Source organism: Pempheris klunzingeri, chromosome 11, assembly GCF_042242105.1.
Source record: "Pempheris klunzingeri isolate RE-2024b chromosome 11, fPemKlu1.hap1, whole genome shotgun sequence".
Taxonomy (NCBI): domain Eukaryota; kingdom Metazoa; phylum Chordata; class Actinopteri; order Acropomatiformes; family Pempheridae; genus Pempheris; species Pempheris klunzingeri.
Genome location: NC_092022.1, coordinates 20,341,241 through 20,480,694, shown reverse-complemented (window position 1 = coordinate 20,480,694; position 139,454 = coordinate 20,341,241). Strand labels below are relative to the sequence as shown.

Here is a 139,454-nt window from a genome sequence, read left to right as displayed (position 1 = left end):
TGATGATCATGAAAAATGAGATCTCAAGTATACAAAAAAAAAAGAAAAAGGCATCTTGGGTGCTTTTAGCTAGAATTGTCTTGTCCTTTGCACAGTATCCAAAATACCACGGCGAATTTGTTGCACAGTGAAGTGTCAGTCTGACAGATTGTTACTTTTAAATCACTTGTGAATTTAAGAAATTAGATTAAAGCAAATAATTCCACAAAAGATTTCATGCAATATCCAAAGTGGTTTACTGTACCTTGTTGGGCAACTTGTAGATGAACATAGTCAAGTGCCAAAGAGCACTGGGGATAGCCCTAATTTAAAGCAAATTAACTTCAGTAAACTTAAAGGAAAGAAATTTAAAGTAAATCCAAATAGTAAGTTGAATGGGAAGGGGTGGTTGGTGTAACATTTTAGCTTCTTTTGTTGTCTCCTGTTTCTATTTCACAGTCGGATACCCAGAGTTTATACACTAAATGTTTTGTTGTACAGATTTCAAGGACTACCCTCCACTCTTTCTTTGTCTTTTCACACAGTATAATTTGGTTTCATCATACCAGCTGTCAAAGTATTTCTTCACCGTAGGAAAACATGTAACCTTTTATGGATAGCGTTAGTTTCTAGTCACCATTTTCAGATGTTGATGTGACTTCATTAAATATTTCAGTGTTTACCTTTTTTCCTTTTGGTTCCATTTCCACATGTAAGTGATTTACATGAGTAGTTAGGCTGATACATTTTTTAGTATAACCAATGAGCTGGTTGTACCAAAGATTTGGTCTACAATGCACTTATGTTTGGTTGTGACTTGAAATTTGAAATGTCACAATTTAAAAGCAAACATATCATAGAAAAAAGCAGCGTTTGCTGGTACCAAGACCTTCAGTGTGACATGGCTGCAATTGTTAGATAGTGTGTTAATGTCACTTTATGTGGGTTAATTGCATCATTTAAGTTGTTGCATACTTTTGCACCTTTTGCTATGTACAAATTTGATTAAATACCTTCTATCTGAGATGCACTGCTAAGCAAATCCGAGTGGTTGCAGACAAGGGGCTACTCTTTTTTTTTTAAAAATTCTGTTTTCATGACTTTAAAAAAAAAAAAGGAAAAAAAAGCTGTGAGATTTTGTTTTTGAACATTTCTAGGTTTTATCATCAAGTCAGGTCCATTTTTGAAAGTGACGCCAAGATGTGTCATGTAGTTCGGTAGCCTGAAAATGGATGCAAACATGAGGCTACATCACTGTCAGCATAATTGTTCATTTCCAAGACATTTTTGTGCTGCTGATTAAACTTCTCTAGAAACTTTACACAACACTTTATCTCGCTAACTTAAAGGCTGTATCTGAAACTAGACAAGTCAGTATAGATGCCGTAAACGAATATTTGTAGATATTCTTCATTTTGGTGTCTGGTAGCGTCAATGTGTCACTGGGTATCCGACAAACCACATCAAGTTTTAACAGCTGTGGCCACCAGAAAACAAATGCTGTTGCTGTCAACCAACATTGAGTGATTTCAGTGTCATTTAAGTCCAAAAGACAGCTGTCTGGAAACATGCTCCATCCGTCTGATGAACCTGCACTCAGTGGCTCACACACAAAGCTACCATACCAGGCGTGACTGACGCGTCACGTGTTTTTAAAATGGCTCAACGTTCATTTACTCTGTCGCTTCATGCAGCTTTGCTGGGGAAAAAGGCCACAGCTATCAAAGCTTTTGAAATCTGATTCAAACTGATGTTTCCTTTTATTTCCATCTCTGCTCTGATTGTTTGTAAAGCAGCATAATGGTGGCTTTGTCCCAGCAATATGAAGTACTGTAAACTGCAGCTGACCAGTAGATGCTATGCCAACCACAGCCAGCAAATGGATTACTCTCTGAAGGATAATGGACATTTATAGTTCAGGGATTCTCTTTACAATATTTTGTAAAAATAGATGTATGTACTAAAGTGATGTGATAGACTTTGGTACACGTTCTATCTTTTAAGATTACTAAAGGAGATGAGTGTCAAAAGATGGAATACTTTGAAGAAAAAAAAAAGGAACTTAGGTGCACTTAACTTTTTTATACTAAACTTAAAATTTAAAATGTAAGTTTAGAATAAAGGTTATTTTGGAAATTTGAAATGCATGTTTGTTTAATTTTATTCACATTAAGTATGTTAGAACAGGACAGTTTTTTAAAGGTTGTGATCTGAGGTAACGCCTGGGGTTTTCATTATTTGTGATGTGATTATGGCTTGACAGCTGTCTTTTTCTAGCTAGACTGCACCACAGGGATTTGATCGACTTGTTTGAGTGGATGCTTCTACTTGCTTGGCCTTCATACCAATATCACCAGATTCTTCTTTTTTTTTTGCCAAATCATTATCACCCACCTTAATTTAGTACATGTACTTTGTCAAAGAACCAATAGTCACAAGCAAAATATTGTCACTTTGGTATAAATAAGGTATTGAGTCAAACATGGATCTGTATTTTTGTCAAGATCACCTTGTATTACAGAGCTGCCAGTCTACTGCATCCACACGTCTAACGAGCTCACTATGTGCAGGATGTCCTCAAACACATTTGAATTCTTTGCATGTGAATTAACAGTTCAACGTCAGATTTTGGGGAAGCTACTAAAGTTCTGGGATTTCCTATTTCAAAATATATATTAAAAATAAAAAACAAACACTGGAAGCCATCACACCGTGAACTTACAATAGTCCAAAAACAAGTTTTATTGCCTTCCACATTTATCTCAAACGGGGAAGTCATCAGTAACTGTTTGGCAAGGAGTGGTACAAAGTAAAAACCAGCTACTACAAAGTCAAATACAACAAATGTTTGCTGTCCAGTATTTTAAAAAGGATGACACGGCTTTTGTCTAGCTTATAAAAAGAACTGCATAGGAAAAAAACAACTGCTATTTTAAAAGCAAATCAGTACAAAAGTAAGTGTCCCCGGAAGCCCCAGTACACATTAGTTTGGGGGAGAAAAAAAAAATATATCTAAAGTGTGTCTGAATGAAACATGTTGCAAATACTAGAGAGAAAAGGCACTGCTGATAAATACTGTGGCAGACAAAGTAATCTTACATAGTGATTGTTACTGAGTAGCTACTGATCGTGTTAACTGAAGTCCCACCACCTGTTTCATGTCTCTCTGCCAGTCTGGACACACCTGTTGTCTGTCACCTGCTCCTCATCCATCAACACCCCCCCTCCCCGACTAGAACGATCTTATCTTTGGTATTGCTCGTGTGCTCCTGCGTTCGTCACCACAAAATCTTAAACAAGGTTGTTGGTTTTTGGTTTTTTTTTCTGCCCCGTGTGCAGCAAAACACATATGAAAAAGAAACAAAACCCCAGTCCTCGGTCTTCTCACTCTTCCACAGGCGCCTTTTTTTATTTATTTTTTCCTCCTTTCTTGAGATCCCCTCGCTCCCTTTATGTCTCCACCGGATTCAAATGAAGTATTCCTTCTTCTCGCTCGCGGCCTGGTTGCTGTACTCCTCATCGGGGTCCTCTCCTGGAGCCAGCTCCCCCGTCGTCCTGTAGTCTCCTTTGTTGTGGCAGAGGTATCGGTAAAGCAGGAAGCCCAGAGCAGCTACCGTCAGCAGGATGAGAACAATAACCACTGGGGAAAAGGAGAAGAAGAAAAAAGGGGATCCTGTTTTAAAGACATTATCACTTTACAAGGCCACAAGAAGAAAAGTTCAGGATCAAGTGTGAACAGTCACCTGCAATAATCGCCGAGTCTGGACTTGTGGGGACGGCCGTTGTTAACACTGTGGGGGCGAAAACAAGTAGACTGAGGTCAGGTGGTGGACGAGGTAGAAAGGTCGTGAGATCATTCGGCTGCGCAGGATCTAACAGGAAGTTATGTCTGACCGCTGCGTGGCTCCAGAAGGAGACATAGAAAGCATAAAAACAACACAAACAAAAGAGTGGAGGCGTTTACCCTGGATCACGGTGGTGTCTGCGTGTGTGGGACGTGACGTTAAAAGGCCCGTACCCGACGCTGAACAAAACACAAGCACGGTGCGTTGATAACAGCACAAAATATAGTGGCATGACATCAGGATACTTGTTGGCTGCATCTTAGCTTTTCAAGCAAAAGGCAGCACATTCGCAACAGACTTAAAAAGAAAAAGAAAAAGTCTCCTCACCCTCTGTCACATTTGTGGTCGTGTATGCGGGGAGAGCTGTCGAAGGCACCGTGTCTGAATCTGGAAGATAAAAAAGGCTCTATCTTCAGCACACAGTCTGTCTACAGGAGACCTGTGTAGCTGCTGGCTGACGAGGGAAATATGAAGTATTGTGACACAGTAATCTGATTATTAAAGGCCGGGACTGAAACAAACCTGTCACCCTCTTATTTATTTCTGAGTAATCCTCTGTGACGCAATGACTTCAGGAGAGAACACAGTGGGAGAGGGAGAGCTGAGATCTTTTATTTGGGTAGAAGTAGCAATACTAGACTGTAAAAACACCGTTTAAAGTAAAGATCCTGCATTCAAATGTTTTAAAAGTACAAAAGTACCCATCAGCAATAGAGCGGCAGCGATTGGTAGATTAATCAATTGATGGAAAATAAAGCTGTTGCTAGTTTTGGTCACATTTTAGGTGAGAAATGCCAAACATTCTTTGGTTTAAGGCTCTCCAATGTGAGACCTTCCTGCTTTTCTCGTGAGCAACTTGAACATTACGGTTGTATTACGTCGGTCCTGCAAAACAAGGCGTTCGACGATATCGCTCTGAGGTTTGGTGTACGGTCATTGTCGTTTCCTGATTCAGACCAAATGATTCATTGAGAAAATTATCTGCAGATCAGTCGATAAGGAAAATAATCTGCAGTTGTTGCCCTGATCAGCAAAAAGTACTTACTGATCCATTTTATTGTGTCTGGTGGAGGTGAAGCTAGTTTCAACCACTTTACACTGTCAGACAGGTTTATCTGGGACATTTCATCATACATACATATTTTATAAGCTCATCAACTGTTTTGCATGTAAAATTTTAATCTGCAAAGTAACCGGTAGAGTCCATGGCTCAACTAATGATCATTTTCATTATCGAGTAACCAGTTTGAAACCCAAACATATGAATTTTACTTCGGTAAGAAGAAGGAAATCCTCACATTTTCGGACGTGGAACCCTAAAGTATTTAGTACGACCTTAAACAACTGAGCCTTTATCAAGTGAAAACATGAAGCAGCCTCAAGTGAAAATACTTCTATACTGTCAGTACAACTATTTTTGCTGTACTTAGTACTCCACTACATGTTGATGGGCCTGATGCTTTCTGACCACAGGAACACACCACACTGATTCTTCTTTTATTTAAAAAGAAAAATACATTTAAGAAACCAAATGTATCCCAGCAGCAGCAGAAATATGAAGAAAGATAATTTGCAATGCAATAAATAAGCACTTAAGTAAAGTTAATTAAAAGGGGAACTTACTATTCATGGTGATTGCTGGTTAATTACCTGTTAGAACACACACATATTAATACACAGAGAAGTAAACCACCACACATCTCACTGACATTTCCACATTTTCTAACCATGGACATCATTTATCTGAAGTCCACGTGGAAATTAACCAGTCAGCACCTTTCCCACCACACTTCATTTCCCAGCTGACTTTCTTTGTCTCCTCAGTAAAGAGATCAGTGAGCCTGACCTTTTTTTTTTTTTTAGGAGGAAACCCAGACTTCTTCACCCTCTCGTCCTCAGTCAGGTTTCACAGAATGACCAACAAGCAGACAACAAGCTTCGTGCGGTGTGAAACGTCGGAACAGCTCAAACAAACAATCAGACATTGTTGTGCGCAGCTGTTGTGTGAGCTCATCTTACCTGGGCGCAGCGGAGCGTGTCACAAACCCCACTGTGGGCTCGTCTCGTCCGCTTTTTCTACCACAAACTGTGGCTGAAGTCGAGGTGGAGAAAACGAGCGCACTCCGCCAACCGGAGTTTGAAACTTAAACTGTTTACGGGTCCGTTTGTGCGCCGGAGAGTCTCAGTAAGTAGATCTACTTTTGCTCCCTGCACTCGTGAGTCACGCAGGACGCGCTCTTGATTTCCGCCCCTCCCTTTCCTCGCTTACCTCCTCCTCCTCTTCCTCCCCCCCTCACCCCTCCTCCTCCTCCTCCTTCTCCCCGCGCCCCCTTCCCCCGCCCTCGCTCTGTGTGTCAAAGATCGTCTATTACCATGAGGTATCACTCCCGAGTTAAACATGTGGAACAGAGCAGAGATGGTTTCTCAAGATAGTTGTAGTTTTAAAGCAGATTAAATTAGATTAAAGTATTTGATATCTTCTTGTTTTGACTGTCAGTAAAGATGCACATTTAGTCTTTAGTCACTGATTAATTTATCTATTGTCAGTGGTGGAAGAAGTACTCCGATCATTTACTGAAGTACAAGCAACAACACAACAGTGTAGAAATCATTACAATTTAAAGTCATGTATTTAAAATTGTATTAAAGTAAAGGACCAAAACACTGCATCAAAATATACCTTAAGTACCAAAAGTACTAATTATGCAGAACGGCCCATTTCTGCACGTTATGTTGCAGCTGTTAAACATGAGGCAGGTTTGAATTACTTTCTATACTGCTGGGTATCTTCATGTTGTATTAGTAATCTCAATCTACAAAGTACCTGGTATGTACATGTATGAAAATCAATGTAGTTTAGTAATAAAAAGGATTTTCCAAGAAAATACACACAGTGTAAGATCCTTAAACATGTACTGTGTACAGTACTTAAGTAAATGTACTTTGTTATTTTCTCAGTTAATCGTTTGGGCTACAATGTAATGTGTAATATCAGAAAACAGTGAAAAGAAATGCCTAAACTGTATTTTCAAAGCCCAAGTTGCTTGTTTTAGCCGACCAAGAGTCGATTTTAAGTTTAACAGCACAGAGGACTAAAAGAAAACCAGCAAATGTTCACATTTTAGATCAAAATGACTTTAAACAATTAAATGATTACCATAATAGTTCATTGCATTGGACAAATCAGACTTTGTGGGGAAACTTGATGAGCACAATATTTTCAGCCATGTTGAGGTTGTATTGCAGTCGAATGACAGAGTTTTAAAAAAGGACATCCAAACTCTTTGCTGCCGAGGCTGAGATATACACACTTATCGTTGCCAGCACGGATCAAGTATTTGATTTCCATAAGACAACTTGGTTTCATCTATCAATTGCTGCACCCCGTTTGGCCGTGCCTGCATGCCGCAGATACGACGCTGAACCTCTGTTAGCTGATAATAAATAAACTGCGGCTGGGAGTGGAGATACTACGGTAAACTTTGATTTCATGTTTTTGCAGCTTTTAAGCGTTAGCAGAGAGAGAGTGATTCCTTCTCTGTTTGGATTCAGCCTCAACAAACCAATGGCCAACCTCCATTATTCTGGAGGAAGTCTACAGAGACCTTCTTGGTCATTATAAACAACAAAAAAATCATTTTCAGGTCCACCCACTCTCCTCTCTGTTATGCTATGTTGTCTCTCAAGCTGTAACATCTACAGAGTTCATGCCAGAGGGGGATAATCTGTCTACAGTGACAGGACTGGAGAGTTAGTTTAAACCTGCAAAATCTGCTCGAAGGCTATCATTCAAACTGCCTGTAGTGTGTGGTTCCTCCTGATTTTCACCTTTGCCACACATTCGATGCCACATTTGAGTTCATATTTCACAGAGAAGCAGCATTTCACTGTCGTCTGTGAAATCAGAAGAATCACTAAGCGTTCTTTGTGTCCTGATTCTGACCGCCGTAATTAAAATCTTTGTTGTCACAATTCAGGAAGTGAGAAACAGTCAGGTCAGTCTGCCACAACACACTTCTGGTAGTTCACATTGAATGTCTTCTCTTATAATGAACCAAACAAAGGCAAAAAACACACACTTTCTAGCAGCAATTTAACACTGATCCTTCATAGACAGACTACTCCCGGCACTGGAATTCAACTAAGTTTAGTTTTTTTTGTGGAATTTGGTCCAAATTAATGTTTAAAATGAGTTAAACTCTTAAAGCTCTCGTCATGTTGGATTCATGATGAAGTTAGCGGAGAAATGTGTGTGAGATCGCTGTTTTTATCCCATCATTTTACAACCTCCAGGCAGAGAAGTAACCACGGCTGATGACACAACAATGTAAAGTAAATCTATTTTTATTATGCATCTTATACCTCCACCCATCTATTAGAAATACCCCTGAGAGTGTGCACATTTAACAAAAATCAACGAAATTAGTATAAGCTTGATTCAAACAAAGACCACAGTTGTTCACAGTGCACACCTGATTAAAATTGCAGTTTTGAAAGATGAAAAGATCAAACACATTTACATTAGATTACATTAAAATACATTAAACTGGTTCAACATAATTCCATAATTTTATTCCTTCAGGAATAAAAATCTTCTGTCTTCATAATTGTATTCCTTAAGGAATAACATTAAAGTAAAAAAAAAAAAGAAAAGAAAAAGAGAAGAAAATGATTAGATTTCCCATCAGCCATTTGGAGAGTGGACAGTACAGTACTATTCACTAGGTTTTCTAACAATGTAAAGCTATAAGTGCCTTTGTGTTTGCTGACATTAGACACATTAAAGAGCTACGAAAGATTTTAACCTGTTTGGTGCAGAATTTAATGGAATCTTTGGGAAAAACTCTGATCCAAAAGTGACTAAATCACCCGGCAGGAATGAAGCTCTACTTTTGAAGGGATAAGACGAGACTTGGCTGAGTAAGAAACACTCCAGGTGAAGCTTTACGCAAAGCTGCTATGAAGTTTAAGTACAAATGATACAAACTAACACCAACATGTCAATGTGCACTGCATCATCCATGGTGCCACAGTCACACAGACACTCCAGGGCAGCTGTCTCCACATTTGCTCTCTTGTGCAGCTGCTGACTTCACTTTCCTCTGTGCTTCTCTCTTTAAATGAACACAGGGTGGATACAGATTTATGAAAATCTTAGTCGATTACAGAAACAAGACAGAGGATTTATAATATGAGACGGATTGTTTTCATGAAAAAAATACTTTAAACCACGGTGCTTTTTGTGTCCAGAGGTGCCTGGTTTTCTGCAGCAGCGTCCTACACGGGACGTGAAGAAGAGAGGAAAGCAATGTGAAACAAGAGACAACAACAGCGAATACACAGATGAGGTGTAATGTGCTGATCAAATGACAAACCTTGTGAGGAATGCTCAGGCCTTTAGTGTCAGAGTGACACCCAGACACTTCGCCATTCTCCAGTCCAGTCGGTATAGGAGTGTCCGGGTCTGCTGGGCTGTCTTCGCTTTCTTCAATGTGCAGCGGCCCGTTGTCTATCGCAGACAGCTGGGCCTCCAGGCTCACTGAATCACAGGAGTTGTTCAGTTCAGAGCTGCTGTTACTCGGTGGAGCTCTTTCACCCTCTCCCTTACTACCAGTCTCTGCAGGAGGCTCAGGCTGGGACTCCTCTTCTGTCACGTCCTGCTCCTCTTCCTCCACCTGACTGCTGTCTTTTCCCGGCTTCAGCTTGTTTCCAGAAGCCCCCGCTGCAGTGTCTTCTTGAGCAGGAGAAGTGTGGATCTCACCGTGGCTGCATCCCGCGTCCAGGTCCCTGGATTCAGAGGTGGGGCTCTCACGTGGAGGCGATTGCGGGGAGGCTTCCAGGCTGCCGCTGTTCTCTCTGGACAGGGTGCTGTGGCGAGGTTTGTCCGGGGACCTGAAGCTCAACCTCTGGAGAGGTTTCGGACTGTAGGTCTTGTGAAACTCAGAAAAGCTGGCTTTCCAGGCCTTGGGGGACAACAGAGTTCGTCTCCTTAGGGAGCCGTACCTGAGATATTTTGCGAGAGTGACATCAGATATTTTGCTTCCATCCCAAATAAAATAATTCATCCAGACAATAAAATTTCAATGGAAATACGGTTAATCAGAAGACTCTTTTCAATGCCGTGGGATGTACAGCATCCTGGGCGCTGTATGAAAGCAAAATGTGGCATATAACATAATAATCTCGTAGCTTTGGACCCAACTGTTTGGCCATAAAACATGTGGAATATTGGCACAAAATGCTTTTTGGAGCTGCAAAAGAGAGAGAGGAGACTTCTAATCTACAGTGCTTTGTGATCTGTGAAGCTCAGCAGAGCTCCAACTGTCATGAGGACATATAATTTCCGGCCAAACTATTCCTCTGAACTTCAAAATTTCAAAGCTAAAAAAGAAAAACTTACCGTTGCATTCCCCTCACAGCAAAGACTTTGTCCGGATGCTGAGCCTGCAGCTCTTTTATCACATTCTGTAGATCAAGATTGAGCTAAAAGAGGAGAAGACATGACAGCTTTATAACACTGAATATTGTGGGCCAACTGACTTCAGCCAACGCGGAGCACAACATACCGTGCTCATTTCCTTGAGGAAGATGTCTCGTAAATTTGATATAGCTGAGAAGACTGCAGCGTAGCATCCGACACGACTGAAGAGAAAAAATTCAAACCATCACATTTTAAAAAAAGGGCTATTCTCCCACATATCACATGACAGCAGAGACTCGTCAATCAGACCTATCAAAGAACACAGGCAGCTCTTCTTTTAACTCGTTGTTGATGCCCTCATAGACAATTTTGGCAGCATTCAACTCTTCTTGTGCCTACGGAGGGAAAGATATAATCGATTTTTAAATACATATTTGAACAAATGAAGATTGGATTACACATTTAAAAAAAAAAAACATTAATGACCTTGTTTATCTTGACATCATCCTTCTTCTTGGCAGTCTGCAGTCCCTCCAGGTGGTGACGGCACGAGTCGTAGTCAACCAGTTTCCTTCCTCTCTTTGCTACTTTGTCCTACAGATTGAAAAAGATTCAGATGCATGTGTGTGTGTGTGTGTGTGTGTGTTTGTGTGTGTGTACACGTGTGTGAGTGAGCTACTTGTGTGTCCATGTTGGTTTTTGTGCGTTTGCTCGCAGGCCTCGTGTCTGTCTGTGTTTTAACTTCTGTTTGCTTGCCTACTTGCTTTCTCTCGTCTTACCCTGACATCTGGGAATTGGCTCACGTAGGACTCCATGGTGCGCACGGCCTGGTCTAATAGTTTCACCTCGTAGTCATTCCACAGGAGGTCCTCCCCCTTATTAAAAAGCACAGCATAGTTATTCCATTAATTATGTATGAAGAGGGGGGGATAGAAGGGGATTTTGGTCCCCTGGCAATGTGTGAATCTTGCTGCCGTTGTACTCGTTAAGCAACGTGCAGTAAATGTGCAGTGGTGGACCCACAGCTGAGTTTGTTTGTTTTTTTTGTTATCACTAATGATCACACTGACCTCTACAATGGCCCCTAAATCGTCCTCTCCAGCCCAGTCAGGTTCATAGGAATCAAAGAGAGACTGGGAGAGGCGTCGTGAGGCTTCACGCATGTCTGTGAAAAGCAGAATCATCTATGTGAGACCTGCAGATCCGCAGTTCTGCAGCATCTGTGAGCAAAAAGCATTTTCACCTCTCACTGCATTAATGTAGCTCCTCAGGTCCTTGTACATTCGGTTCCCATCAGACTGCAAATAGACAAGAGCACTGCATGATTGTCTGTCTTTAGATGTATTACTTTTATGATGTTTGACCCACTGAGCCACTAAATCATCCCATTATTTACACAAGACAGCGGTGGGGGTTTTATGTGTTTCGAGATGAAACTGTTTAAATCTATATTAGTGTCCAAACAAACACAAAAAAGCAGCTCCGTGCTTCCTGGGAATGATTACCTGCTGGTCATTAAACTGCTGGAAAGCGTGTTCAAATTGGTCATCCCTGCTCTCCACTGTCTTTCCCAGCCTTTGCAGCACCTGCAGAAAAAAAAGCACATACCTCAAAGCAACAGCAACTTAAACCATAATTGGATCTCTTGTTATTTGGGGGGGAAAAAAATTGCTACCTTTTCTTTGCCTCTGCTCAGCTGTCTTTGGACTTTTTTAGCAAAGTCACCAGAGCTGCCTTTTTGATTGGTGCTCTCGGCCATATTTTGTCTGGACTGTGTTTGCTCCTGATGATGAAGAGAAATAATGAAGAAAGGACACATAACAGCACCGCATGCACTGCATTTTTCTAAAGTTTACAGATCTCCTACAACACAAATATGTAATTATCTTTACATGAGTTCACCCTCTCCAACCACTGCAGCTTTCAGTAGTGAATATGGACAACGACACCTCTGGATATTTGGCTTTAATGCTGTTAAACACATCTGCACCTTGTCCTCAATGATATCAGTTGATGTTATTACTGTGTTATCACTATATGATAATACTGTATCACTATTTATATAATCAGCGTTCTACTTTTATATCATATGATGTATTATGGTAGTCTTTACTGGTATGGTACTATTGTATTCTGTATGTGTATATTACTTATATTGCACATATATATAACATGACATATTTTATATGTATTGTATTACTACTGAATTTCTGGATTTCTTTTGCACATATATTTGCACAATACTTTCATAGAGGCATGTGATGGAACTTTTTTTTTATATCATCTCTCTGCTTTCCTTAATTTCTCATTTTCTTTTTAGTTATTTCACTCAAATAGTCCTTCATCTGTTTTCTCACCTCTCAGCCTGTCTCTGTGCTGCCGTAACACATCACTCATTCATTTTGTTCACTCATCTGTTGTTTTTCCCCCCATTACTAACTCTCCTATCGCTGCAGACCCATCCACTCCCTCCTGCTCTCCCTTTGCTCCCACCTGTTTCATCACCTGACCTGCTCCAGCCATTCACTCACCTGTTCCCCATTCCCTCTAATCACCCCAGCCATATTTACTCCGGCCCACATCCGCTAATCCTTTGCCAGATTGTCTTTTCCCTTTGATGAGTGTTCTTTGTTTCCTAATTACCCGCTCCTGCTTTTTTTCCCCTAGACTTTCTTTCTTTTCCTACCTAGAAAAGTTTGCCTCCTTGTTTGACCTCAGTCTGGTTACTGGATTAAAGATTTTTGACATTGTTCTTAACTTTCCGGCCTTGTGTCACACTTGTGGGTTTCTGCCTGTTCTGGGCCTGCACCGTTACAAGATGAGAGTGAAGCATATCCACACAAGCTCTCTTTACTCACCTCAGTGAGCAAACTAAAGAAAGAAGTTTTGTTGGGCCTTTGAAAGCCTCTCAGCAGTAATGGAAAAAAAACCATTCAGATCCTTTACTCAACTAAAAGTAACGCCACACCATAAACATACTCCATTACTTGTCCTGCATTGGAAGCCTGACTCAAGTTAAAGTTGGTACTACTATACTATCTATACAGCTGGGCAGTTCAATGTAGTACTGTACTGTACTTGAGTACAAATATAAGGTATGTCTACTCCATTACAGATCAGAGAGAGATATATTTATGAATGCACCACATTTATTTGTCAGCCGTACTTACTGTTTCCTCTCAGACTAAGATTATACGTAAAACACATGATAATCTCATAAAATTATACACCTTTACAGACTGCACTGCCTTATTGGTGGGCCAATATAAAAACTAAATCTTTCAAATTAGCATCACCTCGGCCAAATACACCAGTAAAATGCAATTTACACTTCGATACATCAGTGATAATATTTTATTTAATACCATAAAACTCACAGGGGCTCATTTTATTTATATGAGTATATTTTGCCAATAACCTGTACATTTACGTGATTAATGTCTCCAATGCAGGATCCAATCCCAATGGATTTTACTTGCAATGGAGTTTTCTTAGAGTGTGTCGAGGCTGTGAATACTTCTTCCACTTCTGAGTTTAAAGTAGTAAAAAACTGAAATAGTCAAGTAAAGTACAAGTTGCGTGAAATTGTACTGAAGTACAGTACTTGAGTAAACATACTTAGTTACATATCAAAATTCATATTGATTATCTTATATATTGTACTATAATGTATTACACTACAGGCCTACATGCTAATATTTTGTTTTATTTTACATTTTTATCACATAATGCACATCGTCGTATTTCCATATTGTTACAAACAAATATTGAGTATAAATATTTAACTCTATTATACACTATTCTGTTCAGTGTTATAATAAATGATATCATATTACTCCTCCATAGCCTGTATGATCTAATTATCCCACATCAGACACACGGAGGCTCCCTGACAGCTCAGTTTGGGGCTCCTCACACACGCAACTACAACACCCAGAGTTCCCTGCGGTGAAGCCACTCCCAGTAATAGAATGGCAGCGGTGGACTTCACCCCTGGTGGTACATGTACATGTTGTGGTGTCGGAGGAGTGGCTCCATGACAAACCAGCAGGCTGCTGAGCTGCTCGCCCAGCTGCAGGACGCGATCATGGGGAGCACGTTGATCAAGTGTGCCGCCGCAGACCTGGGCATCCAGTGGGCCGGCTGGGCTCTGGCTGCAGCCCTCAAGACCGAGAAGTTTTATGATTTGGCAGGTGAGGTGAAAAACTGGCGAGCATGAGCCGATCTGCGGCCACGCAGCTGACAGGTTTGCAGCCAAAACTTTTGTTATTCAGCACAACTGATCGGCGGAAACTTGACCCGACTGAAAAGCGAATTTAAGCGAGAAAGCATCCAGTAGGTAGGTGGTGTTTGGTGGCATGTTACTCAACCAGAGAGCTGCGAAGTTGTACTTTAATTACATTAAAAAAAAGTGATTGAGTTCTGCACTCATAAGTTGAACTATTATATAAACTATTATAAAACACCGGTTTTATAATAGTGACATCTTTGTTGTGAAACAGCCAGAAAAGCTCCTCCTTCATCTTAAGAAGCGCCGTAATGATCCAATCAGCTTAACTTCATGGCCTGAGCCAGCAGGGGCGCACAGAGCCGTCCTGGGGCCCAGGCTGTAATCCAGGAAAGGAGGCCCTCTGTGGTGCCCCCGGTGTGACCTGGTCTCACTTGGTCAAAATCATTTCACATTTACTTCAAACTGCCTTGTAAGCAACCTGTGCAACAGCAGTAGTAGATTTGTCATTTTGACTGGTGTGAATAACATTAGGATTTAGTGGTGTCCTCTAAAGCTGAAACAGTTAGGTCGACGGTGCATTTATCTGCAACTATTTTTATACTTTCTTTTCCTTTTTGAAACATTAGTTAATCCAACATTACCTTAAAATTGTGAGGATTTTCTGCTTTTTTTTTTTTTGTCGTGTATGAAAGTAAACTTCAAGTTTTGGACTGTTGGACGGACAACACATGCAGGAAGGCATCCTTCGGGGCTTCAACAATATTTTTAACCGTTCGTTTAGCATATTGGCAGATTAACCCGCAGTGAAAGCAAACATTAAAATAATCCTTATTTGCAGCCCTTGCATCCTGACTTTTTACCCAATTAGACTGTGTTTTAATAAGGTGACTGCCATTCATGAAGTTTGGAGTGTAAACTCAATGACGAGCTCAGAGAATGAATCAGGTGCCTGTAGACTTAAACACAGCCAATCATCAAACCATTTGTTACATGTGGAACAGTGCGGCTTACCTGTCGACACTGCGGCCAGATTCCTCGATAATGTCACAAATGAATCACCTTGACACTTCTCCTTTACTCGTCGTCGTCTTCCTGTTCTCCCCTGTGCACTGTGCACTGGATAGTTTACCCTTGAACTTTGGAACCAATTGCCTGCAGTATCCTGGGTAAAAGATTTATTGAACACGCCTTATTCAACTAGACGTCTGTCATGCCCATGTCACAACAACCCTGAGTCTGCAGCTTGTCTCTCTTTTTTTTCCCAGGATCTGGCACATTTATACTACTTGCCCACCTGAGTCGTATCTGGGGAGGAGCCAGTCACGTCCGTCAGAAGGTGCAGACTGGCTTGGTGACAGCATGGGGACTCAGGTAAGTGAGGCACCATTGACCCCCATTGTTGTTCACCCACTGGCACCCCATGCGTTGACCAAAACCCCAGATCATATCCTCTTACAGCGAACCCTGCAGAGTTTTAATGTAAGTTAACTTAAGGAGGCTCCTTGGTAAGGTCGGTCAGAGGAGGAACTAATGAATGTAAAACCTTAAAGTCAGGTTAATGAATAATTCCTTGGTTAATGTGAATGTGCCTTAACCATTTTCCCTCTGCAGGCTGGGGACATTCCTCTTCATGCGGATCCTGAAGGACGGTCAGGATCGCAGGTTCAACAATGTCAGAGACAGCCCAGGGACTTTCTTTGTATATTGGACTATTCAAGGTACTTGGAAGGTGCCTCTCATTACCATGAGACGTAGCTGCCATTACCATAATCCTTGACCAACTGAAGGGAGGGTTCTCGTATAAATCACTGTCTTGTCTCTAGCTCTTTATATGCATTTATTCTAGGTAGGAGGTGTTGGTCCAAGTATTTAGTTCATGGGAGTATTAATCACAGTCAGCTTCACTGCCCAAGAATGTGTTCGCATACAAGCAACCTCAATCAGTGTTTTTTTTTAGTTATATACAGTTCTAAGAACAGTTTTCAGGAAGATGGATAGAAATAGACAAATGCATCAACACAAGGAAAACAAAGCTGAATAATGATAAACATAAATGTTACTATAGTGTGCATACAGGTAGATGGAAAAAATAGTATAGTACAACACTGTATATAGTCAAACTGTTTCTGTACATGAACAAGGATGTAATATATCACCATATAGGTGCAGTATATACAGTATGCTTAGATTTCTATTTTATATGCATGTTAAAGTGTATTTTAATGATAAAACGTTATTTATAATTTGTAGATTCAGTGGATGTTTTAGTGTAAGGTGATTCATGTTTTCTTACTTCCCTCAGCTGTGTGGGTATTTATGACCCTGCTGCCCACCCTCATGTTGAACACTGAGAAGACGGATGTGCCTTTGGGAACCAGGGACTATATTGGCTGGACTATATGGGGCCTTGGTTTCGCTACTGAGGCTATTGCTGACCAGCAGAAATGGCTTTTCAAGCGAGACCCAAACAATGCTGTAAGTTACCAGACCTCGAGTTGTGCAACCCTAAACTGCATTCATGCCTCAGTCACTGACTGCAAAAACTGTATTGTCCAATTTGCTCTCGTGCCTCCAGGGGAAGTTCATCCAGAGCGGACTGTGGGCCTACAGCAGACATCCAAACTATTTGGGGGAGATCCTGCAGTGGTCGGGTCTCTGGCTGTCAGCCTCGTCGGTGATGCAGGGTCCCCAGTACCTGAGTGTGGCGTCTCCTCTCTTCGTCTGGTTCCTGCTCTGTTATGTCAGTGGCATCCCCATCCTGGAGAAGCAGGCCATGAAGAAGTGGGGCTCTGACCCCACCTTCCAAAACTACATCAGGAGCACTCCTGTTCTCTGGCCGTGGCCGAAATTTTGATGTTGATATATCAACTGTTGGACCAATAATTGCCTCCCTGTGCACATTCAGACCATTAAGTTTTCTGAGCAGATGACTGTGAAAGGAGTTTACAGCTGCAGCTTACTCCTCCTCATTTACTATCACGTTGTAGCTGTGAAATAAATTCCAGTTTATCATAACTAGTCTTGTCATGATTTAGATGACGCCATCAATCTTACACTCATATTCACACCCACTTCGCCCAGAGTTTGAACTTATTTCTCAAGCCTTGTCATTCATTTTACAGCTCAACTATTTCTGTCACTTTTCATATAAACTGAGTGTCAGGCTAAGAATGCCTTCTAGGAGAGACGGTCTGAAAATGTGCAGTTTTGCTCATATTTAAGCAGAACTGCTTCTCCCCTCCCTCAGTGATGACCGACTTTTCACCCTGCCTTCAAGTGTGGACCGTTCAAAACCACTTTTAACACTTCACTTTTGCTTTCCTATGTGGTTGTATAACATTGTACAAACCAGTTATTTTCTAACATAACCCTTCCCAGGCGGTTTAAGACCTATTCACACCTGGACTCTCAACAGCTAGGTCCATTGGTGACCCACGTGTGACCCTCTGAGGGTGTGAACTAGACGTCAGGAGCTGGGCTCCCCATCGATTAGTCAGAACTGAAGCCTGCTTTTAAACTCTTCAGAAATGTGAAGCGTGTGGTTCTCTTTGCCCTTCCTTCTTTTTGTGCCTCGGCACCAGCGACAGCCGTGACCACAGTCATTATGTTTTCATGTACTCTGTCCATCGTCTGTCACAGTCTTGCAAACATAATATCTCTGAAAACCTTGAAAACTAAGAAAATATCCATTTGGACTTGTGGATGATCAGATATGATTTTGGAAGTGAAAAACCAAAAGTCAATGTGACCTCACAAGACACATTTTTGGCCAGAACTCAGGAATGTATACGTTAATTTAAAAAAAATTCACACAAATGTCTAAAAGGATAAAACTATGAAGTGATGACGTTCTGTATCCAAAAGATCAAATTCACTGTGAAATCATAATCTTCTGCAGAAACAATTTTCAACACCATAAACCAGGAACATAAGGGAAGACTGTGACCATATTTCACATTTAGTTGGATACTGAATCACAGACACTAATCTTGAGTCTGGACAAATGTGGATGTAAATTGCAACCTGACCACTTGGCTGAGGCATACAGCTGCAGGGAGATAATTCTAGCTGGGATATATATTACAAGCGTACCACAACAGGACAGCATCTCCCTCCAATACCCTCCAACTCAGCATTGAGGTTCACAAAGCCAGGAAACAACACATTAAACATTTAACAGATTGCACGCAAGACATTCTTGTAAAAGGTCAGAAATGTATTTATAAGTTACATGAATTTTAGTGTGTAGAAAATTTGTGCTGACAGGTAATCAAATAATGCCACGGCAACTGAACTGGCCAAACAAGTAATTGCCTTTTGATTGCTCATAAGTAGCCTCCCACAGAACAAACATTACACAGAGCAATAAGCATTGAGGGAACAAAGTTATCTGAAACATTACTGTAGAGCCTGTGACATCAACCAGTGAGCAATGCGTCTGATAATCACTGGCAGTGTACAATATACTGGAAAAACAACTGAGGATTCTCTTTTCTTTTTTAAAAAAAAGAAAAAAAAAGTTTCCCCTTTTTTCAAGAGATTAATGCCAATCAGCAATAACATCAAACCCAGTCAATCTTATAGATTATGACCAAGAAGAGCTTGCAGAAAACAAACGTCTGGCCCCGAGGTCTTCTAACCACCTTGTCGGCAAAAGGGTGGGCCATGTGTGATTGTAAACATTTACAGCACAACTCACTGAGGGGGCGAGGGGGGTGGGAAGACAATCAAAGCTCGACAGAATGAAACACAAACATCAAAACTAAAAAGATCATCTTACTCGCAGTCACACACTCAAGTACAACCTACGATGAAATGTCTAAGCACCAGTTCTTCAACTTCTGAGTGACACATGAGTTGAGAAAGCTGTCAAAACAAAACAATCAAACTAAGACGCAGGACGCCATCAAACTGTGCATATACAGTACATAATTTTAACCTATGCGCACACAGTACATTCTTGTGTGTTACGAGGTGAAATGAGAACGTCTTGTTAAACATTTAGCGAAAGCAACAGCTCTAAAAAGACACACGAGTGTGCATAGATAGGAAAACCTACTATTTGGTTTAAAAAAAATAATCCTTTTACAAACATCAAAATAGAACTCTTACCACTGTGAAATATTAGAAACGATTATAACATAAGAAGACTAAGATTAATAGCCATTATCAAAGCAGTACCATGTTAGGCGTGATGCATGAATGCAAATATTGTATTGGCTGTTATTGCAGGATCAATACAGGGTTAAGTGTCGCTGCTTCGGCTTATTTGAGGAGCGGAGATGCAAAGAATTTTCCTTGGCGAGAAAATCCGACTGCTGATTTGCTCTTGCACCCGAATCTGCAACAAAGAGCGCACATAATGACGTTTAATGGAATTAAGAGTCAGAGTCAATAAAGCGGAGTCAATGAAGGATAATGAGATATTGTACAGTAGATTAACTTCTATGAAAGATGCTCAAAAGGAGTCAGCTTTTCTCCAAATCTCATAAAAAAAAAAAACTACTTCATAGCTTTTCAGAACATTTGCATCAGCAGCATGCAACGGTTGTTTAAGAGGCAATTAATCATGAGGGCATTGATTGTGAAAAAAGAGGCATTAAAGCAGGTCAGGGGGGGTTGTGCTCGTGTGCTTACCTGGGTGTCAGAGAGGACTTCATGCGCTGGGACAAGGAGCTGGAGGAGGGGGTTTTATTGAGCTGATGCTCTGGAGTAGTCAAAGGTCCCAGCATGCTCGCTGCAACAGTACAAACACTGTGATGAAACGTCAACCGGCAAACAATTGTCCCTCAACTCAAACAAGCACCGCAAAACAGCACGTGGAGCTTAACCGAGATCGTACCTCTTTCGGGGGTGGCGTAGCAGTTTGCATTCTCGATGATCAGGTGGTCCAGGTTTGGCTGCTCGTTTTCTGCCATCACAAACTGGGCCCAGTAATCCACGGGCAGAGCCAACAGACGCTCCACAACCTGAACAGAGAGAGAGTAGTGGAATCGCAAAAGACAGGGTTATTTCAGCGTGTTGCCTCATCCTATATTCTAACAGTGATGAACTGGGTATGTGGACACCCTGGGCAGGATAGAATTACTAAGAAACAAAGTCAAAGGCATTTCAATTGTGTTTCGAGGAGTAATATTATAGACTACATAGCTTTATGGTGGCCTCTATATGTTGCGGTCAAACAGTCTGCCTCACTCTTTACATTAGTTAGCGCGAATTAAAAGCATTTAACTGGCAAAGCACCAGATGGCTTTTACGATGAAGCAATCACGGGAAATGCAATGTATCTGTGACAGAGGTGAAAGCTGACAGCAGTTAAAAATGTATCTGCAAGCAAACGACATATGGTCGTTTTCTGACTTTTTTGACAGTAGATCAGCTTTAAATATCGCATGGTGTAAAAGGAACAAGGAGGAGCAGCCGCAGTGAGCTGTTGGATGAAGAGCTGCAGGCGACAGGCTGCACCTACAACTTCTCAGCAAGGTGACCAGCTCCTTTCACTGTGCTCAGCGTGGCGTTAGACAGCACTAGGCTCATGGCATTATGGGAAAACAGCCAGTTAAAAAAACGTCTTCAAAACAGTGCAAGTTTGTTTTGCTGTACTGTTAATAGATACATCAGTTGCTCTTCTGTTGCATTTCTGACAAAGTAGCAGCCCCCTGTAGTACTGAACCATATTTTGTGACCAAATCAGCCAGACCACTAAAGTTTGGTATGTAGGGGAATAATGTGACAAACCCCTGAGGAAACATGATGTACAGACATGATGAACCCTTCAGGCCTACCTTAGGTTGTCGTTTGGTGTCCTGTAGGATTGTCATGGGGTCGGGGTTGGGCACGGCATGACCCACAATGGTCGGACCAAACACTCGAGCCAAGTTACTGATGTTCATCCTCGTGTCCACACTGTCCGCAACTCTGAAAAGATGTTATTAGATTCAAGTATGTGTCTTTGATGTAAATGAAATACAATGTACACAATTTAAATTGTACTTTAGGCTGAATAAACTTGTCTAAAGCAGGAAATGCAAAATGTTGAGGTGTTGAGGTGCCTGAAGCAGTTAATTAGAGGATACAACAAACTCAGAAGAGGTCAGGTACAGAGAGACTTCTGTGAATATCTATCCACAGAACTCACACTGAATTTAAAGCAGAAATGTGCAAGACATCAGAGCAGAGTGAATGCTTCTTAATCAGCTGCACTGGGATAGGCACTTATCAAATAATTTCTGAACATCAGTGCTATGTTTAGAGAAGAGTAGCCGCTAACCTCTGAAGGTGAAGGACTAAGAAAGCCAGCGTGTCTCTGTTGGGGTGCGGCAGGTCACTGATGGTTTGGTACATCAGAGCTATGCTGTTGTCGTCGTCTGAAACCTCTGAGAGCGAACAAAGAAAACAATTTGTCAGCAGAGAAAATGGGAGGTTGGGTGGATGTTTTAACAGCTTGTATGTGGCTCCAGCGGCAAATAAATACTAAAAGAGCAAATCTCTCTCTCTTCTAGGTGACAGTCAGCCTGAGCTTTCCATCACCGCTCAGAACAAGAAGTGCAAAAACAACATAGAAACCTGTATTTAGTTTAGTTATTTCAAGTTCTACCATGAATGGCTTTCATTTAGTGTGCCATCATTGGTTTTCTGTGGCACCCTCCACATCAGAGACAGCTACCAGAAGCACTGGCATCTTTTTTTATCATCAGTCACACGCACACACGTACCGGCTGCCTCCATGAAAGGCCTGTTGAGGCGGAAGGTGAGAAGAGGCTCCTTGAGGTTTCTCAAGAAGTCCTTGAGGAGGCCAGTGATGGCGTGGATGTCGTCCACCTTGCTGAGCACGGGAATCGTTTTGCTGCGGAGAAACTTCTCCTTCAGCTCCCTCACTGTGCGCTCAGCGCCGGACCGACGGTACAGTCCATCCTGGAGGGAGGGAGAAATACGATTATTCACTACTTCCCGTTTAATTTTCTTCAGTGGACTTAAGTACTGACGGAGCCATGCTTGAGCGCGCAACTCCCCATGAAACCACAACTTGTTTTTACAGCATCATATGTGTACAACAATCAAGATACATGCTAATAATTATGCATTAATGATGCTGGTAGGTGTGATTTTGGACATAGCCAGACTAGCCTGATGCCCCCGCTTCAAGTTTTAATGCTAAGCCACATGTCCTTTATCGCCAGATTCATACTCACTACTTCTTATCCAACAATCACAAGTATATGCATTTTTGTGGGTGTGCAATTCTTTTATATCTACCACCTCAAAATAAAAAAAACTGAAGAGAAACATTTTCTCTGCAAAAGATCAAAAGATACCATTTATAAAAGTGACAGAAGTGGCTATTTGTTTCCATCTAAAAAAGAAACATGCCATAGATGGAAAGTGAGATAGGAGCAAAATAGAAAACAGAAGGAAGAGACTGCAGATCAGATCTGAAGCCCTTCCACAGTCCAGTGACAAATTTAATCTCCCAGGAACAGATGTACAATCTTAGTGACAGCTCTCTGTCTCAGCACAGTAAATACATTTTCATTCACATTTCTGTGTCTTATTTGGACAGGAAAACACCACTCACCTCACGCAGGCCCCTTTGCTCAATCTCACTGATGCAGTGGACTACTAGGGGAGGAATCATTGGTGACATGTCGGGGACGTAGTCTGCAAGCACACCCTGGAAATAAATGGGACAAACTGTCAGCATCGTAAGAAAATAAACTTGTAGATGTATCGAGGGACAAATCAGTTATGAAAAATGCTCTCACACACCTCCCCAATTTTCACCGGTGTGCCACCCATGTTGGGGATGCATGGTAAAGGGCATCGGTCGCGACACTCGGGGTGCGACACCACCCTGCAGTCTCGGCACTTCAGCGAAATCTTGCCAAACTTAATTCTCTTTCCACAGGGTATGCATGATTCAGGCTTGATGACCTATGGAGAGACATTTGACGGGATTTAGGATGCTTAACAGTTTCACATGTTCTAACTATGATTTCAATCTGAGAAAATATGCTAACAATTATGTAAATATCAGAACCAAGTTTGATCAGATCTATTTGCATAATGGCAAAAAGAGCAAAGAAAAAATAGGTAGGTTATTTTTTAGGTCACATCAATTTACTCTGCAATCCTCTCACACACTTACAGTTTTTGAGACAAACTCGTGAACTCTCACGCCACCGTTGCTCTGCGGAGTGCTGGGATGTGCTTTTATCTCCCTGTCAGGGATGTCAGGCTGCTTGAAGATATCCTCAGATTTCACAGATTCAGAGTCCCACTCCATTGCAGCTGAACAGGAGATTAAAAAAAAAAAAAAGTGTTACATACCATCACAGTTCTGCGGTTATGAATCACTGCTGCTGCAAATTCATATTCAAAACATTTCTAAAAAAAGAATGACAACATTTTTGTAAATAATACACATTTTCCTCCAATCAAATGATGTTCTGATTTTATTTTGTCTGTATCGCAACAGGCCCTCTTTGTATCTTGGTACCATAGCAACCCATTGATTTGGTGGATGATGAAGATAATGATGACACAAGGCCACATTTGTATGCTCTTCTAAAGGGTCTTAAAATTGATCATGTCACGTTTACTTGAAAATAAAAGCATGCTTTTAATGGACTTCATCCAAGATGAGTAAAATACATTCATTTTGTAATTTTGACAGCAAATCAGTATAATATAATTGTCCCCAGCAGGCTGAAAAAACTAATCACTTGGCCTTAAAATCAATTTTTAATTTGTGTTGGACAAATGAAGTCGTATGAGAATGAACAAAATTATTTTCACTGGCTAACATGATACTATCCTGGATTATTTAAGACACATATGTAGAATAGATTCCAGTGACACAATACTACATACTGGATCATAACAAAAATCTTACCAGTCTTTCTCCTGCTGCGAGTCCAGTAAGGAACAGTCTCAATAGTAGAAACTGCCTCAACAGGTCCTCCGTTTGCAGGGACAGTCACTGTGGTCTTTGTCACAAGGGTCTCATTTCCCTGTCACAAACAAACAAACAAATAAATAAATAAAAACAACCACGTACAAACAAAGTGTGTCAGGTCCCAGCAGTAGATTTTAAAAGCTAGTTTCAGCCTGGCAACAAATCATCAGCTTTTGTTTGCTGCAGCCGACAGTATCTTATTTTGGTTTCAATATTTCTATTGTTTATATTTGGAGTGATGGTGGATGTGTGTGTGTGTGTGTGTGTGTGTGATAACACCACATATTTCAATTCACGTACCCTCTCTGAAGCTCTGCCTGTTGATCGAGACCGTTTGGAGGCAACTGGAGGACCATCGACATGATTTCTGGAGGAGCGCTGAAACCAAGACAGCAGACATGACATTTATAACTCCAGTGAACTTGAAGTCACTCCTCCAAAAATAAATGTTTAAAAGAGATATTGTGCACATGTACTTGACATACCCTTTTTTCTCTTTTCTTGAGTCGCACGGTCCTCACAGTGGAGGAGTCCCAATCCTGCCACACAACAAGCACATTCGAATCACATTTCAAAAGTAAAGGATAACTCCAGCAATTGTAAACCTGGGCCATATAACTGTTACATATTTTGGGTTTGTAGTGACCATTAGGGCCAGGTTTGACCAGGTTATTTAAAAAATACTGGAGTACTTAAGGCAGCTGGCTTTACTGTATATAATGATAATTTAACTCTACATCACACAGAAAAGTAAAGTACTTACAAGAGAATCGTCGGTTTTGTCATAGCTGATATCTGACAGGATGGAGGCGGACTCATCTATCGTTGTCAGTCTAGTGGGTGTCACAGAAAATATGTGTTGAGCCAGTCAGCAGTATTTCCCGCACATACAGATTTGTATATATTTACCCCCCCCCCCTTAAAAAAAATGTTTTTTTCTAATTGCTTCAATTTGTCAGTTTATGCTTTAAAAAAAAATCTAAGTGGAAATGACTTTTAAAGTTCAAAGTGGTTTGAAAGTGTGCCAGACTGGTGCATCCATGTGATAAATAGACTGAGAGGGGAATGGATGGTGAAATTGAGTTCCATAATTTAAAGTTAACTTCTGAATACAGTTGTGTATTGCATCAAAGCATGTCAGATGGTAACACATGCAAATGAACCCCCCCACCACCACAACGTAAACCACCAGGAACACTGTGCTCTGTATGGCACCATATGGCTCAGACGACAGCTAATGCACCAGATGAAGCACGGATAAGGAAAGTCTCAAAAATAGAAACACTGCATGACCAGAGACCGGAGCTATAAGTGACCTATAGAACTGACACTGTATACTGATGGATGTGTGAGTTTATTACCTTCGGCTGGTGTTCATGCTGGCTGCTGCCTGGCAGTTTGTGTTCAGGAAAGCCAGAGCAGAGCGCTGCTCTGCACTCAGCTGGATGCTGTTAGAAGATCCCTCACTGGTCAGGAGGTCCCGGATCAACTGAATCTGACGGTCCTGTATTACAGGAGTGCAAGCGGAGTGCAAATCAGAATCTCCTTGAACTATATGACATTACAGAGTAGACTAAATGCACGTGTACCAACAAGCAAAGGTCACCATTTGATCCAACATACCAACTTCTCGCAATCAGCCTCAGCCTTTTGCCTGCGCCGGATCTCCACATCAACTTGGTTGCGGGCATGTTTCAGCTTGACCTCCAACGCTCCCCTCTCTGTCTCCGTTTTGGTGAGAGCCTCTTTGCATGACCCCAGGTCAAGCTCGGTCCTCAGCCATTTGCGACGGCAGTCGTCAAAGTTTTGTGCCATCTGGATGAGGTCTTGGAAAAGAGGATGGACAGGGTGATGAGGCGGACATCTATGCAAGAACCAAGGGCTATTGTCTGAAATTTTTGATACTAGAGATAAAACCATGAACCATGAACTACTCACTGGGTTCAATGTTCTCGTTGAGGAGGTCTATTTGAGTCCTCAGGTTATCATATAAGGTCTGGAGGTTCAGCACCGCAGTCTCCATGATGATCTAGGGCTGTAGGCTTTTAACAGAGATACATTAATTATATTTAATTCATAGGATAACAGGGGTTGTGGTTCGATATAACCAGACTGGGCTGATGTATAGCTGCTGGTCATTGTAGCTAAAATAAGACGTCTGGCATAGGTTATGAGGACATGTAAACTTAATGGTAACGAAAACAATGCATTCAAATATACATTAGCGCCACTGAACGCCCAAGCTTACTTAAATATGCAGCATTACGCCTTTTTATGTTTATGTTCAAGCTGGTTACCGGGAATTTGCATCCACACAACTCAGGTACATGCTGAAAAACAAGACGGAGGTTATGAGAGGTCTACCTTTAGCTGCTAAGGTTAACTTTCTTTTTGTGTCCCATGCCACCTACCGTGTCAGTACTGGAGAAAATGTTGAGCAGCAAACCCCACTCGGTGATATTTATCGCTCTGCTTTTTTAGTGCCCGGCTTGCGGTAAAGTTAGCTTTGTCCACATCCTGCATCAGCCACAGCAACAATGAGCGCGTAACATTTCAAATTTCGCTGCTAGCCAATCAGTGAAGAGCACTTCTTTGGCGTCACGACACAAGGACGCACATGACGTCAACTTCCGCATTTTCAAAATAAGACCGCAGTAACGGCTCAGACCGTTTGTGAGAAACGGTCACAAGGCACAAACAGACAGAAAGCCTACAAAAACTAATGTTAAATGTCATTTTGAATTATTGTATAATAGCTAGCAGTCAAACAAAGAAACAAATACAGATTAAAAAAAGCAGCAAACAAATACAGAGTAAAGAAAAACAGCACACTTCCGGTCCGCACTTTCAAATTAGAACCCACACTAGCGTCTTTTTCTGGGAGAGTGAAGATGGAAAAATAACGACCACAGAGAGGCAGGGTGTCCCACATCTAGCATCGACAACTTTTGATTAATTATCACCACTTAGCTGTATATTTTCTGGCGTACGTGAAGGTGAATTAATGCCTACAGCTACACCTGACTTGTCCTCTTAACTTTGACAAGGATATCGACTCCAGTGATTATAATAAACAATGATTTATTTATAATTAATAAATATATAAACACCACCGTCTTCATCCATTTGGTATAATACACTTTGGTATAATATACTATGTAGTTTGACATGCGTTTGACAAAATAGGGTGTATTCTTTAGAGATTAAGCTGTAGTACCCTGAATAAAATAGGTTACTGAAGTATAGTATTGTGTTAATACACACAATTATAAAACATTACTATTACTAAACAGTATTAGTTAGTGTTAAAACACCCTATTATGAGGTTAAATATTATTTTCATTATCATTATATTGTATGTAATATCGTGACAACACAAATAACACTAATGATGATAATAATAATGATAATAATTGATAGTGATGGTCAAATATGCCAGTAGTCAATCATAGCACCAAAATATGTGCTCTTTCACTACATATTTTTCTTTATTTACAGAATTACTCCGTTTTGACTTTCTGTTGGAGTGCCTAGTATAGCTATCCACCCAACCTCCTGTCATGATTAATTTCCGAGCCAATCAATAAGCAGATTGGAAATAGGCGAATGAGAGAGTGAGAGAGGGAGAGAGAGAGAGAGAGAGAGAGAGAGAGAGAGAGAGACCACCAGCCCAGTGAGGACAAACTTGAAAGAAGCAGAGCATGCAGAAAAGGCTCCGCAAGACAACAGTGCAGCTGCTCGGCGGGTACTGAAGCTACAGAGGCAGCAGAGCTGATTGAGGAGTACAATGATTGCCACAACTCAACAAAACATGACCACGGAGCTGGTATGTGTGTGTGTTTTTTTTTAATTGTTTTATTCCTACTTCAGAGCAGTGTGTGAGTGTGTGTGTGTGCATGTGTGTGTGTGTATGCGTGTGTGCGTGTGTGTGGTCTGTGAGGGGAGATTCTGTGAGTCCTCTGATGTGCACTGGGGAATTCCTCATACGTGCCCTCAATACGATGACTGATCGATTAATATTACAGCCATTTCGCCCCCTTCAGACTTTTCCGTCAGTATTCATCTCCTGGACAGGCTTGTCTCTGTGCACTGCGGTGCAGGCTGTTGTGGAAACACGACGTCCAGTGCCTCTCACTCTTGTCTTTCTGTCCCATGCAGACTTTCATTGCATGATATCTGCAGTCTAATATTCAGATATGATCATTTGTCCCAGCCAGCACACTGCCCACCCCATCATGGACCTGCACAGTGACAAAGGGGCTCGAACCTATGGCTTGCATTGATTGATTGATTGATTATCCCTCTGTTGTGTAGGTGTATTGTCAATGAACAAAGATAATGGCACCAGCCTCTGCCTTTCCTTTCACACAATTAACTCTCCTTGCCGATGATAACACATAATGCATTTAGTGAAATAGCGGATTGCTCTGTAAGTTATTGTTTAATGCAGCTTTTCCATTTCATTGCAACATACACGTCAGCGTCAATGTGACTTTTACTGGTTCATTTAAAAGACAGTTCACCTTTGTTTTTAAATGTCAGAAGCAACTGGTGAGCAATTAATTTCAGGTATAACTTGGAGATCACGTGTTGTACAAAAGGTGGATTTTAAACAAGGTGGTTTGTAGCATCTTCAGGTGTTCAGAATTCTGGTCTAGTTATCAGCGTTTAATGCAAAATGAATATTATGACGAATGCTTGCATCAGATTCATCATCACACCGGTTTTACACCTTGATTTCATGACTCATATCCATGCATAACTAACATGCAGTGTTTGCGTCTTTGAATAAAACTTTCTCGTGCTTCATCAACGGCGTCATTGTCCAGAAATTTTACTCCAGTGCTTCTGCTTCTCCTCAGTGGCGTGCAACAACTTCAGTCCGTGCCAAGTCAACTAATTAACAGATCTCATCAAACTGTCACCCTCCCTGGGAGAGAGCTTCAATCATGAGATCATTAGCACACAGCTGCCCTGCCCGGTTTGAGAGACTAGAGGAGAAGCTCAATTATTAGTTAAATTATGTCTAATTGGTTTGTTATATAAGCATATTGAGTCTTTAGATTGCTCATTCACACACTGATGTGGTGAAATGTTGGTGAGCCCTGTCTGAAGCTTCTGCGTGCTAATCCTGCACCATTATTTTGTCTCCCTGAGAGGGCCACACAAGGCTGCGGGGCTTAAAGACAATCCATTACCTGCCAGTGTCGCAACATTTCATGTCACAGTCTCCAATCAATGTGCTTTACACAGCAAAGCAAGTAATGAGGCAAGCACGGCTTACAGATAGTCATGTCTGTGTCTGCTGGTGAGAAGATGTAATGACTGAGGCGATAATGTGTTACTTGTGCCATATGTTTGAGCGCCGTAACATCAGTAGGAGCAAAGAGCATTGCGGAGTTGACGAAAGTGACTTTGTCGTGTCTGAATAAGAAAGCTGTGTCTTATTTTCGTGGCGGAAACACATAATGCTGTGGTTCTGGTTCAGTTAATCCCTGGCATTAAGGAAGACAGCGAGTGTTTTAATCAGTTTTTTCAATGACAGTGTTGTTTTTACATTCATCCTCAGCACTGATAATGTGACAATGGGTTACAGCGAGTTCTTACATTGTATGCCATGAGCATACTGTAACCATACTATTTGCTGACAGAGGATTTCTGTAGAGTCTCAGCTTAGTGAAAAATGACATACTCTTTCTCATATTCTACTGTAACTCTATATCATGTCACCCGCAGCTCTCCCGCTTGTGTTACTGATGCTGCTTGTTTCCTAAGGCAAGAACTCGGTCACTGTGAGTGGCTGGACACGCTGAGGAAAAGCTCCCTGGTACAGGACCCTTTATACACTCATTTCCTTATGCGTGATGGGGAGCATGAAAAGAATAAGACAGTAGGGCAGCCTTGCAGCAGTAGAGGGGAAAGCGGCAGGTCTTTCATTTCACAAAGGCTTGTGCTGCATTGTCTGGCAATAGCCTCGAGGGCAAAAAATATGCCCAGTTAGTCCCATATGGTGTCTATACCACCTACGGCTTTTTTTAAGATAAGGAACACAAAGGGAGAAATGGTGGCGCAGTGAGTTGGAGCACTGAAATTCCTCTGGATGTGATGAAAGATAGCCCAGATATAAATCAATATTGAGCAGCTTGGTTACCATTTATTCCAACCACAGGTTACAGCCTGCTCTAATGATGCCTTTCATTTTAATTGAGGCAGTGAGAGATATTGACACGGTAATACTTGCCCAGGTTACTTGCTAATCTACTGCTTTCCCTTGTGCGTAATTACAGTAAATCATTAATATCAGGAGCATATAGGCTATATTGAGGGCAGTATATGTCTGCCAATAGATCTCCTCCTTTTTATGGTGGTGGTTATTTCACTGATGCCTCTGCCAATGCCGTGTGCGTAATTATCATCATTGCCTGATGTTAAAGGGGGGGTTTAGAGATATGCAAATCCACAACCAGAATCACCAAACAGCCTGCACCGGTTCCCTCATTCCGTTGCATGTAATTTATTGTCAGATTCTCCGCGCCTCAAAGACACAGACGATGGAGTTAAGGAGGTCTCCTGAGCCTAATTTATAAATTAGGACTGCCTGGATTCTGCGCAACCTAGATGTGTTGCATGCTGCGCATATTGAGTAATTGTGCTTGGTGTGGCTTGCTTTTTTAGTGTGCACACTCAGTCAATACAAGGGAATTGTTTGATTTTGTGTGTGCTGCTCTGAGAGAAAAAAGGAACTAGTTAGCTGGAATCTAATTCCTGTGCAGTTTAATAGACGGTTCTAGTCTGATAAGTATGATTTTTACATTAAATTGGTAGAAAGGTCAGAATATTTCTTGGTGTTCCACGCAGAGGTGGCATACTTGGCAAGAAATGGAGCTCAACAGAGGGCATCTATCTAAAAGTCTCCTTCATGGCTGTATTCCCACAATTAATTGTTTCCCTTTGGACCTTGTACAACTGTACACCTTATTGATTCTCTCATCTGGTTGAGTGAAAACCCCCTAGCTCTGCTGGCAAATGAAAGAGCTCTCTCTTCTCTAATGCAAATCTGCATGGTTTGCCAAAAAAAAGGCTCCCTTGGGAAAGTTATCCATAAACATAAAGACCTTTGATTTGCATTCTCGTACCCTTGATGTTTGCCTGACACCTCATCCATGCTTCTACTCTGACTCCTGTGGGATCATGCAGGCTGAATAGAATAGATGGCCCACCGCAGGAAGGTCTGTGTGTGATTCTTTTTTGATCTGGCTCAGCAGAAAAGATACATGCGCTTGTCCATCAGGCTACTGACTGAGATAAGCATGGTCCGTCACACAGGCCGGCTCATCGTCTGTTTACCTGTGCAAGCAGTTTGTGCTGCATTAGATTCCCTCATGAATTTGTGTCCAACAGCCCCTCGACACAAGCAGCTTCATCAGTGTTCACTCCGGGGATTCTGCTCAGCGTGTCTGTACCTCATTTGCGAGTGTGACAAAACTCCTCATTCGCCCAGATGTGGGATTCTCCCGGTCTGTCTTAACAACGTTGCAACCTTAATTGGAAGCGTGGTCTTAAGTCTGGGCTCGGGAGAATGATGATAGCTGTGCATCCCATTAGGAGGATGGTTCAGCTCTCACGTTGCGCACAGTAATTAGAGGGAGGACTTGGAAATGAAAACCCTGTGTGATGGAATCAGTCAAGTGAAGGAATTTAATTTAAAATGTCCAATTATACCAGAGGATCCCGGAATTACAATATAATGCTTCATGATATTTTTGATATATGCAATCATGATACTTAACTATTACAATTAATGGATTGCAAATGTATACAACATGAATCCATTTTCTTATGTTAAGGAGAGTCCGTTTATTTTCAGATTTTTTCACATTTGTAACACTTCAGTCAAACAGAAAGTACTGAAGATGCAGTGTGATTTAGGACTGACCCCCAAATCCTTCAAAGTCTCCCACAGGTTTCTTATATCAGGTGGAAGGATAATGGTGGTTCACTGAGATACTGCATCCCGAAAGAGCAGGGGAATGAGATAAAAAAAAAAAAAAAGAGTATAAGAAAGACCAGTAGATACACAGCCGCGGACATCAATCACCCAGCTCTGGCCTGCACTGAGAGTTCAAACACCACTTAAAAGTTATCCCTGCAGGTTCAACTGGAGAGGTTTTAATTTGAACATGTTATGATACTGCTGCCAAGGATATCTATTAAAGATGAGACCTTGGCAGGAGTTCTGCGCTGGCAAGCTCTTGTGACAAATCAGACCTTGTAACCTGTGTCTTCCATTCATCATGAGTATAAAGTAAATCTACTTCCTTACAATAAAAGGTGAAAATTTCTTAAAAGTGAAAAAAAAACATGTTTATGGAGGATTTTCTATCCTAGTGAGAAACCCAGCTGCTTCTGGTTCAACTGCACTGACCTTTAATCTTAAGTTCCTGCAGAATTCACTGTGTTTCACTTTTCTAAAATGGGTTTTTAAGACATTTTGACTCCAGTTATGTAAGAACATTTTCAGCTTTCAGCACTTTCATACACCATTTGCCCGGAGCTTTATGGTCAAGGGCGGTAAAGAAGTGTACCTTTGTGGGGACCTCCCCAATGGTTCCAAAGGTCCATTATTCCAAAACAGCAATATTGCAAAAACTGTCCATTATCCACCTCGAAAACAAATGCCCATTGCTCTGAAGGCCCTTTGTTCTAAAAAGACACACTCTCCCTGCAATTATAAGTCCTGTCCATGGTGCTGAATCTACGGGTTTTTTGCCCTCAATGTGCAGCTGGTCTGGCCTTTTACCAAATGGCTTTTCAAGTTATTTTACGGTTGCAGAGAAATTTTCCGTGTCAGAATAAAATCATGAGTGTTTCACTCAGTTGGTGCACGACATCATCACCCAAGTCATTAAATGTAGGCTGCAAGATAAAGCTGCATTGCTGTATTGTTGTTGTTGGTGGTTAAGTTCCCGTGGCATTAAGGATTAGGGGTTAGGGGTTAGGACTGGATAACAGGCTGTTCAGTGGGACATTTTTCGGACTATTTTGGAATAATGGGTTGTCGGAACAATGGCATGGCACCATGTTTGTTAAGATAAGTGCTGAGTGGGTGTGTTAAGGCTGGTGTAGCCAATAGCACAGACTGAAGGACAGCTGGTGTCACCAAGGGACCATGGAGGACCAGCAATCTGTCCTTCTTCCGCTGGCCTCATCCCCGAGGCTTGGAGGAAGGTGACCGGGACAGGCGAAGCTGTGAGGGTAAAGCCAAAGGGCTGGGAAAGCTGTTGTGATGGCTGAATGTTATAGCTGCTCTTTGATTGAACTGTCACACTCCAGCAGTCATTGTGGCTCCAACAGTGCCAGCCACTCATTGTGAGGGAGCGAAGCGGAGCCTGGGAACGACACGCAGTTGTGTTTAATTGTGACTGATACTGATGCCAACTCATTCCATCAGTTCCCCCTGATCGCTTACAGAGGGTATACAAGAACTTGAAGTTATCTTGGTCATTGAAGCTTTGTCTAGAATTAATTGTATAGTTACACAGTCCCATCTACTTTTTCTGCTTTTTATTGCCCCGTTAACAACTTCATCCAGAGCTGTTGAATAAATCCTGATCCACCAAAGCAAATGAAGTAGGTAACAGCTTTTCCTATAAAAGAACACTATCATTTCAGGCACCACACATTTCATGATAACTTCACCCATCCCCCCCGTTTCAGCAAACCACATGGCCCATCAGTCATGTAACAGGTGAAATGAGGCGCTGGTAAAGAAAAATGATGTTGCAGCCAAAATTGCTGCTGCAATTAAAGTCTGATCTCTCATATGCGACAATTTTATGCAGTTCTCACACGGAAAATTAGTGTAATTCGGGGAGGCCTCTGTAACGCAGAGGACTGGTCTCAATTCTCCTGAGGCTCACTGTACTAATATGCCTGTCGGAGAGAAATTTCTATGAGACTGTGGAAATGATGCAGCGCTAATGTCCTCCTGCTCAACTCTGCTGGCATTCACCACTGTGTTTGTGTTGATGTGTGTTCCTCTCACATCAGGACCTGGGGAGCTCAGATGGTCCCCCGCGGAATTGGAAAGGCATAGGAATTGCTATGGTGGTGATCCTGGCGGTTATGTCTCTGGTCATTCTGTCTGTCATCCTCCTCACACCTGGTACGAAGAGCTGTTTTGGAGAATAAAACATCAAAGTAGGGAGGAGCTGTAATGTTGGGGATCAAAAGTACATTTTGACATTTTGAGAAATTGGCTTATTTGTTATCTGGTGGAGAGTCCGGTGAGAGGATCAATACCACTCTCACGTCTTTGGGGTATACATTCACCAGCCAGGTGGTAACCTGACAAGGTAGAAATCATTCTGCCAGAACCTCTAAATAATATATAATAACTGTGGTTTTTGTATAGTTATGTCTTGTTTGCTTTAACTGTACAAAAACCACAGTATAAAACTGATAATTCACAATTTCATGGAGGGCTATAATCTCTCTATTTCTTGGCCCTGAGCAGGTCCCAGGGATGAAATAAATTTTCCCAGCCATGAAATAAATTCTTACACTTTTGCTTTTGTACAGATTAAATAAACAAGATGTTAATTAGTGAGCTTTAAAGGAGCTGCAAGGCAGTTATTGTTCTTGTTGGACAGAGCCACACAAGCCGTGCCCTATGCTTCCAGTCTTTATGCTAAGCTATGATAACTGGCTGCCAGAGGTAGCTACATACATACCCCACAGACATGATAAACGTAACTTTTATTTGGAAAGGTAATCTCATTGAGACGCTGGGTCTCATTCTCGAGATCTTAGAATCAGTCTTCTCAGGTCATCTTGACCGTAAAGCGAATAAGTGTGTTTCCCAAAATGTCACACTTTTTGCTTTAAAGGGAGGCATAATGTGGGTTGACGTTTCAAACATATAAACAGCCAGGCTCAAGCATGCTCAGGCTTTCCTTCTCTGTAAACAGGACATGAACTAATTAACTCTGTCTCTTTGCCTCTGAAGATGAATCTCACTTATTACTTCATTCCCATCTCACTATGGAGGATTTGGAGAGTGAAGAGTTCAAAGTTCATGACCCCTGTGTGGCTTGGTTGAACGGTAAGAGTTCCTGTTTTGTCTCACAAATTACTGACAAAGGGACAAAGGTTTAACCTTTTGAAATCCACTTGCCCGCCAGTGTCCAGGGCTACTTTTAGGCTTTTTTTTTAACCCTAACCCTTATAACAGAAGAACTGTGATGCCAAAATGCAACCCTAACCCTTAACCCTAACCCCAACCCAGGACACCAGCAGACAGGTGGAGTTTTAGAGGCTGAAACCACTTAATTTATCTCGCTATGAACTGTGTCTGCCTCATTGGTTTGAAGTCACCACTCTAATAACACAGGACCTTCTTCCTGAACTGTCTTAACCCTGTCAGAAAACGAAGTGGCTGTCCGCACCAGAGAAGGACATGTTCTGTCGTTCAGCCTCAACAGCAACCTCACCACAGCTCTGCTGGACAACAGCACCCTGGTGAGTTATAGCAACACAGTTTATAAGGACAGAAGACAGATTTCAGCATTGATTGGCGTAAATCCTCAGGCAGCTGGACAAATTGACCAGCCAACAGAGAGGGGATCCTTCCAGATCGAGAGAGAAAAGCTGTTGAGTTCCACTGTTCCACATCCCACAGTTGAGACAAAAAAAGATTTGGCAGGGTGACAGTATCAGCTCATTTCTCCCCAAACTGGCTGTTCTGTGAGCCCTCAACATGTGCCTTCAAAGAGAATTCTCCAAGCAAGGGTATCATTTTGAACACCGCCTCTGCGCGACACTGACAGACTTATATGGGTCATCACTGAGGAGCTGAAAGCAGGGCTGTGTTGTCAGGTTGAGAAAAAGTCTCTCCTCTGTGTTGTGATATGGTTTCTTATCTCTGCTGTTGTTGCTAATTCCAGGAAAAGATATTTTCTTGTATGGATACCCAGACTCACATGGGGTTTCCCTAAATAAATGGATTGCTGAGACAGTTCTAGCTAAATATAGTGTCAAACTTTGAGACTGAAATTCACATTAACGAAGTGAAGCTTTCTTTATGTAGAACTTTTTAAACAGAGGTTTACGAAGTGCTTCACAGTTACAAAGAAAGATGATAAACAGCATCTATAGAAATGTTTAAATCAATGACAAGCAGAAAATATATATAAATCAACATAAGGGAGCTTTAGTAAAGTGCCTTTGAGAATAAGCAGATTTTGAGTTGAGATTTAAAACTAAACTGGAGTTTACCAAAACCTGGACAAGCTAAGAACTTCAAAGGTCTTGGCTCTAGGTTCTGCATTGTTTCCCACTGTATTCTATAAACCAGAGTATATTGGTTACATGTCACTGAAAAGGTGACATCCGCTTTAGATGCCCTTTACTTAAAAGTTCTTTAAATGTCATGATATGTCAATGATGTGTTCACAGCGCCTTTCTGCTCCCTTCAAAAGGCCAAATTACTGCAGGTTTAAGACATTTGTGCCAAACAGCTAGATTTCACAAACACATAAAGCTGGAGATCAGCAGCATAGCAATGATAAGGGCTACAGCCAAACTGACAGGTAATGTGCCCAAAGCAGGTAAAAGGCGGAATAAACCAGGCCCCAGGATTGAACCTTGAGGAAGTGTCAGATCACACAGTTTGCAAGCCAAGGATACAAAGAAGTTCTGAAAAAAGTGCTATACCCCAACCCACTTTCTCCACAGGAGAACAAAAGGAAGTTGAGGATGTCTTGTGTCATTTTTCTTTTTTCTTTTCTACAGGACCTGACCGCCACTAAATTCCAAGTGTCTGCAGACAAGACATTTGTCCTGTTGGCATATAACATTCAACCGGTAAGTTTTCTCTGAAAGCTTAGTTGACTCAAATTGATTCCAGGAAAACAATGTCAAGCATTTTCTCCTCAGAAAACATTCAAGGCCATAAATTATCCATGAATATCAAAGACAAGCTGTGCTCACACACCTCCGCGGCTCGCAGGCCACTAGTGGCTGAAAAACATCGGTGACATGCATCCTAATCAGAGCCCCAAAGAAACAACAGAGAGGAGGTTGAGGAGAAGGGGTATGTGTGTCTTTGATTCTGCTACTGCAGCAGTCTTTTGCTCTACAACACCGCCGCCAAATGACTGGGATAACATATGGGGAGTTGAATATTTAAACTGACGGATGGCGGAAGGTGCAGGCGGTTGAGGAAAGCCAGGGGGAGGAGGAGATCAAGGAGACGAAGAGGTAAAGTTGGGAGCTGCTGTAATGAAATCGCCCTGTTAGTTTGGCGGGGAATTTTAATGAGAATCTCACAAGAAGCACAGTCGCAGTTGGTTTTAGGTACGCTTTGTGGTAGACACAAAACACAGATCTTTCGCTCCCTGTACTTTACCGCCACATAGCTCAGTGCCTCCGTCCCCCCACCCGCCATCTCACTCTGTAAATATCCGCACCATTAATAAATAGTTGAGTCGTTCCTCAAAGGGCAGGCAAGTTGTGTAATGTGCAAGTAATCGTCAAGGGAAGAAAACAGAATTAGGAAGAAATGAAAGCCCTCAGCACATTTTCCCCACATTTTTATTAAAAATCTGAAAGCAGATTTTGCTGCTGTCTGGCACTCTCAACTCTCGGTCTCTGCCACCTCTCTGGGTTTCCTTTCGAGATCTGCGTTTGCTCTAATCACTGTGTATGATGTTTTCTGCCTGTGGATGTATATGTTTGGCGGGTTGGGGGCTGGTGGGGATGTGAATGAGCCTGTTGCTGTGTTACAGCATTCGTCACCAATACAATGCATCCACTCTAACTGAATTATTAAGAGGTTAACATACATTCAATCAGTTTCACGGTATCTCTGCAGAGAAATCGCTCAGATCTTTTCCCAATTTGTGGGTTGATGTATGCCATGTCATTAGCATACTTTCTTTGATGTCAGCAAGAATTGTCTGCTCTCATTTGTATGCTCAGTGTGTATTCATTGGGACAGACAGTGGGCATGCCACCTGGAATCATTTTCTACTTAGAAACAGATATGTGTGTGAGAGCATGGTTGCCATTTTGTGTGGATGTGGACCATTCTTCCATTCTCCCCTTCTGTTCCAGCTCCCTCCGTCTCTCTCCCACTTCATCCTTCTCACTCTCACTCACTTTTTTCTGTCTCTCCCTGGGGAATTTATGCTGACTGAAGCAGTTTGCATAAGGCACTAGCTTGGCTGTTTGGAAGAGGAGCGGCACTCCGCTGTGAGTGGCAGAGAACGAGAGAGAGAAAAACAAAAGAGAGAGCACTGGGGAAAGCCACTTGCCTTCGATGGAAGGGATGGGGGTGGGTTATGCACCACTCGCCCTTAGATACACTGCCCAGTTGAATTCAATCAGAATGGTTATCAAAGAATGTCAGAGTTGCTAAAGGAGAAGCTGTGGTGGAGAGAAATGGATGAGCAGGCTGTGGGCAAAGTTAAAAGGCTTCTCTGGATTTTATATTAGCTCCAGAGGCTTTAGGGAGGGTTTTGTGCCTGCTTGGTGAGAGTAAATGGATTTTGATAAGAGGGTGTACATAGAAGTCAGTTTGGGATTTGGCCACATAGTAACAAGAGGAAGCAGATTTCCTACAGGAATATGTCTTTCCTCAAAGCCTGTTTAAATTGAACAGGTTTGTGTGCGAGAGGAGAAAAGGAGAAAGAAAAGAACTCCATATTTTGAGTGATGGCGAGGTAGTTTACGGGGAATTGGACGTTGCCGGGGATTGATAAGCAAAGGCAAACTTACCAGTGCCTGCCAAGACAGTTCAGTTTAGGGGCAAATTAAAAATGCCATGGGAATGCAGCAAACGCTGAGGGGTTCTGGTATCAAAGGCAGTGCATCATGGGGCTGCTAAGACATGCTTGTGAGGCAGGAACAATGTTGAGAGGGAAGGATCCCGTTATCTCTGTATAACTTGCAGTGTACAACAGATCCCCAATATCTGCTCTCATGCCAAGGGTGTTGTAATCGCTATACGTTTCCTTTGTTACATTATCCCACGCTATCCTCTGAGTGTTGAATCTGCATGCCCCCACCCCCTGTTTTGGCAACATGGATTGGGGAGGGGGCGGGTAGTAAAGGGGGTTGAGGAGCAGAGCGATCTGGAGGATTTATGATATGTTACTGGCAGCCCCATTAGAATTCACTCTGCCTCTCCAAGACGGATGCTCTCACTCTCTCTGTCTATTTATCATACAGACGCACACAAACATGTGGTGACACACAGCGTCTGCCATTATGTTGAATCATGGGCAGAATCTCTGGGTTCCTTTACAAATCACAAACAGCTGATTGAACATCTGGATCATGGCAATGCTGCCCCCTTTGGTTTCAAAGAGTGATGCCCCCTCATACTCTTGTATGTAGAGTACCTGTCAACTCTGGCTGTCAGCCACTGCCTCTACCCCTGCTGCATCCTTTCCTCCCTTCCTGTCTTTGTTTCTTTCTATCTCTCAATCTCTCTCTCCCTCCCTCAAATTTCCCTTCAGCGTTTGACAAATTCACTCATTCCTCTTCCTGTTCTTGCAGTTATTTTCCATTGTAACACGGTGGTTTTCCTGTGCGCCCCGTCACACCTCATGGCCAGACTTTACACCGCAATCAGATCTCAATTACATTTAGATAGCCTTAAAATTTATTTCGCCTCCTTTATGCCTGCAGCTTTACCCCAGCGTCACTCCATCCATGCATTTTCTACCAACAGACGAACAACACAGGAGGAGAAATCCAATTTCACTGTTAAGTGTGCTGTGTAGAGGATGTGACATTTAATTTCTTTAGGGACTAGTTTTCCAGGAGGCTCTGGCTTTCAGAGGTCAGTGGGCAAATAGCCTGCTTCCAGCCCTTTGCCTGGAAAACGAAAAGAATGGTAGAAATCAATATATCACCTAGAATTTGTCAGGTGATCAATTGCAGTTAACACACACATACACACGCACACGATCATTGATTTTGGTTTTCAGCATGTTAATTTAATTAATCATTAAGCTGCTGATGCTTTTGTCAGGCTTGCAACAGAGCTGCCAGCCACAATATATCTGATTTGGAAGGATATTAGCTGTAATGATGCTATTTAATGAGAATGTCTGTCTTAGTTTCTGTACTTTCCTTTCACATTTCATGTATTCATGTTGTCTCTTTGACTCAGTCCCCATTGTCCAGATTTCTGGCACAGAGATGTGATCACAGTAATGATGTAACATGGATGAAATGGCTTCAAGTGGTTTAATGACTCAAATAAATGAAATGTGTAGTGCTTAGCTGTGATTGGCTCAGTGACAATCAAAGCAATAATAAAATGTTGTCTCTTGAAGATGTCCAGATATGCATATGCTTACAGAATGTGGCATTTTGCTAATACTGCATTTTTAGAGGAAACGATAACATTAAATTGTATTAAACTATTAGTAATACAATAGTTTAGGTTCATTGAACATTCCCCTCTCTAATTTTGTAGCATAATGGTGTGTTGCTGCCCTTTTATAACAGCAATAAGCCACTTGGTGCGGTGCTTTGCAGTGATTTCAGAGGAAATTAGAGAACGCAAACACAGCCTGTTGCTTATGGCTTAATTATAAGGTTGGTCTCAGCGGTGTCCCTCACAATCTTTGTTTCGTACGCATTTAAATTTCTTTATACATGTGTATGAGCATGTGTGAGCACTGAAATATGTGTGTTTTCATCTAAGTGCGGCACACCTGTGTGCATGATATCCTCTACCTCTTTCAGGTGTTCTCTCAGTCCTTCACAGCCTCCTATGCTATCTACAATGTGGCTAATGGGTAGGTGCAATCATGAATGCTAATGCATGGGCTGCACTGGGCATGAGCGTTACCAATGCAAGCAGACCTGCGGACTGAAAAACTTCCCCCAGAGTGTGTCTCATCGAATCAAAACGTCGTGTTTCTGTCAGACATGCATTCATTCGTCAGTGCTCTTTCCAGGTTCCATATCCCGGCATAAGGTTTGTACTGTACTTCAGATTTCACTGCCTGAGATTCATGTTCAGCATTATATCAGTGGAAAAGCTCCGTGATAGCTGTGGATGACTCCTGGAACTTCTGAGGAATGGTTCTGAAAAGGATTTCAGGAGGACCTGCAGTGTTCATTGCCTGAGTATGCCTTGGAGGAAAATGTTTGCCTGTCCTGAGGAAGAAAATAAGTGCGTCTAGAAATATGGATCAGCAATGTTGCACTCTTGCATGAACCAAGCCCGTTTTGTTTTCCCTCTCTGCATCTTGCTCTTTTGTCCTCACAGTGCGGTATCTCTCCAGAAAAGCTCAAGGCCAGGGCATGGATGGACCTCAGAGGGCTTTAACCAGGACACTCGTCCCTAACGGAGGGCTTATGTCTGATTTTTTTGTGTGTGTTCCAGGGACCTGCTGGAGCTTAACCCTCCAGAGAGGGAGAAGGCAGTGTTACAATATGCTTCCTGGGGGCCTCAGGGGAACCAGCTGGTAGGCTAAGCCAGATGCTTACTTTGTTTTCCTGATCAATGTGTTGTCTTTGCCATCTGCATCAACTATGCTGGTCAATGTGATAAGATTTTCTCAACCTTTACAATCTGTACTGATACAGCCTCTGTATAGTCAGAGTCTCCTTCATAATGGTAACATCAGCGGCACCACGTCTTTGTTATTAAGAGATGAACTCCAGCGTGGAGGTTATTGCGGTGACTGTTGCTATAATGGGCTTGTTTGACACTCATAATATAATTCATCAACCTTCCCTGTGATGTAATTGGCTTTTGCTGCTATGTCGGTGCTCATCTGCAGCATATTAACTGGCAAGTAAAGACGTATTGGCTCTCGCTTGTGTGTGCATGTGTGCTGGCCGATGATTCATTCACTGTTGGACGGCGTCCGAAGCTCGATTCAGGCAGCCAGCAATGAAGCCTGTCTTTGATAATGGATTGGCACTGTCTGTCTGTGCGGCTCATGCCAGGCCTATGTGTTTGACGGAGATATCTACTACAAGCCGAGTGTGACCAGCCAACCCTTGCGTCTCACATTCACCGACCCGGAGCAGAATGTGATGAATGGCCTCTCTGACTGGACTTATGAAGGTAGGATGTATTCCAGCCTCACCAGAAATGTTTCACACTCCATAGAGTGGAAGCCAAGTTGATGGCAATAGTTATGAAAAGCAGGTTATGGGCAATGCTTTGAGTTTTATAGTGCAAAACTGACATGGTCTTTCAAAACAGAGGAAGTGCTCTTGACATATGTTGCCCACTGGTGGTCTATGGATGGGGCCCGGCTGGCGTACCTCACCATCAACAACTCGGCCACACCTGTGATGGAAATACCTCACTTCTTGGGTGGTCTCTACCCCTCCAATGTTCTCTTCCCTTACCCCAAGGTAAAAACGAATTAAACCTCCTAAACATTTCCATCAAATAGTTATTGACACATTTCACTCAAGCCTACAAGTCAACCTCATGGTGGCAGTAGTGGAAAAACTCAGCAATGTCACCTGGATACATCCTCAGTGAATGTCTGTACAGAACTTCTCATTCCATCCGGTAGATAGTTTACTGGTTAAGTGGAAACTTTGACTTGCTTGGGGCAAAGTAAGTGGAGCACCAAAGTCATTAACATTCATTCGCTGTGCACCTTGGATATCTGGACCAAATTTCATGGCAGTTCATCAGATAGTTGTTGAATCATTGGGCCAATGTAGTGGGCTGGCAGTGGGACATTTTTCCTGCCAAAACTTACACTTTTAATTTATTTGATATTGTTTTGTGCCGACAGGCTGGCTCAAGTATCCCATCAGTCGGCCTGTTTGTGGTGAATCTGTATGGTCCGGCCCACACTCTGGAGATGATGCCCCCTGACTCCCTCAGGGCCAGGTAGTACATCCTTGTGAATGTAAAAACAGAAGAAGCCTTAAAGACTTTAGACACCACCTGTCAAAGATGATTACAGCTGTCCAAACTCCTCATCCCTTCACTGCCTCCTTTTTTCCACTCCTTTGCACCACTTTCCGATCCTGTCTCCGCGCACCGTTATCTGCATCGCCTCTTTAGAGACAGCTATATCTCCATGGTGACTTGGATCAGCAGCACCCGCCTAGCGGTCCGTTGGCTGAATCGTGCCCAGAACCAATCAGTGCTCTGCGTGTGTGAGGCCACCACAGGGGCATGCTCAGAGGTGAGCGGTCATCACTTGTTCCACATTAGTAATCCAAACAGCCCCCACTGCGATATACAGCTTTAATAGAATTTTTGCTTCTTTTACACTGTGTTGGGAGTTGGAATTGATTTCCTTAAGCTCTCAAATGTCTTCTGGCTGGATTAATATTTAAGGTTATTTGCTGCATGAGAAGAATTTTTAGTGATGTTCTGCAGTATTTTATTGCTTCTTCCTTTTCTGTAAATCCTCACAGATTTCAGTTACCCATTGCCAATGTTTTATTACAGCTGTCTTTAATAATTAATAAACATAATAAGCTTTGTTTTTACGATGCTATTAGAATCAGCTTTAGGTTTGGATGTCAGCACATTGTGGATGGTGTGACTAATACTTTTCTTTCTATATTGTGCGATTCTAAATCAATAGAAGCACAAAATCGCCATGGACATAATGCAAAACCAACGACAGGTATGTGTTGCTCAGGCTTCATAAAGTCTGTTCACACCTATTGATCACTACTGTCTTTCTTTTGACTCAGCACTTTTCTTCAGCAGCAGGTGCCACTGTTTTCTGCAGACGGCTCAGTGTTTTATACAATCCTGCCGGCAAAACAGGGCGCTCGTGGAGAGTTCCACCACATCGCCGGCCTCTCAGCCCAGGTCAGTTTTAGGGAATTTCTGACATTGAATTGGTCATTAACGTAACAACGTCACATTAAACAGTATGATTACAGATCTCAGCAGCACAGACCCTGAAGTCTGGTTTGCTTACAACATCCTCCCCCTCTCTCATTATTGGAGCAATTTGTTTGCACTTATTTTCTCCCAACCTACTACTACTAAAACCACCTTTGTCTACGGAGGCATTTCAGTCATTAATACTTTAATGGTGGTTTGCTCTTTAGAGCATGAAAGGAATTTATATAAGTTCATTCCAACTGAACTATTTATTCATCCCCAGCTGGATAAATAAAATTGTTAAATGATCCTTTTAAGACGCATATTCTATACGAACAGGAATGAATCATCTCAGTTGTCATTAAAGAATTAAGTGAATTTGCTTCCCACACCTTTGGGCTCATACATACCATTAGTAGCTTAGGATCAAATCCAAGGTTTTCTCTCCTGTGTCTCGCTAATGTCAGTCCCACTGTCAAACTAAAAAATAATTCAAAAATACAATTTCAGGACTCTCTCCGTAGCCATCAGTGTTTTCATTTGGTTTCACTTCATGAACCTGTCTTCATTTCTTTCCCATCCTCTGACACACACTTGCCGTATCGCCACACCTATTTTTACTCTGGGTATCTGCCTGCTTCTACATTCCTCTTCATCTCCTGTTTCTCTGTGTAACGCAGCCTGCCATCCCCTCCGTCCCTCCTCGCTTCTTGACATCAGGGAGCTGGGACGTCACCTTGCTCTGCGCCCTCGACGAGAAGGCTGGAAAAATGTATGTGAGAGACACAGTGTGTGGGCTTGCATTGAATCACCCCTCAGCGCCTTTAACACCTCGCAGATCCTTACTACTGATGAGGGAGAGGAGGGGGGTGGGGCAGAGTGGAGTTGAGTAGTAGCCATCATTAAAATCATCATCTCTTACTGTTTGCTGAGAGCAAATGTGTTGTTTGCTACTGGAGAGCAAATTTATTCGTTAGGTCAGACTACGGGTGAATTGTAAGCACAAGACGGGGTCTTTTTAACATGTATCACTGAGTTAGAAGGCCGGAGGAAATGGTTTTGACCCTGTCTATGCTTGTGGCAATGCATCGCCACTCAAGAGGACAAAGGATTACTTACACTTAGCCTGAGCAGATCATTGCTTAAATCTGTCTTTATCCTGCTGAGGGCAGAAACCCCTCATGAAGCGATTGATGGAGGTGTGAGCGTCAAGGAGATTCAAGGGAAGTCAATTGCAGATCAAGTGGCTTGTTTCTAGTTCCAAAGCCCATGGGTTGATACTGCTCTTTAGTCTTTTTACATTTTCACATAGCAGTGACTTTGATGTACAGCCGTTGATTGAATTATCATCACTAATGGTTCTTTACAAATTGAAAGCAATACAATGATTTTATCAACACGCTGGACTATGTAAATAAGTCTAGATGATTCCTGTTATGAATAATTGATATCCTGTATAATTATGATGAAGTGAACATACCCAAAGGTGATTTGTTGACACCCTGAACAATACAATCAACACTAAAAAAATACAACTAAGAATGTGAGAACAGGAATGTTCATTTACTGTGTTTCTAAAAAATAATTCCGTTCTTTCACCTATATTTATATTTTTGTATATATTTTTTACTCTAACTTGCTCTGTCTGTGGTTCATTTTTCTTCTCACCAGCTATTTCCTGAGCACAGAGGAGTCCAGACAGAGCCGACACCTCTACAGGTAAGCATGCTGCCCTGTGAAATACGGACTAACCCTGAACAAATACAGATTCTCTACAATGCTACAAACAGATACAGTGTTGACATTATTTTTCTCATTTATTGTGGTTAACTTTTGTAAAACAGAGTCTATAATCCAAGGCCTTTTGTAATGAATGTGTTATTACCAGCTGTCATGTCATAACTATAACAAGACTAAAGCCATGGCACAGCGGTGGTTTGAACTAAATGCTAACATGCTGGTGCTTAGCAGGTGTACCGTGTTTACCATCTTATCTTGGCATGCTGACATTTGCTAATTGGCAGTAAATGAAGTACAGCTGAGGCTGATGAGAGTGTTATTAGATTGGAAGGTATTTAGTCATGAGCCAAAATATAAGACAAATGAAAAAAAAACTGGATTGATGATGGTGCAAGACAAGAAGTTACTTCAATTCATCCTGAGGGGGGACGATGTCTGAGCCAAATTCATCAAATTTAGTAGGATCTATTCTCTGGGGGCCGTGAATGTCTGCACAAAGCCAATCCATCCAATAGTTGCTGATACTTCAGACTGGACCAAGGTCTGTCTGGTGAATGTAATAACAGACATCCTCAGAGTCACATTAGTGTGCTGATATGTGAGTATTTGCTCTTGTGTGCTTTAAACGCACCAGACTTAACCGACCCATTTATAACAGGAAAAATGAAATGGGTGATGATCCCCTTTCATGATGAGCCGCGAGTCATTGAGAATTATGATCCCCCCTGTGAAAAACATACTTCTGTGTTCCTTCACCACCCTCTGAGGTTTCATATATTTTATTAGCTTACATAGCTTTGGTCTTATATTAGATATTATGGAGGAGGGACGATGGCTTGTTTAAATTTGGTCTGTGATTAATCCTGTATGAAATTTGTAATCAGTGGAATGGTGAAAGATATTTAGAGACTCTACAGTGCCTAACAGCAATCTGTATAATGACTTTTATGTCTAGCCTTATTGAACCCCGTTTGCTTCTGAAAAGTCAGCTGCCCAGATAGTTTGTCTCAAGACACTGACACCTTTCCCTGATATTTTAGAAATCGATTTGCCCTATTCTAGAGACAATTAAGCAACTTCAAAATGTCCCGTTGTTCTTAAATACAGTCAATAATTGTTTTCTCTTATTTCCAAGTGTGGACCTGGATGGAGTGTTTCTGCGCCGATGCATCTCCTGTACCCTCATAGATGGGTGTCGCTTCTTCAAAGCTGAGTTCAGCCCCAATCAAACCCATTTCACCCTTTATTGCTTAGGTAAATGAGACACTCACACATACTGGACACATTTGCGAGGAATATGAAAACTTCATGCTGCTCAGACAGTTGGTTTTATAACATTGTCTTTTGCAAAATTCCCCCAGGCCCAGGAATCCCTAAAGTGACAGTTCACAGTACAAAGGACCCCTCTAGTGAGTGTTACATCTGCTTGTCTGACTAACACACACACACACACACACACACACACAGATGCAGGCTGACTGCAGTTTCCCATGACAGCCTATTGAGGGCGACATATTCAAGCCCACTAGAATGAAAATTCAATAATTTCATGTTTGTGGACACTGCCCTCTGTCTGTGGCTCTCAGATTGAGCTGTTTCCTCTGAAATGACGAGGGTTTGGCCAGATGTCTTGATGTTTAGGATTAAAACTCTGACACACTTGTGTTTTATCTCCTGTAGGATACGTGGTCTTGGAGGATAACAGCCCTCTGTCTAAAGCTCTGGAGGACAAGAGGCTCCCTGAGACTCTGTTCAGGACACTGCCAGCAGACAACCATGGTACAACAAAAAGAAGCCGGTGGCTATATTTGATGTTTTCACTTTTAGGATATTGGCCACACAAATACTATCACAAAGCACTCACAGATCACAGTCAGTGCCTTTCTCAAGCTGTCAGACTATATTAAGCAGAGAGAATGGAGCACTGGCTCCAACTGAATCAGCCTAGAATAGACACATTGTTAAGTACCAACCAAAGCAGCAGTCTTCTTCAATTTGTTTGATTAGGTAATTAGTGTGAGTCATGCATGCCCTTAAAGACTAGCGCCAAGTATTCTTTGAGAGTGTGATTGTGCAAGTTTGTTAATTTTTTTGTTCAGTTTCAGGAGGAACTCTTTTTTCATTTTATGTGCTTCAGAGGTTCAGATGTATTTCAGACAGAGGTTGTACATGCAGTAGTAATCCAAACATATCGATGGCCAGTTGACCTTGTTCAAACCCTGTTTACTTTCCTTAGATCTACACCTGAAACTAACTCTACCTCAGGGTTACGAGGCCAACCTGCACCCTCTCCTCGTCATTGTGTAAGCGTCACCAAACAAGCACGCTAAACGACGGCTAAGGGCTCTTTAATGTCACCTGTTTTGCAACCTGTGATCCCGAGCCTTTTCTTCACTCCTTCACTCCCAGCAGCTGTCACCATTCCAGCTGATCCTGTTGGTCTTGTCTCCCAGGGATGGCGTTCCTGGCAGTCAGTCGGTGACAGAGGAATTTGCCCTCGACTGGCCTCAGGTCCTCTCCAGCACACACAATGTGGCCTTGGCCTGGGTGGATGGCAGGAGCGGGGTCGGCCGTGGACAGAAGACTGCAGCTGTGGATCCACGCAAGCTTGGCTCGCTTAGGGTCAAAGATTATCTGGGAGCTGTAGAGTCAGTACAGCTACGCAGTAAAATAAGGCTATATAACTGACACCAGAGAAAAATACCAGTGAATTAGTAAACTTACAGGATTTTGTTGTATTCCCACAGGTTGTTGATGCAACTGCCTTACATTGATGATCGCCGGATGGCCCTCTACGGCAAGGTTGCAGCACTGAATATATACTCCCATTGGATCCATCAAAGCTATCAAATCCTTTATTTGATCTAGTATTTTTCTGTTTTTGCGCTACAGGCATTTGGCGGTTATTTAACTCTCAAGATATTAGCTGCAACAGATAAGCTCTTTCAGTGCACGGCAGCTGTGGCACCGATCACTGACTTCAGACTATACAGTGCGTTGAGATCCCGTCATTAACCATATTCAAAGATGGAAGCCATGAATACTGAGCTGAAACAGAGATGTCTCATGGAGTAACATTACAGTAACAATTATTCCACTCCAGGTGCTGCATTCTCTGAGAGGTATCTGGGCCTTCCAGCTAAGGAGGAGCACGCTTACTCGGTGAGCCAAAGCCCTCAACTTAGCTATTCAACGCAGCTGATGAGTGATCATGGTTGTGGATTTTTTTTAGATAGATCCTTTGACAAGGCTCCAACAATAAAATACAACACATATCACACACACAAAATATATATATATATATATATATATATATATATATATATATATATACACACAGTTGCAAGTTGCTTAACCAAAATGAATGCTGTCCAATACAACAGTCCTCCAAAAGAATAAATGGTGCCATTTGTGTTGCACTTAAATGGTAATGAATTACACTGAGAGGGCTTTCTAATATTTTGACCACCCCATTTAGATCAATGAGTGATATAAATTACAGAAAAACTGAAAGTGAAAATCAGTGTAACGCATTACAGTTCAACTGCACCACAATCACCTTCCAAGATGACAGACAACTTTCTAAAACAGCTTCAACAAAAACTGAACATTTTAACTTTTTTAAAGATGGAATGTATTGCAAGGTTGTAGTTGCTTTTAGTATGGTAGGTATACATAATAAAGCACTTATATTGTATATTTTTTCAGACTGCTTCTTTGCTGGATGAGGTTAACAAACTGAAAGACGAGAACTTCCTTATTCTACATGGAACTGCGGATGGTGAGGTTTTGTTTGAGTTTTAGAGTTCACTCTTGCGTTTATTTGCTCACCTCTAATTTCAATGTACGTGTGTGTTTGGCCAAAGCGAGGGTACACTTCCAGCACAGTGCCGAGCTCCTGAGCCGACTGGTGAAGGTGGAAGCCAATTATTCCCTGCAGCTGTACCCGGACGAAGGCCACGTCCTGAGAGAGCCGCGCAGCATCCAGCACTTCCAGCGGACAGTGGTGAACTACCTCCAAACCTGCTTGAAGCACAGCGTCCTCCTAGATCCCGTACAGTATGAAGAGGAGGAAGATGACTGAGCCCAGAGCCCCTTCTCCTTCTTCTGGGAGGACTCTCTTGGGACTGTATGCCATCTTATGCATTACCTTGGGTCGGATTACCAGGCACAAGAGCACAGGAGTGGGGACCAAGCACATCAGATCACCTCCTACGACTTCTGGAAAAATTGATGTACTGTATTCCGTGTTGCACACAATTATTTCTGCTGTTATACTGTATGTTTGAGGCTCTGTTTGTTTACAATATTCACTTGAGATGATGTGGACTAGAAGGCTACTGATTCTGCCAACCGTTTACAAAGATTTTAAAACATGCATGTCGTAATGGCTGCATGATGTGGATTGGTTTACATTGCATTTTATGTGTTTAACGTGCAGGTCCAAATCTCACCCATCAGGGTTAAAAGTGCAAAATCTGCCAAAAAGCCGGGGACACACTGGAAGACTTAAAAGAGCCTTAATGATGCTGATAATATGTGAAGACTGACAGATTTAATGATAAATTCCTGAGGTTTTCCGTGCAGGTTTCTGACTAAACCGGCTCAAATTACAGGAGCACATTCAGATTCAACAATTTGAGCAGCTCTGATACAAGAGATCTGTAACCTTGTAGAGTGACCTGGCCAGGCTCTCTGCATTCTTTAAGATGAGGTGTCACTGTAAAATCAGAGTTATTTTTGGTATTTTGTGCAGTGTGTTCCCGGCTTAAATGAAGTATATAGTTCATTCTAAATGTGCCAAATACATTTTGTGGACTTTATCCACTCGTTTTATTAGCATTACTTGCATTATGTAATTTAAAATGAGTATGCAACTGAGACCATTTACACCACAAGCTCTGGTTCAAGAATGATTGCAGGAACATCCATGTAGGTCCATCTGTGCTGTGTGCTGTATTTGGACGTACAGTATGTTTCTGTTTTGATACATCTTGGCATTTTAATCATTTCTTGTGTATTGCAGAATTATATTATGTCTCTGGACAACCTTTGAGCCATTATATTACAGTCCACAAAGGTAGTGGACAGTGGGCTTGACCATCGAGCTATGAACCAAACCATACTGGTAAACTGCATGCAGTTGGTTTGAAAATGAATGCCCTCAACTCTAAACAACCAGCTACTCCCCTTGTTCAACAGTCCTTGACAATAAAGTTTGAACTTCTTGTTTTACAGCAAAAATCTCCCTTGGTTCCTTGGTTCTACAATTATCATGGCTGGAGTCTAGAAGATTTATTTGGAGGTGACAAAGTTGAACATAGCAATTTTCAAAACAAAGTTGCAATGTGCTTTACATGTTTGAATCTGCTATAATTGCCACTGAACAGCTCCAAAGATCATGGCCATAAATATTAGTTTTTTTTAACAGACGATCTGGAAATATCTATTTATAGATGATGACACTGAATGCCAAACATATCACACCACTGACATAAACATATAGATGCAGCCTAGAATAATTTGCAATTATTTCCAGGAAAAATTAAGATATAATTCAGTTAAGAGCCAATTAAGACCAGGTCACCATGTTTTCATTTTATTGTTCCTCGTTGATCTTGATACCACATTTTATACACTTGAGACTTTCAAGGATAAAGCTCAGAGTCCAATGTATTAGATCGCATGAAAGATGCCCTTTAACTGCACCTCTGCAGAGGGAGCATTTAATCTGATAAATGTAGATTAGTGTAGAGGAAAATCCATGTTAGATTATCCAGACAGGGGTCGTTGGAACGAGTACTTCAACAACTGTAGTCGTTATCATAATACTTTAGCGTCAAAGGCATGTATAAGTGCTAAGACATTCACAGAGCGTGGTCTTGAACAGACCCTGGTCGTCTGCTGTCGTCACACACAGAGGGAGGGCCTCTATCCAATCAACGTTCACCCTATAGAGCACTAGCCAATCAAATCCCTATACGCTGTGTACCAGTGCAGCCCATCGTCCAATCATCAATGCTGCTACTTGCGGGCCAGAATCCCTCTTCAACCTTCTGCTTTCTAGAGGGGCACCTTCAACTAACTCCGCGGTGCGCTGGCAGCGGCTTCATTAGTTTGTAAAGAATACGTGGAAATAACACCTTTACACAGACACAATGTCCTTTCTGACTATCAGCAGGCTAGCACCTAAACTCCTCAATTCAAAGGTAAGGGGAATAGAAACGGCTCCGATGCCACTTTATCAGCCAAAGGTGTGGACGTTACTTTGGGAGCTAACGTTATGTTAGCCGGCTAAAGACGTTAACGTTAGCTAGCTTACCCTCATTAACCCCGTCGTGAAATGCTGTTGACCTAGAGCGTGGCTAATAATTACTAAAACAGTGCAAACGGGGTAAAGAGTGGCATTTTTTCCTCGCTGCCTCGTGTAGGGCTGCTAAACCTTATGAGTTGTACTGTTAGCGAAGTTGTGTCTGGGTTGCTAACGTTAGCATGGGAACCGTTGCTGCTATGTTGGCCTGGTATTGTCGCCGCCTGTTAGCTACATGTTTCTTTAACCAGCAGCGACCAGTCCGTGTTAACTTGGTGTTACGTTACGACTTCACATGTCCCGTTTCTTTGTCAGTAGAAAAGACCAATTGTCGTTTACAGACATCATGACTTCTTTTAAACTCTGTTTCAACTTAGCGTTGTTGACCTTCACGTTAAAATTTCTGCCAATTATCTAACCTCACCTCACTTCACGTGAGGTCCTGAAAGCATTTTGTATGTTCTCCAAAATGTAACACTTACATAATACTGAGTAAGTGAGGGTTTTGTTGTGGATTCAGACATCTAACATAAGTTAAAACATATCTCATTTGATGGATTTTACTATTTTAGTGTGGGATTAAAAATTTGGAATTGCTTTAATGTAATATAATTCTACCATCTGCAGGATTAGTATGCTTTGGCCAGCCCTCTGAATCACCTTCAGTGGTAAATTGCCTTTTATGCTGACTGTAACCTTCCAGTGACTGTAACCTACTGTTTTAGTCCACTGACCTCTCAGCCTGGACTACTTACAGTGCACAGTGACCCTCATATCAACGCGTGTCATCCACTACTGAAACATTTCTACTTACTTACCAGATGATCCTCTTGTCAAGAAAGTAATCAGTGACTAAACAGTTTCCTTCCTTCAACTCTGTACAGCCTGGGGGATCGTATCATGTTCTTGTTATCATTTTGTAATTAGGAATGTGTAGAGATAACCTGTGTCACACTCACCCGTTCTCTCGTATCAGTTGTAATGTTTGCACGGGGGTGGGGGGGTTAGTAATTAGTAATCTGTTCATTCTTTGTCCATAAGGCCTTGTGTTTCTGAACTATGACTGTGAACTATCATGTGAGTCACAGGATTGAGGGGAAGGGCAGTATTCACACATGATGGTTTTATGGGTTTACAAGAACAAACGATTGTTTCTTGTTTCAGATCTTTTCAGAAAAAGTCTTCTTTCTCTTTTTTTTTTGTTTTTGTGGTAACAACTTAAAATGCCTAAATAGATGGGATATGTTGATTAAACAAATGCTTAATGCAGTATGTTATTGAGGTTGTAAATTAGATTTTTGAATAAATACAAAGTTTCTTGCATATTTCTGTTGAGGTGTCTCTAACAGATGCTTCACAGGCGGGTTTGCTGTGAGAAGAATGTTCTTCCTTAAGCCAGGTTGAATGCTAAGTTTGCTTACCTAAGAACAGGTTAGGTTATGTGTTTCTAGTAATGACAGTCTGTGAATGACTCCTAGGCTATACCCTTCTGTGTAGGGTCGTTGCTTTAACCTTCCTCCCAGGGAGGAAGCTGGGAGTAACTTTGTGAAACTGGCACTCTATATTTAAGACGCTGAGCTGTTACATAATCTCTCTCTCTCGCTCAGCTGTGTAGAGTGTGTGTGTGCACGCGGTGACACAAGATCGTGCCCTTTGTTTCGGCTAGTCTCATCGGTCCTTGATCCACTATCACCAGTTGTGGTTACGAGGGAGGGGAGGCAGCTGTCACCTGTCCCCCAGACTCCTCCCTCTCCCATTGATAATATCAATAAGCTGACAGCGGAGTCCTGTTTCAGCTGTGAGCAGTAGTAGGTTCAACTTCCCATTACTGTCACTGAACTTCCAACAAGATTACTACCCTCCAAAGACTTTCATAACCAGGGCCTGTAGTTTTTTAATCTGTCCTACATCTTGTCCCAGCACCAGTCCAAGGCCTAAGACCCCAAGCACCATTGATGATAGAAAAATGTTTGGTTGGTCAGTGTCATGTTGGATTTTTTTTTTTTTTTTTTCCTTTCCATCACACTACTCGTATGGGGCAAATGCCTGCTAACCTTTCATGTGCTCCAAGCTAAATAGGAAACATTGAGAATCGCCTGTATATTTCCAGTATCATCAGTCATGCAAAAACAAGCTTTTAAATGCACTCAATTCACCCTGGTCTCATTTTTTGGGAGTCACTTTTTAACATATTAATATGGGTGTGTAAGTCCTTTACAAGAGCCCTTCCTCCAGATTTTTATTTACACTACCTGGATTGGCAAGCTTATGCTTTACCACGAGTTCAGTCTATAAGAATAAAACGGTAAAGGCATGTAAGTGTACTAATAGCTGTGTCCTGCAGTGGCAAATGTTCATATCGTAGCAAAAAGAATTCAGGGTTGCATATGAAAGGAATTAAAAACGTAAATATATAAAAATGTTAGAAAGACATTTCCTAGCTATACAAATCCTGAATTTTGGAAAACTGGAAACCTCATAGGGACATTAATCAATCGTACATATGGACTGATGATTGCGTGATGTGTGTTTGTTTGGTAGAGGTGGAGCAATATTTTTATGACTCAGAACAACTTCACATCTTTGGCAATCCATAACAGGCCTTCAGTTTGAATAGGTTTCTTTGGCAGGTTAATCCTCTGTGCGTCAGGTGAGGAATGTCCAGGAATAGTCCTCACCAGTCGTTACTTGTTGCAACTGTTTAATGCAATCTGCCAAGCTACCTCATCTCAGTTTCTTTCACTGTAAATGTGGGTACATTGAGTAGAAAGTAATCACCAGTTAACTAAAACTGGAGGCCAGACAAGAGTTGAACACTTGATACATTTTAAGAGAGGATGCCCAGAGGAATTGAGGCTACGCACAGGAGAGAAATTAAGTGCTTGTCAGTGTAAGGAGGGAAGGATTAATAATTAAGACCTTTGATTAATTGCTAGTGTTAACAGCAGTCATGTACTGCAGGGTAAATGGTCACAGTCACAGCTCAATGCAAAGAATTAGAAATTTTTGTTTTGGCCCGTACATATTTCTGAGTTGCCGACCACTCAGACACTACTTAGGGGTGATTGACTTAAAATCTGTCCTGCTTTGCAAAATGAATAGGAGGATAGTCAACAAAAAGAACTGCAATTTTTGTTTGCAATGTGGTCCAACACTATTAGGAAGTCATCTATTGTCCAAAATAATTGCAAGGTTGTTTCATTTCATATGTGAGACATTTCAGTAGCTTTGAAATGCTGCTGTGACCCCCTTTTGAATTATTTATTTGGGTTTGTGTTTGTGCTACTAATACTCAAAATCTTATTATTTCTTGGTCTATTTTACAGAATGCCACCTACTTCCTCGTGGCTGCCAGAAATGCCAGCGCAACAACAACAGTAAGTACACACACTGCTGAATTTGTTATTCTGTAGTTTATAATCTGTGTGGAGCATTTGGAAAAGGAGCAGGTTTTCACTGTGCTCTCCTGAGTATTAATAGAACATGCTGACCTTTGTGGAGTGAATGGATCAATTTCTTTTCCCAAAATGTTTACATAAAGTCTGTTTAATGAACCCCAGTTCACATTAGAGGAACGTGTCGGGCATGACTGATTTTTAAATGTGTTTTTACAGAATCTGAAGGATGTTCTGGCAGACCTCATCCCTAAAGAACAGACCAGGATCAAGAACTTCAAACAGCAGCATGGCAAAACCAACATAGGACAGGTTACTGTGGACATGGTGAGAATTCAAATAATCAGGCCTGTTATACATGCCAAGGGATCAGAATAAAATGAGAACCACAAAGACAGATTCTTCTTATCAATATATTCAATATATTTATTTAGGAAAAGAGCATGTAGGCTATTGACTGTGGTATAGATTAGATGTGGCATATTGGCTTAACCTTAATCCGTCTAGACCTGCCCACCCTTATTTACTGTGTCAGGTATCACTGTTAGGTCATCTCCCTCAGAGGTCACAATATGAAGCTGTGCTGCTTCCTGCCAACACAGACATTTTAGCTGAGTCACTCAAACCGCTACCGAACACTGTCGACTCGCAACGCTGCCGTATATTCTACACACACACACAGACACCCCAGCATAAGAACTGCGTCATCCTCTTCTGTTTATCACTCACATCACCTTTAACCTCTGGTTAGTTGCCATGCAGATTTTAGAAGAATTTGTTAGGTCCTGACTTGGTTGGTTTCACTTTGAGCAGCAACAAATAAACATTCAGCTGTGGCCCATCTATGTAATGTAAATATGTTTATTATTAGTTATTGGAGTTGATTTTCTTATTCCAGTGCAAGGTATCCTATTCTTGATGTTTAACAGGGTTACGGTTATTTCTTCTCATCTTTGTAAAAGACTTAGAAGTCAATAGATTTTGGCTTTAAATTTCCACTGTTAAATAACTACTGTTTCTGCGAACACACAGCGTATAGTGTTAACACAACTGTTTTCAATATGTAATGTCTGTGTGTGCTTGTGTTTTCAGGTCTATGGAGGTATGAGGGGCATGAAGGGTCTGGTGTATGAGACTTCTGTGTTGGATCCTGACGAGGTTAGTATGCCTCAAGAGTGGCATAAAGCATTATAAATTTCACAGTGGTTTTATAATTTGAACACCCTTTACCTTTCTGAGATTCGCCTGCCTCGTAGGCACTTACTGTGATTGCTTTCTTACTGAAGCTGAGAGCTCTCAGTGGAAATGCTGTCATATATCTTGTTAGCGCGCCACCACATGGAACGAGATAATGAATCATCCAAATTCAACAGGAGAGCTAGAGCTCATGTTGGCAGTTTGCAAACACTCACTTGATGGTGCATTTCAGGATAACTCGCGTATGTATTTGTTTTATCACAACCTTTTCCTCTCTTCCCATTGATACACAGGGCATCCGTTTCAGGGGCTACAGCATTCCTGAGTGCCAGAAGTTGCTGCCTAAAGCCCCAGGAGGTGAGGAGCCGCTGCCTGAGGGCCTCTTCTGGCTGCTGGTGACAGGACAGGTGCCCACTGAGGAGCAGGTGAGTGGGAGAAAAGCACAGGAACTGCAAGGATTACTGTGCAGTCGAGCTACAGTGAGGGAGGGCTGTGGGTTTGTTCATTCTTTACATCCATCAGTGTTCGTGTCTCAGACTCTGCTTGTCAGGTCTCTACAGAATGTCCTCACACTGTTTCAGTGTACTCAAAGTTAGATACTCCTGCAGAATAATAAATATAGATGCAGGTTACGTATTTGTTTTTGATCAGTTCAAAGAAGAACTCGATAATGTGAGGGGAACAACATGATTGCTGTGGCCGTGTTCTAAACATGGAAATGTAAATCACAAGATGTTTGGCAGTGAAAGCACTGGATATGATTTTGTTAATTATGTATGAATCCAACAAACTAGATTCTTTTATAACTGAGAAACAATATGCCTTCTGTGCTTTAAATAGGCATTTTATTGCTGCCAGTTATCTCCTTGAAGGGTGATTTGAGGATAACCTGACTGATAAGCTTTTAGCTGACTACAACCTACAGCAGGAATACCTTTCACCTCTTTACCCTCTGTTCTTTGACATTATGAATTTCAATGCGTTTGCAATTGACTGAAAGAAGTCAGCTGACGAGGATAAGTTGGATCTATCTAAACAATAAAACCTTTCATTCTACTTGTAAAATGACCGGCTCAAGCCCTCCCTTGCACCGTGTCTGTAGTAGGCATTGTCAGCAACTAACTTTCAGGTTAGCCACTTATGTTGTGTGCTCCTGTTCCTCCAGGTGAACTGGGTGTCCAAAGAGTGGGCAAAGAGAGCAGCACTTCCCTCTCATGTTGTGACCATGTTGGATAACTTTCCCACAAACCTGCACCCCATGTCTCAGTTCAGTGCTGCCATCACAGCTCTGAACAGTGAGAGCAGCTTTGCACGGGCTTACTCTGAGGGTGTCCACAAGTCCAAGTACTGGGAGGTGAGTTTACATCTGCACACACAAATCTCATCTTAAACCGGCCTGGTGGCTTTGGACCCACATTTCCATCCTAGTGCAAAGTGAAATAACGAGACAATTAGATGCGTTGGTGCTCAATTCGGTACTGACTCTCATGGTCCCCTCATGTACTCCTCCTAAACGCCTTTGAATTTGTTCTCTCAGTTTGTCTATGAAGACTCCATGGACTTGATTGCCAAGCTGCCCTGCATTGCTGCCAAGATCTACCGCAACCTGTATCGTGAGGGCAGCAGTATCGGAGCCATCGACTCCAACCTGGACTGGTCCCACAACTTCACCAACATGCTGGGCTACAGCGAACCCCAGTTCACTGAGCTAATGAGGCTTTACCTCACCATCCACAGGTGCAACCTCAAACATACTTGTCTCATTGTAAACTCGCTTTGATTTTTGAAATTGGTTTCTCTGCATTTTCTGAGGATTTATGCCCCATTTGTTTCTAATTACACTTTGATTTTTTTTTTTTAAGTTATGCAATTCTAATGTAAATTAAAACAAGCTTGAAGCAAAACTGAGATGAAATGTTTGAAGAATTGCACAGCACTTCATACAGGATTAATAATAATGTTATTAATTAAATTACATTATTAATGATAATGTTAATGTTAGTCATGGATTTTTGGGATATCAAACCATATGATTGATAATGGCATATAATATGTGAATATAAAATGTGAAACATTTCTCTAAGTAGAAAAATTGTTAACTTAAGGCACCTTGCATGAGTGAACACTGGCCTTGATTGTTTAGCCATGCCATGTACGGCTATGTCAGTTCACAGGAGCATCCTCGGTAATGCTGTCATTTGTGGTGCAGCTTCTGCTGTTTTACACTGACAGCAGTCCTGCTACAGTTGATTGGTTGCTACCCACAGTTTAATTATTAATGAATGCTGTAAGATATTATTTTACACAACCTCAGTGTTGAAATGCAATAAATGGCAGTAAAATCTCACACAATTTTAATTTCAGGCTGCTTACAGTACTGTGTAAAAGTTAACATGTTTTAATTTGCAATTATTATTGTGTAATGTTCCAGTGACCATGAAGGAGGCAATGTCAGTGCCCACACCAGCCACTTGGTGGGTAGTGCCCTATCTGACCCTTACCTGTCCTTCAGCGCCGCCATGAACGGTCTGGCAGGTCCTCTGCACGGCCTGGCCAATCAGGTTTGTACCAAGCAAATCATTGTTTTCACTCCGTTGTCACATACGCCATTTTGCTGGCTTGTTGATGTTGGTGCAAGGCAGTGTTTATTGGCATCCCTTAAGTAGTCTCTTTGGACATTTTGATATGTCACAGGTGTCATAGTAGTGGTTTTATGCGTACTGGCTCACTGTCACTGCTTACTGGGGCATGAATAGATCTGAGCAATCATTAATGTTATTAGTAACACCTGTGCTTTTCTTACTGTGACATTACAAAATGGCGGCTGTGAAAAGGGCATATCGCAATAATTTCATGCCGAGTTTTTAGTTTTTTTTCCCCTTCACTAATGGTGCTGTTCACAGGAGGTGAGCAGCACTGAGGACAAAAATGACACAATGGAACAAGAGTTTGCCTCAGTGCTGAATTGTAAAATGTCTTTTTATACAGTTGACTGACTGTTGGAGTTCCCTGTCACCTTCAATAAATCTTATCATATTAACTTATTAATGGCACTTGTGTTATTTAGCTGTCTATTGTACCCAGTCTGACAGCTCATGCTACTCCTGTTAAGAGGCGTTCAAGATGAAAGCTGTGGGACTTTTTAGTTCCTAGTTTGCTTGCATGTTGATGATTTTGACACATTACCAGAGTTTTATAGGGAAATGACTAGTAACTTCTTTCAAACATGATTCTGGCATTTAAAATCCCCAGAGCACACACAGAGGTGTGTGTGTGAACCTGGTTTACTGGTTTCTACTACACTCCGCTGCTGTGTTTTTACTGTAAACACAAGCTCAGATAAAATCAAGGACAAATGTCCTAATTGCATACTTTGTGTCATTTCAAATTAATAACAATACAATGCATATATGGTATGTAATATGTATAATGTATGTATAATGGCCATTTACACTGTTTGAGTTCTAATTCATCAATGTGTGTTTTCCTCTGTCTCACAGGAGGTGCTGGTGTGGCTGACTGCCCTGCAGAAGGAGTTGGGCGGAGAGGTGTCTGATGAGAGGATGAGGGATTACATCTGGAACACACTCAAGTCTGGAAGGGTAAAGACACACTAATCGATATCCATTCTCGTCACATTACAAACTCATGTTTGTGCTCCCCTTTCAGAATAAACATGGTAGGAATGTCAGCGGCCCTACCTGCCTCACTGCTGTTGTTTTTATAAGTGTGGCCTTACTCCTCAGTTTAGAAAGAATTAGTCACAAGGACAATGAACACACGATGACTGTAAAACTGCTACACAAAGACCGGTGGTGGTGGTGGTGGTGGTTGGGTTGGGTTGGGTTGGGTTGGGTTCATTGTTAGAAAGAGTAGCAAGATCCTGGGGGCAGTTCAGAGGTTGAGGAACATTTGTCCTCTCTCTGTAGGTTGTGCCAGGCTATGGCCATGCCGTTCTGAGGAAGACTGACCCTCGTTACACCTGCCAGCGTGAGTTTGCCCTGAAGCACCTGCCCAATGACCCCATGTTCAAGATGGTTGCCCAGCTTTACAAGATTGTACCCAACGTACTCCTGGAGCAGGGTAAAGCCAAGAACCCCTGGCCCAACGTGGACGCTCACAGTGGAGTGCTCCTGCAGGTAAGACTCGTTGGCTTTCAGTCAAACATCACGCCATGGTAGCAGACGCACGTCCTGACATGCCTGTCTCTCTCTCTCTCTCTCTTTCTCTCTCCCCGGTCCGTGCAGTACTATGGAATGACTGAGATGAATTACTACACTGTGCTGTTCGGCGTGTCCCGAGCCCTCGGCGTGCTGGCTCAGCTGGTGTGGAGTAGAGCCCTGGGCTTCCCATTGGAGCGCCCCAAGTCCATGAGCACAGAGGGACTGATGAAACTGGTGGGAGTAAAGTCAGGCTGAAGAACCACCTGACAGGAGCTGGGGGTAGTTTGAAGGGTGGGAGGAAGTGGAAATATCAAAAAGCAGACTTAAGTTGACCCCCTGTCATTTCCAACCCCAGGGATTCAATGGGATTCAAAGAGACAGTACGCTTTTAATGTCATTTCACAAAAGAAGGGCCTTTCAAAATCCTCACACCATTAGTGATAAAGTGTGTTTAGTTAACCAGTGACCAGTTTTCTGATCATGTCTCTGTATTTGGAACATGGGAGGTGGAAACAGAAGACACACATACATGTAACCCACAGTAGGCTCAAACTATGTACCATTAGATGTCTGCTAGCATTGCTAAGACTTTCCCCTGTGCAATGCCTGCGTGTTTGTCATTGGGCACTGAATAGGCAGTGGCATTCAAAGGGAATTGTGGGAGTGAATTACACTTCCTTCGTATTTGTTTTAAGACCTAATGTCAAAAACCTGACTCAACCGTTGCTGCTTTTGGCTAATGCAGTGATTTGTTTCAGAGGATATCTCCAATTAAGACTCTAAACTCTTAGTTTCTTCCATGCAGTGTCCCCAGATGTCATCCCACCCATTCGATTCATGCGTTTCACTCCCATTAATGAACACTCCAGTTAAGAGAAAAAAACAAAGGTCCTTACAAGTACAATTAACAAGCGGTGCAAGATATACATTCAGAAGTTAAAAGTTACTGCCCCTTTAAATCTTTGGTCTCCCCTTTTTCTCCAACTTGTAGATTGTTTTTTTTCTTTTTAATAATGACCGTTTCTCCCTCTATGATCAAAATAACTGTCTTGTCTGTAAACTTTCCTCCGCTGATTTTCATTAACATGGTCTCCTGTTTTCAATGGCTATTCATAATAGTAGAAAATAATCCAGAATAATGTACAGTGACAGTAATAAAGATTTGAGCCAAGGGTGTTGTAATTGGCAGCCTGTAGGAAATCCTTAAGAGCAAGCTTGAATTAATAAAGTGGGATAGGGGGGCTTTGTATTTGTTAAAGTCTGGTCTTATTTGAGTGTATTTTTCGTTACTTTATCCCCACAGGAGAGCGCTTTACATCAACTACTCCAAAATGAGCACTTGCTTGATTGGATGTCCTAATTTGTAGCAGTAGACCCCCCCACCCTCAGGTCGATTGTGTCCCTTTATAGGGTTATTTTTTGGTGTTGAATATGTATAAAACTATAATCTTTGGGTTCTCATTTTGTGGTTTTATTTATACTTTGTGTACATAGGTATATATATGTATAGCTTGAATGTATGAGCTCTGTGTGATCACCTGCTTGTAATAACCACAATGATTACCATAGTTACCAACAGTGTAGTAGTGGTGTCCAGTCTCACTGTAGCCTTCAGTCTCACTGGTCACTGCGAAATTAGAAACGAACAACAAGAAAAACTGCAGCTATCTTGTATATACACGATTTCTTGCCTAGCTCTGTGGGCTTAGCTGGTGCTGTTTTTCAGGTTTTTCACTTGAACGTTTCAAGCTTGCTCTTAAGTTCTGGGTTTGTCAACACTCCATTTTTGTGTAGTTAAAGCTATTGCATCTTTTTTTTCCCCCCCCAAATAACTCTTGCCGTGTTAGTCAGTAGTTCACTCAGATGTGTGAACCTCTCTGCTCTGCCACCATATTCCTGCTGGGTTTGTCAGGCGTGTTCGTGTTTTATTGTAGAGTTCTGGGGTTATTTTGATCGTAGAGGAGCATAACGGTTGTACATGATAGGCAGGAGAATTCATTGCAGATGGATTCGTCAGAGAAACACTGGGGGGATGGGGCCGGATGGGTCAAAAGGGCAAGAAAAGCTTGAAGAGCGATAATTGGAAAACCTAACAAAAACTGAAAAATAATAAAGGTTTTTATTAACACTTTCTTGGTCTCATTTTGTTAATTGTACAGAACAGTACCTAAAACAGGTTAATCTGCTGTCGCTCTAAGAAAACGGGAAGAAGGAAAATGAGAAATTCAGGAGGATCCATCAGCAGAACCGTCCGGACCAAAGTTATTATTAAACTTCAGTCATGTCTCTGATCTACACAGCACAATACCTGAATTGGCACTAGCATATTTATTCTGCAACTCCCAAGTCATGATCTTGTTGAGCTGCCTGCCAAGTGAGAAACCGTAGATGTCTTATTTATTTTTACAAAGACTGATTTCTCCACATGTGACAAACTGCTGTTTAAAGATTTATTTCCATTGACTGCAACAGTTAACGGGGACAGAATTATAAACACGATGTTCTGAAATTAACCACACTACATCTACCAAGACATCAATATTTTGTTATTTCGTTAAGGGATTTTTTTAGTGTGAGAATTTGCAGTAGTTGTTTCTATTCCTCTTATTAAATACTCGCACTGTGGGCTCAGTTTATTGATGATTCCAAAATCTGTCTGGACGGTTTGCGGAGGACAGTCTGAAGATGATGTGCAGAAAGTTTGGTGTCACTTGAGCAAAAATGTGGGGATTACTGCCAGCTCAGTGTCTGTAGCGCCACCATCAGGACATCAGCCCACAATGCCAGATGTGGATGTTTGGCATAAGACTGGACCTGTGTGCAAAGCTCAGTTCATTTTCACAACTGTGAGGGCAGATTTCCTTCTAGGAAGAATAATAATAACATTGGCAAATACAAGGAGCAGAGCTGCCCAGCCCTGAATTAGCTGGCATTTCTAAATGATGAAATACAGGGCTGAACACACAATCACTAATGAGCGTGTCCGCCACGTTGATGAATGACTTCTTCCTCTCTGGCTTTTATGAGAATTCCTGTAATGTGAGAATGACATCAGGCAGCTGGATTTTGGAAACCAGTTTGTAATACCCAGAGAAATAAAAATTGAATTTCTGGTAACACCACTGCCTCTGAAGGCTCCTGTTACACGTTTGAAATAAATAAAGATTGTTACAGGGCTTAAATTTGGCATTATTTAGTGCTGCATAAGCCTCTGGAAGGACGTTTTCAAAAATTTATATTGTATTTTTACTTCAGCATTCCATACATGCAGTGCAGTTATGGCGTCGTTTCTCTTTCCATTATTGTCTTTACAAAGTGTCCAACTGACTTGACATAAAGGTAATAAAATGTTTAAGAACAATAGGACAGAACTGTGACACTTTATATAATAAATGCAATTGACATCAAGAAAGAGGATCCAAATACCCACCTCTCCTATGTGCTGTTATTAATAACTGGCCCACATACCATCACCCCACTCTGGTTTCTTAGCGGTCAGCTGCCTTTTGGAGAGTCGTGCCCACTCTCACTGTTCCTTTACTGACCGTCTCCCCTTCAGTCACAAGGATTCATCTAAACATATCTCACTCTGACCTTAAAGGCTGCTGCTGCAATCTGAAAATCACTGGAAACACGTCCAGAGAGGAATCTCTGCTTAAAAACTTCACACAAAAACACAAGTTCCACCTGCTTTTTTTTTTTTATTTAAATAAAGCTCTGAAATACACCCACAGTATTTACAAAGATACATTTTAGCCTGCAATAAAAATGTGACTGGACTGCAAAATGATGGCAATATATTCTATTGTAGCGACTCTTCAGTCAGCGATAATGATGCGTCTCCATCCTTATATACATGCTCGACCACCACTATTAGACCGAGGCTCGTTCATACGCCTGCAATTAGACATTCATGTGGAAATATACTGTGGGGATGGAGGGCCGAGGTTACTGCTCTTATTATAAATACAGTTTAAATATTTTGTTGGGTTCATACTCTAGTCTGTTAAAATCTAGTATTGGCACAGAGAATAAAAAAAAAAACTTGACATGAAGTTCAAGCCGTACACAACATACTGAAAATAAAACCAAAAGGACTCGGAGTGAAGGTGCCTTCTTAGATGTAACATTACTGACAATATGAACTACATGCCTGAATAGAATTCTAATATGGTATAAAATAGATGTAACACTCAAAAAGGCATTTAACAATCTTTTAATAAGTTAAACTGATTCTTTTTTGTGTGTAACAGTGATTCACAGAGCCATTTTGATTTAATAAACATTCTTCATGCACTGATGATTATTTTTCACTTCCAATCTCCAATAGAGAAAATAAATCATATCGACTTTAAAGAGCAAACATAAAAATGCAGTTTTATGTGGACTTGATGAACCGCCTGTTACGAGGAAAGTCACATGCTAATGACCTCTTCCACTGACCTTTGGTAACTCCAACATATCAGTCACCTCCATGGCAAATACAATCAATTGACTTCACCAGTCCTTTTCTAAGGGAATAAAGCCATGGGCTACTTGGATATGAAATACAAATCCCAACTTAATGTAGTCGTGCCCTGACGATGCAACACATGAACACTAGAATACTTTGTAGACTATAATTGCCTCTTACATCCATGCATCAAAATCCACACAATAAAGCATGAAAAACATAGACAATGATAAATGATTGATAATGTTTTATTCTACAGCCCAAAATCTACATGACAGAGGAGTAACATCCTCCCGGTGGCCTTCAGAAGACGGCCCATAAGACACAAGACGCACTGGCCAATCAGTGGCCTGCAGTCTGGTGACGTCACATTTTCGGCTCGACTCAGCTTGCTTGGAACCCCGGCTGAGTAGGTACTAAAAAAGTACCTGGTACCAGGTACTATCACCTAATGGAAAACCATAAAGACTGAGTCAAGTCGAGCCGAGTAGGTGCTAGTGGAAAAGCGCCATTAGATTCCCTCACCTCTGTTCATCTTGTGCTAGTTACCAGTGCTGGGCTGTAAAATAAGGCATTATCAGAATTGGCAGGCCACGTCTCAGTGTCCAAAAACACAATTCTCACAGCAAAACAACGGCCACGTCGAAGCTAAATTTCCCAAACCCCAAAGTCAATTGAGGGCACAGCGAACCAATGAAGAGATGACCTTTGTCCCTTTGAAAAATGTTGCACCTTGGTACAAAGACGCCACTCTCTCAGCATCCCACGCATGGCACATTTCATTTGATCCCCAATAAAACAGCAAAAGTGTGCATATAACCGCTGATGGATAAATTAAAAGATTAAATGAATTATGGTTCACTACTGTATGTCAAACAATATATTCAAACTTCAATTTGAAATAAATGTAAATGATAAAAGCAGAGGCAAAGAATTCCTAATACAGTAAAATCAGCTGATCAAAGTGCTGAAGTTTACTAAAAATCGCACACACTTTGACTTGATAACGTGTCAGTGTGCCAATTAACCTTGAGATCACAGTGGACTATAAGACTTGATCCCAAAATGTGCCTTTTATTTTAAAAAAAGGGTTTTTTGCTCAGCGTGACTGTGCTATTCATTTAAAATAATAGTTGACTCTCTACTAATGGGCACATGATGTTTGTTTACATAAATACAGCTTTTACCTGCCATGGAGCAAGAGCAATAGTGGGTTCCTTCTGCTAAACAAGGATCCCTTAAGTGGAGGTAGACAGGAAGTTGACAGACAAGGAGGAGGAGATAAACAGGACTTTGTTGAGGCAGGAATTTCAGCATAATTCTTACAAGGGTTGGAGCTCTAGCATCTTCGGGAGCCATGGCATCTACGTAGCGGTGGAGGCTTGAAGGGCTGGGCGACTAGATTCATGTGGATGAAAGGAATAAAGGTTGGTGTGGTTTAAGGCCAGATGAGGACACGCAGGGTGCTGAGATCACGTCTGATGCACCTCGTGAAACATCAGCTCCCGTGGGATACGAGTCTCTGGGCCGTACATCTTAGCAGCTCGCCGCTCAAACGCGGCGACATTCTGCTTTACAACCTCGTCGAAGAACATGGTGGCTAACTGGGAGTGCAGCAAAGAGCGGAACTCGAAGGATATCTGTCAGAGATACAAAAACACAAAATCTATTTAGAGTATGCCAGAGAGAGCAAATGAGTCAGAGAATATGGCAACAATAGAAGATGGACACAGTACAACACTTTGGAAAATACACTTATTTGCCTTCTTGTTAGGGTTTGGATGAGAAGATCAATAACACTCTCATGTCTATACGATAAAGATGAAGCAAAAATTTGTAGTTAGCTTAGCTAAGCATTAGGAGTGGAGACAGTTAGCCTGGCTCTGTAACAAAGGTTACATGTGGAACTATTCCTCGGCTAGGTGCAGTGACTTCATGATGTCGGTTTGAGGAGCGGAGACTTCAAGAAGTCACTAAATAAAAAAAATAGTCTGATGCGTAACCAGCCATAAAACCTTTTTGACTTTGCATTTTTTGTACGGATAAAACAAGTGAAATATAACGTCTTCATTCAGCTTAGGTTGTATCCTTTGGATAGAGTCAGGCTAGCTGTTTCCCTCTACTCCCAGCTTCTATGTCAAGCTAAGCTAACTGTCTGTAGCTTTATATTCACTGTACAGAGTGGTGTAACTCTCGACAAGAACACAAATTAGCATTTTCACTTGACCAGTTCTGCCTGAACTTTTCTATAGAACCATACAGGACTGTGTCCCATGCAGTCCTTCCTTTAAGTCAAGTAAGTTATAACAAAAAAATGCAATGAGAAGGGTATATTGTCTGATAAATCACTGAAGGTAAGCGGTGGGCTACTTACAGAAAAGTCTACTGTGCAGGTGCGAGGGTAACCAGGGATTCCAGGACTAAAGCGCCATATCGTCTCCAGGTGATTGAACAGCTTTCCATCTGTACACACAGCCTAAAAAAAAAAAAAAAAAAAAAAAAAAAAAAAAAAATCACCCAAACAACAAACTCTGTGATTTGAAATGGGCGTTTGGAGCGCTCTGTGTTTGTTGACACCACAAACATTAGTGGTTCAACTATGATTTGCGTTGGTGTCTCAGTAGGCTTTGTTTTCAGGTAGTTGCTGACACTTAAACTGTTATTTAAATTAACAATAACAAACAAAACTGACATACATTATTACATCAGATATACAGTCATTCACAAAACGGACTGAAGCCACTGGCACCTACTTTGACTAGATGAGGCCGGACACTAGTGATCATAGATGTGTATCTCTCCACCACTGGAGGGAATCCCACTTCAAGTTGGGCTTTGGAGTGGCCTGCTCTTTTCATGATGGTCTGGGACTTCTTACACCACGGCACAAAGTGCTTGTACTCGTCAACATTGGCCACCACATCATACATTTCCTGCATAGAAAACCTGTAACAACAAGCACAGCAAGATTAAGGCATTAAATAAACACACAAGATAAAGATATTACTAGTTCATATCGGAAAATTACCCAAGTATCCTGCGCTCGGAGTACTCCTTCCTTTTGTTGGTGAGACTGATGAAGTTTCTGCTTTGAGGAACGGTTGACATTATGTCCCAGTCTTGAAGGCAAAGCACTCTGGGAGTTCTTGTCATCAAAATGCCACATGAGGACAAGTGTCTGAAAGGTAAGAGAAAAAGTCCTGTAAGCCACATTCTGGAAAGAGCGGAACCTGCCACAGGCACGGGCCTAAACACAAAAAAAAAAAGGCCCACTGCATTCCAGTTTCTAGCTACTAAAGTCAATGGGTGCACAAACAACACTGAACCAGGAGGTAATGGAAGGTCTCTGTGTTGGGAGCGTGCTGGTATTTTCTCAGTTGGACCACTTGTGCGAATAGCAAAAAGCCATGTAATGTGACACCTACTAGTACCATTTAGCAATGTGTTTTCTGGTAGGTAAACTTTAACATGACTAGTGGCAAACACACGTGATGAGAAAAACAGATATTTACTGAGGATAGGAGCAGTGAAAAGTGCCTCAAAATAATATCACAATATTGCACGGTAGTCTTGCAATGACAGTATTTATGAAAAATGCTTCATTATTTGTTCCTGTCACAGACAAAGCCCGTTTAGTTAGTAAAGTCATTAAAGTGCATTCCTGTCATCACATCTCAAACTATACCAATGTGACCATGAAAGATATGGTATGGTCTTAACTGACAGTGAACTCCATAAATCAATGTAGTGTCCATCTGTACTTGGAGTCTTTCAAATCCATTATCAACATGGGCCAATATTGGTGAAACAGTATCGTATATTGGTGATTGGCTTTAGTGACATATCTTAGTCCATCTCTAAGGTGTTTCATTATGAACTCGAAGTGACACTGTCCACAAAGACATTTCCCTAATGGAGAGCGGTCACACTTCAGAGATAAGAAAAACATAAATAAGATAAAGTCAGCTTGTAACTTTCCCCCTCTGTACCGCTTGATCCTTCGGGGACACAGTGTCAGTGTCCCTGTATTGAATGACTGTGTCGTGTGACATTATAATAATAGACTCCAGTGCCTCCATGACGGACTCACCTGATGTTTTGTCGCAGGCATCCTCTTGGCACCGCTGTACGGCATGCCCGGGGGGAGCCCACAGCGGCAACCTGGAGAAAGTCACTGAAAGTCCGCACACCCATCGGTAACCGCCGGGCACCGGCGGTGGCTGCCATCAAACCAGCCACTCGGTTCAAGGAAGGGAGATCCTGGGTGTGAGAAGCTGAGCCCGGGCTCTGGTCCTCTGATCCAAGAGCGGGCAGCGGAGCTCAAGGTCCGAACACCCTGCTTCGGTGCGGGAATATTAGCGGAGTCTGACGTGCCAGAATAACCGGGATCCGACGGCTTGTTGGCTGCCTTCACTTGAAAGGCGCCTCCTGCCGCTTTTAGAGCCGTCACTCTCACCAGCGTTAGTCAACTCAGCGGTGGTCACCTGCTAACGTTAGCTAGTGCCAGCTAGCAAGCTTTCATAACGAGCACGACTCGTTAAACGCGACGTACAGCCGCGTTCCTTTATATTTTCAGCAATACTCACATCACGCAGAGACGTCCAGAGACACAAGCCTGCTGCTAAAATAAAACATGTAGGCTAGTTTTGTGTTATTTGCGCTGTCAAACGGTGCCAAGCCGCGGACGACCTTCTACAGCTGCTAAAACGCCGGTGGGACAAACTGTTCCTTTCTTCTGTCCGTTGGTCTTCGGTTGAGACTAACGGCTCAGTGGAGAAACTCTGCCCCCTGCTGTGGTGGAGGTCAGCGGCTGTGAAACAAAGGGGTTTACTCATATTTCTTTAAAAACATATCAGCGGAAAAAACATATTTATCTATATTTATTTCCAAGATGTAGCAACCTGTTGTCTAACTTAAACAAATCCTTTTTTTAAAATGTGACACAGTGCTCGCAGTGGCTCGCCATGTCAACACAGCAAAATCCAACTGCTGTCACAAACAGCTAATAAGTACAGTAAGTATATATTATTATTTTCCCAAGCTACTGCAGCCTTTTACGATTAAATGAGACGAATACATTTATAGGAAAACGTCTTGTCTTTTTGTTATTTGGCAGCCCGTGATATAGTAGTGTAGTATAGTATGAACAGTACTTTAGCTAGCAGCTGCCGTTGTAATGTGCTGTCTATTGCGACAAATTATTCCTAAATTAAAAACAGCTCAGTGACAGTTATGTTATTTAACTTGAATTAAGAGTTATTGTAGTGCTGCACGAACGTTTCTACTGACCTCGCCGTGTCGTGCAGGCTCACATTGGCTCCCCCAGTCAGTGTAAATGCTCGGTGCTTTACAGTCTTATTCCACACAATGGCGCCATTTCACCCGGGGAGGCGAGAACAGACCGCCACGCCTGTAGGCGGACCAGCACAGCCGTAGCCCGTACCGTCAGACCAGACATAGGATACAGACAACAACAGTGACAGATCAAGACGGCATTTCTGTTTGCAACCAGCAATGGGTGTAGTCTGAAAAAGTGGATACAGTAGCGCACCGCAATATACCTCGAAGTTTTATCCTCATGAAGGAGCTCCGTCCTGGCTGAGTTTGGGAGATGGGAGTACTCAACATTGCAGACCAGGTACCCTGAAAGAAAGCGCTCCGTGTTTGTGCTGTGGCGCAGTCTATTTGCTGGGAAAGATCTGCTCTTGTGCGCAACGTACTACGTCTATTTCGCTGTACGACTTTTTTGCATACCTAGTTCATTGGTGGTCCGTGATTATTTAAATGGAAGTCGGAGTTGTAATGATGTAATTTGCGGTGGTTGGGTTTGGCCGGCGCATATGCTGTAACACGGACGGTGGTGGTGCTCTGGTGTAGGCCCTGCTCTGGGTCGGGGCCAGCTCTGTAGCAGCGTTAGCCAGCTAGAGCCGTTTGGCTAGCTGACGTAAGGAGGGAGACAAGGGCCTGTAGGCCTCAGCCTGGGCTCAGGGTATTTACTGGAGGGGAACAAGAATCACAGTCGGTTACTTAACCTTGCCGCAAACGCTCTTAACATAATATTTAACAGCATTGTAGCATATTTACCCAAGCCACAGAATAGTTGCTCTGATCTGAAAGTGATGTGCTCAGAGGAATCATTGTTGGATGGACGCATTTTGCCCCGGATCAATGTTAACTCAACATTATTGTATGCAACGTTATTGCAGCGGTAACCTAGCAGGTATTTCTGTGTTGCAGCCTCCTCTGGTCCAGGCCATCTTCAATCGTAATGCTGAAGAAGTTCAACTATTATTGCACAAAAAGGAGGATGTCAATGCACTGGTATGTGTAACGCTATGATGCATGTTGAGTTATGATGCAAAACGAGTTCATATCATGGAGGACTTGGGAGTCTTAATATTCATTAAACACAATGATTAGACATTCCTCTCCCGCTGATGGTCTTTTTATCCCTCAGGACCAAGAGCGCCGTACGCCACTTCATGCTGCTGCCTGTGTGGGTGACGTCCATATAATGGACCTCCTCATTGAATCAGGTGAGTGAGCTGTGTGCATCACTGATACTTGGCCATGTATTAGAATTTGGACTCCTGTGTTAGTGAAATGTGGTGCATACTTTATCCTTGTCACCCCAACAGACATCACGCTTCAGTGACTTCACTGTGCAGCTGTATTGCTCTTTTCTACTCTACAACATCCTTATTACCCTTTTAAAAATGTTTTTTTATAACATTTTGTCTGCCAGGTGCCACTGTAAACGCTAAAGACCATGTATGGTTGACCCCGTTGCACAGGGCGGCTGCTTCCAGGAATGAAGTAAGGATTAAATAATTTCCTTTTGCCATTTCAAAGAATCTTAATTATCTCTCAGTCAGATGACTTCATTCCCTAATTCTATTATGTATTCACCCACAGTGATTATAGATCTCATTTAGATTTATGCACCAAAATATTGTGCTGACTGAAGGAAATGCAGCAAATGATATATGCCTTAAGCTCTTATGATTGCTTCTTTCTCCCCAGAGGGCAGTGGGTCTGCTGCTGAGGCGAGGAGCAGAAGCAAACGCGCGAGACAAGTTCTGGCAGACACCGCTCCATGTGGCCACTGCCAACCGTGCCACGCGCTGCGCAGAGGCCCTGCTGACCCAGCTGAGCAACCTGAACATGGCAGATCGCACCGGCAGAACTGCCCTGCACCATGCAGCTCAGAGTGGGTTCCAAGAGGTGAGACTTGGGTTATTTGCTTCCCCTCTTTGAGGTTTCATCAAATGATGACAACCCAAGAGTGGTTGTTCTTCTACAATGTTATTTATTTATCTTACAGATGGTGAAGCTGCTGCTGAACAAAGGGGCCAACCTGAGTGCCATCGATAAGAAGGAGAGACAGCCTATCCATTGTGCTGCTTACTTGGGTAAGCAAGTTTCACGTTCGTGGCAACGCTGCACAGCACACAATGAAAATGTGTCATATAGCAGTAAATGCTCTGATTGTTCGTGGCAAGTGTTACTCAAATGAAGAGCGATAACATGGCCAAGTCACTGCGTCATAATCTGGGAATAGAAGACACTACAATCACTCTCTCTGCTTGTGTTGATTTTCGCTTTGAATCCATCAAATTGAATAGAATTCATGTCAGAGATAGGCTGAAATGTTTTTGTGTTTTCCGTAGGGCATTCGGACGTTGTGAAGTTGCTGGTGTCCCGCAGTGCAGACAAAAGCTGCAAGGATAAGCAAGGCTACACTCCTCTCCATGCTGCTGCTGCAAGTGGTCACATCGAAATTGTAAAGTACCTACTGAGGATGGGAGCAGAGGTGAGTGATTTCAAATTCTTTTTTCAATATTGATTTTTAAACTAGAAACTAACTATAAATTAAGCTGCTAAACGTGACAGAAAATTACTAATATTGTTTTTATCAATGGCTGCTGAAATTAGACATTTATTTTAAGATTTCCAGGAAACCTTGTGTTCGGGCTCCAGGCACAGTCTGATCTAGTGTCATGTTTGTGCTTTATTTGTCAGATTGATGAGCCTAATGGCTTTGGAAACACTCCGCTCCATGTGGCTTGCTACATGGGGCAGGAGGCTGTGGCTACCGAGCTGGTGAACCATGGAGCTAACGTTAACCAGCCCAACAAGTGTGGCTACACCCCTCTGCACCTGGCTGCCGTCTCCACCAACGGTGCCCTCTGTCTGGAGTTGCTGGTCAACAATGGGGCAGATGTCAACCAGCAGGTATGAAATGTGCTGAAAACTGTACAGCTTAATTTACTGACTGTGCCTCAGTTATTCCTGTTATTAGTAGTCATGTAATTTGGTGATAATGAAGTGTTTATTATATTTTTGGTTCCCATAAAAGCACAGCTATGTTAGTGTGCTACATTTTGTTTTTATTGTATTAGGCCATGATCAAAGATGTGGTTTAGTTTTTCCCACTATATTTGAAATTAGAGATTCAAAGACAAGCATGTGTTTTAGGGCTGTAGTTGTAGTCCAAAGGTAACGTATGGGGGTGGATGTGGAGAGGAAATGAGGATAATGCACATTCTATTCCTGATTATAGAGACTCTTTATCTCACACACACATTTAGCTGTCAGAAATAGCAACATTGCCATAGTATGTGTGAAAATGGAGAGATCCCTCTTCTATTTATTGCAGAGAGATCGTTCCTCTATGTGCAAACTTTAAATGTATGTTGAAGTTGAACCGATCTTCATTCCCTGTGGTTGTAGCAGCTTTCTGAAGCTTTCTCAAAAAAGTCTCATTAATCAGTGAATGTTATTCTTTGAGCTCTGAACTCCCAATTATATATTTTTTAACCTCCACAGAGCAAAGAAGGGAAGAGCCCCTTGCACATGGCAGCCATTCATGGACGCTTCACACGCTCTCAGATCCTCATCCAAAACGGTAACGATGACTGTGCTGTCTGACTGATCTGTGAGAAAGTATTGGTGCAGGCTTTCTGTCCCCCTAATGGGTTTTTGATTCACTCCTCCTTCCTTGCTTTCCATCAGGTGGGGAAATTGATTGTGTGGATAAGTATGGCAATACTCCTCTCCACGTTGCTGCTAAGTACGGCCATGAACTGCTGATCAGCACTCTGATGACCAACGGAGCAGACACGGCCAGGTATCAGGAAATCCTTAAGTGATATTAGTGATTAGTAGAATCGAGCCATGCGGTTGTAAAAACACAGTAAAATGCAGCCCTTAATAGAAAGAAGCATTCATGTTTCTCATATTGTCAGACAGTTGGGTTTAATGGGGTGACATAGATAACATATGGTTTCTAACAGTCAGTGCTCTGTGTCTATTTGGCCTTTCCAGACGTGGGATCCATGGAATGTTCCCCTTGCACTTAGCTGTGCTGTACGGGTTTTCAGACTGTTGTCGCAAGTTACTCTCCTCAGGTTTGTCTTTTTTTTTTTTTTTCATAAATGTGTGCGCTCCAATTAATTTAATCTTCTGTATCTATGTTAGTATACACTTGGACATTGCTGTTAGCACCATCTGTTCCTTCATTATCCTACAGGTCAGCTGTATAGTATAGTTTCATCTATGAGTAAGGAGCACGTACTATCGGCTGGGTTTGACATAAACACCCCTGACAACTTTGGGAGGACCTGTCTACACGCTGCTGCCTCTGGAGGGTAAGATGCTTAATCTGCTTTGTCACTGGAATATTAAAATTACTCACAATGTTTTTGTATTACATGCCATCTGTAACGTGACCATGTTTCTTTACAGAAATGTTGAATGTCTGAACTTGCTCTTAAGTAGCGGTACCGACTTGAATAAGAGGGACATAATGGGAAGGTGAGTTTCCCCACATCCTTGTTAGATGTCTGTGTTTTTTAATTTGCAGCTAATTGTACTGATGCTCTAACAGTTACTGAAGTGCCATTTTCTGGACACCTAATACACGTGACTGTATCCTCTCCCCTTGCATCCTCCCCACAGGACACCGTTGCACTATGCGGCTGCTAATGGGAGGTACCAGTGCACTGTGACCCTGGTGAGCGCTGGCGCTGAGGTCAACGAGCCTGACCAGACGGGCTGTACTCCCCTGCACTACTCTGCCGCCTCGCAAGCCTTCAGCAGGTTGGAAAACTCGTCTCTGTTGTTGTGTGTTCTGTCTGAAGCAACAGGAGCCACCAGTTTCTGTTCCAGTCTGGCAGAAAGTCAACTGTTGATCCACTGAACACTGATTGGCGGGTGGATTATGTAATTCACAAACAGTTGGTGAAGACAAAAAAAGAAAGGAAGAAAAGTTGTATTTTCTCTCAACAGTCATACTTATTATGTTTGGGCTGTTTACTGTTTCTTTTTATGTAAATGCGCTGAATAATTCAGTTCATTGTCAAATTACATTCTCTTCTGCTAGCTTCTTCTGATAGCATTGTCACTATCTAAACAACCTACCAAGGCATGATTGGTTTTGCAAGTTTATGTTATACTGATCTCATTAACGTTTATTGAATTAAAGCATTTCTTGTTTATTTCAGAGTTGATCGCCAGTTTTCTGGGAACCATCAGAATGATGAGGATGAGGCAAAGGAGTCGTACTTGTGAGTTGTTTTTTTTTTTCCTTGGCTTTCCACTCCTGCATCTGATCATGACTAATGTGATTAAGGCTTCAAATTCAATAAACTGACACAGTTTATTTGTGGAAATCATTTGTGCCTAAAGACCCCTGAATGAAAGGTGCCTGTTCTTCATACCCTCTACATTTTGTGTGGTCATTCCATAACAGCTGCCTGGAGCATCTTTTGGACAATGGTGCTGATCCATCGATGGTCAACTCAAAGGGTTACAGTGCTGTTCACTATGCAGCTTACCATGGCAACAAACAGAACCTAGAGTTGGTGAGTTTTCCTGTTTTTTAATCTGAAATCAGTCATATGTCACAAATTTCACACACTGATATTCTCAAGCAGATGTCACAAATTTGTTTGGGCAGATGTAAGACTTTCTTAGGTTACACATTTATATACTCTGGGCTCTAAATGACTGAATATATATTTCTTGATGTAATTATCAGGATCATTTTGTGCCGGCATTGCATGATGAAAAATGTTTAGGTATAGATTTTGATTGATATTAATGTGTAGCATGTTGTGTTTTAATCCGTTCCTCTTGTGGTTAATTTTTTAGCTCCTGGAGATGTCTTTTAATGCACTAGGAGACATAGAGAGCAGTATTCCAGTCAGTCCACTGCATCTAGCTGTAAGTGTCTCATATTTTATTATTTACGCTATCATATTGTAATCATCATCTTAATATTGATGAAAAGTTGTGACTGCCTTCCTCTGCTCCCTCAGGCTGATAAAGGCCACTGGCAGGCACTGCGTGTGCTGACAGAGACTGCGGCCTATGTGGATATGCAGGATGCTGCAGGCCGTTCTGTGCTCTACTTGGCTGCCCAGAAAGGCTACGCACGCTGTGTGGAAGTGCTGTTGGCTCAGGGGGCCTCGTGTCTCCTTAATGACAACCGCCTCATGTGGACTCCAATTCATGTTGCAGGTATACAGCTTTCTGCTGGAAGATTTCATGTGGCATGGCATTTTTTTATTGGTAGCTACCACCCTGAATATAGCCAAGATGTTAATTCACTCTAGTTGTACCAGGACACACAATTCTTCGGCTGGGCGCTCTGTTACAGAAAGATGTAAATAAAGTGAAAAAAAATAGATATCTAAAGGTCTAATATATAGAACAAATAAATATAAAAAAACTGAATATGATGTGATGAGCTATGACAGCAGTGAAAGGTATCGATGTAATAAAGATATATAAATGTGTGTAACATATACACAGACAGAATGAAGGCAATATACAGTCAGTGGTCAGACATTGAATGGAGGAGTTGTATGGAAATAATAAGCGTTCATGGTACAGATATTGATGTATTGGAGCCTCCAGTCATGTTTCCTTGATCTAGGATACAGACAGGAGGTCTCCCTAGGTGAACTCGGTGAATAGGTATTGTACAGATGATATGGATTGCACTTGTGTATGCTGTTTTAATTGTATGCTATATATCTATATTATATTTTTAAAATTCCCTCTTTTGTGATTTTTTTTTTTTTTTTTTCATACCAGCTGCCAATGGACACTCGGATTGCCTGCGCATGATGATTGATTATGGGGAGGAGGGGGACCTCACCAACATTGCAGACAAATTTGGCCAGTGAGTTGTTTTCTTTAAAAAGCAATGTTTCAGTTTGTACTTTCAGCTTCCAAAAACTGGCATATGCCTAAAGCTAATTTGACCAATGAACATAGAGTGAAAAACCACATCTTTTTTTGTCACTTCATCCCCCTCAGGACCCCTTTGATGCTAGCTGTTCTGGGAGGTCACACTGACTGTGTCCACTTCCTGTTGGAGAGGGGTGCCTTGCCAGATGCCAAGGACAAAAGGGGCAGCACAGCTTTGCACAGAGGGGTAAGCCAAAAACACAACATACTGCAGCCATCTGCATACTGAAGGAATGGTGTGTAAAACTCCTTTTTAAAACCCTGTTAGCATCATTTGTTTAAGAGTCTTATGGGTCAGAGCAATAGAGCTCTAGCATGTAGCCAGTTTCCTGGACAGGTATTTAGCTCAGTCATGGATTTAAAAGAAAAAAATGTATGTGGGAATAAGAAATCCCTGTTGCCTAGATCTGCTGTGATTCTGGAGTAGAATATGTAATTGAGAATATGATTTGTATCTTTAAAGTAAAGAAGTTACTATTGTTTCTTTCAGACTAAGTTGTTGTTTTTATCAGTGGAGATTGTCTCATTAGTCCTTGCTGGCCTTTGCACAGGCGGTGTTGGGCCATGATGACTGTGTGACAGCGCTGCTGGAGCACAAAGCTTCTGCACTGTGTCGGGACATCCAGGGTAGGACACCGCTGCACTACGCTGCATCCAGAGGCCACACAGAGATCCTGGCCAGTCTGGTGCAGGCCGCCATGGCAACAGACCCGCAAGATAAACTGCTGGACAACAAACAATACACCCCATTACACTGGGCTGCTTACAAAGGTTTGCTCAGTTTGATCAACTGGAAATGGCTAATCCCCAAACCTTCAATTAATCACTGTAAAGTATGTTGTCTATAATGCTGCATGTGTGTGTGTGTGTGTGTGTGTGTGTGTGTGTGTGTGTGTGTGTGTGTGTGTTTTCAGGGCATGAAGACTGTTTGGAGGTTTTACTTGAATTTAAAACATTTATCCATGAAGAGGGAAACCCTTTCACCCCCCTGCACTGTGCTCTGTGAGTATTAACATGGGATATGCTCTTGTCTTGAGATTTACTGTGTCTCAAAAAAACCGAAAACATTTGTAGGTAGAGATAAAATCAGCATTTCATTAACTCAGCCATCTTGCTTGTAGAATGAATGGCCACAGCGGTGCTGCAGAGAGGCTGCTGGAATCTGCTGGGGTCCACATGATTAACACCAGAGATGCCAAAGGAAGGTGAGAGTGCAGATCAAAAGACGACTGTGAAATTCAGATAGAAAGCATGTAATGTAGACCCTAAAGAAACAGAATTATTCGAAATTAAACAGAGCTATTACCAAACATATTTCTCATCATTGTAGAGTCAGTTGAATTACCAAAACCTATTCTGTCATCTCTCTTATTAAAGGCTCATAAATGCTTAATGCTGTATACCTAAAGCCTGCCACAGCCCCTGAACCTATAACAATAATCATATGGGCCTTGGCTGGTCTGTTTCTGTATGTGCCTGTAGGACCCCACTGCATGCTGCTGCATTTGCCGAGGATGTCGCAGGACTTCAGCTGGTGCTTCGCCATGGAGCAGAGATCAATACAGTGGACAAAAGTGGGCGCTCTGCTCTGATGGTAGCTGCTGACAAGGGACACAGTGGCACCGTGGGTAAGTCTTTGACCTGTTATTCATGTGGGATTTTTAAGAGCTAGTTGTTCTCTCAAGAATGCACAGCTGTTAGTCACTTGAATAGGTCTGTTGTGCATCTCCTCAGACTAGAATTATCAGATCAGGACATTTGTAGTTGCAGGAAATAAATGTAATTGTATTTTCGTGTCGTCCAGCTATCCTGCTTCACCGCGCCAAGGCCGACCTGACATTGCTGGATGAGAACAAGAACACTGCCCTGCACCTGGCCTGCAGCAAGGTACGCATCACAATTATCCACAACATCCTAAAGTCGAAGCTCCACTGTGCTGTGCAAGGAATATTTTTATGCTAAAACAAGAAAAAACAAATTTAAGTATAATGACGTAGCCTCTCTCTGTATGATAGCAGCTCCTGGTAGACAGAACTCCGTGCATTGTTTTCACTGTATTTATGTTTTGTCCCTCAGGCTCATGAGATGTGTGCCCTGCTGATTCTGGGGGAGATCCACAGTCCCACACTCATAAACGCCACCAACAGTGCTCTGCAAATGTGAGAAAATAGCAATATTTTATGGTATCAACAGAAGAAGGGGACAAAGAACAGAGTTCTGTGGGATTTTCTGTGATTCTATATTCCTACAAAAGCACTTTTAGGCCAGTGGCCTTAAAGATACAGGTCACGTTTGTCATTTTTAGTAATTGTGATACCTCTCCTTTGATAATTGTGTTGACTTTTTTGATGCACTGTTGTTTTACATCTGGTCACTACTCTGAGGCTGGAACCTTTAGTGAAAGGGATGTTAGTCACGGGTCTAATGTTAGAATAGCAAACTAGTCGATGAACAGCAGGTCTGCTAGCTGTCTCTCACAGTCTCCCTCATTCTCCTCCAGGCCCCTCCATCTTGCAGCACGTAATGGCCTGGCTACGGTGGTGCAGGCACTGCTGAGTAGAGGAGCCACTGTGCTGGCTGTGGATGAGGAAGGTGAGGCTTTTTCATGCATTGGTCGCCATTTCAGCTCATCCAGTCTATCAGCATCCAGGGTTATTGTTGATTTTCTGACACTGGAGTTTGTGACTTGTGACTTTAACCTTCAGATGTTGGAGCTTTATTTATGGTAAATGGGTTGAATAAGCAGAATATTTGCATCTTGGTTCTACATGTGCACTGAACCTCTTTACCAACTCCTGAGGGAAAGGTTGGCTCTTTAGCTGCCAAATGCTCCGCTATGTTCACCAGCTACTCTGCGTCTGTATTTGTCTGCTGAACTTTTTTCTTGCTGAATAATTACTAAGAGCGACATCTTTGACTCAACACATAATCATTTGATCTGTTGTTAATATAAAAGTTAGCAGGAGCAGCTTAAAAACATGTGGTTAATGTGTTTTCACTAATGTGAATGTGTCATGTGTTAATCAGGCCACACCCCAGCCCTGGCCTGTGCTCCCAACAAGGACGTGGCTGACTGCCTGGCTCTGATCCTCTCTACCATGAAGCCTTTCCCCCAGCGGGACCCTTCCTCCTGCTCCTGCTCCCCTCCCACCGTCTCCCCCTCCCCGGGTCTCAACTTGCTGAAGCACTGCGGCATCACCGCCGCCTGCACCCCCCTGCCCAGCAACGGCCTCCACAATGGCTACGTCAAAGACCGTCACGGGGCACCGGTTGGCCTGGACGGGTGTCTGTCTGAGTGAGGTCGCGCACCCCCCTCAGTCAGCTGCTGTCACCATCATCACCACCAGGGGGGGACTCCCTTTAACATGGCCCAGAGGACCAGGAGAGCACCCACCCACATGTCTGTTCTGTGTATGTATGTGTTTGTGTGTCTGTGCGTGCGTGAGTGTTTGGTCTTCTCTTGAGGTGCAGTCAAACCTAATATGCAATTAGATCCCATTCCTCCATCTCCCAGTAGTGCTTAATACGTAGAGGCGGATTGCTCTACAAGGTCACTCAGATGAAGTGTGGCATCCAAAACCAACACTAGCAATCTGGCCATCTCGAAATCATTTAACCCTTTAAAACCATGTCGACATAATTCTATAACCGACATCTAAGAGCATGGAAATCTCTGTATCCTCGACTGTCTTTCTCTTCATATCATAAAGTATAAAAGTCATATCATGTTTAATCACTTGTGGTGACCTTGTAGAGGAACACACAGCCTTCCCAAAAGAATGATCAAAGAGTTGTTTTTTTTTTATTTGTTTTTTGATTATTTTCGTTCTTTTTTTTTGGTTTTTAATTGTCCGTTTAGCCTAGATTTTTATGAAGGAACCACACAAGGGAAAATCTAAATTTTGCTTAAGAGTGCAATGCTTGTGTACTACAGTACAATCCGAAATTTGGAAAAGGGTCACAAAGATGTTAATTCCATAGTGTACTTTAAATGTACGGCCTAGAATTGTTTGGCATTTTAAGATAATTTGGTAATGCTGCTGAATACGTTAGCATGTCTCCTTCCAAAGGAGAGCCATGTTTGGATCGGCATTGTAACATCGATTTGTTCTTAATGCTGACTTCATGTTTTAAAGATGCTAAATAAGTGTTTGTTAAGCTAGAATGTTTCTAAGCATATAACTTATGACCAAAGTTGATCAACACTATTATGGCTATAAATTATTTATTTGAGATGAACTGTACTGTATAGAGAAAGACAATAGATCTTGATATACCTCGTCAACTCGTTTAGCAGCTGCTTCATCTTCACCCAGGGTCCGTAGGCCTAATGTTCTCTTTTTGTAGGACTAGAGAACTACTGTAGGATAGTGACTGACTGAGGCCTTGTTTATTTCTAGATGAAGGCTTTACTAGTAATATCTGCCAACAACACCTCATCAAAGCATCATATATCTGAGCACATAAATGAACAAGCCATTTCAATTTCTTTCCCATCTCTTTAACAGTGTTTTTTGGAAAAGATTTCAGAATTTGAATGGCCTAATTATCGAAAGAGAGCGATCAGTTTTGGTTTTAGGCATGATGTTTTTGTTTTTTTTTGTGTGTGTGTGTGTTTCTGAAGTTGAACCTGCCATTAGCATCGTGGTTTTAACAAGCTCTCACTAAAGGAGTACTTCTTGGAGCTGGCGAACTAGTCTTAAACATCTAATAGCTCATATCTCAACTTCTCAGTGGTCAACTCTGATCAATTTGAACAGATAAAGAGTATTGTCTGCTATTTTTATTGGGCAGTTTTCAATATTTTGGCCTTTTTGTTTAACGTTATTGAATAGACAATCACTGTCACAAGGGCTTTTGTTTCCCTGGAATGTGTTTGATTTTCTTTTTTTCTTTTTTATTATTTCATGAAAAATTACCTAAAGACTAAACGAATGGCTCTGTGTGTGCCGGGCATTTTACTGTCAGTGTCAACACAAATGCACTGGATTGCCTTTATGGCATCTCATGAAATGCCTTTTGACCCATGCCTTCCGTAACACATCATTTCAGTTGGATTGCGTAATGGCAGAGTATGATGAGCCCTGAGACTGATTATCTTTCCACCCTTTTGATAGCAACAGCATTGAACCACAGTTGCACCATAGAATCTAGTGGGGAAAAATGCCTGGCATACCTTTATATGTCCTAGCATTATCAATGACTAGGGAGTTGATATCCCTTGTAGAAGCGAATAGGGCTAAGAGGAAAAGGAGAGGGATCTTTGCTGAGGCCAATACCTGTTGTTTAGATTTCAGGAATAGCAGAAATCCAAATATGTGCTTTTTTGGTGTTCATTTTGATGTCTCCTCATCCCATTTCTGGTACTAAGCATACTAAAGATGATTGTATCGGACCACTAGAGCTGTTTGTGACTTTTAGATGTTAAATCTATGCTATTTTGTCTTTCTTTTTTTAGTTGTTTTTTTTTTTTTCTTTTTCTTTTTAGACCATCTGCTGGTGGTTAAATTACACTGAGTCAGATTGTTTTCATTGGTGTGATAACTTCATATCCACTGGTAATGAAGTGGCACAATTGCACACATTAGTTGACTGGATGAGAGACGAGGACCTAGAATAGGCTATGTCGTTAAATCCCCCTGCGAAAAGTCTTTTCACGTTAGTCAATTTTACTTGATTCACTAAAGCTGACCATTTCAGAGCAGTGATTTCTCAGAGTTAGCGTTGTAGATTTGTAGTTGGCATTTCAATTGACCTCCAATACTGATTGAAATGAAATGGAACCAATTGGTGATCCCCAGCCTTTGTTCTCTAGATCATTTTATTAGTTTCAGGAGAACAGTCATATGATTATTATTAATATTAGGAATTGGTACATATTTTTTTGTAATCTCAGGATCTGTGCCGAAGCAGGCAGAATTTATTAATCCAATCAGATCTCAGCAGGATGCTTATGTCTACATTTTTGTGATGGGATGTTCCATAATTTAATTCCTTTTTAACCCTAATCCCACAGCACTTAATTAGAAAGTCAAGCACGCACTTTAGTACATTCAGGTTCTAAGTGTGCAAAATAGAGCAGATGTAATGTATGTACTTATGTTTACATGCATGTGTGTTGCTGCTGAATACAGGGGGGTATGGTTGCAAAAGACAAACAAAGGCTGCAACAAAATTGTACTCAAACAATGCATTATTTAAAAAAAAAAAGGAAAAAAAAAAAGTAGTGTCTCTAAGTACTTGCGGGACAGTGTCCACTGCCCACTGACTTTTTTTGTGTTATCTATTTCTGGGCAACTGGCCCAAAAAGTGACAAGGTTACATTACCCAGCCTAATGTTAATAATACATACTCTGGCCTAAGTCACTTTAAGTCAGTCAAGTGATTCAACAGACACCTCAGGCAGGCTCCTCGAAATACTCTACATACTCTCTCTGCCATCTTGTAGGTGCTGTCTGTTTGGGCAGGGATTTTTTTTTCTCTTGTGATGTCCTTATCTGACCAGTAAATGGAGCCATTGCCCCTGCAACTACACCAGTTGCAACTGAATCCTTTTGTTGTATCACAGTATTCTTATACATGCTTTTTTTTTAATTTGTGTGTACTAGTGAGTGACTGTGCATGGAGCTAGATCACAATTTTGATAAAGTAACGGTTGAACAAGTGGAGCGTACACAATATATCTGGTGTCAGTAACGGAAAGCAATGAAAGGTCCAATTGTAGCAATAGAGAGTGTGTGTAATAGTGTGCAGCACAAATATTGCACTGCCATCCATTTAGGCCAATTCAGTAAATCATAGCATAAATGCCAATGGAAGATTTAAATGCGGGTTAGATGTTATAATCTTTGGTCACAAATAAGGCCTGTTTGCCAAAATATGTCGGAGGGGAAAACCTCTTAGTAAAGCAGCAATGGATTTATGCATATGTTCAAGCAGTTTACAGTCTGACCATCAAATCTGAGCCATGAATTTTCTGACTGAAATGAATGTAGGGTCAGTTTAGAGCAGGACGATTTGCTTTCTCCCGACTTTAAACTGTTGCTCTTCATTTGTCTTGCGTAGATATGATTATAAAGGTAGCATGTAATAATAACCTAATTCTCAACATATTATACAGTATGTGTAGTAGTCTTCCTGCATCGAGGGTCTGGATAGGGTTTTTTTGGCATTATTGTTGGAGTATAGGCCTGCTGTTGTGTAATATCACTCTTCTTTCTCTATACATATGTGTTTGTGTGGAGTGTAGCCTACAAGGTAAACAGAGGACAAGAGTTCAGATGAATTTAACATTCATTTTCATCCATTCCATTGAGATTGCCTTACAGTACAGTAAAACAAGAGGGACAAAAAGGTCTACAGTAGACATGATCACACATACTCGTAAATAGCCTATATTTGACAGAAATGCACCTAAGCTACACCCATTTAGTGCCATAGAAACCTTTATTTGCCTTTAGACATAAATCATACTTACTTGGTCAGTAACTTATTCAGAAGTAGGCAGGATGATTACAGTTTTGTTTTTGAAGTTGCATGTCTTTTCACCAATTATACAAGTCAAAGAAAAACTATATAAATATTTGCATGGGATATTAGTACTTAAATGCAAGTATTCTGTTAAAATTTGGTGTTGGTAGAAGTCTATTGTATAATTGGACACTTTTGAAGAATATAGTTAGTCCCTTTGGTATTGGCAAAGCAATCCCTAGGTTGTGTTTGTTTAAGAGGATGGTTTATAATGTACGTGTTACCAGGAAAAAAAACAAAAAAACATTTTTGATGTCCAAAAAAACGCATGGTATATACAGTATAGAATTGATTTGCCTCAATGGATGTCTCGGTTCTTACTTGAAGTAAATGGCAAATTTCAATTCAACTCTGATCCACTGTTGAGCCTTTTGCCTTAAAAGCTGAAAAAGTAAACGATACCTGGCAGTACCTGATAAGTTGCATCACCTGTAGAGTTATGCTACTTGGCTGGAATGCTAAAAGAAAAAAAATCTTGACTAATTTTGGTCTTACAGACATCTCTGGGTGTCGAGAAGCACACAAATCAATTGAGGTAGCACATAGCTCAAGGTTGCCATGGTGCAGAGATTGTTCTGAGAGGTTAGGATATCGCCATATTTGCCACTGTGAATGAATGAATTCAGAATTCACTCGTAAACAATCAGCTTTGGCCTCTCTGTCATCCAGGGCCAAAGGACACTGGGGATAAAAGTGGTGTACCTCAAAAAATATTGATGGAAAGGAAATTCTTATGAAAAATGCTTGTACAGCTATGCTAACAAAGAGTTAAAATCTTGTGATCCATCTTGTCGTGGGTAGTGTAATCCTGCTTAAACCAGCCTAAATCAGAGATGTGTCTATGCGGAAGTGTTAGATTAGTGTCGGCTGATGTCTCATGTTTCCTACCTTACAAAGGGGCAGCCAACTGCACCTTGTACTTTTTATTGGACCTGCAGTTTTACCTCATCAGTGATATTTTGTGTGACGACGCTGACATTTATCCTCTGTGATTTCTTCCCGTTTTTCCTGATGCCAGTCGTGTAGATTTTCTCTCTTAATAGTGTGTGTGAGTGACTTCAATATATGCATGTCGAACCGAAACATGCACAAGTCCCTTTTTTTTTTTTTTTTTAGAACTGAGATGCATAGTTACCCTGTTTCAGCGTGTTTCTCTTCATTACAACCGATACAACAGATGAGTCTGTTATCTGGTGCAGGTCATATAGGGGGAAGGGTACAGTCTAATTCTTGGTGGGAAATGAAGGTAGCTATGAAACTTTACCTCTGTAAGTCAAAACAATACAATTTTACTGTATGACTAATGCTAGTTTGACCGCCTTCCCTGCCTCAACACTTGGTTATTAATCCCCCCCCCTCCCACCAATAGGACCTGTGTAATATCGAGCACAGTGGTGGCATGGTGCCTTTTATCTGTTACTACCGAAAGGTACGGTCTTCCATTTGTATTTCCCAGAAGCCTTAGAATGGGAAAAAGAAATTACACTGAACGTACACGACAACAGTAGATGGGCTCATATTCCCTCTGAGCGTGATTACTTCAACCCTATGTGATCTGAGTTATAAGAGAAAAAAGCCTAAATACACTCCTCCTGCATTAGTCTGGATTTCGTGATGCATTTCCAGCGACTGAGTGCTCCCTTTTGGGCGGCACAATAAATTGCACAGTACGGATGCGATTTAGGGCACATCAAACAATTAACAGAAGAGAGGATCAGTAGTATGAAAGCACAAATCCAAAGAAGGCACCTCGTGGCTCAGTTGGCTCTCCCAACACCAAGGAGTGAAGGAGCCTATAGACCAAATTTAGGCAAAGGCGAGAGGAAAAACATCCAGCTCCTCTGAGTGCGGAGAACTTTGAGGTTTGATTGTCAGTAACACATTAACTGTAGAAAGACCATTGTCTGGGATTTCAAAGCTTCTTTCTGATTGTTCTTCTAACTCTCTTCGGTATTCATCGTTGATTAGTAACCTCACAATACAAACCAAGTCGCGAAATGACGCTGTACCTGCATTCAAGATCAAGTTTAGGCAAACTGTTTGTTGTGACTGTGTTGCAGTTTGATTGTAGAGATTTGTTTTGTGTTCTGTAGGGATAGACTGACCACAAGTAGGGTTGCAGTAGTAGCTGTGTGCAGTGTTAATAACGGTGTGATCATACTATAGAAGTGATGTAACATTTGTTGTCCTACCACGACATTAAGGCATGAATCATCATCTCTCAAGCTGACCTCGTTTGAAATAGACAAAAGATAAAAGTGCAATAACCTTTTGTTTATCATTGCTTCCTCGGTTGGAAATAATAATTTAAAAAAAAATCTTATTTAATATGCCCTTTTTGTTAACACCAAAAGTCACTCATCTGTAGCAAATTAAGGATTTCAAGTGGTCCTCTTTTTGTATTCAGAGAGGTGGCGTTTGATAGTGGAGTGTTTGATATTCCATTCTTAAAACTGTGATCAATGTCCAACTTTAAAAGCTGCCTGCTCAGAGAAAGGACTGTGCACAAGTTGACTGATAGAATTGAGTAGGTGCGTATATATATATATATATATTATTTTTTTTCCTTATTATTATGGATGGACTTTGATGGTATTGTAGTTTGGACTTCTGGTTTATAGCCGGTAGACATGTTCATTTGCATGTGTAGATGTGTATATGCATCCTCTTCCTCCTTGAATGAAAAGTTTTCTCAAAAATATTTAGACCTGCTGTCAGTGATGTATGCGGATAAAAGGAAATATGAAATGCCTTATATTTGTTTTCAATGTTAAGCATTAAGGGTTCTTGCGTGTCCCTCCCTTTTCAGCGTGTAGCCTAAAGCTTGTACAGTTAAGAAACTCATGAGATTTATATCTACTGTATAGCCTACGTGTTTTCAGAATTTGTTACTTGGAGATCCTGTGATTGTGGTTTTCAGAGAAACATTCCCCTTGAAAGTGCCGTTTGTTTTCACCAGCAGAAGATGCGTCTTGGGGGGGAAAATGTCTTTACAGGAAGGAAAACAAAACACTTTTCCAGTGTTTACCGTTGAACCTGTTGAACTGAATGACACAAAGTATTCGTGCAGGTGAAATAAGGCAGCAATCTTCTGATGGAGCACCTTATCGACTTGCTCCTTCTGTGAGCCCACGATGGAAGTAGTCTCACACCAAGCTTGGTAACTCTAAAGCAGAGCCATATCAGAGAATTTGCCCATTAGGAGCCCCCTTGAATGTGCTATTAGGAATAGCCTACTGTAGGAAAGGATGTATACTGCATGTTCTGTGACATTTTAGTTGTGGTAGTCCCTTTCATGTTTTTATTTTTAGTCCACTTCACTGTAGATGTTGCCACCTCATTGCAACTCCCAAGCTATTAACAATCCTCTCACAACTGGACTTAAAGCAGGCATTGATCGCTGCCGAGGCAGCCTTAATTCATTGCAAATTAAGAAAGAGAAGAAGAAAAAAAAAGAGTTGATAGATAATGGGTTGCCTGTTTTACTTTGAGTGGCTTATCTGGGGAAATAAAAGAAGGAGCCCTCATCATGAGGGGAAGGACTCTGAATCAGGGCATGTGATGAGTTACAATCAAATAGTTTCACAGTGCACCTTCACTAAAAAAAAAAAAAAAAAAAAAATTACAAAAAAAAGTTGGCTCGTCCACCCAACATTCCAAAGTCGAATTCATTTCCCACAGTCCTGTCCCCGCTGATTGAGGAAATCTTTTTGCTTTGCTGGTGAATGAAGTGGGCATGTGTGTTAATGACAGGGTTCCCTATTTAGCCTAACGCTGATTACCTCATTTACAAATCTGCAAATATACTACTCTACTGTGTGTAAAGGAGTCAATGCCATCACCAGCAGCGTGGTCTCTAGACCTGTGATGACGACAGGACCAATGAAGTTACTCTGTTGAAATTAGCCAATTTTAGAATGCGACCAGTCTGGAAATATAGGGTTACGACACTATTTGAATATTTTGTAAGGCAGAAAGGGCCTCTAAGATTTCTTCAGTTAGTAAATCACCGCAGCTGCTACGCCAGCCTGCGTCTGGAGCCGTCAGGAAAGCGGCAGATACGACTTAGAGATGTTAATTTGGTGCTGAAATCAATACGGAACGTTATTTTTGAAGATAAAAGTTGAAAGCCCAACTTTACAGTCACGCACGGCTCCCTTAGACGCCGACTGGAATCGCAGCTGTTGGCACTAGCGTGGTTCAAGAAGTCGAGCCGAAGCCTGGCGTCTCTCACGATTATTTAAGTGAACGATCATGTTAGCATCACTTGCTGTTTTTCAGTAGCATTTCTCCTACCTCCTTGTTTTGCAGCCTTGAGTATTGTTTGTCTCGCCACCTGTTCTGACAGAAAAAAAGAAGGAAAAAAAAAAAGTCTATTCACAATACGGGAATACAGATTTATCATAAGCAATGGTAGTTATACATAAAAAGTGTGCTTGGTTGTGCTGTATGTGTATATGTCTATTTGACGTTGAAAAAAAATATTTATGAGAAGCATTTATACGACAAAATACCACTGGAATGTGAAGCCAGACAATGTTATGATGCAGATTATGATGATAGTCTATCCCCTTTAACATTCAGTGGCGAATGGTCAGAGGATTCATCTTTTTCAAGATAAATAACCATGCATTGGCTTTTTTTTTTTTTCATTTTTTAAACACCATTGATTTCTTTGGTTTCCTCTTGTGCGTATACTTCCCTGTCTAGCCCTATAGTATACATTTTTTTTCAACGTTTACAGTTTCATTCTGGGTCAGCCATCGATTGCCCTGCAGTTGTAACGATACCACAGGTTGTCACAAGGAAGATAGTAAGGTGGATTTGTAATTCTGTATGAGGGCAAATTTGAGACCCTCGAGCCGTATGCCTTCGAATCCATCTGTCCACTCCGAACCAAATTCTGCTACATAGGCGTCTGTCTCCACACTGCCCCGACATTTTACGTTAAGTCTGACTACAAGGGGTACAGGACAAGGTGAAAGGTTTGAGGTTTTCTGACCAGGGCCCCCCACCCATCCACCGCCCCCTCCCGCTCACCCACCCACCCACCCATGCCTAATCCAGGACAGGACCAGCCCCACTCCCCAGCTGCCCACCCACCGTCTCACCTAAACCTCAAGCCATTCATTTTTCTGTTTTTGTTTTTTCGACAATGCAATCCTGAAAGCACTTTGCCTTGTTATTCCTTTGTGTGAACATGTGAATGATGATTTGTTACAAAAATGTTAAATATGTAAAAGATCATTCACTGTTTTGGAAAAACCTGCATCTGTCTTTCTGACGTTAAAAGAAAAAAAAAAAACAATTTAGTGACATTAAACCTGAATCTATTTTATAAAATGTTTGCTGCAGCCAATTGGTCTTGTCATTCAGTATTGTGGCTTAGGGTTGTTTGTGTTCAATAAAGTGCTATTGCTAAATATGTCCCGAGTCTGCAGTGATTTCTTGACAATCAATGTTTCAGCGTCTCCTGTTAATCACAATTATGTGTTACCACAAATTGAATCTTCATTTCAAAGACTGTCACAACTGAACGAGATACTTGTTTCATGTCTGTTTAACTTCACTCAGACGAGGAACTGAGAAGATCTTGAGTGGATTTGCCAAAGGAGAGCGTGTGCTGCAGCTCTGCTTAACCTCATTTAGTAGTGCCGCAGGGTGTGTGTCAGCAGGATCATAACTTTCAAGAATGTTTACTGAATCGACATGCAGGACTAAAACAGTTCAAACTTGAAGTCCATGCTTTCGTTTCCAATGTAATATTTCTCCTACATTAAATAGATAGATAGACTTTTATTGATCCACCATAGGGGGAAATTCACATGTAAATAGTTTAATAAAATACTGATGCATACACCTGACGATAATTGAATAGTACAGTGAATGAAAACTGCCATACACCACATGGGTGTTAGGCCCATATAGGATTACAAAAGACTAGTAGCATTATATACAGAGGCAACAGAAAATAACATAAAGGATTACTTAAACAGAAAGACATTTAAATATTGCAACAATTGTGCATTAACTATTCTAGTTGTACCACTGCTTGGGGCTGGTTTTCAGTTTCAATGCAGCCTCATTGTCTGATAGGAGTGCTAATGTGATGTGACAGTATTGGTTTGTTATGTGTTGGAACATGCATTCACACTGGTGGTGTGTGATGATGACTCATTCTCAATGTGCTCCTCCTTCAGCTGAGCCATATCGACAGATAGAGTCTGCATGCAGTGCGCTGAATTCCACATTTCATTCAGATTGTGGAGTTACACCAGTATTGTTTTGCTGATACAATTATTATTATAATTTTTATCTCATTGTGTTTATCATATAGGCCTTTAAATGAATATTTTAGCTCATTCTTGGAGAGAGAGAGAGAGAGAGAGAGAGAGAGAGAGAGAGAGAGAGAGAGAGATAGATAGATAGATAGATAGATAGATAGAAAGACTTCACGGACCAATCAAAAGCCCCTGCTGTACGTCATGACGTTACCACCCGCCTGCGTGTTGACGACACAGAAGTGTAGGATGTAGCACAGGACGTGGCTAGCGAGCTAGTAGTCACAGTAGGACGTCTGAAAATACACAAATATCGTGATTAGGATTTGTTTTACTACATGTGCAAGTAAGTATATCAGTCAATTAAAATGTTTTCTTCTGATATGGCTGATTGTAAATAACCATTTGTCGGTGTAGTTTGTCCAGACTGGGGTCTGTCTGGTTAGCTCGATGGCTAACATCCAGGGGAAACCAACGGTACCGTGGGCGCTATCAGTGCTACCCAGTTAGCAAGCGTTAGCCACATTTAATTCATGGCGACCAAGCTATGATGACATCTGGACTCCAGCACTGGGGTATTTGTTCAAGATCGTTCCAGTTTAGCTCATTACAAACCCAAAGACATTGCGATGTAGTTTAATGTTCACCGCGATACAACATCGTACACGTAGCATACGTTAGCATGGACTGTTAGCTTGCTTGCAAGGCATGCTGAGTGCGATGGGAGAAAACGGATCTGTAAATCGCCTCCAGACCGGTATGTGCTGCTTTCACTGAAATTAGGTCAGCCACCAGTCAGCTGGGACAACAGGATGCTCTCCTCAGATGTTGGAGCTCGGCTGGTGCAGATTCACACGTCGAGGAAAACAACACGACGTTGCAGATCAATGACACTGCTTTTTAATTCTCTGTGTATAAATATAGCTGTGTCCTCATATTTCTTGAGTCATCGTGCCTTTTACTAATTTGCCTCTAATAATGAGACTTTGCTTATGACGAGGATGCTTGAAAATCAGTGGTATATCGACCAAAAGTGTTTTGAAAGCTAAATAACCAGTGTGAATAACAACATGATTTTTTTTGCAGGGAGTGTCTGCGTCTCTTTCGGCAGACAGATTATTTCTGCCAGATGTGACATATCAGCTTTACCTCAGCTGAATGGAAGCATTTGAGGCCTTTTGTGAGTGAGGTAGGCTCAAAGTATTTATATATATACATATATATATATATGTGAAACATCTGCACTCAAATGTAGTTATCAAGGAGTCTAATTTGCTTGCTTGTGTGTTGCTCAGGAGGTTGTGGGTCCCAGTAATGTACCATGGGGTACGACGTTACGAGGTTCCAAGGGGAGGTGGATGAAGACCTGCTGTGCCCAATATGTAGTGGAGTGCTTGAAGAACCGGTGCAGGTAAGTCTCTGTCTGAAAGATCTCCCACATTATATATTGCCGTTTTTCAAGTCTTTGATTTATTTTTGAGTTCTGTGTCCTCATTTTCATTCCAGGCTCCACACTGTGAGCATGCATTCTGCAATGCCTGTATAACACAGTGGTTTGCCCAGCAGCAGATTTGCCCTGTTGACCGCACAGTAGTGACGCTAGCTCACCTCCGACCTGTGCCGCGCATCATGCGCAACATGCTGTCCAAACTTCAGATCAGCTGCGACAATGCGACTTTTGGCTGTACAGCCACATTGCGGCTGGACCAGCTGCAGTCACATCTCAAGGACTGCGAACACAACCCCAAAAGGCCTGTCAACTGTGAGGAAGGATGTGGGTCAGTGGCTTCCATTTGGCAGAAAATGTACACTGCATTGCCACTGTTGATTGCATTGCAGATGAATTTTTCATCAATCTTTAGAGTCAGAACCTAAACTCAAGGCTTTACAAGTCTCCAGTGATGTGTGTGGCTCATCAGATCACAACATTTGTTCAGCCAAACTGAATATGGATAATAATCACCAATAAATGTTTTCAAGTGTTTGATCTGTCTTCAGTATGGTATCAAATGCTCTATTATGTCCCTCACTCTTGCAGGCTTGAGATGCCCAAAGATGAGCTACCCAACCATAACTGCATCAAACACTTGCGGAGTGTCGTCCAGCTGCAACAGACAAAGATTTCAGAGCTGGAGAAAACTGTGGCAGAGCATAAACACCAGCTGGGGGAGCAAGTAAGAACCATGACTGAGTTGATTTTCCTGCTTATTGATGTGTTAGCTAGACTTTAAGGGCTTAGCCTTGACAAATATTGTTTACAGTTGTCTGTGGGACAGTCATAGAAGTAACCAAGAACCTATTTTGTTCCCCTAACAACCACTTTATTATTTTTGGTGTTTATAGAGTTGTCTACTGAGTAGTTACTATAATTTAGTTTCAATTTCTAAAGTGCTTTTTGGGTTTATTAGTGTTCAACCTCTGGGTACAGGTTATGATTTTTGTTTTGGTAAATGTTTGTCTGACCAGTGTGATGATGTTGTGGTACGGGATGGTGTGGGTGCATGTCTCTGTATACTTTCTGTTTGTGCTTGCAAGTGTAAACCTCACTTCTGTGAGGTACACATTTCTAAGAGTGGTATAGATTTGGTATATTAGTTTTTTTATGTGACTTGAAATCATTCAGAGTCGTTGTTTAGCACTTCAGTTGAACACAATGAAGTATTTAAGGTCCTTTGCTGTGTGCTGCGTCATTTGGACATGGAACCACAATCCCCTGATACAAGAGTTTTCTCATGATATTGTTACAAAGAATGAATAGCAGAACATTTTTCTATAATTGTTACATAACCCTGAAGCTGAGATGATTGAGGATCAGTAGTCAAAAATCCAGTAAAAATGAGTTAAGGGCAGAATACTGGATCCAAAGTAATTGCTAGAAATATTTTACATTCTGAGACGTGGATTCCTTCAAGGCTGCCACCAGACCGTTTAATTGCCTGGTTATAAATTCCTGTTTAGCTTCAGGAGATTTTGTGAAATCACTCTCTGAAGTTGATGCTTTTAATTTCCAGAAACGGGACATTCAGCTGCTAAAAGCCTACATGAGAGCAATCCGCAGCGCTAACCCCAACCTGCAAAACCTCGAGGAGAGCATCGAGTACAATGAGATCTTGGAGTAAGTGAAAGTTCATCTACTCTCCTGCTTGGAGATTCTGGTATCTACTCTGTCAGTGAGCTGCAGATCGGTCTCTAATTTTCTCATGGTTTACAATTCATCTTTCCGCAGGTGGGTGAACTCCATGCAGCCTGCCAGAGTGACCCGCTGGGGCGGTATGATCTCTACTCCTGACGCTGTGCTCCAGGCAGTCATCAAACGTTCCCTCATCGACAGCGGCTGTCCTCTTTCAATTGTGAACGACCTGATCGAGAACGCCCACGAGCGTAACTGGCCGCAGGGACTGGCCACGCTCGAGACACGGCAGATGAACAGGCGCTACTATGAGAACTACGTTGCCAAGCGTATCCCTGGCAAGCAGGCGGTGGTGGTGATGGCCTGTGAGAATCAGCATATGGGGGAGGATATGATCCTGGAGCCCGGCCTGGTCATGATCTTTGCGCACGGAGTGGAGGAGATCTTATAACTGTACAGCTAGCGGAGCTGATCCAGAGACAAGTGGGGACGTTTGCCTGGGGGTTTGCTGTGACGAGCAGGTTTTTCCTAAAATCTGGCTTATCTGAAATAAAATCTTATAAGAGGCTCACTCCTAAGCTTGATACCAATGCCTTAAAGTAAGGACAAATATATTGTGAACCTGTCAAATAGAAACTTAATCTGACTGATATCTAAGATAAAAGGTGAAATGTGATGTTTACAAGGTTTATATTTGGTGCATTATAGAATCTGATTGTTCTGCTCCATGTCCTAATATAGTAATAAGCTTGAGCCCCCGTTTAATGTCCTCAGTTGTACAAATGCTTGTAAATACAAATACTATATTGAATTATAAATGTCATTCTCTTATTCCTCTCACTGTAATTAGATCGTGATTTTTTTATTTTTTTTTTCTTTCTTTCTGTTTCTGTCAGCCTGTGTTACTGTCGGCAGGGACGTTGACTCGGAAGATTTTTCGCGTGCTTGCTTTAGTATTTAGTTTTCTGTGAATATTTCACAAGACATTGTGCTTCTCAGTTTAGATCGTCTAAACCCTCTGTGCCATTTGTTTTATTTATTGTGTTGCCTTTTACACAAACATGCTTGAAGATGTTACCATTCGATGTATGGAAATCTGCCTTTTTTTTTTCGGTGCATTTGAAGTTCATTGCAGGAAGATAATTGATTTTGTGTTTTCTTTGTTGCCTCAGTTGTGTGTGTATGTGTATATATAGTCTGTACGTTGGGTCCAGTTGAAGTGTTAAATATGAAGTTTAACATCTGGGATTTAACTATGTATAGTGAGTTTTATTTGGCAAATCCTAATGGGCCGTTTGATATGTTAGGTGATCCTCACGTCTCTTTCTGATGATTGAAATATAGACTAGGATCTTCTCATTCTTCACAGTTAGCAAACATCTGTTCACTGGCATTTCACTGAAAACCATAGCTTAGAGATTGTAAAAATATTTGTAAAGTCACAGTTATGGCTTTTGAGAGGTAAAATGTTTCACCATTAGTTACTTATTGCTGTAGTAAGACAAACAAGACTTCAGACGTCCGCTATAAAAGCCCACACAAGTGCAGTAAACCGATAAGTTTGGGTTGTGCCCTTTCTTATTTTCCCTGTTAATGTTTTTGTTTGTTTTGTGTCTGTTATGTACCGTGATGTACAGACAAGAAAGTAATAAAAAATGTCAAACTTCTTCCCAAAAGAATGTGTTTCCTCACTGGGATAATAAGACTTTATATTTAGCATCTTAATTAGGACCAAATGCAGTTCCTTATTTTACCACACTATGTCATCAGAGATCTGCAAGGGAGGTGCTTTTCTTAAGGGCATGTCAACTGAATACATTATGTAAAAACTTCAGTCCAGAGAGAATGATTGCTGCTTTTAAGAAATCAGGCCAGCGAGGAGGAGATGTGGGAACTGTGATGCTGTCAATCCAGGTTAAGGAAATGAAGAGGAACGTTTAACCGCAAAACTCAGCAGGAGGAAGGTCGGATTGCTCTGACCTGACTCACTCTCCTTCTCTCTGTCTAACCCAGACACCCACATGTTTTCCATGTCTGTTATCCTCTCTTGCCAGCCTCGTCATTGTGAAGCCTAATCCCTCGCCATTGTGGTCACTGGAATGTGAAATCATGTGCTTTACCAAATACTGCGGCTCTGTTATTGTCTACACAGAATTATGTGACGTGGTTGGTTGCTAAAAGGCGTACAGCAGTCCCCATACTAAAAAAAAAAATTAATGTTTATACCTCCAATTATGTTGAGGATGTTTCAGTGACACTCAGATAACATGTAGGGTACAGATACATGAGGCCTGTGTGCAGTTGTCAGATCCTTAAGTAAAACACCACACTGTAAAAATACTCCATTACAAGTAAAGGTCCTACACTGAGAATATGTCTTAAGCACAAGTAATACTGCTGAATAGTGGAGTACTAGTGCAGGTGTTGCACTATTACATAATATACTGTTAGATTATTAATGCTGGAGCATTAACATGTTATTAACATGTCTTTAGTCGAAGTGGAACTTGATTTAACTCTCTTTGTTTGGCTTTTTAATCTATGACAATGCATCATAATGCATACACCCATCAAGTGTTTTGTATGTCCAGTCGTAAGTGGCTTTGGCTGACAAAGTGAAGAAAGTATAAAGTGGCACGAAACTGAAATACTCAATTAAAGTACAAGTACCTTGAATTTGTACTTGCATGCAGTATATTAGAAAGTGTACTTTGTTACATTCCACCACTCCCTACCTGAGCTACAAGATAAGACTGGAAAAAAATACTCGTTTCTGATTGGCTGCTGGTGACCATTAACCTCATTCATTAAAATAGTTCCCATCAACAGTTTAATCACCGTCTAAATCAATGCGCAGGTAACCATAGCGACGAGGCCTATGAAACTGTTACAACACAAATGAAACTTAAACGTTTCAATAAAATGACACATAACTTTACAAATGAGCAAACTCTGGTTCCCCTCTTCTTCTTTTTTTAAATGAAATTTAAACAAGGAGCCTCTCAAAGACTAAAGGTTAGCTTACTTACTGAAGGACTCTTGAAACATAAGCTAGTTCACTCTCTGCACCATTATTTTGTGATGTCTTGGCGCAGCTATATTTGTGTTTTTGCAGCATTATTGATGACCAGAATAAACTAACAAATCGATGATAGACAAAGCACTGGTTGTCCACTTGGGTAAAATAAAGGCTAGTTTGTCAACTGTATGCTTTTCACCGGTGGTCATATTTATTTATTAGCTATAGGCTAAAATCATATAGCCTAACATATATAATATACAAGATAATACCACAAAGAAAGTTCTATTTTCTCATAGAGTTAACTAACGCTTGGTATAACTTCTTCAGAAAGTTACTAACGTTGCCAAGTTCACTTAAAAGCCTCACATGAACACCGTTAAAGGAGCTACAGCAACAGTTAATGCTAACTGTTTACATTAACAGCTATTAACCTACAGTGTCTGCTGTATAAATGCAGCGTCACATGTTACAGCTGCATTATTTTCACGACCGTCGCTGCACACGTTTTGCAGATGGATGCAGGCCGGTGTGACGGCTGTGTATTGGTTAGCAGAGAGGGCGCAGAGCAGCTGAGGCGGTGCTTGACAGGAGGGATCCGCTCACCCAGTCTCTGCTCCGCATTAGTTCACCGCTTCCACTCCGCCGACCTGCTGCCTCCATTTAAAGTTAACGGGCACTTTGCTTCGCTTCTGACAGCAGGACTGTGACCGGCTGCTGAGCGGCATCACGACGGTTTCAGACTAAACAACGGAGCGGCAGCACAAAGGTAAAATGACTCGCAAAAGCTGTAAACAGTGAGAGGTCCGGACTCGACGTATTGATTGAAGTTTCAGTACAGCTCTGAATGGCTTTTAGCTGCGGATAAACGACTATCAAATGCTGGGGGATCATTTTAGCCTGTTGTTTGTGCGGCTGCTGTCAAGGATTTAATACTGAATAGGTGCATCTAGTAATTGACAGCTCTGAGCCCCGTGCATGGGATTTTCTACAGAAAGAGTGCGGCCAATAGGCGTGTTCATAACACAGTAATTCACTCAGCCGCGCGACAACCAGCAGGGCAGATCTTTAGCACTTTAATGCACAGTCCTCTGCCTTTCTTTTAAAACCTCAGAATTTCAGCTCCATGCTGCAGTTTGTCATGATCGTTAATGTCAGGCCACTTGAGTTACCTGCAGGGGAACCCTTCTCCTAGTCTATTTGGAGAATTGAGCAACCCATCTGTCAGAGTAGTGACTGGTATTTCAACTATCTGGGATGTCGTGTCTGAAGATACTCTGGTGTAAAGAACTCCCCTTTATGTTTGATGGTGTTTTACCTCACCAACATAACTCGGTGTCACTGGTGCATTGAGCAAACTGGTCTACAGTGTTATTGCCTCCCATTAGACAGGTATTTTATCTGACTGATCCCTATCTTAGATTATCTTTGTTGCAGGACATGGTGCTATACCAGGAGGGACAGTGAAACCTCAATAAGAACAGAAATAAAACATCCCAGAGGGTTTTCTCTGCATTTTGGGGATCGTAGAATCCTACCCAGTGTAAAGTAGATGATGTGGGCGTTTGTGGCCACTGTCACTGCTGCATGGTCATTTTTTACTCAAGGCTTCCCTTTTTGACTGCAAATGGTGAGAGTGACTGTCAGCCCCCATGCTAACTGGAAAAACAACACATACAGGAAAGTCTTCATGCAATCAGCATGTCTTTGTTTTTTTTTTTCCCGATCTCTCAGTTTCAGTGCCAATGTGTTTTCAGGTGACATTTTCCAGGTCGTGCTGTGTGTTCATCACGAGCAGGTTATTGCAACGCTGGGGAGTCTCAGTGGTATTCATCTGTTTCTAGCTGCAAGAGAGTTTTCAGGCACAGAAAATCAATAATGTAGTCAGGTCAGTTGTCCCATTGTTAATGTTAAATCAGAGGCCAGAGGCTGTAAATGAAGTAGGATTGAGCCCATTGTGTGGTTTAGTTTATAAACACTAGTTGTTGCTATGTGCTGTTGCTTGTATGATCAGAGGAACAGCATGAATGCCATTTGTTTACAGACTATTTCACTTCTCCAAATATCGTCGTTTTGCCATCAATTTACACTTCCTTCATCATATAATTGCCCAACGTCTGCCTAAAATTTGTATTAATGAGCATGAATTTACCACCTTTGGCTTTTATGAATAATCCGTCATAAGTCAATAATTCATTATCATGTCAAAGAAATGATTAGAACCTGACTTAATGCAGCTCAGGTCTTAAATGCTGTAACTTCTAACATCACTTATGCTCCTCGCATCCGGTCATAGAAAATAATTCACATGCATCACGTATGTTTTTGTTCTTTAAGAAAACCCCAAATCCCTGAATTACTGACAGTATAGTGGAGAATACTACGTGACTGCATTTCGGACTGAATCATTTAAAATGTGACATTTAATGTTGTTTCATTTTCAATTGTGGAATGATCTGTGGGCGAACCAGGCGAGACTCCTTGATACGTGCAAACACTCCCACCATAAAAGAGATGTGGCTGTTGCATGACAGCATGCACCCTCACAAGTCTGGCCAGGTTTGAGGTTTTTTTCTGAAGGCAGCGTGTTCTACAAGGCTGCCTCCACAAAAAACCTATTATATAAGTCACATTCAAGTCTGAACTCTGAGTGATGGGCAGCCCTCACTTTGAAGCTGCAGAGCGAGCAAAGCCTCGCCTACATTTTCCAAGAAATCTGTGATTCATGCTGTGGTGAATGTCTTTTGTGTTTTTTTTTGTTTTGTTTTTTTTCCTTTCGTCTTACAATCCATGTTTACTGTGTTCAACGTCTCTAGTGTTTCTACTGACTGGAGCCTGCTGTAGTTTGCATACTTACGAGTTCTTCAAACGTTACCATGCAGTGTTTGACAAGTGGAAGCCCCATATTAACAAAGCATGCTCAGCTGTCATCTTGCCATTATTTTTGACCCTGCTTTTTGCATCGTCTTAATTCATTTGAGAAATCGTACACCAGTCAAATCAGTATTTTCTTTTTAAAGTATATTAGCGATATCTCACTTCCAGTAGAGTCAACAATACATACCAGTCCACAGTACAGCAATGTGTACCACACTGAAGTCAGCTGAAGATGTTAAAGAACCGGGAGAAGTGGTGGCTATGGGCTGTATCTTGAGGGATACATAAATGTGAAGAAATGTTTTTTTTCTTTTCTATGAAGTCAAAAATTGCCACTGGTTTATAACTTCTGGCTCGGCCTGGAAAGTGCCCCCGTGAGGAAACAGTCCATTTATAGTAAGGGTGTATTCCCCTGTTGGGGCAATGAGTCACAGTAGCATCTGCATGTAGAATGCAATTTAAAGTGTGGCCTCTGGTTTTCAGGCCAAACTAGGCCCATGGCGTGGGAGGAGGTGGAGCTGCAGGGGGAAGACACATCTACTGACTGGGCTCCCCCTCCCTGAGCTGGCTGCCTCCCTTTCTGACTGTGCCTCCTCCTACCTGTTAGTCACCCGTGGCAGCGCTCTGACGGAGAGCAGCTGATAGAGGGAAACACTTTCCATAGCAACCAAGCATGTCCGTCCTCCCCCCGCTGCTAACCTCATGCAATCTGCACACACTTCAGTGAAGAGAATTGTTGTAGTTTCAGGAGGAAAACAAATGCCTAACATTTGTTTTAGACTTCACTTTTTGTTCAGAGAACCTACGCAGTGTTTTCCAACCACAGAATGGCTTGCACCCTGCAAATGTTGCAAACCAGCAGATTTCCTTGACAAAAGGCGTGGGCGTTATGACAGCTTGTACAAACATTAGCCTGCACGGAAAAAGGTCATCCCCAAGTGTACCTTGAAATCATTCTTGTAAAGAGAGTGCTTTGTGGTTGTAGACCGAGACATTAAGGCTTTGCAATGAACCGCATGGCACGTATGAAGGAAAACGGCAACTGAGCCATCCACTCTAGTTCTCCAATTATGTCATTGTGTGATTTTCTATGAAGCAGTTGCTTCAGTGATTTTCAGTCGAGTGGTCAGAAGTAAGGGCAGGTGTCAGGCTCTAGGCAGACGGTTTTTCAGAAGTTTATGGGGGAGTAGATATTGCTTTCACAAGCTGTTGCTACTTGAAGAATCACTTTAACATTAAAATTGTTTACTACTACTTGAGGCTCCTGTGCATTTCGGCTCAGAACGCGTGCTGCACCATTTGTCTTGCACTGATGACATGGAGCGACATTTTGTTCAAACAGAAAAACCTCAGACTGTCTGACAGTAAAGTGAACCAAAGTAAATCACATTGAATGTAACTCCGGTTACACAACAGAGTCTCCAGCACATAAATATTTATATATATAAAGCATCATAAACAGATCCCTCATAAAGCATCTACCTTTAGCCAGCCAGTGTAACCTTACTGAGAGCCAGCCCAGAAGCAATCACATGGTGTGTATTAAGTCTTAACAAGCCTTAGACATTCCTTAAACCTGCTGAAATATTTATATTTGCTCCAGTAAGCTCATTTAGATGGTGCCATTGTTTTTCAAAACTCCATGTTTGAGCAGGGAGACAACTGGCTCGGTATATATTATGCTACCCCTTCATCGCTAAGTGCAGGGAATGCCTCTTCCTGTGCGCCATGTCCTGACCAGCCCTGATTCCCACTCTGAATCGTACATGCAAATCATTATCTAATCAGGAAGTGAGGAATCAGATTACTCAGATAGACTTGAGACCTTGTTGAACCAGACAATAATGACGATGATACTCTATAGTTGGTAAGGAGACAAAATGGACATGATGCTGGCTCATGACATCACGCCCCTCTGGAAAGCGGACAAACAACACCCTGGAGTTCTCTAAAATAAGAGGCGGGTTTTAAGTGTGAATAAACCTCAGAAGCCTTTTTTGGTTTATTTATAAGACAGTGTTTGAAGATGGATTCAGCAGTGTATTTTTAGAATAAACTGTTTTAGGCTATGATCAGGTGATCGTTGGCAGATGGCTTTTCATGATTTCTTTCTTGTGTCACATTGCTGTTGATGCAGATCTGTCCCACCTCATTGGCTCTATGAACAGAACTGCCAGGCAAAGCTGCTGACCTTTTGGGGGAATAAAGTGAGGACAGTATGAACCTTTCAGAGTCCAACGACAGCGCATGGATCTAAGTCACATGTAAAGAGTGGATGGTATTTCACATAATTTCATTTATCTCCTCAGTACGTTCTTTGTCCTTTAAGCACTTTGATTTTCTGTTCAGTGCAGGCAGCCGTCACTGATACCTGCACTGGCTGCACTTCAATGTGTGATAACACCTGTGGACAACAGTGTGAACAGCACATTTACAGTTAGGTCTTGTTCATCAGTCCTGACTGAAAACCACCACACAGACGTTTATCCGGTATAGGTTTGTATTTGTATTGTTGATATATCAAATGTTATGTGAGATTTACACCACCCTGTGTTTGTATAATTTAACTCATCTAAACTGTTTCACCAGGTTCAGATTATTTATTCTATTCTATTTTAAGATCGCTCCCTTGGCAATTCTCTTAACAACAATCATATCAATCATTAAGTGGGGAATTACCAGAACTGTTCCTGGATACTCTGCTCTTCAAGACCCATATGGGTGTTTTTATGTTTTGTTTTTTAGTTTTAGTTCCTCAGGTACACATTACTGCTGTTCATTGGCCAAAGCCTGCTGAGGAGTTTCCCACTCCACTTCCTTCTTCACTTTCCTGCCTTCCATTGCCATTCTGTCCCACACACTATTAAAATCAATTAGCAGACTTTTTAAACTTTCTCGACTCCAACAGCATAGTGAAAAGACTGTATTTATTGTTTTCAATGGTCCATTATCTTTGCATAGTAATGCAGGTGAAGTGCAGATTGATTTAGAAAATCTCATCTGCATTACCCCATAATGGCAAAGTAATTTTGATAAAACCTAATGCAGTTTGCTTTGATGCATTACACAGCTCGGATAAATGCCAAGATAAATATGGTTAAAAAAACCTGAAACATTACAGCATGAATTGCAAAATATTCTGCAGTTGTGTTAATTATTTATGGGCCAAATCATGTGAAATCACTATTCTATCCTTTAAAGCAAGACAATGTAGCGTTTGCATAACAAGTAATGGTTATGGAACAGTGGTAAATGATAAAACATAATGTAAAAGGTGAAGGCGAAACAAGTAGAAAGGAGTCACAAAGTCAGTAAACTGGCTCATTGATATCAGCTACACAGCAATATCTAATATTGCTTACATTAGCCAGCATTAGCCACGATAAGCTACTGGTCATACCAGACCATGTAAGACTCTAGCAACACAACCCCTGAAACTATTAAATAGACCAAGGGTGCATTTTATTGCTTATTAACTTGACATTTTGCTTATAAACAGGAGAATGGTGTCTTTTTTTATCTCTACAAATATTACATGGTCTAATATTATCTCTTAAATGGCCTCATTAACAAGCATCAGTGCATGTGTGCTATTGGTGTGCATCACGACAGACCCACTTTGAAAATCACATTTCAACATAATTGCTTTACATATTGATTTTCAGCTGCATTAGGCATTCTTAATTCTGTGGAGTATTTCTTATATTGACATATATCTGCTACATCGACATTAAACAGGATGTCAGGATGGTAACGTTCTCTCCTCCATTAACTGCTTCCTCCCCTTTCTTCAATGATTAATGAATATTTGTTTTCCTGTCATTATGGAACCTCCTCCCATTATACTTTAACAGCATATATATTTCTGATGAATGTATTCATATTCAAATTTCATGCTCTCTTTCAGCCTTGTGTGACATTTAAGTCTCTTCCTTGTCTTTGGCGGGGAGGTCCCCTTGACAAGCCAGTTAGGTGTTGTTGACTTCTTCACAAAGGGTTTATTGTTTATCTCTATACTTTAATGCTTTGTTGTACTCTGGTGCTGAACTAAACCAAACACTCCTTGTCTGGTATTTTAGAAATCAAATTACGGCCAGTGAGTATATGGAAAAAGATTTTCGGTGCAAAGAATCCCCGGAGTCTAAGTACCAGGGGTACCTTTAGCCTGACATAATTTCCACCAGACTTTTGGCCCAGTTTTGAGAGGCTAGTTGCCTTACTGATGTAACACTATATACAGTATATAGATATGAGTACACAAAATTGTCCATATTTGGCGAGGAAAGGCTGTGAGTTATGAACACAGACCACAGTGGCACGGTGGTTAGCCATAAAAACCTTTCACTGGTGGTCACCAAAAGGGAAAAGACATTGCTACATGTGTACAGCATTGACTATGGAGCTTCTCCTGCAGCCACTCACATACTTCTGCTTCACTCAATCTTTGGATGTTAGCTGTAATTCTGCCTGTCTACAATCATGGACTTTTACAGTACGAGATGGAAGATGCAATCTTTTGCTTGCAGCCATGCTTTTATGTTTTACAAATAGGCAGGCTACTGTGCACCCACCTTCTCTTTTCTCTTCGTCTATATCTCACTGTTTCTCTCGCTTGTGCACAGGCAGGCAGTTAGTGCAGAAGCAGGCACCATGTCCACCCCCACAAACCCAGAGGTGAAGGAACTGAGCCCTGTCGACTTTATCCAGCTACAGCAGTACATTGAATGTGAGTACAGACAGGCGGGCGGGCGGGCGGGCTGCTTTCTCAGCGCTTAGCACCCCCCCCCCCCCCCCCACTTCCACTTCCACCCACACACACTCATTTACACTCATAGTTTCTCATATCTAGAGAAGGATGCAGTCTGCCACATTCTGTTTTTGCAAATAAAGCATGCACGTCTTTTGTTTTTTTTCCAGTTAAAATCCATATTCATTGTGTAATCATACGTGTGTAGGATATTTCATAAATACGGATTGAAAATTGGTCACATATAATAAAGTAATATGTGAAAAATCAACATTTCAGAATTGCCCTCACACACTGTCGTACATGTGCATCCCTGTGTGACCTGTTTGTCTTTGCTTCCAGACTGCAGCTTGAAGGTGAAAGACGTGCTGAGGGAATTTGATGCAGATGGCAGTCTGGCCCAGCACAGACATGGAGAGGTGAGGGGACGGGGTGTCCTGCTGTTCACCATCAGGTCCAAAACTCACTCACAGTGATGTCAGCTATAAGGCACATAACTGAACTGAATTGCAGCTCTCAGTGGAGGAGTTTAGTGAGAAATGAGTATTTAATTTATGTATATTGGGCAGCTATTAATTGTCCTACACTGATTAATTAGATTCAAACCCATCGATCTTGTTGACTAAGCTGTCCAGGGAAAATATCAGTGCACTCAAGCGAGGTTGAAAATGTAAATTACCTCCTTAGTTTTGCCCACGCAGCAAGGCCTTGCTGAACAGTGTGCTGGCTGCCCTCATGCACTGTAAGCTCAAATTTGATTGAAAAAAGAATTTTCCAATACTGTACGTCAGTGGATGACACTGCCAACTAATTTGTGCAGGAAGCAAATGCAGTAATTTCTGATAGTGAATTTGGCCATATAGAGTTGGACTAGATAATTGGAAGGAAATATTGTCTTTTTTAAATGGAAAAAACGATAAAAAAAAATTTGCCAGTGTGAGTATTAGGTAAGTCACAGAACAATAAAGTTATTTATACATTTTGGTGTGTGTAGAATAATGACGCAGTTTCCTCAGTCACTCTTATTTGCAATTTTATTTATTTATTTTTTCTGTGATCTGGCTGCCTTGTGATGACATTATTTATTACTGGGGCAGCTCTACAGGGTATCAACCAGGAAATGGAATAATGTCAACAAGAAATGGGTTTGTGGTTCAGCAATGTCGAGGGACTATTGCTCGCTAGCCCTGCGGCTTATTATCATGTGAGAAAGACAGACACCAGGCCTGACAGATGGACTGAAATCTTGAATCAGAAGCCTCTTTTTTATTTATGTCATTGTCAAGTGTAAATCAGGCAACGACTCCAACGTTGGTTTTTTTTAAACTAAAATGGTGCATTAAATCTGTCTGAGGAACATCTTGGGCTTTCAAGTGTTTCAACTTGGATGCGCATGACGAGCTCCAAACAAGGCTGTTTTTGACACATGTCAGATACAAGACTTTCACAAGGTGGCAATAGTGTTAGGTTCATGTTCCCTCATTTCAACCAAAAATGCAGAAGTTAACAAGCACAACACACACACAGTTAAAATATTTCATTTAAAATTTCACAAAAGCTCAAAAACAAAATGTGGCTCTTTTTTTCCAGTGCATCAATGAAGAAGGCTTTCGTCTGTTCCTGAAGACGTATTTAGAAGTGGAGGACTTCCCTGTGGATCTCTGCCAGCGACTCTTCCGCTCCTTCCAAAACTCTGAACCCACCCAGGAAGACAGTGCCAGTGAGATTACACACCATGTATTAACACAACTCACTGCCTCCACACTTTCGTTGCAGCAGGCCCTTATCAATTTACGCCACGGCCTATTTGGCGTACATTCATTTATCACCACATGCCTGCGAGTGAGGTACTGTTTGTGCAGATATGGTAACCAGACTATTCACAGCCATCCCGCTCTACCTCCTTCGTCTCTCTTGTAGAGGAGGTCTTTCTAAAGGATGTTTCATGTTACTTCTCTCTGCTGGAGGATGGCCAGCCCAGGGACAAGTTGGAGTGTGAGTGCTCTGTTTCTTTTATGACCAAAATACATTGAGTGATGACTTGGTCCAGCACTTCCACTTTCATTTCTCCTCTCTGTCTCTGTAGTTGCTTTCAAGCTCTATGACAGAGATGGCAACGGAGTCCTCGACAGCTCTGTAAGTTGTTGAGAAAATCTTTTGGGTGTGATTGTCAAGATCAAGTGAAACATTCTGTCTTAGTAGTGTATCCGTCTGATTCAGTTTAAGCTTGAATAATATCTTCATCACCAGAAAAGTATCACACCAGCCATAACACTAAAACAAGTCTTTGCTTACTTTTTAAACAGGAAGTGGATAGGATTATTGCTCAGATGATGCATGCTGCAGAATACCTCGGATGGGATGTGTCAGAGCTGAGGCCGGTATGTCACACCATGTTTTACTCTGAAATATAAATGTTTCACAACGACATGAAAGCCTTTACATACAGTCCTTTTGTACGTATAGAGAGACACATTTGTTTGCACAAGACATTGTTAACATCATTACATACAGTATATGGAAGTACTTGTTACTCATTTGCTAGGGTTGGTAAAATGATAAGCTTCTCTGCACCTACGAAATCCACAAGTGACTTGTGTCAGAAAACATATGGCCTTTTTAAGTGATAGAAAAGTGTGTGGTGATTGGATAATAACAAACAAATGTCATTTCATCAGGTTCTGAAGGACATGATGACAGCTATTGATGCTGACAGCAGCGGCACAGTGTCTCTGGAGGAGTGGGTGGAGGGAGGAATGAATAACGTTCCCTTGCTGGTCCTGCTGGGTCTGAAGGTGCCTTAAAAACAGCATGTTTCTCTTTTTTGTGTTGGTGTCAGACTATATATTTTTTAGAGCAGGTGTCCTCCAAAGTGTAAAATCCTACTTTCACTGCTCTTGTGAAACCTTGGTCTTGCGTGCCTCTCCTCTGTCCTTCACCTCCCCCTCATCTATAAGGGCCTTTTTGCCGACTCAGTGTTACAGGGTGTGGTAATGTCATCTCCTCTCATGCAAGCTCTGCGCCATCAGAGTGCTTTAGTGTTTTCCATTTACTCTGCACAATCTGTGCCTACATTTAATAAAGTGCTTCCATAAAATAGCAATCTTAAGATTGATGCACTATACTTGGCTAAAGAAATGGATAATTCTAATATTGGGTGTGTACAAAAAGTGGTTATCTTCAAGTCAAGGACAGATCAGTTTTGTGGGTTTTATGGGTGTAGTTTAATGTATTGCCAGGAATGTAAAGTCCACTTACTGTTAGATTGCATGTCTGCCAGATCACTCTGAAACCATGAACTGGACTCTGTCACTGGCTTTGGCCTCAACAACAATGAGGGACTTCCCCTCAGGCTATTTCTAGCCACCAATGGACATTTGAAGCCTGGGGTGCATGATTTCAGCCCCCTCACAGTTGCTCTGTGCTGCTTCGTAGGCTGACTGCTATGCCTTATGCAGTAAGTGATAGGCTGATGCATCATGTTGGATAAAAAACATTTCAGTGTGTGGTCTGGATACGATCGCTCATTGCTCTGTAAATAGATTGAAAGCAACCTTATAGTCTTGTGTTGAGATTGTAGTCCGTGTTGATTTGAAGATCCATAGTGCTACACTATATGTCCTCATATGTAGAGCCACTACATTTTGTATAATCGGCAATCTCATTAAGGCAAGTTTAGTCACGAGTGGGTGTGAAAACAACAGTGGAGAGCAGGCCTTACTCACAGCGTGTTTATGAAAGAGTTTGTGTAGTTTGATCCAAAATTCTGCAGACATAAGGGAACAGACATAAGCTTCATTTGTTACAAATATTTATTTTGCTGTTCACAGTGTAAATACGTTTGCACGGTAACAAAGATTGTAAACAAGGATGTTCTTTTCTTTCTTGCATTACCACCTTCAATGATTGCTCCTTCAACAACCAGATGACCCAGAAGGACGGGCAGCACCTTTGGAGGATGAAACATTTCAATAAGCCTGTTTACTGCAATGTGTGCCAGAGTATGCTGCTGGGCCTGAGGAAGCAGGGCCTGTGCTGCACCTGTGAGTACCTGAACCCACCAGAAGAGGGAGACACTGTAGTGACCTTTATCACTGAAACTGTGGCATCAAAATTGAGAACTGCACGATCCATTTTAGATTAATACTACAGGGTAATTTATATGAATGTAAACATCACATAACAGCTGGGTTGCGTGTCCTGTTGTGCAGGCTGCAAATACACAGTCCACGGACGCTGTGCTAACAGGAACCCGGCCCCCTGCACCAGGACTTACGTGAAGTCAAAGAAAGAAACAGGGGTATGCCAGTGTCTCCATGACAACCTTTACAGTGACACTGACAATCTAAATTGGATTTTGTCTGGTGTCTGAGTGCTCTTATGTGGACGTTAAAACATTCATCCCACATTTCAGGTTCCTGCGCACGACTGGGTGAGTGGGAACTGTGATTCCAGGAAGTGTGATAAATGCCAGAAGAAGATCAAGAGCTACCAAGGCTTAACAGGCAAACACTGTGTGTGGTGCCACACGATGGTGAGGAAGCATCTTAATGTGTGACTTATGTTTAGGAATATACAGTTATATAGTTTTTGAGCAATGAAGACATTTGCATTCTAGTCATCGGGCACTCTGGCTCAAATGTACCCATGATTCTTGGGTTCAGATTGAGTCTGGTGAGGCTTATGTCCTCCTCTTATTTGTCCTAACTTTCCTGTCTCTTTCCACCATGCTCACAGTGGAAGGTGATAAGTGAAGCAGAAATGCAAAACGAATCTATGATTTGTCATCACTGTTGAGCAGGGAGTTTATGTAATGTGTCACTGTTTTTGTTTGTCAGCGTCACGATGCATGTGCAGACCAAGAGCCAACAGAGTGTACCTGTGGGCTGCTCAGAGACCATATCCTGCCTCCATGGGCAATATATCCTGTTATAAAGGTACAGAATTATACTTGGGCACATCTCGAATACATGTACAGTACAAACAGTTCCTCACACCAACGCAGAGCATAACTACACCCCCGAGCTGTTTCTTGTTGTTGGTAAACCCCTCTCACCTGTGTGGTGCTTTGACAGGTACAGCGTGTGGAGATTTTTCTTTGTCTTCAAAAGGCAAGTAAAGCTATTACATTTTCTCTGGTTTATTCACTCAATGCTTTTGTTGTGGTTCCTAAAGGAGAGACCAAACAATGTAAAGAACGGATGCTCAGGCTCAACGGATGACAGCGAGCTCAATACTACTCCTGATGGACAAGTGCTTCAGGTATTATTCCCCCAAAAAAGACCTTTATTAATACGGAACATTTATACCCTAACTCCTGAGGAGGTTACATTTGATTTGATTTGGCTATATGTACAATGAATAAGTATGTGTGGTTTTTCCATTTGTTTATCATTCAACAGATCAGCCCTGTGCCAAACACTCATCCTCTTCTTGTGTTTGTCAACCCTAAAAGTGGCGGCAAGCAGGGAGAAAGGTGAGTCTAAGAAAGAGTGTTTGTGAAGAATAGACGTCTGATACATGCACATTGTTTAATCTGATTTTATGTATTTCAGGGTCCTGCATAAATTTCAGTATTTACTGAATCCACGGCAGGTATACAACCTTTCGAATGGGGGACCTGGACCAGGGTGAGTAACTGATACCGAAGTTTATGGGCAGCATGAAATTGAAATAAAACAACTGACTTATGCAGACCAATGAGCATTAGATAATTTGAGACCATGTTGTGAATAGTTCATCTGAATAATTCTTTCAGACTGAGTTTCTTCAGAAATCTGCAGGATTACAGGATCTTGGTGTGCGGGGGAGACGGCACAGTTGGCTGGATTCTAGACGCAATAGGTGAGATTGTTGGATCAAAGACCTTAAACGGTACGCGTTAGCTTTTCCACCATGAGCTCCTGTAATAATCATTGTGACACATTATTTTCTTTGCAATTAGACAAAACCAATCTGCTGGTGCGACCACCTGTCGCTGTGCTTCCTCTGGGCACAGGAAATGATCTTGCGCGATGTCTGCGATGGGGAGGAGGTGAGAAATTAATGCAAAGTTGGGACACAGTTTGCTGCATATGTTCTGTAGCTGCGTGTGAGCTTGTTTGAACACATGACAGCAAAACAGAAGTTCTCCAAAGGCTTTATTCTGGTGCATGTGAAGGTGATTTTGGCCTTGGTGTGTGTTGTCTTTTTGAAGGATATGATGGTGAGGATCTGAGTCGTATTCTTAAAGACATCGAGGGGAGCGCTCAGGTGCTGATGGACCGCTGGAGTGTGCAGGTCATCACAGACGAGAATCAGGAGAAGGGCGACCCAGTGCCATATGAAATCATCAACAACTACTTCTCAATTGGAGTTGTAAGTTTCTCAGAAACATATCGCCCAAGATGATGTGTTTATTTCTCAGATTTGTGTTTGGATAGCTTCTGTGTTGTGTTGTTTTGACAGGATGCCTCCATTGCCCACCGGTTTCACACAATGAGGGAGAAACATCCCCAGAAATTCAACAGCAGGTATTCATTACACTCTTTGGCTGAGTATATGCAGTCTCTTGTGTACTCAGCAAATAGACAGCAGTACCCCAATCATAACAACATACACCACAGTTTTCACATCAAGGCTGCACTGTTCAGTGCTGTTTAAATGTTTTTGTGTCAGTTTTACTTTTATTTTTCCTGTTTCCTGAGAAAAAAGCTGAATGCAGGTGGTGACAGCAGATGTCTGTGGCAGGAAGCGTTGCAGCTTGACTCCTCCTACTTCTGATGAGCTGTGTGTGCTAAAAGCAGAAAATGTTCTGTGAAAATGAAATATCACTTAAACCTGACCAACATGACTTTTCATGACTGCAGAATGAAGAACAAGCTGTGGTATTTTGAATTTGCCACTTCAGAAACCATCTCTGCTTCCTGCAAGAAACTAAGCGAAAGTCTAACAATCGAGGTGAGAACGCAGCAGCAGAGTAACCAGCACTGCAAGTGTGCATTTTGTCTCTGAAACAAGCAGTTTTTGTAGACTTCCCACAACCAGATAAGCGTACTGATGCTTTGCATTGCCTCTTTGGCCTGCTGCTGTTTGTTCTTCAGTGCTGTGGTACTTCACTGGATCTCAGTAGCCTGTCTCTAGAGGGGATTGCTGTCCTAAACATTCCCAGCATGCACGGTGGCTCCAACCTATGGGGTGAGACCAAAAAAGGGGATACTAAGGGACTGACGAGTCAGGAAGAGCCAGAAGTTATTGTCGACCCAGAAATCCTGAAAGTGACCTCCCAAGGTATTTTGTCTTTGACCTCAGCTATGCTGGATGGTGAATGGTTAGTGCAGGGTGCAAATGAGAGTCTCAGCACTCTGACGTAAAGCTGCACTAATGAATATTTTTACATTCACAATGGATCAAACAAATAATTGTAATTTAGTGACCCCTTTGGCCACTTGAATGAATCCAAGACTCTGCAGGTCCCTTCAGCCTCTTAGCTCCTTTTGTTTTGTTGTTGTACAGCCCACAAACTCCACTCTCATTACCTTAGTTTCCAGCCACAGCAGGCAGCTGTTTTTAACAGAGAGGTCCTGATAAACTAAGTAGGTAAATTACCTGTACAGTACCAAATAGCAGCCCGGCCGAACAGGGCTAAAAGTGTGAATACCGACTAACATTTGTCACATTGACACAAAGTAATTGATAATGTTGTTCTGTGTCTGCTGGGTGTGCAAACAGACTAATACACTGAGAGAAGTTAAGAAGGTGACAATGTGTCAGATGTTTGATCTGCTGCCCCCAAGTGATCAACCCTAACTCTAAAAAATCAGTTAAAGCTATAGGAAGCCCATTAGCGCCAATCATTAAATGCATTATGACTGGCCCCCATGAGATGAAATCATTCATCTGATTTGATGATGTGTTTTCACGTTTAAATTTAAACATGTGCGATCTGATTTTTCTGGTCACTTTAAGGCAACAGAAACAGGTTGACACAGGACTGACCATTCAAGTTTATATGGCCTCCCGATAGCAAACAGTTGCCTGTTTACACATCCAGCGGACACAGAGCAACATTATCATTTATTTGGAGTCGTGTTTGTGTCCACCTGTTCATGTTCACTCTCATTTAGCTCTGTTTCTGGTCTCTACCACCCCCTGAGGGGAATATCTGGCTCTTTATCAGCTAAATGCTCCACTGTGTTCACCTGATGGTTGCTGTTGGTAGTGTACACTCAGTTTGTCAGACCTGCTGCTTGAAGCTACATTCATGAACAAGTGATTGATCCAAGTGATCCACCAAAGTCAGGTGATCCATTATAGATATAAAAATACAGCACAAACGTATCTTTATGTAATGGTTCCAGTTTATGTATAACATAATTTTGTCACTTTAGTTGATTCCCACCCTGGAAATATGATGATTGTCTCAGAATGAACGATGCCCCCCCCCCTCTGTGCCCTGGATGTTCACTATGTCCACATGTTCTTACCAGATCTCAGTGACCGTCGACTAGAGGTGGTCGGGCTGGAAGGAGCCATGGAAATGGGACAGATATACACGGGCCTTAAGAGCGCCGTGAGGCTCGCCAAAACATCAGAGATCACCATCAGGTGAGAAACTGCCACACAGACGTGTTCAGACTTGTCAGGCTTTGGGCTCAGAGTGATTGATCACCATCTCAGGATGATACTTAGCTGGTTCTTTACACAACAATAATTATGTATGCTGGCTTTCCTTTTGGTATTTTAATTACACATTAGGCTCATTGATTTTGTTACCACATGCATTTTGTTGATCCCTCTCTACTTTACCCCCAGGACGAAGAAAGCATTACCCATGCAGATAGACGGAGAGCCGTGGATGCAGCCTCCCTGCACGGTAAATACCACACCGACAGAGTTTCTCCTTTACGGCAGTCTTTAAAGTAGATATTAAAGCAAATGATTTTATATCGTCATTGACTGGACATGTTGTATTTTGTATTTCATTTTCAGATTCACATCACCCACAAGAATCAGGCCAGTATGTTGATGGCTCCACAGGCCAAATCATCTGGTTTTTTCAACTACAAATAAAACTGCTACTCGTTTATTGTATATAGAGGACTGACACTTTTCTGCATGTTTGTAACATATAACCAAAGCATAGCACTGTGTGAATACAAACTGTATGGTAAAATAATGTTTGCATCGTGGCAAAATGACCAAATTTACTCTGTGTTTTTATCAATACTCAACTCTCTCGCTGACTCTGTCTCAATGCTTCACAGCCTGTGGAAACGTTGCTCTGTAGGAACTTAAAGTAAAGTCAATATCATGCTAAAAGAAGAATATTCAGCTTCATGTGCCTTTAAAATCTATTCTCTTTGGTTATGGCTTAGGTAGAGGACACACAGAGCATTTGCATAGGCATGCATTTTGGACACAAACTATGTAGTGTTGCTGTTTTATTGTGTAAAGACGCTGTGAAAGTCAGATATACGTTCTTTTCAATTAGGAACCAAAAGCAAGGATAGATGAGATTACATCAGATTTTGCATGAAGTAATTTAACTTTTTTTCATACATTTCAGAAGACACTTGAAAATGTTTTGATGAACAGTAATAGGACAATCATTGCCAAAAGGGCTGCAAGTTGCTCCACTGCAGCAGTCGGCCTATTCTGCTGTTCCGCGGAGTGTGTGTGTGTGTGTGTGTGTGTGTGTGTGTGTGTGTGTGTGTGTGTGAGAGAGAGAGAGAGAGAGAGAGAGAGACAGACAGAAAGCATTTTGCTGTACTTGTTTAGAGCAGAAAGCTGCGATATGTTCACTTCTAACTTGGTTCAGATCATTTTAAATATATGTAGTTCTTATTTAAATGCTTTATCGGTCATATCAATTTACTGTATCTGGAAAATATTAATGTAATATGCCTGAAATAATACATTGTTTAAAGATTGTAATAAATCATCTGGACTTCAGTGTTTGGTATACCTTTTTGAACATTTACATAAACTTGCCTATACAGCTAATGCTTCATTCATTATATGATATATTATTTATTTCTAGCACAAGGGGGCGTCATCCACTCTTTGGCTGCAACATGATCTGGTCTGCTGACTCTAAATCATTGTTTTCTCTGCCTCTTTAGACTTGACTGTGTACAACTTAATCTCATTGTCGCCAAAGAGGAGATCTGGGTGTAGAATAAATATTGTTTTTTTTCCTAAGTAATATTACCAATAAGTTTTTACAGAGAGGTTGGTCTGCCTGTAACAGATGATGCCTTCAAATGCTGTAGGACAAATCAAAAGTACTGACGATAGCATTCAGTAGTACGTTTTGAGACTTTGCCAACAGCTGCTGATCAGATTAATGCACACAACTGTTTGCTTATGAAATCAGCCACCAATTTATAGGATACTGTCGGACATGTGCCTTTGGACAGCTGAGTTACACCACCTGTTCTTCGGTGGTGGGAATATAGAGAAGCCTTAAAGGTCACCTGAGGACTAAACAGATACTCTGCTTTGAATGATAGTTTGTCTTACAGCAAAAGAAAAATTCAGTAAACTACAAATTCTTAAGATTACATCCACTCTTAGAGCCCAATTGAAAAGTCTTAGAGTTATGAAAATGCACATTATTTTGATTTCCCAATTTTGGTTATTAGATATCTCCCACTTCACTGAAAATGTGCATCCAGGAAGTTTCAAATTTCCACATCATACTTCTGTAAGTTGAATACTATACCATTATGTCACAGAACCATGTTGTTTGAACATGTTAAAATCAGACTCAATTAGCACAGAGAAACTTTCCCCCCTTCAGCTGACGAGTGTGAAAAAAGCCCTCTGGTGTCAAACTCTGCACATACACTATATACATTATATAATATATATATGTGTGTGTGTGTGTGTGTGTGTGTGTGTGTGTGTGTGTGTGTGTGTGTGTGTGTGTGTGAATCTACACATTTACATAAAACCATCACTAATGAGGAAAAAAGAATCCAAACTAGAGTCACAAAAACAAGCTCAACAGAGTCAGTGGGATTTCTACAGTAAGGACTGAGAGGTGCATGTTCACTGAACTTAACATCAAACTTTAACGTATACATTGATTTAGGAAAGATGCATACTGCTGATACTTTAAGTACCTTTCTCTGATAACTCTCAGGACATACACTTTTACTTCAGTGAGGTTTTGAATACTGAATTATTTTCCCTGTGTGGTGTTAGTCGACTACTTTAACTTAAGCAAATGATCTGAATACTTTAACTTTTTGATTCTAAAACTATTTACTAAAATACAATCACTACTTTTGCTGCATTTACGACCCAGAAAGCAAAAAAAAAAAAAGCTTCTCACGTTCAGCTTCCGACATGTGAAGCGGAAAAGTCCGAGGCGCACCTGAAGGCAGCAGAAAGGATGCACGTCAACACGGCTATTGGCACTCATTTGTGTCCTTCACGGCAAAGTCCCCGCCTCGGCCTCAGCCTGCTGCTCACCACAAACTCTGAGACGGAGGAGACGCTCAGCATCTCTGTGAGCTGCTGTTCGCCGAGCAGAGGACGACAGCACAGCCTACCTGGTTATTTCCCCCCCTGAGCTCACCATGACGTTCAGGAGGCTGAAGAAGGTGAACTCCAGCGGAGCGGAGAGTGGACCCGCATCTCAGGACCACGACATTTACTTCCCCTCGTCAAAGTCAGACAGCTGCAGGACGAAGGACCTACCGACAAACTCCTCGGAGGTTTACAACTACAGGACCCTGGCTTACTCCGGCGGGACGCTGCCCAGAAACTTCAAAAAGGTAAAAAAAAAAAAAAAAGTCCATAAACTCTTCGGAGCCTGTTTCTGTCTTCTGTCCTCATCCATTGCGTCTTGTTTGAAGTTATCCACATTTTCAGCTAAAACTTGTAAACTAGATGGTGTTAGTTATTAACTGCCCTCTAAAAGTTATTCTGCGTAAAGTTTTTAACTTTTTAACTTCATACAAGACTTTCAGACTCACTTACTGTAAAGTTTTTCTTGTAACTTTACAGGCAGAACAGTTTCTTTATTAGCCTCATTAGCACCAACTGATGTCCAGTCCCAGTTCAGCCTTTGGACAGTGGACTGCCAGGAAGAATGAACACTTGTTGTTGAATTCTGTGGTTATTTCACCTGATGATCTGTAATTATGGCCAAACATCCATGAACTTAGCACCTTCTTATCTAGTTCAGTGGGATGCAAATGTGAGCTCTTGTCAGTTTGCTGGTTGTTGTTTGCTGGAAGCTGCTCACAGTCTTCACCTTCAGAGGGCATCTCACTGAGGGCCAACAGTTGCCCATCCAGGGGCAAGTGTGGACCACCCAAACACTCAATGTGGTTTACACAGTGTCAGGTAGACCAGGGCCCAGAACAGTCACTCAGATGTGGACCAAACCAAAATGAGGATTTGACAGGAGGAGCTCATGTTCAGATACAAATGAATGATTTTTCCAAGAGGGATGATGAAAAATATTGGTATTTTTAGTGTTCATGTAGGTAATTTAGAAAAAAAAAAACCTCAGGCTTTTGGTGTGATGATCATAATTTGATTAAATTACACAATAAAATGGTACTTTTGTAAAATATAGAAAAAAACAAACAACAAGTAAGAGCCAAGACACAATTTCAGCTAAAAGTAATTCAGTTGTTAAAAGACAGAAGACAAAAACCAAAATGTCCATAATTAGGTCATTGAACTGTAACCATGTGACTGGACATTTGCCATTTTAACACTTAAAACTACTAATTAATTAATCAGGTATTTACAATAATGTTGGGTAAAACATTTCAATCAGACTGACCTCTACTGAGGTCTGAAAATAAGAAAAAAAGAGTGCACATAACTTCTTTCTTCCATCTACATCAAAGATGAACGAGTCAATCGTTTTAACCTGATAGTAACACACGAGCAGATCAGAGCCCGGGACTGACAGCCAGCCCCTCGTCTGATGGTCCAGAGTGACATCAGCTTCAGCCGCAGTTGCATAACATTGACTAAAAGTTGGAACGTCTAGTCGGTCAACTGGCACATTTTCCTACTCTTGTGTCTAAAACTCGATCCTGTAACTTTACGTCCTCTGGACTTTCTGGCAAAAGCGGAACAGTTTGAGTAACAGAGTACAGTAAAGAGAGGCCCAGTCATCCACAGACCTACACACTCGTATACGAGTGCAGTAACTGGAGTGAGGGGCTACAACAGAGCATTGTGCGCACACAGGCACGGAGATCCTGCTGGAGCCACCCCCGTTAGGCTCTGTGGGTATTTGGGAATAAATGCCCTCATTGAGACACTGGGACAATTCTGTAAGTGTTGGGACATAAAGAAAGCAACATTTTACTACCCAGAGAGACTGTGGCACAAAGTGGCCTTTCATAAGAGCAGCATTTGAAAATGATTGAGTTGGAACAGACGAGGATTGATTGTAAGTGATTTAGTGGAGCCTTCTGTACAGATGCCTTCCTTATTTACACAGTCAGGTAGGGCAGGGTCCTGACCCACTGTTGACTCTGGGTCTGACTCAATGCAGTTATTGTGGTAGTTAATCTAGCCCAGTGTTCACCACTGTGTCTTATTTGTCTCTTTAATAGGCTGGAATTTGAACAAACTGCTCTTAATGATCTAAAATTTCAGATAGGACAACAGTTTGGGTGCCTGAAGGCAGCTGATTTTTGGGTGAAACTGAGGCTAAATTTAGGTGCTCCGAGGTCTTCTTCTGTTGTTGTGACTGCTTCAAATGAACAAAGAGCAGCCAGACACGCATTTCTAGTTTCATCCTCACAGTTTTCTACCACAATGATGACTTAGAAACACAAACACACCGCGCAGCACACGCGTGCGGCTTTAGGACTTGCCGGACCGGTTGATGCTGTGATGTGTGCAGTAGGTGTGTCCGGGAAATGCGGAGGGTGGGGGGGGGGTGCCCTCATGAGTAATCATGCGTTATCCTAACACAGGTGTCTGACACGCTTCATGTCTTGTTTCACTTTCTCCTCGCAGGGTGGCAGGCTTCAGAAGTGGAAACCACTGACGCAGTCGCCAGAGCCGCAAAGGTATAATTCCCCTCATCCCTCACTGACATTCACCGTGTCCTTTGTTCTTTATCTCTGCTTCTACCTGAACACTAATCTTTTCATGGCAGCAGCTTCCTCCTGGAAAATGATCTCAAGCGAGCATCCCCATCTCAGCCTGAAAGGCCCTCAGTCAAACAAACGCTCTTTAATGATGGCCGTGTTGTCATGCATGATATTCTTGAGGGTTCTCATGAATTTTCATGTGTTTCCTCTGCATGTCAGACACAGTGCTGACGCCCCTCAGTCCAACTGATCCTTGAACTGTACGTTTGGCTGTGACGCTGCTGGACACAGAAGAAGTCCTGTGCTGCCAGAAGACATAACTTGTTATGCAGTTTAGATAACGAGGGAAAAGAGGAAGCTACAGTCGGACATTAACGTCTTTTTGACCTCCTCCTTATTTTGGTCTTGCTTTTTTGATTTTATGTACAAAAATGCTGTTTTATCAGCGAATCTTTAAATACCACCACCGCTTAAAAGCTGATGAATAGACTATAAGATCCAATATGTATTCGCTTTAAAGGGGAACCAATTTTACACATTAAAGCCATTTTACAGGCTTTTTTTCTTTGAACTGTCCATAGTGAGTCTAACAGTGTTATCGGAGCGTGATCGCCGCGGTCGATGTGATCTTTTAGCTGTGTTTTAACATTGAACAGTGAAATATGAGATTGTTCTTCAAGGCGGTTTCTTTCAATATTGAATGATTTGATGATTACATGATTATGAACACATAAGTCAAAAGTGAAACATTCCTTTCACAGTAACATAGATCCAAGGTGATGTTGAAAACCCCCCAAAACTCAATGACATAAAACAGAGAAAAGTAGAAAACTACACATTACACAACTCTTACATTTACAAAGCTGGCACCACTGAATATTTGGCATTTTGCTTAAAAACTGATCAGTCTTCTAAATGGCTGCTGATTAATTGACTGAATGCTTCAGTTCTGTTTGATTTCATGCCCTTTGTGCTCTGTCTGCTTTTGATTCTACTCCCATATCACAAAGTACACACATGCTGCTTAATTTCTACAATTAGATCACTGTTCTTAATGTGCAACCAAGAAAAAGCAGCAATTTCTCTCATTTGAGAACCTGCAACTGACAAGTTTTTGGTATTGCTGCTTTAAAAAAAGTCTTAAATGATGGATTGATCATCAAAGTAAATGCTAATTAACCGACTAATCTTTGCAGCTATACATCGGAGGCTCCCTCTCTCTCCACAGAGGTTATGGAAAAGCTCCAGGATCACACAGTTCACACATTTTGATTTTACACAAAGGGAATCTGACGGTTCAAAAACAGTTGCGATAGCTGCAGAAAAGAGTTGAAATGAAAATGACAAAATCTGTTCCTTCTTTCCAGAAAAGTGGTGGTCCTGGAGAAAAAGGAAGAGGAGACGTTTGGCTTCGAGATCCAGGTAAGAGGATCAGCGGTGACATATGGGGGGATCTCTTAACCTCTCGAGGGCCATTTAACAGGATTTCAGTGGTGGGCCACATGTCTGTCAACAGATGATGAGCCACTGAAGCTTGTACATCTTATCGTGTGAATCTCTTAATCCGAGCATTTGCCTCGCTCAGACAGGGGTGAAAGGTTGCGCGTCATTTAAAGAACGTGCTGATGTTAGTCCCATGACTGGAGAGAGGACGAGATGGTTTTTTTTTTTTTCTCTCCCGGCGTCTGTATTTTAAGCCGTGTGGTTTGCTCACACGCTTCCCATGTAATACCTGCCTCACTCTCACCCGCTCAGCAGGCAGACGTTTCACACATTTGACCTCCGTATCTGTCTGATCTCCCTCGCCCTGCTCAAGACGCCCTGAGGCGCTGCCTCTTAATGTCTGCTCTGTAACGCACATCCCATTCTTTAAATAGTTTTGAGAAATGGTTAAATGTTGATTTGGATATTTTAATGCTTTTGCAGCAAGTTAAAGTTTCTGGACAAGGAGTAATGTGCTGCTTTGAGGAAAAGACATATTGTTCTATTTACGGTTTCCATGGAGGCTCCCGCCCTTCCTGCCTGCCTGTGGCCAGAAGGAAGTGAGATCATGAGGGCTAGCTGGACGGTCAGCAGAGAGAGAGATGAGTTTAGAGTCTTGTGTTTCCTGGTGGTTTTCTCCCTCGGCGCCTGTTGTGTTAACACACACGGAGCCGAAGATCCAGCATGTAAATGGGATTTTTGCATTTCACAGATATTTGCATGGAGATGTGTTTATCTTTCAGGGAAGCTCTCAGCGAGCCAGCAGCAAGCACAGGCACAGTCGGGCAGATCTGAATCATTATACATTTCCATAAAAGACACTCTTCCAAGTTGAATCCATGTTTTAATGGGAACACACTGACTGAAGTGGATGGAAACTTCATAACCTGCATGTTATTTTGCGCGACACTCGTGGTTTAGTGAGTCTCCCGGCCTGATCGTTGAGGGAAAGGCCCTCATAGTTACAGGCTCCCTCAGCAGCAGCAGGTTGACTGACGGATAGTTGCGTGACAAGAGGAAGTCTATCTGATGCCTGCAGTGACACTCTGCTGACAGACTGACAGAATGAAACAAGGAAGTGCATGTAAATTCATGTGGAAGTAACAAAAACAGTTTCCAAGACAACACGACAACATTAGATATATAATAAGCAGGTGATATATTGTTAGCTTACAGCAATGTTCTGCACTTATTAAGCTGACCTGCTGTGGGTTTGTTAAGTGGCTGATTTCACTGTCACAGGTTGTTAAAAAAACGCTTACATGTACATTGAAAGCGAACAAATCTAGTGGTAAAGATGATGGTGCCGCTGCAGTCTGATCAGGTAGACATCATCCAAAGTTTATTCTGCATGAAATCCCCCCTCTGTGCTTTCTTGCTGGGTTGCAGTGGACAGATGGTCACATAAAGAGGGAATTTGGGAATCAAGGACTGTAATTTTGGAAGATATTCACTTCACTCAGTTCCAGTGACCGATAACCATTTCAGTGCACATACGGCCCGTCAGTACTGTCTGAAGAGGGACTTTGGAAAAAATGTGAACTTTTTCTTGTGTTGAAAGAGTCAACCAGCAGTTCCTGTTTAATCAGACAAGAGAAATTAAGCTCTTACTTTGCATTTTTGCATCACGTCTCTGCGCGGTCACTGATACAATCTGCCTTCCTGTATAGTCCGTCATAGCCTCCTCAGCTGTCGCTCGCTGGTTTATCAGTGTTGCATTGTACAGCCAACAATTTCAAAACTGCAGACATCAGTCACATTGTGTAAGATGATTCTTGCTCAAAAAGAATACGGTGGTATTTATGAGGTTCCAGGTTAATCACTGTGCTTCTTCTGTCTCTTTCAGACTTACGGCCTGCACCATCAAGACCAAAACTCAGTGGAGATGTGCACATTTGTGTGCAAGGTGCACGATGACAGCCCGGCCCAGCAAGCGGGACTTAAAGTTGGTGAGTTTAGTGTCTCTCTGTTTTTGTTTGAGCTGTATCAAAGCCCGAAATAACCTGGAAAACACTTGCAATAGACGCGAGGGGAAGTGAGTATGTCAAGAGGTTTTGGCTCAGCTCATCCTCTTTTGTGTTTGCCAGCTGACATTCACGGACTCCACGTCAACAAAAACACTTGTGCGTTTCAGCCGGCTGTTTAGGGAAGTACAAATATGAATGTGTGCCCACTCATTTTCCAGTCAACAAACAACTTAGCGAGCGGCTATTTCAGCCGTAGTGCGTATTTGCCAGCTCTTCTCACCAGTGTGCCAGATAGAGTGAAGCAAAGACAACCTCTTAAATGCCAGTTTTAAAGGAGGTGTTATTTCTATTTGGCAAATATGCCTCATATCCTTTTTGGGTCCTTTTCAAGATATTCCTCAAACATAGAAACAATAATCCAGCGCATGAAGCTGTGTTTTCATCAGTGAAGAAAATGTGTGTCAGCATGCAAAGAGAAGAAGCAGCTTTGTGGTCAATGTCGTGCTAAAGAGAGCCGCAGAAGTCGGTCACTTTGCTTCTATAAATTGTCTCTGGTTTGCAAACTCATGACTGCTCAGTCACAAGCTGGCCGCTCTCAGCGTTGTGTCTCCGTCAGCGTGTCAAAAAAGGAGGGAGGGTGATTCTTCAGTGCTGCCACCTCCTTCCTTCATCCAACCTGCGTATGTCACTTCAGTTTCACTTCCTACATTCCTGACATGCTCGCTCTATTGTTGCCTGTGTCTTGCTGCGGACACAGTGACTTCATCGCATGAAGCAGATTAGGCGGTGGTTTTTGAAAGAGGAAAAAGGGCTTTGTGCTGAAGCCTCACAAAGGCCGCAGTCACGCGTGAGAGCTCACACTCAGTGGAAGGGTGTGACTCTCATAGATAGATACACATGTATGGCTTTAACATGATGAAATATGCTTCTTTCCAATTTGGCGGCTGCAGTTCAGTGATGAGCCGTCTGCCAGGACTGCACATGCATGGCCCACCACATTTGTGTTGCATGTGTGTCAAGGTTTCATTTAGAATCAAACGAGCCTCAGTTGGCCGCAGCTTGCTGTAATTGAAGACACAGCGAACTTAAGAGCATCCTGACCTGATGGCTGCTGGTTAACACATATGTTGTTTGTGTGTGTGTGTGCAGGGGATACCATCGCAAGTGTGAACGACGCCACCGTGGAGGGATTTCGGCACAAGGAGATCGTTCAGCTCATCAGGGCCTGCGGCAATGCACTCAGGTACACACATGAAACGTAATCGTGAAAGTTAAAAGAACTGAATTTATGTAGACAAAAGTGTTTGTAGTTGAAAAGCAGATCGATATAGACGTCTCTCCTGTAAAACATTCATAGTGTTGCGCTTGGTTGTTGACATGCTGGCCAACTGCTGCGTGAAGTGGGTGTGAGTGTCACAACTGACGGTTTGGGAAAGTTACACAAATGGTCAGACACCCTAATCAGACCGTGGAGAGGTGTGTCTGGCAGCTAAAGAGTTTAATGTTGGAGAAATACATTTTTATCATCTTTCTTCCATTTTATCGAGTAAGAATAGTTTTGTCGGCTGTAGCATCACTATCTTGAACGTCGCTGTTAGCATTGAATATCTAGCAGTTGAGATGAGGGCTGAGTGGGTGTTAATATCAACCGCACTCATCCTCCTTCCCTGCTTGTAAAAGATTAAAAGGACAATTAGCGAGGCCCCGTCTGTGAGCTTTGAGAGCTGCTGCAACAGAAGTGAGGTGAACCGCATCAGAGTGCCTGTGAGGGCACAGATTTTATAGACTGACATCATCAAATTATACTTACAACTCCTGTCTGCATAAACTGTTAAAGTGAAATCGAGCTCTATAAGTTGGTCACCCACTCATGTGATTCAAAGGATTTGCTACACTGGAGTGTCTGGAGTGGAAACTGTATATGTTCGTTATCCTTCCCCCATCCCTCCCTTGTAAACTCCTTCACACCAGATCCCTTCCCGCCACCGTCTTATGAAAAGGGCCTTTCATATGGTCGGCCACATTTTTCGAACCTCTGTTTTCTGCCCTTGTAGTTTTTATAAGTGCTTCCTGTTACGCGTATTAATCCTACAGCCTTCTGGTTTTACACTTACAGACTGGAGACGGTTTACAGTGACTCAATCCGGAAAGCGGAGCTGGAGGCCCGACTACAGTTTCTGAAGGTGAGTTTTTCTCCTCAGTGTTTGCTGTAGCAGTTTCTCACCGTTCGTAAAGCGGGTGAGTCAGCCTCATTGTGTGCTGTTCTGCCAGTCCCCCCCCCCCCCCCCCCCACACACACACACACGTTATGTTACATGCTAGATATAGACACCCCCCCCTCCCCTCTCTCTCTCCACACCTGTCCCTCCAGCAGCTCCACCTGTTGCATCAGCAGTTTCTCCAGCAGCCTCACTGATCGCTGCAGGCATTCTTAACTGGTGGCTGGTAAAAAGCTGCCTGTGAAGTGGCTCGAGTGAGCGCGCTTTCCCCGAAGATTACAGCAGCTGTCGCGCTCTAATCCACGAGAGCTGCAACACAGCCGCTTTCTGAGACACTAATCCAACGTTTTAAAGATTAGCAGGCTGCTGAGAACACCCTATTTGACGAGATGAAAACGTTAGTAGATGATGATCTCACACTGAACTCTACGTTCATTGTTGACTCATTTATGTTGGCCATGATAAAAACTGATACAATCCTGTTCGTATGTATTTACCTGACAGTTAGTGGTGTTTGGGAAGGTCCCCTAACACATCATCCTCCTGTTATTTGTCAGTGCAGCTTTTCTCTTGCACACACGTCGTAATTTTTTTAACAGCATTTCCCCTGACACACAGAGTCATTTATCACTTATGTGGCCAGTGGACGTGCGGTTCGGACACAGATAACTTGGCTCTTTAGTCTCTGTGCTTTGAAAAGTGCCAGATCACCAGATTTTAACTGTAAACCACTGTGTGTTGTCGTTTCCTTGACACAATAATTTAACAAGCCTCTGTCTTGCTTTTCGCAGCAAACGCTTCATGAGAAATGGGATGAATATCGGTCGCTGATGGTGCAGGAGCAGAGGCTTGTTCATGGTAGGTTTTATATGTCTCATCAATTCAATCTGCTTTGTTTCACCGGGATGATACACTCAATCAATTAAGGTATTAAAACATATCAATATGTCCAGATTTCCATCTTCCACCTTTTTGAGAAGTTTTTTTGTTTTTTTTTTTACAAAAAGGAGAGACAATAAAGTTCATAGCAGACAAAACAAATATTCTTGAAGCAAAAACCTAAAAAAAATGTACATGTTATCCTCTGTACTCGTCTCGGTGTGAATAGTTTCCACAATACCGTGTATTTAAAGTTGTGTCAGCACACCATTCTAACTCTGCCCCTCTGTCCTGCAGGCATAGTAATGAGTGATGCTGCAGTGTACGAGTCCCTGGAGTCAGCAGGCGTGTACGGCAGCCTCGGCACTCCCAGCCCCGCCGCTCAGAGAGCTCTCCGCTGCACTGGCAGCACCAGCAGCAGCGCCAGCTTTCTCAGCACGGCCACCGAGGACGACCCTCTGTACCAGACCTGCCTGTACCAGGCGGACAGCAGCGTGGACTCGGACAACACCAGCGCAGACAACAAGAAGGAGCAGCAGCCGCCGCAGAGGCAGCACCGCCTCCGGCCGGCCAGCGAGCTCTTCCTGTCAGCCAAGACGCATCTGACCCGCAGCGCCAGCACACGCAGCTACATGAGGGGATCTTCGTCGTCGCCCACCTCAGGGGAAAAGCAGGGAGGATTCAACTCGTTGCAGAGGAAGCCCAAACAGAAGAGCTTCCGCAGGCGCCTCCTCAAATTCATCCCGGGCCTGAACCGACCGCTGGAGGAGGAGGAGAGCAAGCTGTGAGCAGTGAACAGAGCTGTTACCCCAAAGACTCAAAGCAGCAGAGACTGTCAAACTAAACTGCCAAAGAAAAAAGTGCAGGCAGCCCCAAAGAGTGAAGAGGCTGAGACCAAAGTGTATTGGCTCCACAGTTGCACCTCTCCACGTTTAAATGAGTAGACCAATGAACATTCAGCTACGTTCTGTAGCCTCTGTGTTTCAGAGCTGTACACAACTTTTGTTTCGATTTGTTTTTCGTTCTTTAAGTTATTTATTTATTTTAACATGTCTGGCTCGTGTACAGAATGAAGGATTTTTCAGTTTTTACTGCATGCTCTGACTTTTAATTTGACAGCCAAATAAACAACCCGTCATGACTGTGATTGTCCAACACAACATTTTGTAGGAGTCACGCTTGATATCCACTTGAGGTGACTCAGATTGATCCTGTTTTATTTTTTCTGCCTAAGTCACGGTTCCTAAAAATAAAATATGTGGTATTTTCAGATTATATGCTCATTATTTTGTGCGTAACTTGCAAGAAAAGCTATTTTGTACCACGAGCCACAACTGTTTGTGGGAATTGTAGCTGCCAAACTTAAATTAGTGCTCAGACCTCAAGTGTACACACAGTCTGTTTGTAATTTACCCAGTGGAGATGTGTCCTGCTCCATGTGATACTTTTAAATATAGTAAGTCTTTATATTTCCTCAACTCTCTCTAAACTCTGATATCAAAGAATGCTATCACCCGAGTTTTGGAGGTTAGTGTGTGGTTGCTGATGGTTTGAGGCGTTTTGTGGTGCAAGGTATCCAGAAGAGAGGCTGTTGTATCGGCTCTGACACAGTTTATTGTTGGGAGAAGAGTGAGGAATGTGCGGAGAAAGGCATGACCTAAAATTCCAAACAGAACCGCTTTCTTTCAGCTCCTGCGGACGAATGCCGATTCCTCCTCTTCCACGCTCCCATATTCCCATGGTGGCTTCAGTTGTCCAAGAGCACGCTGGGTGTGTGTGTTGGGGTGGGGGTTGCTTGGAGTCTTTTCATTCCTGGCTCCCAGCTGACCCATGAGGTCATGGTGGTCACTCTCTCCCTTGGCTCTGTGCCGTTGATCCCTTTTGTCCTCTGCCGCTCATTCACAGATGCGCCAGGAGTGTTGATGATGGTGAGCGATGGTATGTGGCCATGTGTTCGAGCCGAGCCCTCTTCATGCCCTCCTCTGACTGTTGTGGGCGCGTTAAGGAGAAGCAGGGGGGGGGGGCAGGGGAGAACACAGACAGAAGGGATTGTTATGCAAGCTTGCCGGTGCTTGAAATTTGGGTAACGAGGGGATGATCACTCCAGATGAATGTACACTAAAACCAATGTGTGAAAGGGCCGTTTAACAGAGACAGAGGACCCAAACAAGGAGGGAGTTCAGCTCAGCAATTAACCCAGTGGGAGGTTAGTATAGGGGGATGGCTGGTCACTAGCACTGTTGCAAATGTTTGGATGACGCCCTACTGCTAAAACACCACTGTTGATCCAAAGACTATGTGGTGAATTTGTTTTGTTAGCTCTCATGAACTGCAGATTGAGGTCAGTTTCTGCCTCTTGTGCTGTTTTTTTCCCCACTAATTTTGAGTAGAATCACAGATTAACTTCTTAAATATGACTTTGCTACCATCTATAAATTGTTGCCAGACCGGAGGATCATTCCTACAATGAAGAAGAAAGGCTGCATTACAGTTTTCCCCCAGTGTTTTGATGAAAAGTTCAAAAGACAAAAGCCAGATTTAAACACCAAAAATGTAAAATGCATGCTCGAGAGCTGCTTCACGCAGTCGACAACGTGGCATACTGGTGTCTAAAAACAAAACACAGACACAACAGAAAAATCCTCACTTGTGACAGCAATGCAGTGCATGAAAGTTCAGATGTTAGTGGGCTATTTTTTTTATTATGAATTAATCTGTCCAATATTTTCCAGATTATCTGATTTTCAAAATAGTTGCTGAACAATTTTCTGTCTGTCAGTTGACTTATCAGTTAATCAACTAATTGTACAGCAACTACACTATTCTAAATCTTTTTCTTTTAGTGGGGGATCGATGGGTTTCCTGGGCTGATGACTCAAAACTGGATGTGGATTTTACCAGCCTCATGGATTTATGAGATGATGGGCCACTGGGGTGCAGATATGTAAAAAGACCCCCCCCCCCCACTGGTGTATGTAGCTGCAGCAGCATGTGGCCTTCTGCATGCATTGTGCAGCTGTATCAGGAAGGGAAAGAAATCCAAAAATATGGCAAAAATGAATACTGATATGAAGGCTGATAAATTGCCTCAAGTGATGTCACTGGAGTCAACATCAGTTGGGGCTTAACACACCAAAGACGTTTACCCACTGGTCTGGTCCTGTCACCGCCTGAAGAGAAATGAGCTTTGGGAAGAGGAAGCAGAACAAAACTGAGCCTCTGTGGTGAAACAGTTCAGACCAGAGTGCTATTTCTCAAGCATGGCGTGACGGCTTCTGACGGGCTCCTTTGGTCAAATGAATGGTTCAGTGCAGATGTTCTTGTTGGTTAAAAATAAGGAAGGATGGACGTTTGTGCTAGACACTTTTTACACACATGCACAGAAAAGGCACCAGAAAAAAAAACACACAAGCAATGAACTTGTTTGAAGCAGAAATATCACCAAAAAGGGAAGCTTTGGTGTCATAAAGCATGGGTGGCCCGTGTGGCATTTTGGAGTCGTGCGTCTGTTGTGTCTGATAGACCAATAGGAGCTTTGAGTGGGCTGTTGAGGCACAGGATGTGGCTGACAAATGTGCAGGAAATCCACCATAAAGATAAAAGAATACAACCGACTGCAAGGTTAAAAAAAGACAGCATCATGCGCTTGTGCTTATCTCCATGTTTGTCTGTAGATGTGTGGGTGTTTAACCAAATAGACTGAACAGGTAGAGCACAATAAAATAAGCAAGCAGACTGGACACCTGCCTCTAGAGACGACAGGTGTGAGTTAAAGGAGCATTCAGGGGTCAAAAGTTACAAATAAAAACTATCCTCGACTTGTAAAATTTTCACAAAATAGTGAGTTTAGCACATGTGAAATACCAGTGGCCAGTGAGAGGATACGAAACTGTCCAGTGTGGTTGAATCAGCTTTACTGCAAAGCTTAACACCCACATCAACAAGCCAACCACAGCGTCTGAACACATGAATAAATGCAAATTGACGAAACGTGCTTCGTAATCAGCCTCTGAGATAAAGGTTCTGCATTTGGTTTCCCAGCAGCAGCAGCAGCAGCAGCAGCAGCGGCGGCAGCGGCGGTGGCTGATACCTTAAAGGTTATATTGTCTCGTTGTGGCTTTAACAGCCTCTTTTCCTGAAGCTGCTGCTCATAATTTCCACTCAGCAGCTTGTTAATGGACAGCTCAGTTGTACAGTCAGAGCCTGTCATTTAGAAACTGGACGGCTCTGTGTATTTTATCAAGCCCAGGACACAGTCCATAAAAAGGTTTCCAGTAGCTGCGTGGATCTAATGAATCCAAAACTATATTTCAACATACAGTGGTGCGTCACTATTAAGATTAACTAGATTTAAAAATAGCTGCCTACATATGAAAGCTTGAAGACATGTTTTCTGCGGTCAGCGTCTTATTGTGAGTGATGGGGTCCAAAATGAACACGCAATCTTCTTCTTTGGTTACATGACATGAAAGTACTTTCTGTATTTGTGATTTTGTCCCTGCTTTTTGTCCTCAGCTGGTAAAAGGTGGCATGAATTTCTGTGCACCAATCAAATTTGAATTGAAATCTGATGACATTTGTGTGGTTTGTCGCTTCATCAGTGAATTCTGATCAAACAACACCCCCCCCAGTCCTCACAAAGCAGAGCAGCTCAATGTTTGAGTGTTAAAGCTCTGAATAAATATGAACTAAAGGTGTTTTTTCTGTCACATGCATAGTCATGAATGTTGCAGAGAAACACACGTTTTCAGAGGATTTAACATGCACTGAATAAAACCAGTTATAGTATTAGATTGGTTGGACTTGAATCAAAGGACCGCTGAGGGACATCTAGATTCAAATCTACCACAATGATGAATAAAACATCTCAGCAAACATTGGACAAGGCTGCACTGAAAGTTAACTGTAATATAGAAACTCAGAGCAGGGCCATATCCTTAAATATGAAACTGTGATTTAGATTTTTTTTTTGTAGTTCTAATAAAATATGAATAGATTTTTTGACTAATTTAAAGGCACATTCCACCAATTTCACCTTTCAAGCTCACTCAGCTCGTGAAAGCAGTTGTACATTGTCTCCTGTGGCTCAGAGGGCAAACTCCAAGCAAACACTTGTGGTATAAAGAACAGCTTAACTGTGTCACACAATGATCCTGATGAAAGCCTGAACGCACTGGTCTCACAACACAGCTGCACCTATGGGTGAAGTTGGTGTTTCGGGTGAGTGAACGTGAAGATGACAACACATGACTGTCCACAGAAATAAATGAACGCTACAACGCATCCTATTCATCATCTCATCACGTGGCCATCTCCAGTAAGACCTGACATGACTCCAACGCCCCCCCCCCCATATGTAGATATATATATACTTAGTTCCTGCCTAAGCGAGTGACAGGTGTGAAAGTCTATGTCACTGAATATGCTTTTATTTCCCTTTGCGGCTCATATATCAGATGGTCATGACCATTTAGCTTTAATGCCAACATCAGAGACACAACAGCTGCATGTGGCTAATCTCAGTATAAACGTAGGCGTGAGTGAATGAATTACTTGTGTTTTGATACTTTTTTCACATAATAGTAGGTAGTAAAAACATCCTGGAGGGGTGTGGTCAGGGGCTTAGTCTTAATATAATACACATGTGACTGTGTTTGGCCTCAATTGTTAATCTGTCCATCTTTTCTGTCCACATATACAGCAGACCTGGAACAAATCTGAAGTTCTGGAAGATTAATCGTAATCATTCGCAGGTTATTTTCTTGATTCTGGCTGTGTGAGATCTCTTTGCTCAGGATGTGGAACATGTGCACAGAGTGTGTCCAGATGGCGCACGATAGGCCTCAGATCGAACGTTCAGTTATTAAACGGGTTCCTCTTTTTCACACTGGTTTTATGACGTTTGAGAGCACAAAATCAGATAAGGAACCACCTGCTAATGTTCTGTGGCTTCCACCTTCTTGCCCACCCACCCACACACCTACACACACACACACACACGTGGATGAGAGGAAAAACATTACTGAAGATATTAAAACTACTTTGTTCAACTCCCCTGTACATCAGTGTTCAGATTTCCAATCAGCTGCTGTTGAAATGAATGAATGTCAGTGTATCAGTTATTTTTATGATAAATCTATGTTATATTCATAGTTTACTTACTTATTTTGCTTTACTTACTTGATGAGCTAATCTAAGAGTTAAGAATATTGATAACACAAGTAACAAAAGTTGGTAAAGGTAGTAAAGTAAAGTAAAGGTAATAACAGTGGCCAAAAAAAGTAGCCAAAACTAAAGTGTGTGAGTGTTAATGCATGTGACAGATATAAATAAATAAAGAGAGATATGCACATGGGTCATTTTGACCCCTTATGAAAAGTTGGGGAAATAACAGCCGACAAAAACTTTATTTTGTGGTAAGGAACGAGGATTTTGAGGAATAGCTGGAATATGACTTACAAAAATGTATTTCTGTTACAAAGAATAGACTAGCCTGTTCAAATGTGACCCAGCATGCACCCCAGGGTTGAGAGCTGAATCGCTGTTATATAAAACCTCTGACAGCTGTGAGTGTGAGGGAGAAAGTCATCAAATACAATGGCAGGAAGTGTCATGGGGTTACATCTTAAAACTCAGCGTGGCCTCAGTTTGAAACCTTTTCCCAGAAATTGTAACAGCTAAATATTTCAGTTAGATTATCAAATAAAGCCCCATGCATGTGTAACCACTGCTGTCAAAGTGAAGTGGAGCAAAGTGAAGACCTGTTGACATCCACGTCTGGGTTGAAAGAGAGAGAGTGGCGACAGTAACTTCTTCCTGTCTCCAAAGACAGGAAGTGGTGGGGATCAGCATGTTCTGACGTCTTTTTTTTGGTTTTGTTTTTCAGGGAATGCTGAACAATGACAACCTCCACGTCCACACTGACTGAACAGTGGAGCAGCAGATTGTCCTCATCTCCCACCATGTCAGAGCAAATGAAATCAGCATGCCCGCCTGACTGCTCGGGCTGCAGAGCAGGAGCGTCTGGGCTCCAGGAATGCTGTGAGCTGTGGTGTTTGTCCAAGAGGAGAGAGGATGTTGACTCACCGGGGTTTTCAAGAGCCAGCTCCAGGAAAACAGAGAGGATGGAGCCCAGAGATACTGTAACATGTTCCCAGAAAACATCATGATTGCAGAGAGCTGAAAGTCTCTGTTCTTAGGAAGATGGCACGATGCTTTTGTCTGACAACATTTCTACGGAAATGTCAAGAACAGCCCCTCTTCCATGTTAAAATGACTTCAAACTGATTCAGGGTGTGTCTGAATGACTTTGAGTACCTTTAAGGCGAAATAATAAACTATATTCATAAAGTGAGTGGGATATAAGTATACAGGCAGGTGCTTTCATGTGACGCTGTTCAAAATATTCTCACTCTCTGCCCACACACCCCACCTCAAAGTCCTTCACTCTCAATCCAAGAAGGTAGAACTGACTCATCTGAGGTGATGATGACCCACACGCACGCTTCATATTCAGATCTTTCTCGTTTTGAGGGGGATGATAACGCGCGAATGACGACTATGAAAGGAGACACTCCACAAGTTGTGATATCATGTTGCTAGAACTACTTTAACTGAACGTTAAAGTGAAAAGTACTGGGAAACAAGGAAGCTTGCATCTAGGTCTTGTCATTTTGTGGTTTCTCGGTTGCTGCTTCCACTTTTCTCTCCAATTTGGTTTTCAGAGTACATCTCACAGCACCTTTCTTTGTTTTTCGCAGAAAATTCAAGTTTAAGTGTTGGATTGAAAAAAAAAATCTCCTTTGCGTAATTTTTACAGTCTTCGGTTTTGTATGAGAGCAGTTTGTTGGGTTGGATTCAGCCCCAAAACAGACAGTGACTGTACTCTGTATGCTGATGAGACTGGGGAATTCATTGTGATTTGAAAAGAGACCAAACATAAGCACATTGGGGCAAAGCTATTATCCATTTCAAGCTGAATGGCAGCTGTGGTTGTAGCAGCTGACATTTCCCGTCCACCCGCTGCAAGTTTTCCTCAATCCCTGTCTAATACTGACAAGTCGGGCTTTGTATTGTTTGGGGATTTCTCTTGCATCAATGCAATCAACCTTGTTGCACTCACAAACTCTTTATAAAGTCCCCCTACTTACTCTTAAACAACTGGCTCCTGACCTCGAACAGGTCCAGGAAACTTTGAGACAATAACACCACTATTTCATCTGTGGACTGTATCTGGAAAAACAAGAGGAAATTCATTGAAGAAGAAAAAAAAAAAAAGCTGAAGATGAAAAGGGGCCAAAGTCAGCCAAGAGCCAGTATGTGTGAGTCACTGATGGCGACCGTCCCAGGCCTGGAGAGGAATCAAAACAAAAGCAGCAGCAGCAGCCCACTGCGGCGGCCGCGCAGGCCTGTGAGGAGATGCTGGTTACAGGGAGTTCCTGGAGGTGCGCAGAGTTCCTCTTGGCTCTCTGGCTCGACCAAATGCTTCCCTGAGTGTTTTCCTGCGGGACACAGCAAAACATTCCCCACCCTCGTCCACGCCTCTGCTCCGACACTGCAGCAGTGTCAGCCAGAAGGAAAGAGACACAAAGACGAGGTGTGAATGAAAGCAGAGGTTCTTCCTGTGACCTCATTGTTGTGTACTGTTCTAACCTTTTCTCTATAGTGGTGGAAAGTACTGTACCTCAAGTGCTATGCTGAGGTACTTTATTACACATTTATTGGACCACTATTGTTACCAGTTTTTATTGTTAACACTTTTTAGATTTTACATAAAAAACATATAATGAGCTTATAAATTACAATATAGAATATTGGTAAGGATGAAACGAGTGATTTCCAACATAGCTGAGATATCCATGGTGTCTGCTTTGTTTCAGACGTCTGAGAATGAACCAAATCCACCAAAGAAACATATGTCCTCTAAATTTCTGAGATGGTTTCAAAGTAAGACTAAAAACTACCCAGTATTTCATTAAAAGCAGCAGATTTAGGGACATTAGACCAAAGCTGAGAACCAGCATACTAGACTGAACTACCTGACTGCATTTAAAGTAGTAAAAAGTAGTGATAAAATGCTCTATAAAATGCATCAGTATTAATGCCAATCTAAAGCTGAAATAATATCTCTGACAGCTGCAGAATAGGTACGCTTTGCTTTGTTAATGCCTCTGCACTGAAATAGGAATCTGAATGAAGGATTTTTACAATGTAGTTTTGGTACTTTGCACTTTTTATTGGACAGGCATGAGAGAGGTATCAATATTCCCGAAGCTAGTATCATAACTAGTAAAAAGTACCAATACAACGTTTTTTTGAATACTAATAATAATGATTTAAACCAAGTTCATCAGTGGACTGTCGGAGACACGGACAGGTCTGTCCCAGCCAGTGCTGGTCCAGCCCAGTGTGTGTGGCCCGGAGTATGTGGGCAGTCGATGAGGGAGGAATGTGAGAGTGGGACGGCTCAATGGGGGACATTCTTATGACCTACAAACGGTCGACAGAAAAGATTTTGTACTCCCGGGTGACAAGGACAAGCATGAAGACAGAGCTCATTATTCAAACTGTGTGGTGACGACATGTCTCTGATGACAGCACAGCCCGTCCCTGCGTCACTTCCACTTAATGTAATCAATTCAGTGTAAAAACGTATTGTTCAACATTGGCAGCCAAATGTGGGCCTACGGATCCTCCTAGTCTTTCATGTTACCATCCACATGTGTTAACATTACATAAAATTTTTTATTCATATGTCTTTATAACCCCACAATTTCTTTGTAAATCACATAATGTATTGTGTTTTTTGTGTTTCTTTACATGTGGAAAAACTCAGTCACTCACCAAAACAAGTATTACAAAATTACAAAATACAACAGTTGTTGATTTTCCATTAGACAAATGAAAATCATTGAGCACTGCACCCAGTGCTGACTGAAGTCCAGTATATATGAAATTCACTGAGATGAGGTTCCTCACTCATGTCAGGATGCTGCCCTCCAGTGGTGGATCAGAATTAGGAGTCCAGGCCTCAGACATGCACAGCACACATGATGTTCCACATTGGAAATTATTAGACTAGTGTCCAGTATCTTGATTTCTTTTTCTTTCTTTGACTCTCAAGAGAAAGTTTGTTTTTTTTTTTGTCTTTTTGTGCTCATTACATTTCAGGCACAATAGCACATTGTTTGCTGTCTTTGGAGGATCAGCTTTGAATTTCTGTCTTGTACGGATGCTTTTGTCAGGCTCAGGTCTTAAACGAATATAAAGCCATGAAGTGTCAGAGGACACTCGTAGCCGACAAAGCAACATGTGAAGTATCTTCAACAGATTCTCACGACCCTTCAGCTGAATTTCAGGCCCGACCTGAAAGTCAACACAAGCCAGACTAGTTGATGAACATGCCGGCAAACAATTAGCAGCTGCTAAATGTCAAGTCCAAAGCTGTCACCGATGAATGGCTGATTTATAACCGGATAATATCAGAGTTCATATTTGATCTGGTTGCTTTGGCCAGTTTCAGGTTTCATGTTGCAGGGACAATCTGCTGAGGAACATTTCAGTCTCTGCTGCCTCCAGATCGATGATTAGAGAACGTTATAATTAAATATAACGAAAGGAGAAGCTTAAAGTCAGCTGGTCAGAGCAGTGCCGAGGCCAGGCCCTCGGGCTCAACGCAGAGAAGTTGAAGACACCCTGCTGACAAAATGAGTTTCAACCAAGTGGGTTCAAAATCAGCAGAACCTCAGCACGGGCAGCGACAGCTATTCACAGTCTGCTCCCAGAAAAGTCTGAGGCTGGTTTAAAAAGCTTTTGCTGAAATCAATGTTGCTCTGCAGACGACACAAACCAGTCAGCCGCATAGACAATAGCCAGTGTATTGTAGTCAGTGTTGAAGTAACTAAGTAACTCAGTTGAAATACTATACTAGCACTTAACTTGAAGCAGTCCTGGGACAGCTGGAGTTACTGGTTACTTTTCAGATTAAGATTTTACTTAATAAAACACAATATATGTTTAATGAAGATAATACATTGTTTCAAATTGAAGTTGTTCCCCAACTTTTTTGGCTCTTACAAAAATAAAGTTATTGTCTAGTTGTTTGGCTCAAAGCAAAGATTAAAGAAACAACCAAAATATGAAGGAGCAAATTTGTGTAGCAGAACTTTATATTTTTGTCATTAATCATGCTATCACTCCTATGTTGTGACCCTTTGGAAGGGCCCGACCCCCAGGTTGGAAACCTCTGGACTAAACTACCAAACTTTAGTTAATACTAGCAATAAAACTGCATACATATACAGTGCTGTGCAAAGGTCTTAGGCAGGTGTGAAGAAAGAATGCTTTCAAAAATAAATAATAAAATTCAATTGTTTATTACAGCATCAGTTCTTCTAGGTACACTTGCACAAAGTCAGGGATTTTGTAGGATCATAGTCAGCTGTATGATTAACCAGTTATACCAAACAAGTGCTAATCTTCATCAGTTTCATATGCAGGTTAAAACAGAAACAGCTAAAACTGGGTGAGGAACAGCCAAACCATGCTACCATGGTGAGACTGTGGAAGACAGTTTCATGTCACAGGTCATCATGGCAAGACTGAGCACTGCAACAAGACACAAGGTAGTTATACTGCATCAGCAAGGTCTCTCCCAGGCAAAGATTTCAGAGCAGACTGAGGTGTCAAGATGTGCTTTTCAAGCTAATTTTGAAGAAGCACAAAGAAACGGACAGTGCTGAGGACCGCAGACGCAGTGGTCGACCAAGGGTGCAGAAAATGCCAGCAGGTGCTCTGGACTGATGAGTCAAAATTTTAGATATTAGGCTGCAGCAGAAGGCAGCTTGTTCGCTGAAGGGCTGGAGAGCAGAACAATAATGAGTGTCTGCAGGCAGCAGTGAAGCATGGTGGAGGTTCCTTGCAGTAATGGGGCTGCATTTCTGCAAATGGAGCTGTGGTTTTGGTCAGAGTTAATGGTGCCCTCAATGCTGAGAAATACAGGCAGATACTACATCATGCAATAACATAAGGGAGGCGTCTGATTGGGATTTCATGAAGAGACTGAAGGATCTGAGGCAGCCGACATCCACAGAAGATCTGTGGTTTGTTCTCCAAGATGTTTGGAACAACCTTCCTGCTGAGTTCCTTCAAAAACGGTGTCAGAGTGAACCTGGAAGAATTGATGCTGCTTTGAAGGCAAAGGGTGGTCACACCAAATATTGATTTGATTTATTTTTCTTCTGTTCGTTCACCTTGCATTTTGTAAATTGATAAAAAAATAAACAATTTTCTATATTTTTGAAAGCATTTTTACTTAACAGCATTTCTTCACACCTGCCTAAGACTTTTGCACAGTACTGTAAGTGCATCAGCATTAATGTCATTTTTCTGTAGAACGAGTACGGTACTTGTGATACTACCATTACATTTTGCTGAAAATACTTTAATCCATATACTGAAGTAGAATTTTCCATGCAATCCATGACTTACTTGGTATTTTTACATTGTTGTATTGATGTTTTTCTTTGATAAACCACCTGAATGCCTCCTCCACTACTGGAAACGGCAGTCAACAAAACAACCTTTCCATAAAGTCCATGTTCTGGACTTTATGAGCAACTGCAAAATCAAGATCAGAAAACAAATATTAACCTTGTTATGCTTGAGAGTTACACTTGAATGTGTCATGCTACTGTGTCACACCACCAGATGGAGCAGAACAGTGTGGGATTCGTCCTCCAATTGGTGCAAACATCAGCAAAACCTGAGAACTCTGATGTGACCACTGACATAAAGGATAAGATGTCACTTGCCCCTGTAGTGAAGTGTATGATTAATAAATTGTCTCTGACTACACGGCCATATAACCACTCAGAGCCAATTAAAGCATTGACACTTATTGTACAGAATAATGACTTAAACTGATAGTAAAGGCAGTATTAAGGAGGAGGAGGAAATCATCTACAGTATGAGAGGTGTCATATGTGTGATATCCGATCCGCTTTCACTTGAGACCGAAAAGTAGAACCTGATAAGGACAGTGGGGACTTAAGCCATGCTGAGGAATGTGGGCGCGATAGGAAACTGTCTCACATGTTTGATCAAATAAAAAAGGGGAAGAGTCACAACGAGGCCTCGTCATGTTTTCGTCATGGGTAAAGCTGCTTCTCTAAAAGTTTGATGGCGTGTAATTCTGTGCTTTTTTGCAACATATTCCATATTGCGGTATTGACGGGGGCATTCAGTAGATCCATGGTTTGGTTCAAACTTTCTCATACATCTACTGTTTTATAGAAGACACATAAATGATGGATCTATTTTTTGTTTTGTGATGTCATGTCTATCAATATAACAATATGATTATAAATGTGATGAAGGTGACCAGAATTTTTATCAGACTGTGTTTGTACTGAAGTGTCAAAACCTTCCGATGTTAAAGGTGTTAACAAAACCAGGGGCCGAAACCAGACC

General features: G+C 41.9%; 12 protein-coding genes across 16 annotated transcripts in view; 8 read left to right on the top strand and 4 right to left on the bottom strand.

Moving 5' to 3' along the window:
* dazap2 (DAZ associated protein 2) overlaps positions 1-2,122 on the top strand; it is a 4,636-nt gene extending 2,514 nt beyond the window's left edge. The window contains exon 4 of the mRNA XM_070839482.1: positions 1-2,122. This exon is cut by the window's left edge and continues 723 nt beyond it. The gene's annotated coding sequence lies outside the window, so the exon portion shown is untranslated.
* Positions 2,123-2,697: 575 nt separating this feature from the next.
* On the bottom strand, positions 2,698-6,023 carry LOC139209918 (small cell adhesion glycoprotein-like). The gene is made up of 6 exons (XM_070839820.1): positions 5,844-6,023; positions 5,448-5,474; positions 4,152-4,211; positions 3,944-4,003; positions 3,723-3,770; positions 2,698-3,619 (listed from the first exon to the last, which is right to left on the bottom strand). The coding sequence occupies exons 2-6, from the start codon at positions 5,452-5,454 to the stop codon at positions 3,447-3,449; spliced, it is 348 nt and encodes a 115-aa protein (XP_070695921.1). The 5' UTR covers positions 5,455-5,474; positions 5,844-6,023; the 3' UTR covers positions 2,698-3,446.
* Positions 6,024-8,152: 2,129 nt separating this feature from the next.
* On the bottom strand, positions 8,153-15,730 carry bin2a (bridging integrator 2a). 2 transcript variants are annotated; one of them, XM_070839033.1, is made up of 12 exons: positions 15,488-15,730; positions 11,921-12,028; positions 11,751-11,831; positions 11,489-11,543; positions 11,316-11,410; positions 11,025-11,120; positions 10,732-10,839; positions 10,555-10,640; positions 10,391-10,466; positions 10,225-10,307; positions 9,200-9,827; positions 8,153-9,101 (listed from the first exon to the last, which is right to left on the bottom strand). In XM_070839033.1, exons 2-12 carry the CDS (start codon positions 12,002-12,004, stop codon positions 9,048-9,050), a joined length of 1,446 nt encoding a protein of 481 aa, XP_070695134.1. In that variant the 5' UTR covers positions 12,005-12,028; positions 15,488-15,730; the 3' UTR covers positions 8,153-9,047. The 2 variants fall into 2 exon arrangements, with proteins under 2 accessions (XP_070695134.1, XP_070695133.1); XM_070839032.1 differs by having other exon boundaries at positions 8,153-9,827.
* On the top strand, positions 14,030-17,491 carry LOC139209368 (uncharacterized). 2 transcript variants are annotated; one of them, XM_070839035.1, is made up of 6 exons: positions 14,030-14,438; positions 15,742-15,847; positions 16,088-16,194; positions 16,779-16,951; positions 17,052-17,369; positions 17,400-17,491. In XM_070839035.1, exons 1-5 carry the CDS (start codon positions 14,249-14,251, stop codon positions 17,328-17,330), a joined length of 855 nt encoding a protein of 284 aa, XP_070695136.1. In that variant the 5' UTR covers positions 14,030-14,248; the 3' UTR covers positions 17,331-17,369; positions 17,400-17,491. The 2 variants fall into 2 exon arrangements, with proteins under 2 accessions (XP_070695136.1, XP_070695135.1); XM_070839034.1 differs by having other exon boundaries at positions 14,031-14,438; positions 17,052-17,491.
* Positions 17,492-19,596: 2,105 nt separating this feature from the next.
* On the bottom strand, positions 19,597-26,910 carry racgap1 (Rac GTPase activating protein 1). Its single transcript, XM_070839829.1, has 17 exons — positions 26,843-26,910; positions 26,370-26,473; positions 26,055-26,257; positions 25,793-25,935; positions 25,195-25,264; positions 24,917-24,970; positions 24,732-24,809; positions 24,369-24,486; positions 23,622-23,764; positions 23,243-23,407; positions 23,052-23,147; positions 22,192-22,390; positions 21,747-21,852; positions 21,262-21,394; positions 20,319-20,445; positions 20,114-20,213; positions 19,597-19,817 (listed from the first exon to the last, which is right to left on the bottom strand). The coding sequence occupies exons 2-17, from the start codon at positions 26,452-26,454 to the stop codon at positions 19,742-19,744; spliced, it is 1,896 nt and encodes a 631-aa protein (XP_070695930.1). The 5' UTR covers positions 26,455-26,473; positions 26,843-26,910; the 3' UTR covers positions 19,597-19,741.
* A 1,308-nt stretch (positions 26,911-28,218) lies between these two features.
* Positions 28,219-50,101, top strand: LOC139209634 (inactive dipeptidyl peptidase 10). The gene is made up of 25 exons (XM_070839425.1): positions 28,219-28,257; positions 34,482-34,596; positions 35,440-35,535; positions 35,857-35,951; positions 37,224-37,295; positions 41,193-41,245; positions 41,839-41,920; positions 42,408-42,528; positions 42,670-42,824; positions 43,220-43,317; positions 43,495-43,618; positions 44,027-44,068; positions 44,155-44,259; positions 44,958-45,049; positions 45,949-45,996; positions 47,153-47,271; positions 47,379-47,426; positions 47,698-47,796; positions 48,254-48,320; positions 48,471-48,665; positions 48,765-48,819; positions 48,910-49,009; positions 49,121-49,179; positions 49,726-49,798; positions 49,884-50,101. The coding sequence occupies exons 1-25, from the start codon at positions 28,219-28,221 to the stop codon at positions 50,099-50,101; spliced, it is 2,370 nt and encodes a 789-aa protein (XP_070695526.1).
* Positions 50,102-52,073: 1,972 nt separating this feature from the next.
* cs (citrate synthase) lies at positions 52,074-63,213 on the top strand. Its single transcript, XM_070839176.1, has 11 exons — positions 52,074-52,226; positions 55,654-55,704; positions 55,942-56,049; positions 56,815-56,880; positions 57,213-57,344; positions 58,085-58,273; positions 58,457-58,656; positions 59,351-59,480; positions 60,420-60,521; positions 60,849-61,058; positions 61,167-63,213. The coding sequence occupies exons 1-11, from the start codon at positions 52,176-52,178 to the stop codon at positions 61,335-61,337; spliced, it is 1,410 nt and encodes a 469-aa protein (XP_070695277.1). The 5' UTR covers positions 52,074-52,175; the 3' UTR covers positions 61,338-63,213.
* Positions 63,214-65,767: 2,554 nt separating this feature from the next.
* Positions 65,768-70,343, bottom strand: coq10a (coenzyme Q10A). The gene is made up of 5 exons (XM_070839037.1): positions 69,626-70,343; positions 68,564-68,713; positions 68,289-68,481; positions 67,910-68,011; positions 65,768-67,175 (listed from the first exon to the last, which is right to left on the bottom strand). Exons 1-5 carry the CDS (start codon positions 69,760-69,762, stop codon positions 67,008-67,010), a joined length of 750 nt encoding a protein of 249 aa, XP_070695138.1. The 5' UTR covers positions 69,763-70,343; the 3' UTR covers positions 65,768-67,007.
* Positions 70,344-71,027: 684 nt separating this feature from the next.
* On the top strand, positions 71,028-90,748 carry ankrd52a (ankyrin repeat domain 52a). Its single transcript, XM_070840319.1, has 28 exons — positions 71,028-71,173; positions 71,773-71,856; positions 71,993-72,071; positions 72,281-72,351; positions 72,559-72,759; positions 72,860-72,947; positions 73,206-73,348; positions 73,558-73,770; positions 74,365-74,443; positions 74,551-74,665; positions 74,863-74,945; positions 75,068-75,185; positions 75,283-75,351; positions 75,496-75,636; positions 76,041-76,103; positions 76,289-76,400; positions 76,690-76,761; positions 76,857-77,058; positions 77,638-77,725; positions 77,863-77,980; positions 78,345-78,564; positions 78,708-78,795; positions 78,915-78,998; positions 79,276-79,421; positions 79,598-79,680; positions 79,870-79,952; positions 80,294-80,385; positions 80,821-90,748. Exons 1-28 carry the CDS (start codon positions 71,147-71,149, stop codon positions 81,090-81,092), a joined length of 3,234 nt encoding a protein of 1,077 aa, XP_070696420.1. The 5' UTR covers positions 71,028-71,146; the 3' UTR covers positions 81,093-90,748.
* Positions 90,749-91,847: 1,099 nt separating this feature from the next.
* On the top strand, positions 91,848-96,401 carry rnf41 (ring finger protein 41). The gene is made up of 7 exons (XM_070839531.1): positions 91,848-91,950; positions 92,691-92,793; positions 92,900-93,015; positions 93,111-93,382; positions 93,643-93,778; positions 94,616-94,719; positions 94,831-96,401. The coding sequence occupies exons 3-7, from the start codon at positions 92,926-92,928 to the stop codon at positions 95,183-95,185; spliced, it is 957 nt and encodes a 318-aa protein (XP_070695632.1). The 5' UTR covers positions 91,848-91,950; positions 92,691-92,793; positions 92,900-92,925; the 3' UTR covers positions 95,186-96,401.
* Positions 96,402-96,593: 192 nt separating this feature from the next.
* Positions 96,594-115,310, top strand: dgkaa (diacylglycerol kinase, alpha a). Of its 3 annotated transcripts, none has more exons than XM_070839392.1 (24): positions 96,594-96,698; positions 105,253-105,356; positions 105,720-105,796; positions 106,968-107,097; positions 107,298-107,372; positions 107,464-107,513; positions 107,684-107,758; positions 108,056-108,172; positions 109,303-109,420; positions 109,589-109,677; positions 109,792-109,911; positions 110,216-110,314; positions 110,553-110,639; positions 110,780-110,853; positions 110,933-111,007; positions 111,136-111,221; positions 111,322-111,411; positions 111,574-111,734; positions 111,825-111,889; positions 112,226-112,316; positions 112,460-112,646; positions 113,846-113,963; positions 114,171-114,231; positions 114,348-115,310. In XM_070839392.1, exons 2-24 carry the CDS (start codon positions 105,281-105,283, stop codon positions 114,426-114,428), a joined length of 2,202 nt encoding a protein of 733 aa, XP_070695493.1. In that variant the 5' UTR covers positions 96,594-96,698; positions 105,253-105,280; the 3' UTR covers positions 114,429-115,310. The 3 variants fall into 3 exon arrangements, with proteins under 3 accessions (XP_070695493.1, XP_070695492.1, XP_070695494.1); XM_070839391.1 differs by lacking the exon at positions 96,594-96,698 and adding an exon at positions 98,257-98,522; XM_070839393.1 differs by lacking the exon at positions 96,594-96,698 and adding an exon at positions 98,510-98,522 and having other exon boundaries at positions 105,257-105,356.
* A 1,497-nt stretch (positions 115,311-116,807) lies between these two features.
* Positions 116,808-127,254, top strand: tamalin (trafficking regulator and scaffold protein tamalin). The gene is made up of 8 exons (XM_070839503.1): positions 116,808-117,142; positions 119,361-119,413; positions 120,805-120,859; positions 122,766-122,868; positions 124,036-124,129; positions 125,003-125,069; positions 125,897-125,963; positions 126,282-127,254. Exons 1-8 carry the CDS (start codon positions 116,945-116,947, stop codon positions 126,770-126,772), a joined length of 1,128 nt encoding a protein of 375 aa, XP_070695604.1. The 5' UTR covers positions 116,808-116,944; the 3' UTR covers positions 126,773-127,254.
* Positions 127,255-139,454: the final 12,200 nt, after the last annotated feature.

What these genes read in the sequence shown, in the direction of transcription:
- LOC139209918 (XM_070839820.1), bottom strand. An exon ending in GACCACAAATGTGACAGAGG is followed by an intron (nt 4,004 to 4,151) that starts GTGAGGAGACTT and finishes TGTTTTGTTCAG; the next exon opens with CGTCGGGTACGGGCCTTTTA. An exon ending in AGACTCGGCGATTATTGCAG is followed by an intron (nt 3,620 to 3,722) that starts GTGACTGTTCAC and finishes CCTTTTCCCCAG; the next exon opens with TGGTTATTGTTCTCATCCTG.
- bin2a (XM_070839032.1), bottom strand. Translation starts at nt 12,004, where the DNA reads ATGGCCGAGAGCACCAATCAAAAAGGCAGCTCTGGTGACTTTGCTAAA. An exon ending in TGAGCAGAGGCAAAGAAAAG is followed by an intron (nt 11,832 to 11,920) that starts GTAGCAATTTTT and finishes TTTTTTCTGCAG; the next exon opens with GTGCTGCAAAGGCTGGGAAA. An exon ending in AGCAGTTTAATGACCAGCAG is followed by an intron (nt 11,544 to 11,750) that starts GTAATCATTCCC and finishes GTCTATTTGCAG; the next exon opens with TCTGATGGGAACCGAATGTA.
- LOC139209368 (XM_070839035.1), top strand. Translation starts at nt 14,249, where the DNA reads ATGTACATGTTGTGGTGTCGGAGGAGTGGCTCCATGACAAACCAGCAG. An exon ending in GAAGTTTTATGATTTGGCAG is followed by an intron (nt 14,439 to 15,741) that starts GTGAGGTGAAAA and finishes TTTTTTTCCCAG; the next exon opens with GATCTGGCACATTTATACTA. An exon ending in TGTATATTGGACTATTCAAG is followed by an intron (nt 16,195 to 16,778) that starts GTACTTGGAAGG and finishes TACTTCCCTCAG; the next exon opens with CTGTGTGGGTATTTATGACC.
- racgap1 (XM_070839829.1), bottom strand. Translation starts at nt 26,454, where the DNA reads ATGGAGACTGCGGTGCTGAACCTCCAGACCTTATATGATAACCTGAGG. An exon ending in AGCATGAACACCAGCCGAAG is followed by an intron (nt 25,265 to 25,792) that starts GTAATAAACTCA and finishes GACACCCACTAG; the next exon opens with ACTGACAACGATAGATGAGT. An exon ending in AGCAAAGGGGCCTGCGTGAG is followed by an intron (nt 22,391 to 23,051) that starts GTGAGTGGTGTT and finishes CCCTCCCTCCAG; the next exon opens with GATGGACTGTACCGTCGGTC.
- LOC139209634 (XM_070839425.1), top strand. Translation starts at nt 28,219, where the DNA reads ATGATTGCCACAACTCAACAAAACATGACCACGGAGCTG. An exon ending in CTCTGACTGGACTTATGAAG is followed by an intron (nt 42,529 to 42,669) that starts GTAGGATGTATT and finishes CTTTCAAAACAG; the next exon opens with AGGAAGTGCTCTTGACATAT. An exon ending in TCTACATGGAACTGCGGATG is followed by an intron (nt 49,799 to 49,883) that starts GTGAGGTTTTGT and finishes GTTTGGCCAAAG; the next exon opens with CGAGGGTACACTTCCAGCAC.
- cs (XM_070839176.1), top strand. Translation starts at nt 52,176, where the DNA reads ATGTCCTTTCTGACTATCAGCAGGCTAGCACCTAAACTCCTCAATTCA. An exon ending in CTAAACTCCTCAATTCAAAG is followed by an intron (nt 52,227 to 55,653) that starts GTAAGGGGAATA and finishes TCTATTTTACAG; the next exon opens with AATGCCACCTACTTCCTCGT. An exon ending in GACAGGTTACTGTGGACATG is followed by an intron (nt 56,050 to 56,814) that starts GTGAGAATTCAA and finishes TTGTGTTTTCAG; the next exon opens with GTCTATGGAGGTATGAGGGG.
- coq10a (XM_070839037.1), bottom strand. Translation starts at nt 69,762, where the DNA reads ATGGCAGCCACCGCCGGTGCCCGGCGGTTACCGATGGGTGTGCGGACT. An exon ending in TGCCTGCGACAAAACATCAG is followed by an intron (nt 68,714 to 69,625) that starts GTGAGTCCGTCA and finishes CTTACCTTTCAG; the next exon opens with ACACTTGTCCTCATGTGGCA. An exon ending in CCTGCACAGTAGACTTTTCT is followed by an intron (nt 67,176 to 67,909) that starts GTAAGTAGCCCA and finishes TATCTCTGACAG; the next exon opens with ATATCCTTCGAGTTCCGCTC.
- ankrd52a (XM_070840319.1), top strand. Translation starts at nt 71,147, where the DNA reads ATGGGAGTACTCAACATTGCAGACCAG. An exon ending in GCCTCGCAAGCCTTCAGCAG is followed by an intron (nt 75,637 to 76,040) that starts GTTGGAAAACTC and finishes TGTTTATTTCAG; the next exon opens with AGTTGATCGCCAGTTTTCTG. An exon ending in GCTGGCTGTGGATGAGGAAG is followed by an intron (nt 80,386 to 80,820) that starts GTGAGGCTTTTT and finishes TGTGTTAATCAG; the next exon opens with GCCACACCCCAGCCCTGGCC.
- rnf41 (XM_070839531.1), top strand. Translation starts at nt 92,926, where the DNA reads ATGGGGTACGACGTTACGAGGTTCCAAGGGGAGGTGGATGAAGACCTG. An exon ending in TGCTTGAAGAACCGGTGCAG is followed by an intron (nt 93,016 to 93,110) that starts GTAAGTCTCTGT and finishes TTTTCATTCCAG; the next exon opens with GCTCCACACTGTGAGCATGC. An exon ending in AACACCAGCTGGGGGAGCAA is followed by an intron (nt 93,779 to 94,615) that starts GTAAGAACCATG and finishes TTTAATTTCCAG; the next exon opens with AAACGGGACATTCAGCTGCT.
- dgkaa (XM_070839392.1), top strand. Translation starts at nt 105,281, where the DNA reads ATGTCCACCCCCACAAACCCAGAGGTGAAGGAACTGAGCCCTGTCGAC. An exon ending in CCCAGCACAGACATGGAGAG is followed by an intron (nt 105,797 to 106,967) that starts GTGAGGGGACGG and finishes CTTTTTTTCCAG; the next exon opens with TGCATCAATGAAGAAGGCTT. An exon ending in CCCCAGAAATTCAACAGCAG is followed by an intron (nt 111,890 to 112,225) that starts GTATTCATTACA and finishes TCATGACTGCAG; the next exon opens with AATGAAGAACAAGCTGTGGT.
- tamalin (XM_070839503.1), top strand. Translation starts at nt 116,945, where the DNA reads ATGACGTTCAGGAGGCTGAAGAAGGTGAACTCCAGCGGAGCGGAGAGT. An exon ending in GCCTGCGGCAATGCACTCAG is followed by an intron (nt 124,130 to 125,002) that starts GTACACACATGA and finishes TTACACTTACAG; the next exon opens with ACTGGAGACGGTTTACAGTG. An exon ending in CCCGACTACAGTTTCTGAAG is followed by an intron (nt 125,070 to 125,896) that starts GTGAGTTTTTCT and finishes TGCTTTTCGCAG; the next exon opens with CAAACGCTTCATGAGAAATG.